The following is a 144,179-nucleotide window of genomic DNA, read 5'->3' on the forward strand; positions in this document are numbered from 1 at the left end:
GTACTGAAAAAAAAATATAATTTGTATCTTTGGCAACTGACCAATAAAAAGAATTGTATAATATTGACAGGTTTATGTATTTCTTTTATTTTCTGCAGATAAAGGTCGACCATGTTTCAATGATTACTGACAATGAAATTATTCGATACCAAAAGTAAAATGATACATGATTGAAATGAAAGGAATCGTTTTATAAACCATTTAAACATTTGAAGGATCTCCGAGGGTCAATCAATATCCACAAAGACAATAAAATTATACTAAGTAAACCATTCTACTTCCTATTTGTACAAAGGAAATGAGCACTAAAGGTAAGTTTTCGAAATTCAGTTTCCATATACAACTACATAATATATGTAATTCTTTAATCACGACTTTGTCGAATTAAAAATTAAAGGAAAAAATAAAATAATGACGTATATGTAATTATTTATGTGAGATTAATGATAGTAAAAGTTTATCAAATGAGTATATATTTTACTTTACAATTCTGTATACAGTTACCACTACTGGCGTGACTCTGAAAACTTTACCATCTGTTAGTGGAAACAATTCCCATTCAGGAGAAACACGAGTGCACCCTAAGCATGAGCCAACTGCTGTCAAAATATTTGTAACTCCCACAGAAAATCAACAGTTTGTAAGTGTTTATTACTTGATCAATGTCTCCCATTAAGTGTTTTTTTTTTATAAACACAGAATTTTGGCAAATTCATAAACAAATTATAGAACAATACAGTATACAGAGGATACAAGCAAACAAAAGTAAATGTTTGTTTACTTCGGTAACCATAGTATCAAAAAGCCATAATTATGTATGCTTTTATATTATCTGTTAAAACGCTTATTATTTGAAATATACGTGCGAATGCGTGTACATATATGTTTTGCTTTCATCGTTTATCGAAACACTGCCGTTAGAACGCTTGTTAAAATGGAAGGTATACAGTTATATCATCAATTTTCCAACTAAGATATTCGTCTCCAATACACAAGCTTGACAGATCTCTTTGCTCTCTGTTGACGAACACTTATATAATTAAAAATCCGGCATTGTGCTTAGAATAATTCAATTTTAACATTATAGAATTAGTTTACTCCAAACTATTACAGCCTTCTTTTCTCCTCGATTGTTATATTCAGAAGGAAATTAAATAATAAGATTATACGACATTTCTGTTTTTATTGGTTTGAGTTTTGATTATTTCTATCTACAAAACTTATAATAAAAAGTGCTCGACCTCCCCTAGGAGACATTTCACCTATATATATAAGCTCTACATTAACAGTTCTTTGCACTGTTGATGTGAGCTAGTAAAAATATAAACACATATTAAGCCGAGCGGAAGTTGCTTTAAACAAAGTTGTAAAACAAAAGGGTCCAGTCTTGATTTCTTAATAGATTCATCAAACCTTTTATAACACCAGAGTTATAGCTTAACATTAAAGTACAGTTTCTGCTGGAACGCAATAGGATATTTCTTAACGGAAAATCACAAAATTAATTCGACAAATCAACATAAGAATACTTAAAATATACTCTTTAATCTCCTTTTGGTGTTTGTAATTCTTAATAAGCGTTTTGCAATAGACTTAGTTTTGTAAAACAGTCATAGTGTCGTTAATCGCATATCATATTATTCTACTTACTTGCAATGTTGATATTACCGGTAACACGATTCAGTTTCCAGTTTTGTCAAAAGGCGAATACAGTAGCCTCGGAAAATTACCGCAGTTATTATAAGTTTGTGTTTTCCATTGATTGCTATTTTCGGTATAATTTTGTAGAATCACCTGGGAATACAGTTGTTGCAGCTGATACGTAATGGTAATACAAAACAAGCATTAGAATTACTTAATGGCCAAAATGCAGATCTATCTTTTTGTGACCAGGTGAGACTAATGACGTTACGTACGGTATTCGGTCTTTTTTTCATTAGAACCTTTCTTGATGCACAAATAAGACATTTTTTTTTCTTTCTACAAATTATTAAACGGTAAACTGTCTTGATTCATCAATTGAATCAAAGTAAGATAAATGAGGTTTAATAAATTGATTATTATGTTTTGCAAAGAAGTCAGTCAAAATAAAAGAAAAACGATGTCGCGTAACGTTACCTTTTTTTAAACCGAACACTATTATTTGTATCATTTGGTTGCTGTTGTCTCATTAGCATGTACCCTCTAACCCTGGTTTTCTTCTTACTCGTAAGCTTTAAGTCGTAATACGAGGAAAGGTTACACAGCAGAAGCAAATTATCATAATTCTCATTAAAAATCCACTTGCAAACCTGTGTTTAACAAATGTCGTAACCAGTGGTAAACACTGATTGTTACATGACCGTTAATTGAATACATTTTGAGAATCGCAGCTTCAGTGTTGAAAGGAAAATGCCTCAACTTTGTATTTTGCTTCCGAAGCGTATCAATAAGTTCAAATGTGTCGTTTCTGACTTAACGAGCTCTATAAACAATATCACCGAAAACAAAAACATATAATATCCCGTTAGTAGTAAGGTTTCGACAGGTACAGCAAAACTTCAAAACCAAATCTTTGTAATTCAGTGAAAGTTTTAAGAAGTTTGCTGTGACGAAATCAATGAATTAGTATTGTACCATTTATATATATATATATATTCGCTTTAGTCAAGCCACCAGACTAAAGCGAATTTGCTCCTCGGAATCCAAACTCAACTACCGTTTGGGACAACTCAAAAATCAACTTAAATTAAGAGGATACATAAATTGAAATATCACAGAAGCTTTTAGTAAAGCCCAAGAAAAAGATCGAAATATCTTCATGGAATAAGAAGATAAGACGACCCGCACAGATATAATTCCGTTTGTTTTCACCTTCCATCCCGATTTGACACATATTTCATCTACTGTTCACAAGCACTGGTGTCTTATTGAAAACGACTCTTCCTTAAAAGAAATTTTTCAATCACCTCCTGTTATTGCTTATTGCAGACCAAAAAATCTCATAGACATATTTGTTACATCTGAAGTAAAAAAACAAGAAATCTCTAAAATCGGGTGTTACAAACAATGCGGAAGAAGCAATTGTAAGTGCTGTAAAGTCGCCAACACTGAAAACTCTTTCACCAGCACAGTAATAAAGCAGCGATATAAAATCTATGTACCATCTAATTGTAAAACGGAAAAAAATAGTATCTATATTCTTACTTGTGGAACTTACAAGCTGCAATATGTTGGCGAAACAGAAACTAAATTCAACATCAGATTTAATAATCACCGGTCATTTTATACCAAAGGAAGAAACTGCCCAAGCACGAGACACCTCTCAAGAACAGGACATACTTTTGAAAATATCACCTTCCAAATAATAGATGTCAACCAAAATTGGGACACCCAAAGTAGAAAACAGAGAGAGAGATTTTTGGATGCAGCAGCTATGTACTCTTGAACCTGATGGACTAAATGCGAGAGATGAAAAACAGTTTTAGCAAAAACCAAAGGAATAAATCTTGAACTTCATACTATTTAACTAAGACAATTATTTGTTTTGATTTAATAATCGCTATGTACAATATGCTGCAAAAATATATTTAAAGGACATGTACGATAAGCTGCAAAAATTTCTTAACAGCATCCGATTTTTACCTGGATGGCTGTACGCGCCTGATGAAGCTAATTTGTTTAGCGAAACATTGCATGAATATATAAAATAAAACACCAATTAGCGTGTTAAAGTACATTATTAGGCAGCGCTGGACACAGTGCAGGCGGTGTTGTCTCGACTTCCCAATAGCACGAGTTCGAATCCCGGCGAGGGAAGAACAAAAATTTACTTTTGCAAATTTGCAGATTTAACATTGTTGTACTGATATTTAGAGTAATTATGAATATAATATGTGTTTTCAGTCGTATATCACCTTCACTGGTGATCCAATAGATGAATCTGTCGTAGAGTTGTCACTTGTTTAGACGTAATTATCAAAATAATTATTTCTGTGACGGTATCTTACGATCCTTTACGATAGACATTTAGCTAATCTGCAATCAATTCCATCTTCATGCGTAGTATACCATGTACTGTGTTTCAACTCTAGATTCTACTGACGAGGAAAGGTAACACTAGGCCACCGAAAGCTGAAATATTAATTCAGTCTAGGTGGCCGAGTGGTCTAGCGCGCTGGACACAGTGCAGGCGGTGTTGTTTCGATATCCCTATAGCATAAGTTCGAATCTCGGCGAGGAATGATTTAACATTGTTGTGCTGATATTTAGAGTACTAGTAGTTATGAATATATTGTGTGTTTTCAGCCGTGTTGTCTCGATATCAAGAACAAAAAATTGTCGTAGAAGTATTAAGTGAAAAGTACAGTTAAGAATCAGATCTACTCTAACATTGTTTGGTTGATTTTCTAGGTACTTTATATGTATTATATATATATATAGATTCTACCACTGTATCGAGTGTGATACGATATTTATCCACTCGAGACAGTTAAATTTACAAATTTAAAACGCGAGGCTCGCCAAGCGTTTTAAATATTTAAAATTTAACTGTCGAGAGTGGATAAATATCGTATTACACGAGATTTGGTGGTGGAATCTGTTTCTCTAATGATTTTCAAACAATACGCAGGCAAATTTATTCCTTCTTTTCGAATGATCTGCAAAAAGATGTGCTCTTTCTATGTGACGTCATCAGGCATGGTCGCCTTTTTTCATGCCGTCACAATAGGAAATTCAGAAGAAAGCAAGAAAATTCGACGTCATAATCGGATGTTAACCAATGAAGAACTGAGATCAAACGAACCACACGTTGATTAAATTTTTTTTATACAATGGGTGCAGAAAGGGATAAATTGACGAAGAATTAGAGAAATATATATATATATATTACGTTCATTGAAATATAAAACGCGTGACTACAGACATAGACATAACGAACGAGTTTGGATAATTACACACCGTAAGAAGGGATAAAAAGAACATCAATGTCTAACGAAAAGGAAAATTAACAGTAATGAACGAAAAATCGTCTCTTTTGTTATACTTCTTTGTTGAGTGTTTCTCTTGTAAAACTGAAATCCTTTTTTTTTCGTTTTGATGCCCCTTAACTCAACCTCACCCGATAAAAGGTTATTCTGGATACACGTGTCTATTGACACTTAAATGCGAAATATCAATGTATGTCTTTATACAAAGTTTATATATAAAACGTCTAAATAATTAATTATAAATATATGTTAGAATATCAAAGATGGTTTAGATAAGGCAAATTACTTATTTTAAACATTAACTGAATATAGGCCGGATGGAGTGCAATGCACCATGCAGCCTGCAGTGGATTTGTAGAACTAATAATACAGCTGAGAGAGAAAGGAGCTTCAGTTGACGCCTTAGATTATGTAAGTACTGAATGATACAATTATAGCTTTTTCATGGTAAATATGAGAACAACCTTATAGAAGTCTTCTATTTCAGAACGAGTACCATTTGGATTAATTATTTTGCTTTGCAAGGCCGTAGCGCATGTCCAAATCAACTGAGGCAAATCGTCGAGCGGAGCGAGGCGAAAATTTTTTTTAGGGGGGTTCGGGTGCATGAAACGGGAGAAGCTTATTTCAGCATTACTATGGGAGAGGTCAATGTATTTATAATAAATAACAAGAAAAATATAACAGAAATGCGTTTTTTTTTATTAGCTAGCCTAGTAAGTAACAAAACAAGTTTCAATATTAAAGTTAATCTCTGTTGGTCAACCAAAACTTTCCGATTCTCCTGTGACCTGTACTATCGAAAAGCTTCAACACACGTTCTTTGTCAGCTGTAACATTCCTATGCACATGGAGCATGGCAAGCCCACAAAGCCTGTCACCACCCATTGCAGCCCGTTCCCAGGTTTTCAAACGCCTTAAACTTGAAAACGATCTCTCACAACAGACTGATGTGACAGGCAGAGTTAAAAGTACTTGTAATATTATGAAAACATTTGGGTATAAGTCTTTGTTAGCTAGCTTAATTGCTGTCTGGAGGCTTCCTTCATCTAGCATTGCTACTGTCTTTCTTACCCACCTTTCAAGTTCACATGTTAACTCTTCCATGTTAGTTACGTCCGGAAATGCTTGGAAAAGGGGTTCAATTAATTCCGGTGTTAACTTGCCTACATTTTTTGGAATAAGGTAATATCCTAACTCATTTTATCGATTAGCATTTGTTGTTCAGTGAGTTGATAGTGTAAACATTGGTAACTATAGCGTTATCGATTCAAAAATAAACCAAGGAAAGTAATAAGCCAGCATACTTATAGGGGGTGTTTATACTCATGAGTTACCTTTTTCATCTTTTTTTCTCTTTAAAGAACCCGTCTTCAACCAGTTTTGTAACGACATTAAGATATGTTTCAATTTTTTTATTTCGATTTGTATTCGGAACACTTATTTTTTTACCGTCACCGCTATGGTAAAAGCTGCAATCGCTGCTGCAGATTGGACACACTGTATGTAGTGTGCCGGTAGATAATTTGAAACTCGAAACTCGCATATTGATAATGTAAAATACATAATTGAAAAAAAAATGACACTTCTAAAGTTTGGTCGTCGTTTCAAAAGTGAGGCATTTGCCTCAGTTGCCTCCATTACGCTACGGCCCTGCTTTGAAAATGATAATAAAAAATGTACAATCCATAAAAAGCTATTTTAATCGTAACCTTCGTACAAAGGAAGTTAAATATAAGTCAATTGCCTTTAAAATGGCAGCACATATTTCTTTTGTGTCGTTCGTGGTGGCATTGATAGATAATGCGAGGCGACAGTAGTTTACCGACGTTGTTTACTTGAAAATCTTTTTGGAATAAACCAATTTATTACATTGGTAGCATTGAATTACATTGATTTCCCAGTCAAATAAAAACCGATAATTTCACATGTGAAATAAACGTGGTTATTTCACTCTCTGACGTCATACAACAATAGGCGTTGTCAAGACGTCGATAACGTCGGATCAAAACAAATTGTGAATGCGTAGAAAAAAGATATAGTTCCTTACATTTTCTACATTAATTTCATTAAAAAAAGCCATTTGCCAATGTAATAAAAAGAATAACTAATCAAAGAATTCAAATATCGAAAAATATTCAACTCGTGACCGAACAACACTGATAATTAACTCATGCGCTACGCGCATTCGTGAATTAATGTGTTGTTTGGTCACTCGTTGAATATTTTTCTCTATTTGAATTCTTCGATTAGTTATTCTATAAATCATAATTTAATGAAAACATTTATAGTATAAAAGAACTATTTATTTCAGTCAAATGAAACAGCATTACACAAGGCGTCGAGGAAGGGACATGCTGAAGCAGTTATAGTACTCGTCACATTTGGGGCGGACATTAGTGCTGTAAACAGTGTAAGATGCTATTTTTTGTAAAATATTTTGTCCCTTGGCGAAGCCAATGAGGATTATTTTTTCACGTAACCAGGTGACTGCATGTGTCTTGTTAGCCTGATTTTTATAGTTTTTTTATACTCACACCCAGATGAAATACGTTTTATGATCATCAATCTGTTTATTTCATGCAGAAATGTCAGTTATACTTACCTCTATTTTCCTTAATGCATTTCATTTTGTCAAAGTACTTTCATTTCTATTTATAGTATAAAATATGAAAATAGTGAGACGGCAAAATGCCGTGAATGTAAGCAACCATTTAGATCATTGTAAATTGCATTCTATCAACTGTTTTGACTAAATCATGATTTGAAGGTAAACTGGTTAGTGCATTTATGTAGTTTTTTTCTTTTCCATTTTGAGATGAATAAAAAATCATTTTCTTCTATCTTCTACAAGAAAGAAAAAAACAAAACAAAATATACTTGTGTTTTACCGGTTTTTTCTATAAATAGAATGGAGAGACAGCATTAGAGCTTGCAGTGAAAGCCGTCAAAACTATAGTTGTAGAAACTTTATGCATGCTTGGAGTTGAAGTTTTGTTACAAGACTGGGTTTGTAAAATTTTAACAGTATCTCAATAAATTGATAGTTTTGTACACCAATATGAGTCACAAAATACAAACAATAGGATTCATAACTTTAAGTTAATAATGCAATAAACAAAATTCAACCTTTAGGCGAATATTTGCATTCCAGCAACATATTATCGTTTATAGATATAAGAAGATGTGGTATGAGTGCCAATGAGACAACTCTCCATCCAAGTCACAATTTGTAAAAGTAAACCATTATAGGTCAAAGTACGGCCTTCAACACGGAGCCTTGGCTCACACCGAACAGCAAGCTATAAAGGACCCTAAAAATGACTAGTGCAAAACCATGCAAACAGGAAAACCAACGGTCTAATCTTTATAAAAAAAACATCGAGAAACACTTATGAACCACATCAACAAACGACAACCACTGAACATCAGGTTCCTGACTTAGGACAGGTGCAAACAAATGCAGCGGGTTTAAACGTTTTAATAGGCGCCAACCTTCACACTACCTGAAACAATAGTATAACATCACAACATAGAATGACAAGTTTTGAAACTTACTGATAATGTAAAAAGTTTGTCAGATTCAGAAAATGAGACCGTAGCGGAACAGTTCCCCAGCCTTAAAACACTTCATATAGTCAATTTTAGGTATATAAATCGTGTACTTACACTTTCTGCAACTTAGATAAATATGACCGTAGACGTGTTTTGTTGTTCTGATAAGACCCTTTAAAAAATTATGGTTTTCCATGTTTTGTGTATTTTACTTCCAAATTTTTGGTCTTCATTTTATTCCGGAAATACGTGTCAGTGCACACTGAAATCGCTGTCACGTTATTAACCTTAACTACTTCAGTATTGCGCTTAAAGGGGCATTAGTTGCCAAATTCATTCCAATCGAATCGATCCAAACCCCCAAATTTGATATTATATATACTAAAACGTATGTCAAAACTACAAAAGTTTCAAAGAAAACAATCTCAAACTGGCTGCTTTTAGCGATTTATTATTTCAATATTCCGCTTTTATCAATGTTTGAAACCAGAAAAGTCATACGTTAATTTTTTGTCCAAATCTTAGGTAATGACCCTTTAAATATATTTAATATATCAAAGTTTTATATTGATTTGATAGTTGCACAAATATTCAGTATTAAACTGCATTTCCATCCCCTTATTTGTTACTAATATCACATGTGTTATGTAGAATACCTTTGGCAGCATTTTGTCTTTAATAATTGAATGGATAATATGCCAGTTTTGAGAAAAATGAATATTACATGGGTAGCACATTCTGCCCATGAATCATGTCTTGCAATAAATTGTGGTACGCCTCTTGCTCTCTTACTGCTTTAAATTCACAAAATCTGGATTCATTTATATGTATACAGTAAAAAAAATCAATAATATTAACTTATTTAATAATTATAATTATAATAATTTTATTTTATTACAGTCGTGGTCGATGATTGACGATAACGAACTGAGTAAGACACAGAAGAAAATTATAGAACTGTTGCTTAAGCAGCATTCTCGCAGTTCTGGATATACACAAAAGTAATTTTCTTTCCTTTCTTACAAACTGTAATAAATGTGACACACAGACACCAACAAATCACCTGTATATTGACGAAACAAAATTATAATGTGTGTTTCTCAAGAGATAATTGGCATTTCTATGGGAACAAACTGTGCTCCTCTTTTTTCAGACTTGTTATTTTATGTTTATGAGGCATACTTCATACAGGAGTTCTCAAAGAGAATGACAAAAAGCGATCACGGTCCTTTAACTTTCCGCTTAATAGAATATGTCCTCTTTATTCTTTATTTTTTTAGTTGTTTTTCCTTTACTTAACGTATTCAATACAATCTTATCTTGGTAACAGGTAAGAGCTATACTCTTATTCAGGTGGAACATTTGAATGATCTTTTTATTGCAGACTTATTCAGTTTGAAATAGTCCATCTAAAAGCCAGAGAAAACAAATGTCTGGAAAAGCTAGGTGTGGAGGTTATTGGTAATGATGATGTTGAAGACGAAAAAGTCAATGATGGCATGGATGGTGACGGCTTTTTTCTTTATTGTGGTAAGATGAAGTCAGAATATTCTGATGTCACCAACAGCCTTAAAGACAACAACGAAATTGTCAGTGATATTTATGAATGCAGACTGTGGTGTAATAAACGGAAGACCCTAAGACTGAGTGTACGTCTGAACACTGTTCTAGCAAGCAATGAGAATCTCGTGATTATGTCCCCTGCTGAAAAGATCGGTCGAATAGATTGTATTGACAAGTTTACCGAACACAAAAAACAATCCAAACATGTGAGTACTCTATTTAAGCTGAATTAAACAGAAAGTTGTTTCATTGTTAACTTTAGAAAAGAAAAATTGATAGAATGTTATAATAACGAAAGAAATAAGAACTAGGCCAGTCATGAACGTAGTCAAACAAAAACCAGAGATATACCAAGGTGGGAAATAAATTAATCGAGCGAAGACTGAGAGAACATGACAAAATGATTAAAAAATAAATATTTATTCAGAGACGAAAGAAAAATGAGATCTCATTAAACATTGATAAATTAAACACAGGTATTCCTTAGCTTGTTATTTTGGTTAATTAAAGGCTTTCGGTTAAAAGTACGCCATCATAATTTGGTTGACCGTTATGAAATATCAAGTGTCAGAGATGACCACGAATATTTCTAAATTGCAGTAGCCACTATGATCTTGTCCTCTTTTTCTCGATTGTGACTTCAGCAAATGGACTTGCCACCGACTGTCATTTGCCATGAGCACCATGCACAATGTAGAAATTTGTGATATTTTTGGACTGAAATTATCATATTATATTCCTGCCTTTATTTAGCATTAAATAAGCTTAAATGCGAAAAGGGGGGAAGATGCAGAAGGCGTAGGGGCATCAACCGTTTTAAACTTTGACCACCTTTGACATGTTAGGGCAAATGCTAGCTTATAAAATTAGAAACATTGATCCCATTTTTAATTTTACCCCATACTTTTTTCAGTATTCTGTCGCATATGTCACTCTCAGTGTTAAGACGACGTCAGTAGCATTCTACTTTGGAAAACAAATAGAGCCGGAAAAGTTCAACATCGGTTCGGAAGCTGTAACACTTAAGCCTAAAGGAGAACCTGAAGCTGAAATAAGTATTCCGAAAGGTTCCTTTGAATCAGAAGGACAAATGTCTTTACAGGTAGCCATTTTTTACTATTTGCAAATATTGTATCACGGGATTCCGTATAATCATTCCTATGTATCTTTGACATTAGCTAAGGTATTTATAGCCACCAATTGCAAAAATGGAAGCTGTAGTTTTAAGTTTACTGACTAATTGGTAAGGCATCTTAGTCATATGCCAGAGTAAGGATCATCGAACAATTTCTGGAAGGCAGTACAATAAATTACTATTTTATCCTTTCAAAAATCAATATTCTCCAATTTATTTTATTCTATATGAAATTTGAAGTCGAGAGGTAAATTCTAATGAACGGTATCTCATTACATCAAAAATAGAAAAAGACATAATTTTTATGATAAGATATCATTACAATATTTTCTTTGGGATAAATTCATAGTTTCGCATGTATATATTTTCATTTTATCAACTAGACAAGACAGATTTTATTCAAAGAACGTTTTCATAAAATTCAATAAATTTCAGTTTTTCTTCCTGTGTCACAGACGAATAAAGAAGAATTAAGATACCTACAGCCAATGTTAATACATAAAACACTATTGATTACATTTGCAAACTTTGGGAACCTTGTAACTGTACAGCTTCAGTAGTTTTTCCCCAAAAAATCTAATCCTATCAATTTTGTAAATTTAGATTGTTGATACCAAAGGAGCGAATGAAGAAGAAGACGAAGAATCAGGAGATTTGTTGACAACAAACATAGTTGACATATCTATGACTGATGGTCAGCAACCAAAGGAAGAAATTGGTATTAAAATTCCAATACATAACAAGTTGTCCGAGGATGATGCGGTAGTTATACTGGCAACGTCTTGTGAAGCACCTTGTTCTGTTGACGATTGGGAAACTATGGAGGCAGAAATGGACAAATCTGGCAAAGCTGCTATTTTTAGGATACGTCATTTTTCTATGTATGCAGTTTTGATTAAAGTTTGTCGATATTTGTTAAAAATAAGTGTATATCTTGTATCTGAAAGTGTAAATCTAATATTTATTTTCGATAAAAAGAGATTACATTTTAAACCGACTTGTTAGTTCTTATTTCATAGCTATATTTTCTTTACATTTGTTTAAATTTGTCATATGCATTTGGTAGATTCAATAAGTAAGAGGACGTCTTAAAAATATCAAAAGAGTTGCTAAAAGGAAGGCATTCCAGCAAGAAGATTCAACAACATCTTTTCATAAGATAGTATCAAAGATTTATACCTAGTACTTCTTGAAGTCATATGAAACGAGTTTCTTGTAATTTTTATTTTAAGGAAATTATTGAACCAATGTATGCATATATGCTCAACTAAGATATCTATGCACGCTTTTTACATTTAATGCGAATCTGTAACGTATTATCGTAAAACAGTATTACATTCAGTGAATGTTGATCGCAAGCTAATTAACGTTTGAGTTTGATGCCGAAGATTACCGGACGGTGACATTGATAAACAATCAATACAGAATCGTGGAGCACGTGGAAAATAAGTTAATTGATTGAGTGATGTTTATTTTTTTCTACATTTTCCATGTGTTCCCATTTGTTAATTAAACTTTCCTATAACAGTTGTTAAATGATTTGGTGTATTCAATTTGTTCTTTAAGAATCAATTATTACTATTTACCTTTCAGTGCACGTTTGATTACATTCTTTCATCATAGTTTTCTCTCGCACGTGCGCTGTGTGGTGGCCGAGGTTCTAACGAGAGGTCTCGTAGTTAAGGTCACTGCATACGGAAAAATGTCGGCAAGTTAGAGTACGCGAAGACACTTATTCAATAGCAGTACATTTTTGAAGATTTTGATAATATAAAAGATTTTCATTCACAAGAAAGTCCACGTACACTTGTTTTATAATAAAACTTAGCCTTTCAAGTATATAAAACATATTCAACTTTTTTTTTTAAATTTAAAGTACAATGTACCATAAAAAAACCAAAAAACCTTTATAGACTTAAATGTACACCTTGTTTTTTCCCGCTGAAAGAGAAGAAGATATATATGAAAATGGCGAGTGACTTTTTTACCGATTCATAAAAAATAATTGATATTTTATAAAAAAGTCTTCATGCAGATAAAATCATACGTATTCTCTTGTATATGTTTTACTAGCTATGCTGGTTCATCAAAAGAAAAAGTGAAAATAGACTTACCCGGTGTTGTCGACGCTTTGGAGAGAACTATAAACCGACAAAGAAAGATAGAGTTCATCTTGCTAACAAAATGGGTAAATGCTGACACTTTACTCTTGGTGATCGAAGGAACCGCTGCCCGGAAATCAGACAGTAGAATAAAATATTGGGCAAGACAAGGCTATAATGAAAAATCGTTGAAGAGAAGCATAGAAAGTCGTGTCAAAAATGGACAAAGATACATGGTAAATTATCATTTGATGTTAAAAAGCAAATAGATAGTTATAAAGTGACATAACTCTTAAAGCCATTTTCAAATCAAAGCTGCAATTCTTCACTTCATGTCCAGTTAGGAAATTTAAGAATTTTCCCAAACATGTATCTGAAATACAATATCTGGACATATCCAGGAATACTCAAGGAAATATCGATCATTTATACATAATAACTTAGAAGATGTCTTTAGAATTTGGGATGTGATAACAAAAAAATATAGATATCTAAAATGATATGGGAGCATACATAAGTTGGATTAGTAAAATTTGGTGAAAATCGCATCCGGGAAGACCGACATGGTTGAGGCTATTATAAGCGGAACACATTCGTGGTCATCTATGAAACAGAGATTAGATGACGGTCAACCAAATATATATTTAGATAATAATTTCAATAGATATTCCCGTAAATTAAAGTCAATTGTTGGCGCTGGCGTATCCAAAGAGTTGTTCCGGTAATCCCCCCCCCCTCTCTCTCTCTCTTTCTCTTTATTCAATTTAGTTTAATCACAAAAATATAATACAATTTGGCTTTTAAAAAGTCGTATACTCAGTCAACCATTATTATTAATACTTTTCAGTGTTTCTTTTATTGATAAATGAATAGAATAATCTATTGTGGTTTCTTTAGTGCAAGTTTATCATTGATATGCCAACTTTACGTACTAATCTAAAACATTTTTATTTACATATTGATAACAATTGGGAATATGATTTTTCGGTAAAAATTAATAATAAAACAATAGCCTTCACCAACTGATCTTTGGCTAACAACAATAGTTTTACATAAAAATATCTATGAATTAAGAATACATATTGAAGGGATTCTCCCGAATCTCTTGGACAATATTTAGACAAGTTTTGTATTGTTTTTTTAAATGCTGTAGGTGTGAAACCTCAAGGAAATATGTTATACAAAGTTCAAATACATTTTAAGCGATATATAATAATCTTGTATCCCTCAGAATTACTAGTAGGTTATTTGTTAAAGCCGATCTTGATCATACAACTCGACACATGTTAGGTCGTTATAATAGTAAATGTAAATGAATTTTAGGCTGAAACGGTCATTTTGATCTGAATAGCTATTAAATTCAGTACTGTTCAGACCAATTAAGATCTGTTCAGTCTATGTTCAGACTTTTCAGTAGTTGTCATTTACCTTTTCAGATCAACAACATACTGAATTGTCTGAAAAGCTACTTAACAGTACCGAATTGACAGCAAACGAATGTTCTGAAAAGTACCGAATTTACCATCGTCAATTGATCTGAAAATTGATTGAAAGACTGAACATGACTGAATAATTTATTGTTCAGTCTTTTCAGATGATGTAAAGATCACAATGACCGTGTCAGACTAAAATTCGTTCACTGGTTTATATATATGTATAGTCATGGGATTCATTTTTTTTATTATATGATGCTACGGATGCAACACATTTATAAATTGTTATTGTATTATTTCTATCATGTGATCAACTAAACAGTGTTAAACGTTTTAGAAAGATTGATAGTTCTTTTCTAATTTTCAATATATGAGAAAAGAGGAATCCTTAATAAATCGCTCAGTCAAACACAGAGTAATGTGCACGCGTAAACAAGGTTTTGTTTTTTACATTGAACTGTAGAAATGTCCAATAATTAAAGATTAATATATTTTCTCATCATTAGATATGACGATTTTTTGATACATTATATGTCCATCCATTGCTGCTGACAGATTTGTGTTGACCGAACATAATAGAAATTATATCCAAGAAATTTAAGTTGTATTTAATTACATGAAATTGACATACTTCATATCTCAAAAGATAATCACTTCTAAAAGTACATGTACTAAAAATCAGCGTATTCTCAAAATAATCTGTAACAGTCACAGCTTAATAGCTTTCCTATTAATTATTTTTATTTTGATTGTCACAGTTTACCTTTTTGGGAAATCTCGTAGAAGTATCAAGAGAAGAAAGCTTTGCTTTAATTTTCCAAAACAACAGGGATAATTTCCGGATGTTTAGTATGTGTTTAGATGACCCCGACAAACCATTAAGTGGAGAAGTTAAAATATCCCTTGAAAATGAAGTTGAGCGTATAATACCATTGAAGAAGAGTGGCTTATTTTCCTGCTGTAGTGCTCAAAAAGTAAAGAAAGTTACAGATATCGAGCATGCAAGCTTGCACACCATATCTTATGAGGTCATTAAACCAAAAGGTAACCAGACTAAATCACGACATAAGATCGCTTTGGTATTTTTTTTCCAAGGTTGAATTAGATCGAGTCACTTCAAAGGTCTCATCAGTCGGTTCTGCTAGAACAAATAAAAGAATATACCAAACAAAAAGCAATTGTTTGGAAGAAAATGATGTGATTCTATTATGCATGACATACCGATACATACTCCTTTCAAAATTATTTCAATCAAGGAAATGATTTAGACGGTAAAATTCAAATCTCCAAGCATAATGAAAAGGCATGACACTAAATCTTTGATAAATTGAGTACATCGAAGAAATGCGAAAACTAAATTTCGTCACAAAGCTTCTACGCCTCAAATTGTCAAAATCAACTTTATTTCAAGTATGATTCCTCAACTATGACAAAATATAAAAAGAACAAAAGTAAAGCCAAAACCAGACAAGGAATTAAAACCAATTATGCGGGAGATACATTCCTTAATTGAATTTGTATTCGAAATTTTATAATAGCGAATTTAAAACAAACAATATCCGTATTTTCATGCCAGTACCGAAGTACAACTACATCGAAATATTATGACAACGTCTTGTTGTCCTACACTATTCATATCAGCGGTTGTACTTCATAGAAAATTTCATAAAGCAACTTCATCTACAACAAATGAAGACATGATATTTGGCAATTCCTAGAACAAACTGTACAGATTTTAAGTTAATAAGAACAAATTCCTAAAGGTAGAATTTGTAATACAATATATACTGCAGCTGTGCTATTTGCGCAGTCAAATTGTATTAAACGTATAATCATTTGTGATATACAGTCACTGACCGTAAATCGCCTTGTTTATGACGTTGACAATGCGTTTCCGTAGAGTTTTATTTATGACGTCATTAAAAGGTACAGATTCGCAGAATTTTTACGTCGTTCGCTCAAAATTAAAAAATGATGGTTTTTACCCTAAATACTTCATTTGGAACAGTTGTAGGAGTTGCAGTATATAAAGAATAACCATATATTGTCTCAAAATATAAGTTTTATTTGTACTCGGCTCAAAACAGGAAAGCGTCTACCTGTTTCTAAACCTTGTACAAATAAAATTTATATTTCGAGACAATGTATGGTTATTCTATATTTAACATTTTGATAGAGTTATGTATGTCATTCTTCTGATGCAAAAGTTGTTTGGTAATCAAAATATTATAGTCATAGATAAAGTGACTGCAAACACGCGACATCAAACCGAGTAAGCAATTGATTCAACAGAATATGTCTAAATCGAGAAATTAACAATAGAAAAGGAAATTAAGAAAACAAATGGAAAATGGAATATAAACAAAAAAATATGGAAATATATCCCGATTATCATAAATTTTGGCATGTATATCAACATGAGAAATTCGAATATGCAGTCCTTTCAGCGAGCTCCAGTCAGCAGTCAAAAAAATTTCACACATGACTATATTAAGTATTATTTTTTTTTTCCAAAAATATCTGAATTTTTTTTATTTTATTAGCATTTGCTGCCATTCATTCTAATTCAAATATTTAAAAAAATGAAATAAAGCCAAAGTTTAAACGTATGAAATGAATTCGAAATTTTAGAAATCGTCAAAGGAAAGATAAAACCATGTCCAAAAGAAGAAAAAAAAGAGAATTAAAACAATTAAACCCTCACTAATTATACTGAAAACTGAATATGGATCAAATTTAACGCACCTTAATCGAGGATGCATTCCGGACGGTTTGGATTTTTGTTGATCCACAAGCGGAAGGTGCTGGTCATAAAAAAAGTATGAAGTTGACGAATAGTCGTTTTCGTTGGACAAGTGTTGAAAATATAAAAAATAACATGATTTTCGTTGTGGGAAACAAAACATATTGCATTTGACAGCAGTCAACCAGGGAATGGTGTGGTCCGTAGTTTGAAGAAGCTACTTTATCATTTAATGTCGATAATTCGACAGCAGGCGCGGATACAGGATGTGGTTATGGGTGGGGTGGGGTGGGGGGGAGTGTGAGGGCGCTCTTGAGAAAATGTGGTTAAAGAACCGTATTTTGACAAAAGATTTGTTGTAATTGATTCCGCGCCTGGGTTGCGTCCTTTCGACCATAAAAAAATGAAAACAACACATTATGAATATCATGCGTCCGAAGTGCTTTTCTGGATTTACCTTCATCAGAAACGCTCAAAGCCGATATTTGATAGCCAAGGCCGTAGAAGAACCGAAACAGTTGATGAGCTATATTGGCAAAAGGACCTAAAACATTAGCCAAATCCTTCTAAGGTCACCTTTGCCTGGGGGAGTTGAAGCCGTAGTTTCTTTATAATTTCAAAATTTATATACTTGCTATGAAGAATATCCTGACATGAAATACAAACTCTGGACAAGCTTCATATGCATGTGCTTACATTTGTTTTTTTATGATGCAAATTGCGTTTGATCATTTCATTTTGTTTTTAAAAAGATATTCATGTATATGAAATATACTTATCCGGTATACAGCTTGCTTGTTATCTGTTGTATCAAAGAAATGCTAATATTACTTCTTAACCTTTTTGTAGAACCCGATCCTCCTAAACCAGGTAAGAATAGCTAATATGAATTATATCTTTTTACAGTTTGCAATATAACATTGTTTGTACAACAAGATCTTACTAGCCTAGCAAACTAGTGGAACTGCTAGCAGGCCTGTTAATATCTTGTAACATTTCCAAATTGAATAGAAATGGCGTAGACTAGATTTTAGGTAATGGTCAGCTGATGTACAAAAGCACTGGTGTTAATTCTTTTGTTTCCGTTGGTACAATTCTGGTGGATTCAGGATACATCGTCTTTCGTATATCTACACTTGATTTCGGGGTTTAAAACATTTCTGGAAACAATTCTGAGGAAACATCGTATTTCGTAAATCTATACTTGATTTCGTGGTTTACAAAATTTCTGTATCAACCAAAATGATTTTTTTAAATTTTATGGAACAATTGAATTTGTGGTTTACATAACCAATAAAACCCACGAAAACGAGTTATCTACTAATAATAATGAATTCAAGGTAAGAAAGAAAGATTCTTTTAAAGTTCAATGATTTATTCGGAGTATCCAGTCCTGTTTTGTAGGTAGGACAAAGTTCATATTTTATTTTTGGGAACCTCAAAATCTCCAGGATGGAAAAATAAAATAGAATCTACACAATACCTTTAAATGCGAAGTTTTATCAAATTTCACTTACTAGGGTTAGGACTTCAGAGGTGTACTTGTTGTGCATTCAAATAAGCAGGTATGGGTAAACAAACATTACAACGGTAACTATACAACTCCTTTCTTCTATAAACATAATTGAGTTAATCGAGTTTAATTGTATCTAAACTTTTGTGAACAGCACATGAAACTAAAATATTATCCTGGCATACTTTTAACATATTATTCGTGTTTTTGTCATTTATAACTGGATTGAGACAATTTCAGAGCCCAAAAAAATGTCGGATCAAGCACTGAATAAATTGGGGCTAGTCAAATATAAAGTGAGTTCTACGAGACAACGAACTTAAATTTAAAGGTAAGTGAAATATCAAATGTCAAATCGTATTACCAGACAAAAAAAAATATGTCTTGATTCGGGATTATAAATAATACTGGTGAGAATACGAATTAAAGATATGGAAAGTACGTCTTCGAGACAGTATCCAAACGGAAGAGAGAATAGTTAATCTAATAAATAGTGGTAATATCGCATTGAAGTTCAGTGTTAAAAAGGAAATTTTCGAGTTATATTATATTTTGTATATAATAAGAGTAATCAAGAAAATGTCGCACACACAAAAAAAAAAAAGGTTTAAAATATAACGTGAAAATAATTGTAAAAAAAGAGACGTTGCGATTACGTCAATGAGATCAAAATGAGTAATAAAAGATACCAGGCTTATTCTAGTACAAAAGACGAGCTTTCGTCCACACAAGATTACCTTCTAACGGTCAGAGCATATTTCTGACATATGTTCTCATAGATATCACTCGGAAGTATACAAATCTTGTGATACCAGTACAGGGTTACAATATTTAGATGAAAAGTTAATATGTATATGTCCATAAATATTGTGCTATAACTTGAGTACGAGAATCAAAATTATAACAACATATGCATCAACGAATGGGTCTTCTGGTTTTGATTATGGTACTTAGTAAAGCATTCAAATACTATATATTTACCTGATAGATATCATTGCATTTTTATTTTTCTAGTTTCGTATTTTTAAATCAAATAAATATTTTCCCTAGATTGGATGATGCACAGTAATTTTGACATACTTAATAGTTACCGTGAATATCATGATCATAAATCAAAGCAACCAAATTGTATAATTTTATAGGATGAAGAGAGTAATTCACAGAGGAGGACTTCTTATTTGTGTAAATATTGGAGATTTCTGTAAACATTTGAAAGTTGAGACAATTATTTTTTGTGAAAATATGTAAATGTCTTTTATATTTGTACAATAGGCAGAACAAAAATACGAGTACTAAAACATAAGATATTTGTTTGTATAATTCAAACATCATATATTATATAACACTTACATATAGCATGGACAGCACGAGTGCTATTAACAGACCAAGCTCAACAGTTTCCCTTCAACATTAACTTCGCTTGGTGATCAAACACAGATTGAACATAAGCATCTCCTATTTTGGGCCGATTTTAACTAATTTTTCTTAAGTTTTCAGGTAATGAACTTAGTCCATTTTTTACAACAAATGCTAGATGGTATTTAGTTTGTGTCATGTTAATCCAACAGTTTCTATTCATCTAAATTTAATTTAATACTTGCATGTGGTGCAAAATGGAGATTTTTTTCGAATAAAGTTAAGAAATTATTTCACAGATTTTTCGGTCAATTGCGCTGAAATTTGTATTCAAAGAAAACAGCATTATTAGTGCACTCATGGTCTGCTAGGATTTTCATTGAATTACAAGATTTTAAGGCAGAGTTATATATATCTGTGTATTGCAGCTCATTGGAATGTAATTTATTTCGTGAAATACCCTAAACAATATACAAATCTTGCTATAACTAGTTATAGTTGGCTTAAGTGCTATACAGATAAAACCATTTTTTAGTCTGAAAATTATTTTAACTAGCATATCTATGCATATTTCAATCGATGAAAATCTTGCACTGGATTTTTTTAATCAATTTTTAACGACGCTGAAGGCTGATTAAAACGCAGATCCAGACAAGGTATTGATCTTGTTTCCATAATGTAATAATAGTCTATTCTTTTCCCTGACATAAATGTTGAATTCCCTCCTTGAATATCTCCTTATTTTGTGTTATATGTTTCTAGTTAATTGTCTTTATTGTTAAAGTAATTTAAACACGAACACACCACATTTTAATATGAATTGTCTAACCATAGATTATACTTTGGAAAGTGAGAAATTTATCAATCCTGTTTTAAAAGAGGAATAAAGTACTACGTGTATTTGAATGCTTATTTATTTAAACATAATCCTTCTATTTGGAAGATTTCGCACATTTAATTACCAAATTTCTAGTTGTTACAAGTGTGTTTTAGATAGTAATATTTCGTTCTATCACAATATGTATCCATATTATTTTACGCACTTTCAATAATTGTTCTATAATGATGTTCGCAATTGTTTTACTTTCAGTTTTCAAATGATCTCGTTTTATAGAATTTTGTTTACCAAAAATAAAGTTTTAACAAGATTATTTTAGTCCGTGTATATTATTATTTAATTTTTAGACCTATTTCTCGGTTCCTTATTTATTTTTCACCTTATTCTCTATTCTTAATAATTTTACACCCGACTATTCTCTGTTCTTTATGTTTTTACACCCTATTATTCTCTATTCTTTATTTGATGCCTATTTTCCTCTATTATTTATTTTTTTGGCCTTTTATTCTGAACTTTGTTCCCATTATTCTCTATTCTGTAAACCCAATCCAGACCCTCTTATGCTATTATAGGGTCATTTCTTGTGTTTGGCTGTACGAATAGTTGTATTGTTAATGACAGGAGAAACGGTGAAACCGTAGTAATTTCTTCAGTTATACATGTCCTTTAGTTTTGAATTCAGTTTCTTGGAAAAGAGAGGCGAAAGGAATTCAAACTCATAAGTCAAAAATAAACTGACAACGCCATGGCAAAACAAGAAAAAGACCAGAAGACAATTAACAGTATACGAAACACAACACAAACCCCACCAGAAACCGGGGGAGATCTCAGGTGTTCCGGAAGGGTTAGCAGATCCTGCTCCACATGTGAGACCCGTCGTGTTACTCCTATTGATTGATATCTTGGAGATATAACAAATGTATGCATCTACTTCTCGTTATTCAAAAATATACCAGTCTCAAGTTTATCACTATTAAACTGAAATAAACTGATATGATTTATTTGCTATTACATGTATTAGCATCAGTTAAAACAACATTGTGTACAGCTCCTTATCATAATTTTTTACAAAAGTTTTATTTTTTCAGTTTGTTTAATAACACTTGTTATAAACAGAAAAAGGCAAATTTCTGACACAAATTTTATGACTCCCAATTTTTTCTGTGTTTAACGAATAAATACATGAAAATGACAATGTTATAAAATGTAGGTACCGATTATTAACCATTTAGCATGTCTTAAATTTATTTCGTGTGTAATATAAATCAACCTCAAAGGTTTTTGGGGAAAAAATCAAATTAGATAAACTAAACAGTTATTTTCATTAAGAAAATGAGAAATTGACTGGTCTTTAAAACACAAAGACAATTTTTTTTAAACATTGGTCACCTCTTTTGATTAAGAACTTCAGCTGGTGTGTTTAATATCAATCATTTGAGATATTGTACTTTATTTCATGACATCTCTTAGCTGATTTTAGATGAACGAAATGCTATACTAGTATAATATGTTTGGTGCCTCTCCAAAATTTAATCCAGACTACTGCATTCTATTAATTTAAGTCGTTTGGATTTTTTATATGTTTTACCATATATGAACTTTCTTGTTTGTCCTTGGAATCCATTCTTAAAATTCATGCAGCCTACATGGATTTTAAAATGATAATGTAAAAAAAAGATAGGTATGTTCACCTATTCCATTGTTTGTTTCATTTGTGTTAAAATATGTAAATAGATTTACCTTTACAAGAATCTATACTTCTATTTAGTCTATACCGCTGCTAGTAAACTATTAGTCCCCGAGTAGTCAGAACTTCTGTACTGACATGATTTATAACCAACCTTTCTAAAATTGTCCGTTTATAAAGTTAGAAATTATAAAGAAACTAAGGTTTCAACTCCCTCAAGCAAATTTGACATTAGATGGATTTGGCTATTATTTCAGGTCCTTTTTGGAAATATAGCTCAACTGTTTCGGTTCTAATACATCCTTGGCTTTCAAATATTCGGCTTTCAGCTTTCCTGATGAAGTTAAATCCAGAAAATCGCTTCGGACGCATGAAATTAATAAAGCGTTGGTTTTTTTTTAAATGAAAACATCCCCATCTTAAATTTGATCCTTCCAATTCATTTTTTTAATGTCCAATATAAAGAAAAAATGGCATTATTTAAAGTTTGTTCTCAAGCATAATAAGACTCTAAACCACAATTGAGCAAAATACAGTTTTGAAATGATCTGTGTCAAGATTATAAGAAATGTACTAGGTACACCGACGTTGAAACAGTGGAGACAAAAGAAAGTATGCCACTAAGTCATAGGAGAAAATCAAAGCTGAATTCAAAATGTGAAAACTCACACCAGCACAAAAACCTGCGAATCGAGTAACTGGAGTAACAAAATAAACAAAGAACCAAGGTTGAAAAGTTCAGTCCTTATCTGAACTTCAAGGACCGTACAAAAAACACGACATGTTCAATTTGTCGTGTTCGCAGTCATAGATCAGATGGAAACAAGGACAGATCACGATGGCACTTCGTGTGAGTTTTTTGGATACATTTGCAGAGATGTCTCAGTAATCATTTATGCATCTAATGAAACCCAGGTTACTATTAACTCTGTGAAATATTCATTGCATACCAACCTAGTGATGAAAGATTTTTTCATCATTAACGAGTTCTACAACTGTAAGATCCCACAACATGATAATGAAGAACTCCCTACAGTTATTAAAAGTCTCGGCATTTTAAATGGAACTCTTCATTTAGTATTTTTGATGATAACAATGCCACACATGAATCCGCTACTTAAACCTGATGTACAATTCTGATAAACACAGCTGCTATAACAATTTGCGCCATTATCCGTCCAGTTTCATCTAATCAAGCAATATCCGGACAGTCAATTTATCAACAAAATCATGTATACCCATTTATACCATAAGGATATCAAACAAATTTAGTACTACAATCCTTATTAAAATAATCACATTCCTCAACAGCCTCCTTTGCAAACTGCAACTCCGCCACCCAAATCTACCACTAACAAACAGGATAACCACATACCGGTAATTCCCTTTTATTTTAACTGCACAAAGTTTTATTTTCAAACAGAAGTCTACTGTTAACGATTTTAGTGATTTCTATTTCATGACTTCGAAGAGGAGATAACTCTAGTCATTTTGTGAAAATAAGTGTGATTTCTTTGAAACTTGTGCTTATTAGCTCGCAACATAAGAAAGCTTATCTGTATCTGAATCGTTACGTCGTAACTTTTAACTCTTAACTTATTCATTAGATTGAACTTATCATGATACATATGTATTGCCTGCGAATAGCCTCAATTGGAGTAGTGTTGGGAGATTAATTGTTAATGTGTACTCGGTGGTTAAGATTAATTTAAATATCTTCCTTGTCAATATCTGTGGAGTATCACTTAATGTACAAGACCTGGCGTACTTGTATTTATAGCTTCAGTGATTCGGAAGAAATTTCAATACAACATAGAAATATTGTGGAAAAGTAATGACATGAATACAGTGTGGAATTTGTGTATGTTAATATCCTTTGAACCCAACTTTACATTGATATACCTTACTTGCATATTTCAGTTATATTGCTACCTTCTTTTAAAATATTCAAGACACTTTATCCGTGTAGTAACTGGTCCATAAAGGACGAATCTTGAGTTTACTAGTATCACAAGATAATATATATAAGTGTACTTTATATCAGCCCGGAAAAACAACAATGAAATTCATTAAATAATTCATCTAGATTAGAACCAACAAAATCTTCTGTATCCTTCTTATGTAATTAATTTATTCAAACTCTCCCTCGTATTATAAAATCATAGAAAGATTTCCAAATGGGGAATAAACTGGAATGAAAGTATGGTGCTAATTGTAAAGAAAATGCACTAAAAATCACATACCTACATGTATTCAAAATACGTGTACTGACCAAATATAATGTCATTATTGTTTTGGTACATATATTTTCATCTTTTAAATAAAAAATTTTGTGTTCAGCTAAATTAATCAATAAATGATTGGATTTTCAAGGAGAAATTTTAAAAGGTCTCATCGAATAAACTCTACCGATTTTATTTATTCTATGTGACAGTTCACCTTGCAAACATCTAAATATCCTAAACAACACCAACCGATTCTCAAGAAAAGTTTTCAAATTGTTAGTTTTGTTCACATTGTTGTCAATATAATGGAATTCAATGCGACTGTCATACAAGTGAGAGGTTTTGCTAGCTATAAACCAGGTTTAATCCACCTTTTTCTACATGAAGTTCCTGTACCAAGTCAAGGAATTTGACAGTTGTTTTCCATTATGTTGATGTGTTTGAGCTCTTGATTTTGCCATTTGATAAGGGACTGTCCGTTTTGAATTTTCCTTGGAGTTCGGTATTTTTGTTATTTTACTTTTTATTTGTTTCCCAATAACTATTGAGAACCATACATGTTTTTTTATGCTGGTTGCGTTGCTTGTAATCTCATTTACCCCTCATTTGTATCTAATGATACTAAGTTTATCCTTTCAATCTTTCAGACTACAAGAGATGACAGTTAATAGAAACTCCAATTTCAAAATATATGGTGTTTTACCACATTGAAAGGTTCAAGACGATACACACATATCCAGCATAAAAAACATTGCAATACTGAAGAAAAAGTAAAACAGCATTTGATAACTGTATGACAAAGAATTCGTTAAAGACAACCATAAGACTAAAATTGAGAATGGAAATGGGGAATGTTTCAAAGAGACAACAACCCGACCAAGGAGCAGAAAACAGCCGAAGGCCACCAATGGGTCTTCAACACAGCGAGAAAATCCCACACCCGGAAGCGGGCTTCAGCTGGCCCCTAACAAAAATGTGTACTAGTTCAATGAAAATAGATGGTCACACTAAACTCCAAAACATATAAATTAACTAAAATTAAAAAAACATACACGACTAATAAAGGCCACAGGCTCCTGACTTGGGACATGTGCAAAAATGAGGCTTGGTTAAACATGTTTTGAGAGATCTCAACCCTCCCCCTATACCTCTAGCCAATGTAGAATAAACAAACACACAGCAATACGCACAGTAAAAGTTTACCAATGTTAAAATCTTATGAATCCATTCAGAAGATAAAATTCAAAAAAGAAGAGCACACAAGCTGAACTATCTCACCTGCTTCACTGATTGTGATTGGTTTAATGTTGAAAGTCTTGTAAAACATTTTTTTTTTTACTGCAAGTATCGCATGAACTTACATTATTGATGATCCATGTAAATGAGGTTAAGTTCAGATGAACCCTGCAAGAGGGCTATGTACACCCTACAACCATTCAATTCACAAAATATAGTTGACCTACTGATTATAGTGTATGAGATACCTTTAACCTTGATCACTATTCCATGAAATGATGCCAAGGTTTTGCTGAACCCTGTCTGACAAGACATGCAGACCTTGCAAGGATCCAATATACTAAATATTATTATTAAATTACTCATAAGTGAGCCCTACCTGTCAAGGCAAAAGAATTCAAACAATGTATATTTATTTATACTTTTTTCTTGTTTTAGATTTATTAAAAACTTTTCTCTCATATCGTAACTCAACAATAATGATGTTTCTCTAAGAAACCAGATAAATGTCTTTCATTCCCTGTTCTGACCCATAAAACTCAATCATACATTTGACCATGTTTCTCTCTTGCACATGCATACTTCATAAAAGCATGAATTCCATTCTCACACATGCATACTTCCCAATAACACTTGTTCCATTTCATACTGTCATTATATTTTTCATTCTGTCACACACATATATGAAATTCATAAATCATTCTTTCACACACACGTAATTCATAAATCATTCTTTCACACACATATGTCATTAATAAATCATTCTTTCACACACATATGTAATTCATAAATCATAACTTTAAGGACATTTCCTCTTTTAACACTCACACTGAACACATTATGTCACACATCACAACAAACTCTTACTCTGCCTGGTAAAATATTCAACTGCTAAGCAATGATATTGCCCATAACATTACCCAAAAAACAAATGATACATGTATCTTCAAAATGACCAGAAAATGTATTTGCACATGTTTGATGCAACACCAATTAATACCAACCTAATGCCATGACAGGACTGCCAATTCGTCCTGTTTATGCTGCCTTCCTTTTAATGTCAAACTGAATACAATTACATCCAACAATGTCCAAGCCGCAGTCCAACGAACTTTATGTCCAGATTGAGCTTTTAACTTTAACATCAATATTTATATAAACTTTTCACTGTATGTTTATATGACTGATATAGTTCTTGTATTAAAATTCTGGAGTAATTTCAGCAATATGACAAACAAAATAAAACTTTTGTCTACAGATCTATAATCAAATAAAAGTCTTGATTTATTTCTGTCAATCATTCTTCACCTTTTCCTCTTCTTCTTCAGGCTGCAAAAATACAAAGTAAAATATTAAAAGTGCATAAAGTTGTGTGTGTATGAATATTATCACAAGGCATAAACTCAACTTGCTTCAATTTCTCTGTACACAATCATTTTATCATAAAGAAAAGAAGAACAGATGCTCCCGCTTGTAAATATGCAAAAGTCAATGTACTAATTCAAACATAATGACTTGTTTCTGTAGGGGTTGTCTTTAGAGATTGCTCTCATTGTTCAATAACAAACAGTAATGGGGTCAATAACAAACAGTAATGGGGTAACTCCAGAAGGTTGAAAGTGACACCACCAAAACTTGAACGTAATATGTGTTTCGTGATAATAAGCATTGTGTTTAAATTTTATAACATTTGGTGACGCAAAGTGAAGTAAGAGAGCAAAAATTGAAAATTCACCAATTTTCCCATTTATAAAGGGACATAACTCGAGAACTGAGAAAGTGACACCACCCTTATTCGAACTTGATCTGTGTTTAATGGTAATATGCATTGTGCACAAGGGTCCGGAAACGGTCATATTTGCCAGTCATGTCCTAAGATGAAACTATTTGTCCTAAACGAGTAATTGGGATTTAGGACAAATTTTATTTTTTTACAGAAGTAATTTCGGTCATTTCATTGACTCAATGTTTGAAATCGGATTTCTTAATCGCCATTTTGCACTTGTGATCACTTGTTTTTGTTTAAAATCCCTTTCCTGTAATAAAACTGCCACTACAGTAGTTAGATAAACATTGGCTAATGATCGCTAATCACTTTTGACCTGTGGTTTTAATTCACACCTGACAGTGATCACAAGCTCAGAATAATATCTTTAAAACATTAAAGTTCCCTGACAAGTGTATTCATTATTTATTTACTTTTCATCAAAGACAGTCATCAATTCTGATTTAAAAATTAAATCTAAATTTACTTAGAAAAAAGTATATTTCATGAGTAACACATGTGCTTTATTTATTATGTAATACGCATGCGTGAAATTGTCTTCAGCAAATTTAATATTTAATCGTAAAATGCAAATTGATTTCATGCTAAATTAAACGAGTGCAACTATTATCTGTTATATTCAAACACTTTTAAAGGTAATAAAATAAAAAAGCCATAAAAAGCCCGTGATTTCCTGTCAATTTGATAAACAAGACAAATCCCGGAAATGAATCTGGAATTATTCATACTTCAAAATATCGAAAACTTCCGGTTTTAACTTTTGTCAAATCGAAAGAAACGTAAGCAATGTCTGAGAATTAACCATTTTGAGTCATTAAAATCATTTCAATTTTAGACTGTTGCCTTCCCTAAACTGTCCTTCATGGTAACGGTAATCCATTTACCTAGTAAATGCGATGAAACAGCAATACAAGTTCGTCATGTTCGTTGATCCTATGAATATAGTCAAGTTGATATCGACAATTTGAAAAGGGGCACCAACTTTTCAAACATCTCAAAATGACCGAAATTGTCTGGAAAAATTTCCAGATCCTTGATTGTGTATAAGTTTCATAACATTTGGTCATGGTAACCTAAAGTTAGAGAACGGAAACCAATTTCGGGAAGTGTGGAGATACAAGCATGATAAAGGGTAAACCTTAGTGCCACCACTGCCATTGGAAGGGCATAAAAAAGGACTAGGCAGTTGACTTATTTATCAATTATTTCACTCTATACTGAAAAATATACAATATTTTATAAAAAAATATAATAATTTCCCATTTGAATAAATAAAAAATCTTACCACTGCAAGCTGTCTACCAATATTACCAAAAGTAACACCTCCTGAGAAAAATATACATGGAACCCATGACCTTACAAACAGGAAATCAGCTTTTGTATACCTGGAATATATGGGAAAAAAATATTAATACTAATACTCATGGTGCCTTGGCTACATGCATGTATCTCATTAAATTAGTGTGCGCTTGTATTTGTTGTTTACTTAACTTCCAGTGAAACAGTGTGTGTGGATGAAATTTTATACCAGTAAAAGAACCCTATGAGAACATACAACTCTATCAATAGTGACATTAAAATTAGGAGAAATATGCACAGGCCATTCATTGTACCACAATCCAGTGAAATATACTCTGAAGTTGATGTTAATTTATCAACATTTAAGTTACATAATACAGAATTCACTCCTCCCCCTGAAAAAAAATTAGGCTGGAAAGATTAAATTGAAATATAGATAAGGGCTACCTTGGAAATTATGTATAAAATTATGTTATTTTTCTTCTTCAGATTTTAATACATTTCACTTAAAGTGATATAGATATAAGAACAAACTTTATAGCCTACACAGCATGCACAGTTGAGAAAAACTTTTGATAAGGCTTTCTCTCCTTGTACTTCCAATAATGTTACTATAAAAATTCAGCAACAGAAGTAGAAGATAGCAGACATGATTCCAAATAATCAGCTTCATTTTAGTAACGCTGATCATTTTTTTTTATACAAGATCATTCATTATTGATTTGCTTGTACCTGTATTTCTGCTGTCAAGAAAGCAAGAAGTTTAGAGAAATGGAAGTATATTTTAATTGTTTGTTCATCTTCGTCTTCGTATAGAATGAACAATCAAAATTAGTCAAGAAATAACTCTTCTCTATAATTCCTGTTTACAGACAACAGGAGGAGGAGGAGGAGGAGGAGGGACTATAATGATATATCAAATACGATTATTCTATTACACTTATTAGGTGAATTACCTGTAAATTCCAGAATAAACAACCAGTTGTGTCATAAATGTAGCCAGGACAGCAATGCCAACTCCCAAGCTAAACCCACTGCCGGATCTGTCAAATAACCACCACAAACCTATAGACATTGCTGCCAGTGTCAATGATAGTTGAAAATTGTCAGCAAAATCTAATCTCTAATACAAAGTTAAGAAATTTTTTAAAACATACATGAACTTAACATTCAAAAATAGCAAAATTTTCATATTTCAAGACAGTTTCAAGAAACGATCCAAATGAAATTATTCGAAATTCTCAAATAAGGAGTTTTCAATTTTTGTTTATCTAAATTTCATATTTTGTGATAAATATAACAATTGAATAGGTCTAAAAAAAAATTTAAATATGATAAATATGAAAATATACCAGAACATCCACCAATGAATACTTGACACTTTTTCACCATTATTTTTATCATATATCAAGTTTTTCATTATATTAAAAATATAAAATTTAAATTTAAAAAAAAACTTATACCAGAAATACTAGTAAAAACATCTCCCTGAAAATGTAAGATTGTACTGAATTAAACTGAATTAAACAATACACATATACATATATTATGTAGAACTATATATAAAGGATACAGCACTAGCATGGTTGATTCCTACAAATACTGCCACACATCTCATCACACTTGACCATTCCCTTTTATACACAAGTGGTTCTCCTAATTTCTGGTCAAAGAAAGGGTACAACAATCCTATACATGCTGCAAAAGAGAAGTTAATTGCTTTAACAGAGTTGAAAAAAAACCAACATTTTCTGTAGATTCAATATTATGTTCTTATTGCGATTAAAAATTCAAATATTTAGAAATAATAATAATATCAAATTTTATGTGTTTAATACTTATACATTGTATATTGTATGAACTGCTTGATTTAACATGCTACTGGATTTTTATTGGTACAATCTGACAAACCAGTTATTTGACCAAATGCTGATCAGAGTACAAATGTACAAATGTACATTGTATACAAGTAAAAACAAACCTGCTGCTACACCAACTACTGGGTGAACCCACCAGTCTGATGTAAGGTAACTATTATAAAATTCCATAGGAAAATTAGGTATTCCTCGCTGTTTCTGCAGTAAATTCAACACCACAGAAAAAAATGTGCCAACAAAAAATAACACAGTTGCTCTCAATGTTACTGTACAGGAAGCCATTACAAATATTTTCTGAAAAATAAAATAAAAAAATCCATATAAGATCATATATTTGATAGATAATGTAAATTTCTAGTGCATTTATATAATAACAAAGCAGCTTTAAGCTATAACAGGCAATCAAGTAAAAATGCAAAAAAAAAATATATATACAGATAAAGTTTATAAATACATGTACATTGTATATATGATTAATATATCTGACACATAATCACACATGCACTACTGCAGTCAGGGTAATACATTTTACAACAATGTACTTATACATGTTTACTGCTTGAAGTTTCAAGTAATATTTCCTTGTAGAAGTAAATTTGTAAAATTTTAATTCTCATTTCAAGATTTGAATAATCTACTTTGGCTGTTAGTTTTCTAGTTGAATTTTTTGTTTTAGATTTCATCCTGCCAGATTTAGCTTACTGTACGGTATTAGTTTTAATTGTTGCTGGCTGTACAATAACCTAAAGGTGCTGATCTCCACCTCACGTGATCATTGGTGGATAGCTGTCTCATTGGTAATCTTTACCACATCACCTTAGTCTATATTTACCGCATCACCTTATTTCTATTTAGGTTCCCTACTTCCCTGTCAAATGCAAGATAGGTCTTAATTCCAACACTTCGATAGTCATTCATAGAAGCCTAATTTGATGCACATGGATAAAGTGCAGGGTTCTCACAAAGGAATTTTCAAAATGTGTCCAGGGACTTGAAATTTTTACACATGAAATACATTATCATATTATTAAGGTAAAAATGTGTGTCTATTGGAGGTAATTTTAAGGATAAGATTATTGATTTTGTAAAAAGAAAAGAACTGTTGATCATATGTTTATTTTAAAAACATTAAAAGATAAATATACTGGATCTGGTGGGAAATTATTTAAATGTTTTATAGACTTCAAGAAAGCCTTTGATCTTGTATGGCATCTAGGGTTTTTTTTTTTAAATTAAGAAGCATTGGAATTGGAGATAAGATTTATAACATCATTAAAGATATGTATGAACAAACTAATTTATGTGTTAAACAAAAGCAGGTCTAACTTAAATATGAGATAGGAGTTAGACAAGGGGATAACTTAAGTCCATCTCTCTTTAAACTATTTATTAATGACCTCCCAGAGTATTTATTAGATAATAACCATGATAGAAGTGTTCAACTTGGTACACTAAATTTAAACTGCCTCCTATATGCAGATGATTTAGTGCTTCTTTCAAAATCAGCAGAAGGCCTTCAGTCATCTATTGATAGACTATCAGAATATTGTAAAATGTGGGGCCTAGAGGTTAATATGAAAAAGACAAAATGTATAATATTTAATAAATCAGGAAAGGTACAATCCAAAAAATTCCTTTATAATAATAATGTCCTAGAAAATGATAAAAGTTATCGCTACCTTGGAGTTATATTCCACTGCTCTGGCAGTTTTAAAGAAGCTAGACATTCCCTTTATCAAAAAGGCTAAAAAGCATATTTTAATTTTTAAACTTTGTAAAGCATTTGGGAATCAAAAACCAAAGATAAAAAAAAAATTTCATATTTTTAATACACAGTGAAGCCCATTTAATCATATGGTAGTGAGATGTAGGGTTTCTCAAAAAGTACAAAACATTAAAGAACCCCCCAGATAATATTAATTTTTTATTCAATTTATGTAAAAATCTTGAACAAGAAAAGTTGCACTTAAAAATGTGTAAATATTCATTAGGTGTAAACAAGAAAACCACAAATATTGGTGTAATTGGAGAGGTTGGTACTTATCCACTTTTTCTAGAAACAATTTATATGTTAAAATACTGGGGGAGTTCCCGGGGGTTGGACCCCCCCTTTTTTTTTACGATCAATACATTTGAATGGAGACATATAGTTGGAACCCCAAGGTGTATTGAATGGTTTGATTTATTTTTTGGGGATTTATTTGTATTGTTTTCTTGTGTTTTTTTTTTTTTTCATCTGCAATTGTTTTAAACAATCATTGTAATCATTGTATATAAATTTAATGTAATTATTCAGCTCAGTTTTGGGCGCTGTGATTAGCAATAAAACATTATTCTATTTTATTCTACGTCATGTCAAAATGCCAGATTTTGATTGGTTAATACGAGGGAGATAATTCACTCTATCCCATGGCAAATACTCTATTACCCTTCACAGAGACGCTTGCTCAAGTGTGCGCTTTAATAAATACGGATGTACAAGACGACATAGTTTATTACTTTGAATTTGAAATTTAATAGACAGTAATAACAGAAAATTCAGTATAATAAATTAAATAACACATATCTGAGAGGATGATAGAGCAGATTGTTACCCCTCGAAAAGACATTGTCAACCTTGGCTTCGCCTCAGTTGACAATGTTTTCTCGGGGTAACAATCTGCTCTATCACCCTCTCAGCTATGTGTTATTTATATACTATTCCATAGCCTTAATTGAATATCTTGCCTATGACCAAGCAAAGTTTGTTGACTCTAAAGAAGAAAGTTGTTTCCCTGCTGACTTTTCGATCATTTTGAGGTTTTATGCCAAATATTTCATTCGTAAGAGAACACACATTTCCAAAATAGAGATATTCATCCAACAGACATAGACGAGTTACAAATGCACATCATCGCCACATGTACAAATGAAGTCCAAATAACTGAAACTACTATAACGTGTAGTCTCAGAAATAATTATGTCGTCTTCGGACTTAAAAGACTATTTTTCAATTTTTGCTTGAACGTCTTTCTTACAAGACTATCGCTGAGTATCAGCCATGCAGCAGTTTTAATTGTACTTTCAAATTCTTGTATGCTGTTTTTCACGAATACCCTTTGTAAAAATCGAGTTTATGTTACTTACATGCTTTAAACTGAAGACTGCGTCTGATAATGCTCTCTATTGTTGTTTGTTTACTATTAAAATATGTACAACAACATGTTAGATGTTGATCAGCTGTTATCATGTATCTGCCGAGATAGTCGAACCATAAATTTTGACCAATCAAATAAGGGATTTCTTTGCTCCAAGTATAGATATCCAATCAATACTTGCGAACTACAAAGCGGCTTACCTGCCGGTTCTAAAAATAGTTACAATTGATCATGTGACATTGTTCAAAATGGCAGCCAGTGGGAGTGTGTTTGCAGGAAGACCACGAACAGGTTCCAGGCTGCCTGCACAGCTTGACGCGGACGGCAATGAAGCAGAGGTTATCAATATCACAGGGACTATGCCACCCTTAATTTCTCCCAACCTAATTAATAAAAATGGAAAAGTTTTCCTAAGCTTTTAGGTGCAAAGGACAAAAATGGCAGTTTATCATGCATCTAGAAAATAAGTCTGAGTACAGACAAACCTGTGCATTTTGAAAAGTTTTAAGACCTAGCATCCATAAGACATATGAAAGTTATATGCATTTTGTGTATCAGAACGATCAAATCTTTTTCAGATTTTGATGGGCATTTTTTTTTCTATTCCTGATGAAAGTGTAAAATAAAATAATTAAGTGAAATCAGTTGATAACAGAACAGTAATTGACAAATGAACTATAAACATGTAAGCACGAAATGCTTAAACTGCACTTTTATGGAGTCTTTCATTTTATATGTGCCCATTGTAAGCCATGACTTGACTATGGCAAGGATACAAATCCTGGATCGTCCTGAATATGTATGAAATATTTGCCACTGGATGTTAAGCAACCAACAATCAATCAATCAAATCCTGGATGATGGTGTAATCTGCCTTCTTAAAGAAATTTTTAATTCATTGTTGATAGTATAAATCAGACTGCAGCATTTTTATCTTTTAATTTTCCATTGATTTCATTTCCTAAACCTTTTATAGCTTCCTATATTTCATTACTGTACATTTGACTTGTTATTGTCTTTTGGTCTTTATGGATAGTTGTTTTATAGACAATCAAACCACATCTCCTTATTGTTGTGTACATGTAGTTTTATATACAATATTTATCTTTGAAGTTGTGCAATGAATTCAGTAAAAAATTGCATTTTCTGATGTCAGATCTGTCATTATGATATAATACCATTTTTCATTTGAATCAAAAAGATATTTAAAGTACATATTATAATAATTATTGAAGGAGGAGTACATGTTTATAATTATTGTTTAGTAATTATGTAAAATTTCATTGTTGTTGCCAACAAGGGACATATACACATGATATATGTAGGGACATATACACATGATATATGTCCCTTAAGTCTATTCAAAACCCAATTCAGAAAATTCATTTGGAAGTAAAATAAAAAGATATGATTAGAAAATATAACTCTCTTTTTATTTCAAATTACTGTATTACAATGTACATGTACTTACAATTTTCACCAACAAGGGTTAATTTACATGTATGTTAACTTTTCTTTAAAGGTACTTTTAAAAATACTTGGGCTGACAGATATTTTTAACCAATCAAGCCTACTCATTTAAGTTAAAAAAAAAAAACATTACACAAAACAGAATAACATTTTTCAATTAGCAGAATAAATTTCACCATTTTATGAAAATTCTACAAAACTTTGATTTTTTTTTGTAAAACCTGGTCAAAATGATTAAATATACCATTTTAGGGAAATAAAGAGTAAAACATGAATATAGTTAACATTTACACCTACAATGCTTTTTATTTTGTAACATACTCATCTATATAAAGTTATAAACTAAAGTATATTTGATTTGTTGAGGCTTAAGCTTATTGCATCTGTAATTAAAAAATCATAGAAACACCTCAAATGAATGCACTGACAAATTTCCCTTTCCTGCCACACAAACAGGTAAATTAGCAGTCCTGTGATATCACAGCTAAGCTATATTTTAATTTGTATTTACTGTATCATGATAGTTGGCTTTACCATTGATCTAAGCTAAGTATGTAATTTTTTCATACTTTTGGCTGTACTACCCGCTGAATTTCACTGTTTCATATATATACCATTTGTTTTACAGTTTGATGTGAGAGAAGATGAGGAACAAGATGTAAAACTTGGTCAGACTTTGGATCTGTTGTTAGCTGCAGGATACTTCAGAGCTAGAATTAAAGGATTATCTCCCTTTGACAAAGTACAATACAATTATGTTTTTATTCATATATTCTTACAGATATAACAGAAATTTACATTTTTTATATGTATTCTCATAAGAAACTTTTAGTCTTGCTGAGTTTAACATGTCATGTGATCAATGTCCAACTTTTTGCTTCTTAAATATTTTGTAATATATATACATGTATATATATAATATATATATTTATGAAAAAAACCCATTGTCAGTGTCTAGCGGCTTTCATCCATCTGAAGGGACTTTTCAAGACTAATACGTTGTTGTTGGTAACGTTGGTCGTTAACATTGTTGAGGAGGTTTTATGACATGTCATTGTCGATGTTTTGCTTTTTATATATATCATTAAATGAAAGATTAAGTAATGAATATTTGAACTTTTCATTGTTTTGACTTCAAAATTTAATATAAGGACTTAATGTAGTTTAATATATTTTAATAAATGAATGATCTAGTTATGAATATTTTATTGTTTTGACTATAAAATGTTAAATAAGTACTTAATATATTTTTGGTTATATTTTTTTAATTGAAGGTAGTTGGTGGAATGACATGGTGTATAACAACCTGTAATTTTGATGTTGATGTTGATCTGCTTTTTCAAGAAAATTCCACAATTGGACAAAAAATGTGAGTTTTGTTTCATGAGGTTGTATAAAACTTGCATTTTCAGTTTTATGAACTTGAAATAAAGAATAAATTTCAGCACGTTAAGATAAAGATATGGAACTATGGGGTTTTCATAAATGAGACAGGAATCCAGGCCAACATCTGAATATAATAAAAACCATCATTGGCTAGGACACATTTATGATAAGGAAAGATTTTTCATTGTCCCTCATATATACAAGAAATTATAGTTCTAATGTTATTAGGCCAAATAAAAATATATGTGTGTTTCCAGTTACTCGACCGACACTAGTTTACACAACCAACCCTAAAACTTTTTTTTGCATTTCCGAAAAATAAATTTGAACAATCACATTTTCTGGAATGTTAACTTCAATAATTAATTTCACAAACTTCTGTCATCTGAATTTCCATAAAAAGTATCCATTACGGCTAAAAATACCACAAGTTCTGAACAGAATGTAACAAAATTAATTAAAAACGTAACATGTCTGTTTATTTTTCAACCAAACATTTAGAAAATGTGAAGTTGTATATAGCCAGAACTGGACTCATTGAAAACACAATTTTTTCCTGGATTTTGACAATCCCTCCAAAAAAGTGCCTACCTATCGACCCTTTTTTGTTCAGAATATAACTGGAACCACCCATATAATTGTATTTGACTTTTATGTATGCCAAAATTTAGTCTCTCATTTTTGGGATAAAGATTGCATTTCAAAATCCTTATGGTACTGACTTGATATCTATATCTTCCAAGATTTATCCCTATCTTTGATAGTTCAAACAAAATAGTGCAGTGAAGTAGTCATTCTTTAGGTCTTATCCAGGCAATGTAATGCAATTAATCCATGATATGTTATACTTAGATATTGAAGTTAAAATATGATGTGTATTTGAATTACCATACTTGTCAAGAAAACCTTGTTATATTGATAATTACATAAGTAATGCATGGCAAATGCAGTCAGGATTCTACTCCGTCAAAATTATCTCCCCATTACGCCACCTAATTTTTATAATCGTAAAAATGGAAGCCATTGTAGTGATGACGTGCTGTCAATTTAGCTCTTGAAAACCGATAAATTTATCCACATAGCATCATTACGATCCTTAATTTTATATGCTAGTTGTATTTTAAAAGACAAATGTATCTTCTAGCTGTTTAGCATCATTTAATGTACTTTTATGCATTTGGTCAACTTAAAACTATTATCTGATCGGTTGTCCAGGGGATTTTCGAACGTTAAAAAATATTAAAAAAAATTCTAATTAAATATTTCGTGGAAGGGCAGACTATAAATTTTCAGAGGTTGAAGACTAATTACCCTAGATAACACACAAAAAAAATGAAGTATTTTTGAAGTTATGCATTTTTAAGATCCACATGAAAAGTCTGTCGTCAAGTACTTTTAGTAAAAATATGTTATTCCAACACACCTATTCTATTCTTATGACTCATTAGAAAGGTCACTTGACCCATATATTTCGTTTTTTAGTACTGTAAATTTTTAATGTTATTATATCAACCTAGAGTCTAAATATATAAAAATAATAGAATCTGAAGCGAGATGATGTATCAAATATTTTTCTTTTATACGTTTTCCAGACAGAAAAGTCAACTCAAACAAGCCTAAACATAAAAAGGTGTACTTGACTTTCTCTTTTCAATGAAATTATTGCCCATTTTTGGGATTTTTTCCCCAAAAACTGTCACCAGGGGCCCGGGGGCAGAGATGCAAATTAAATCTTTAAAAAGATCAATTAATTTTTTTTCGGTGGAATTTATGCTTATGCACAAAAAAGATCCACATGTATTTGCACCTACCACAATCGACGGTTTTGTGAAAATTTGTCTTTAATTTAAAAGTTAACAAATATCTCTAAGCTACATACCATAATTTAAGTAAAAACACATACATAAGATGCATAAAATCCTAAATTAGGCACTTTCATTGAACTTTTAAGGCCCATAGATACAGATGTAAACAATTCAAATTTACCAACTTAGCCTTTTTAACCTTCTCTAACAAAGAGTTCCATTTCTTTTGCTTAATTTCAACTGGGTTTACGCCTGTATGAATCTGTTGTAGAAATAGGTTCAACAACAAACTTACAATCATTTACAAAGCAAGATAACTCTAACTCAAATTTACAATTCAATGTTTTATTTAAAATTCACAAAATTGCAAAATGAAAGCAATGTTTACCCTTCAGTGCTCACAAGCAATCTAATTAACTTTTCTCTGTTTTGCATGTGTTAACTGACAATGTGTCATATAACATCACATGTGGACTATTAGATCAAAGTTAAATGATATTTTTAGATGAAGATCTGTTGTATTTGATAGGGTCAGTAACATACATTGATTCTCTAAACTAAATATTTATTATATTGTGGATTCTTTATTTTTCGTTAGATACCAATTTTTGTGGATTTCTTTGGTAAAGAGGAACCACAAATTTAAATGTTCAACAAATTACAAATTTTCTATTGGGTTGTATGCAGACTTTGACATAACCATGAAATCAAATATCCACAAAAATGCAAGATTTCCTCAATCCATGAAAATTGGTATCCACGAACATAAATGAATTTACAGTATTTTATATTCCAGACATGGCCAGTGTTCCACTACAGTATTTTATTTATCCTGGAGATTAAAATTTTATCAATTCCAAATGAATAGTGAAACAAGAAAATGTAGTTCTTCATCACAACTGCTACTGAGATTTCAAATTCAGTTTTAACCATTTTGCTTCATTAGGCAACATCTTTAATACCAAAATTTTTTGATAACATAATGATAAAGAAATCCAAAGCTTAGATTTCATAAAAAAAAATCCCTCTTTGATGTGAATCAAGCCTCTTTTAAAAATATTATGTATGACTGTAATCTGTTATATAAGTTGCTGTGTGATTAATAGGATGCATGTATTTTTCCAATTCAATTAAATACAGCATTCAGTCAGTGTTAAAAATTGATCTTATTATCCAACTGTTATTTTCAGAGCATTAACAGAAAAGATTGTAGCTGTTTTGCCAAAAATGAAATGTCCACATAGAATAGAACCTCATCAAATACAAGGATTGGATTTTATACATATCTATCCAGTTGTACAATGGTTGGTGAAACGTGCTGTGGAAACAAAAGAAGAAATGGGGGATTACATCAGGGCATTCTCAGTGTCGCAATTCAACAAAAACCATAAAACGCCAGAGGTTTGATAATATTGTTTATATAATTTATACTCAAAATGTAATTAATACCTATTAGTGTAAACAACAGTAGCAAAATTGAATAATTTTCTGTTAATTCAAATACATTTTAAATCTAGATATCTAAACAATTTAAACCTTGTCGGTCTAATTATTTTCTCTCAAATACATGCTAGAAAATGAGAAAAATGTTAAAATTAATGAATACACAATGTAACTGTTAATTTTAAACAGTAATTATTAAAGCATAAGCGCTTTATACTAAAAATGTGAGCACATTCAACACTCTTACAACCCTATTTAATCACAAAAAGAAGCATTCAAATTTTATAATTAAATTTTTATGCTACAACCATGAAATTATGAGTTAAATCAAACCTTTCTTTGTATTTCTATGTATTGTTTTACTTTTGTCATAGAGAGCATATGCAGTCATATGATAGATTTTCCTTTTTATACAGAAATAAAATATAACTTTCAAAATTACCTAATCTTACGAAACTTCTAAGAAATTTAATTATGTAAGATAAATTATGTGTACATCAAAAAGTGAAAAGTGTTAATGAATACACAATAAACATGTATGTGTTAATTTGAAGCAGTGATTTCTTGGTGTTACCTCTTACAACATCTGTCCAAATTAGTTTTGCTAAGAATTCCGCTCAAGCCAGAGCTAGGGGCCATCTTAAACTTGCAGTGAGGTGAGAGTTTTTTGCTCCGTGTTGAAGGCCTCACTGTGACTTTGAGATGAAGAACAGCAATAAAAACACTGTTCCTTTGCTTTTTGTGTGTTTTTTTGTTGTGCATGTACTGATTTTGTGTCATGGATGGATACCCCATATCCTTTGTTTTTCTATTATATATACATAATAAATTTTGTATACATCAACATTTTCTTTTACAGGATGTTTCATTTGAGTTATTGATAGAAAAATCAACAGACTCAGTCGCCAGTGTAAAGGTAATATCTAATTACTAACAAAATACTGTGGATTCATTTATTTTTTAGCTCACCTGGCCCAAAGGGCCAAGTAAGCTTTTCTCATCACTTGGCGTCCATCGTCCTGCGTCCGTTGTCCGTAAACTTTTCCAAAAATCTTCTCCTCTGAAACTACTGGGCCAAATTTGACCAAACTTGGCCACAATCATCATTGGGGTATCTAGTTTGATAAATGTGTCCGGTGACCCAGCCAACCAACCAAGATGGCCGCCATGGCTAAAAATAGAACATAGGGGTAAAATGTAGATTTTGGCTTATATCTCTGAAACCAAAGCATTTAGAGCAAATCTGACAGGAGTAAAATTGTATATCAGGTCAAGATCTATCTGCCCTGCAAACAATTTTCATAAATTTTGTAAATTTTTGTAAATTTTTACAAAATATTTTCCACTGTAACTACTGGGCCAAGTTCATTATAGATAGAGATGATTGTAAGCAGCAAGAATGTTCAGTAAAGTAAGATCTACAAACACATCACCATCACCAAAACACAATTTTGTTATGAATCCATCTGTGTCCTTTGTTTAATATGAACATAGACCATGGTGAGCGACACAGGCTCTTTAGAGGCTCTAGTTGTGGATTGAGAGAAAATTGTATTTCCGTGGATATTGGATTTCATGGTTTTGCCAAAGTCTGCATACAAACCTATAAAAAATTTGTACTTTGTTGAACATTTAAATTAGTGAACTCCGTTTGGTGAACCAACGCCTGTGTGAATCCTTTCGGTAGAGCCCATGAAGTGGATACCTTTGGTGTGCCGGGTTGTCAAATAATGCAAATGAATGCAACACTTAAATAATACTCAAAATTGATATTATTTAAATTAGTGGTTCACTTTTAAATGTAATGAGATAAATTTTACCATGACAAGATGCACTCTGCTAAATTTTAAGTTTCATTACTGTTTAGGAATCTTTTTAGTGGTTTTGATGATGTAATAAAATCTAGTCTTGTGCTCAAGTTGAACACATATTGCAGGAGAATTACAAGCCACAGAGAAGGTACCGCAGACCTGATGCTGAAAACTTAAAAGATGAAGAAACAAGAGTTCATTCTACATTGTTAGAATATGGCAGGTAAAGTTTGGTAAAGAATGTATTTACTTATTAAATTTTATACAAATAAAATTTTGAATATTCTTCTAAATTTTCATATACTGGTTTATCAAAAATGTGAGATTTCTTCTGAATTTGAAAGTTCTCTGAAATTATAGAAAATGAAAAAATATTTTTATCGAGCGAAAGCAGCATCAATTTTTTTAATTTTTTCCAGACGTTATGGAATCAGTAAATCAGACCAGGAAGAAAAGGTAACAGAAAAGTTATTGACATCAACTGTTGTATGAACTTGTATGTCTTTTCAAGTATTTTACCTTTCTCTTGGGGGCCCTCAAATCTGTATTCTTTAATTTTTTAAGCCATTTTTCTCTTTTCTTTATATCTTTTGCCCATTATAATTTAACACCCTGTTATTCTCAATTCTTTATTTTTTTACTCATTTTTCTGTTGTAGTTGTCCATTATTCTCAATTATGTAAACCCCACTCAGACTCTCATGCAGTTTACTGTTCAGCCTAAGTTTACTGGTATATGAAGAATCATATGATACAGACTAGCCAATGTATCTAGAAGCATACACTATTGCTCCTCTGAAGATACTTTTATGTTCCAATTTAAATATTTAAATATAAATTTTCTAGAAGGGAAAGATGTGGTATCCTTATTTATCCTGATACTGTGAATTTATTTTTGTGGATACCAATTTTCTTGGTTGGAGGAAATATTTGATTTTCTGGATGTGCATACAAACCTTTAGAAAATTTTCATTTTTTTTATCATTTGAATTTGTGGTTAACAGTTATCGACAAAATCCACAAAAAATGGTACCCAATGAATAAAAATGAATCCACAGTACATGGCAAATCGGAGGACAGCAAAATTTGATGTCTTACTTGAATATCAATCAGCTAAATGTTGAAACCAACCAAATGATGAATTCAGAACTATTGTTTAAAAAAATGTCCACTAATCAGCAGTCATGAAGTTTTGAACAAGTGAAAAATTAGAGAAATTGTATCAAATCAAATAGAAGAAAACATCTAATTAATATCGGATAAAATATTTAGTTGACAATTATAGTAATATTTTGTGTTTTGAAACTTGAGAATAATTAAGGCATGTGTTAAATGTATGTTAATGATGTATATTTCTCAGGAAAGTGAAAAAAGTGCTAAGAAACGTGCTGTTGCAGCTGGTTTGGGAGGGGAGACAACTGAGGAAGATTTACAGGCACAAGAAGAGGTATATTTATAAATATTTGAAACACTTTTTAGCTCACCTTTCCAAAGGAAATGTGAGCTTTTGCCATCACTTGGCATCCGTCATCGTCGTCCGTCCTGTATAAACTATTTCAAACATCTTCTCCTCTGAAACTACTGAACCAATTCCTACCAAACTTATGCTGAATGATGCTTAGGGTATCTAGAATAAAGTTTGTGTTTTATTTTTTGTTTCGTAAAAAAACATGGCCGCCATGGCTAAAAATAGAACATAGGGTAAAATGTAGTTTTTGGCTTATATCTCGAAAACTAAAGCATTTAGAGGAAATAATCTGAAGGGGGTAAAAATGTTCATTAGGTCAAGTTCTATCAGCCCTGAAATTTTCAGATGAATCTAACATTCCATTGTTGGGTTGCTGCCACTAAATTGGTATTTTTAAGGAAATTTTGCAGATTTTGGTTATCTTGAATATTATTATAGATAAAGATAAACTGTAAACAGAAAAAAATTTCAGCAAAGTAAGATCTACAAATAAGTTTTATATGATCAAAATTGTCAATTGATCCCTTAAGGAGTTATTGCCCTTTAAGGACTATTTTACACAATTTGTTTATCATGTTTTCTAACTTTAAAATATCTTATCTGAAACTATTGAACCAAATTAAACAAATCTTAAGCTGAATGATTCTTAGGTTATCTAGAATAAAGTTTGTGTTTTATTTTCTGTTTCCTCAGAAAACATGGCTGCCATGGCTAAAAATAGAACATAGGGTAAAATGCAGTTTTTGACTTATATCTCAAAAACTAAAGCATTTAGAGCAAATCAGACAAGAAGTTAAAGTATTCATTAGGTCAAGGTCTACCTGCCCTGAAATTATCAGCCAAATCGGGTATCTGATATTTAGGTTATTGCCCCTGTATTGATGATTTGAAGGAAATTTTGCAGTTTTCTGTTATTATCTTGAATATTATTATAGATAAAGATAAACTGTAAACAGCAAAAATGTTAAGCAAAGTAAGATCTACAAATAAGTTTATATGACCAGAATTGTCAATTGACCCCTTAAGAAGTTAATGCCCTTTAAAGACAATTTTTCACAATTTGTTCATCTAGTTTGCTGCTTACTTTAAAAAATCTTCTCCTTTAAAACTGCTGAATCAATTTCAGCCAAACTTGGGCTGAATGAGTTTCAGAGTATCTAGTATAAATTTTGTGTTTTATTTTCTTGTATGTCAAGAAACATAGCCACTATGGCTAAAATGGAACATAGGGATAAAATGCATTTTTTTGCTTTTGAAGAAAATATGACAGATACAAAGAACATTTAAATGGCATTTTTAAGCCACTCATTAATATATATTGAAAAGCAAAAATAATCATTGATGAAAGATTTAAGAAAAAAATTACAGGTGAGCGATTCAGGCTCTTGAGAGCCTCTTGTTTAAAAACATTTTGTCAATATAATTATTGATATTTTTTTAGAGGCCATGGTGGCTGAATGGTCTAAGCAATCAAATTACTGTATCACTAGCCTGTCAACACTGAAATTGTGAGTTTGAATCCTGCAAGTGGCAGGTGTGTTTGACTCCAATCTTAATTTACTAGGATTGTCAGTTTTCCTACTGAAGGTCGGTGGTTTCCTCCACCAATGAAAACAGAGAGCCACTAAATAGTGAGATAGTGCTGAACACTAATCAATCAATCAATATAGATATTTTATTCAATTTGTATATGTGTTATCAATTTCTAGGCTCTTTACTTTTGAAATCTATATTTCTTCACACAAATTTTTCAATAAGTTATATAGCAAATGAAACTCAAATAACAATGATGAATCATTCTATTGTTTGATGCTATTATTTTCCTATATAAGCTTAAGGGGTTACTCTCAGACCTACTTAGTGTTTGTGAGTAGAAATATCTAAATCAATCAGATGCTCCAAATCAAACTTTATTTCATTTCTATATTCTTAATTTTTTTTCCATTCCTCTATTCTTTATAAATTTTGCCAATTATTTTCTAATTTTTATATTTTAGCACCTCTTTTTTCTCTATTCTTGATTTTTTTTTACTTATTTATCTCTTTCTTTATGTTTTTGTTTAATTTTTCTGTAGTATTGGCCTATTAATCTCTATTCTGTAAACTCCATCCAGACCCTCTTGGTAGTATTATTTTGTTAGAATGTGTACTTCGAATTTTAAAATATGTAGAATTTTGTAGATTTCTTGTTTAAGAAATAGCACAATAATTTTAAACATAGGCAGATGATTTTGTTGTGTTGGTATATTTTTATTTCTTAATCCAGTTTATTTCATTTTAAAGTGTTTTTTTTTGTTTCAGAAAAGGATAGCCATGTTGATGTCAAGAATGTCAGCTATGGGGGTTCAAGAGGTATGGCAATAGGCTATTTTTCATATTACCTACTTTTGACTCCAGAGTATATAATTTTTAAATTTTTATGCCCCACCTAGGGGCATTATGTTTTTCGGTCTGTGCGTCTGCTCGTTCGTTTTTGTCCGTCTGTCCTTCCGTTCGTTCGTTCATTCATCTGTCCGTCTGTCCCGCTTCAGGTTTAAGTTTTTGGTCAAAGTAGTTTTTGATGAAGTTGAAGACCAATCAACTTGAAACTTAGTACACGTGTTCCCTATGATATGATCTTTCTAATTTTAATGCCAAATTAGAGTTTTGACCCCAATTTCATGGTCCACTGAACATAGAAAATGATAGTGCGAGTGAGGCATCTGTGTACTATGGACACATTTTTGTTTTTTAAGAGTAATTTAAAGAAGTAAAATTAAGCTTACAATTGGTGCAGTTTCTGGTAAAATGAACTGTTTTTCGAAAATTTTGTCGTGTATAGAAAACATAAAGCAATTAATTTTTTCCCCAAATTGCACTGAATATATGCTTGTTTTTATTTCTTTGCATTGCTCTTTCATGACAGAGTACCAGTATGTCCTACCACAGAGAAGGTCACTTGTTGAAAAATTTATATACTCTAGAGTAAAAGTCAGTTATATGAAAATAGCCTATTTTACAATTAATTCAGACTGAAATCTTACTTATGCTATATTATATTTTGTCTGCTAAAATAATTTTTTTTCTGATTTAGATACTAAAGCAATAATAAAACATTTCAGAGAATGGTGTTTCGATAGTTAAATAAATATATTGCATTTTAATGTGTATGACTTTTGATATTTTTGTAAGATTGCAAATGTAATGTATATTAATTATTGACCAAAAGAATAGGGAAAAAATATTGCATGGTTAGTGATAACTGGCTAAAGATCATATATGGCCAACTTTTGTTTGTTTGTGGGCTAACAAGATACCCCACCCTCCAAAACAAAAATATTTGGTAGTTCATAGAATTAAAAAAAAAAGCAAAAAAGCAAAAATTTATGGGAACATGTAACAGCTAAGATGAGTCTAGGATTTTAAAATAAAAATTTAATGCATCAAGACCATTTGTAAATTTGCAGTCAAATCTTTAGAATATTTGAAAAAAAATTGAATTAATTCAGAATTTAAAATATTTTGAAAAGATGTACTTATTATCTGGAAAAACTGCAATAAAATGCTAAAGCCTTAAGAAATTGACTTGATGAAATTTATTTCTGAAATTTCCCAAAAGTCGTGACGTTTGCATCTCAAAGGACATTAATGGTTTACTTTTACAAATTGTGACTTGGATGGAGAGTTGTCTCATTGGCACTCATACCACATCTTCTTATATCTATATGTTAAATAATCCTGTGGTCAGTTTTGTTTCATATACTGTTAATTTCTTGATTTTATTGCATGTAAGTTTTGTTTTTGTTTGCATGGCAGGGTAAACTAACAGCTAGTGCTGTAGGATCAATAGTCAGCATGCAGAGTGAACAAATACAGCAGATACATACAGAATATGCTGAAAAAGTAAGTAATAGGCTAGATAGTCAATACTTAGCTTCCTTTGCTTTGCCTTTATGCCTTATCACCCTGCTCAGTATCAATGTAATTCATCATTGCTTTGATATGTGAGCAGAACTTATCAGGAATGTCACAATGTCTGAGGAGACATTATAAAGCTGTACTTTCGTCAAACATAAAACTGTCTAAGATGGAGGAAAAAGAAGAAATAGCATGATAAGCAGATTATCAGGTTTTCTGTGTATCGATGTTGTAAAATATCAGCCACTCGATACAATGTGAAGCTTTCTAGCTGGTTTGCTGCATTCACTTTACAAGAAGATTCACATTGTGGCTTGCGGATGATATTTTATCAATGTTTAGAAAACCCAATAATCTATACCTATTCTTCATTCTAAGGGCGTTGGTTAAGCAACAGGCAGCGGTTCAGCTTATTATTTATAATACTGCATTCTTGTGCATAGCAGAGATGTATTTAAAACTTTAGAGTGGAAGCAGGAATTCTTGTCCAGGATATATTTCTATTCCAGTTCATGTAACTTAGTAAGTTTACAGCTTTAACTTTGCTACTTTTTGTCTGATAAAATCAGAATTTATTTGGAACGTTTTTCTTTTTCTTAAAATAATTAAAAAACAGATGATTTCAGATAGCTAGTTTCTTTTCAGAGAAGTCATTTTCGTCTCTTAAACTCTCTTTATAATTTATGGGATCCATTGCAAGTAGATTTTAATACATATCATTTTGGTTTTATGTTGTAATATGCATGTTCAATTTACAACACAGTATAAGTAATTACAGCATGTTTTTTTTTACTTTTTTAATAGATTTCTAGTTAAATAGTAATGATAACATCATACCTCATTACAATGAAAAATCACTCTGAAAAATTAAACATTGTCAATCTTTGCAAAAATATATTACAAGAACTTCTACATGGATGTACAGTTTGATTATCCATGCAGCCAAATGCAATATTATACTTATTCATTACATCAATAAAAAAATAAGAGAAGGATGACAACTGGCCTTACAACTTTTGTAACCTCCTGTTAAATGAATAATTTATGAAGGGGTCCACACAAACTACAAGATAGACTTTTAATTTACAGGATGAATTTGTCTTGTCAGATTTGAATGCATGTTAAATATTTTAGTGAATTGCTTTCTATCTTATTTTCTTTAGATTTGTTGCATAACTATCGTTAAAAATTTTCTTTGATATTTTCCATGTTAATTAAATATTTTGATTTTTTTGGCCACTCCAAATTCATTCACAGTTCTACTTATTCGCTCTCTCAAAAGTTTTGGAAACTTACAAAAAAAAATTAACCACCATTCCCTGATGACTTTCTTACCAATCGCTTCATTCAAATGAAATCAACAATTTCATTTTTAAAATATCATCACTAGCCCTGAAATTCACTTAAAATTACATTTTTTTTTGTGGTGAAATAATATTTCTCACTCCTGAAAATAGAAGTTTTGTAGAGTATAAGTTAAAAAAGCCTTCCTTTCACAAATTTCAGGTATCGCTTGCTAAAATAATCATTTAAGAAAAAAATTAAAAGCAAACATTTTGCTCACTCTGCATTTTGTACATTAAAGTCAGAAGAACAAGTATTTGTATTGAGTGGCCTTACTGTAAGTCATAACAATGATTTGATAATATATTGTACACATGTTCTATTTAAAGCAATCAGAGATTGAGCAGATTGAAAAGACAGAGAGAGTTGGAGGAGAGCAACAACATAAACGTGTAAAGGCTGCAATGTCAAAACAAATTGAGCAACAGAAATCTAAACTAGATGAGGTTTGTATATTATTATTAGCTCACCTGGCCCGAAGGGCCAAGTGAGCTTTTCTCATCACTTGGCGTCCGTGGTCGTCCGTCGTCGTCATTAACTTTTTACATTTTAAACTTCTTCTAGAGAACCACTGAATGGAATGAAACCAAACATGGCATGAATGTTCCTTATGAGGTGCTGACCAAGTGTTGTTACTTTGTAGCGGATCCATCATCCAAGATGGCCGCCAGCGGGGGACTTAGTTTAACATAGGACCCTATGGGAAATACATACAAATGTCTTCTTTTAGAGAACCAATGAATGGAATGAAACCAAACATGGCATGAATGTTCCTTATGAGGTGCTGACCAAGTGTTGTTACATTGAAGCTGATCCATTATCCAAGATGGCCGCCAGCGGGGGACTTGGTTTAACATGGGAGCCTATGGGAAATACATACAAATGTCTTCTTTTAGAGAACCACTAAATGGAATGAAACCAAACATGGTATGAATGTTCCTTATGAGGTGCTGACCGAGTGTTGTTACTTTGAAGCCGATCCATAATCCAAGATGGCCGCCAGCAGGGGACTTAGTTTAACATGGGACCTTATGGGAAATACATACAAATGTCTTCTTTTAGAGAACCACTGAATAAAATGAAACCAAACATGGCATGAATGTTCCTTATGAGGTGCTGACCGAGTGTTGTTACTTTGAAGCCGATCCATAATCCAAGATTGCCGCCAGCGGGGGACTTGGTTTAACATGGGAGCCTATGGGAAATACATACAAATGTCTTCTTTTAGAGAACCACTGAATGCAATGAAACCAAACATGGCATGAATGTTCCTTATGAGGTGCTGACCAAGTTTGTTACTTTGAAGCTGATCCTTCATCCATGATGGCCGCCAAGTGGGGGACTTCCTTTAACATAAGACCCTAAAATACATACAAATGCTTCTTCAAGAGGTGCACTGAATGGAATGAAACCAAAACATGGCATAAATGTTTCTTATGAGGTGCTGATGAAGTGTTGCTACTTTGTTGCTGATTTACTGTTCAAGATGGCCACCAGGATTTTTTTATTAAATTACAGGACCAATATTAAACCAAATTTGGCCTCACTCATTATTAGGGTATCTGTTATGATTTTAATCTATTTTTACATGATTTCCAAAACCAAAGTAGAATCAGGTGAGCGACACAGGCTCTTGAGAGCCTCTAGTTTTATGACTCCAATATTACATGCATGCAGTTTAAGCTAACTTTGCCTGAAGGTCTAGTGTCATTCTTGAAAGTTGTATCAATATACAATAGACTTTAAAAGCCCTAAACTCTGGGTTTAATTATGTGGCTTGTATAATCCTTTAATAACCACCATGATAATTTAGAGGGAAAAAAACATGAAATTATACTGATGATAATGTTTTTCTTGTATTTTTGTTTGAACAGTTCTTATAGCATTCATGATGCTGAATGTGTACTTAGATGGTCTGCCACAACTTACCTATTTGAGAAATGAATATGAGTTGAGGCAATTTTTCCCTTCCAGGAAAACATTTCAAGAAGAACATTTGTTGTTGGAAATATTCATTAATGTTAAGATGTAAATTTTTGTACATCAGTTTGGTTTAACTGTGAAGTTGTGCTGATGTAGGACACATTTATTATACGACCGCAAAAAATTTTTTGGGATCGTATAATGGTATGATGTCGTCGTCTGTGTCGTTGTCGTCCGAAGACACATTGGTTTCCGGACAATAACTTTAGTTTAAGTGAATGGATCTCTATGAAATTTTTTAAGAAGGTTCAATAGCACAAAAGAAAGATTGGGATTGATTTTGGGGATGATGGTCCCAACCGTTTAGGAATTAGGGGCCCAAAAGGGGCCCAAAACAAGCATTTTTCTAGTTTCAGGATAATAACTTGTGTATAAGTATTTTGATTGCTCTGAAATTGTACCACAATGTTTAATACCACAAGTAGAAGGTTGGGATTCATCTAAGGGGTTATGGGGCCAACAGTTTAGGAATTAAGGGCCAAAAAGGGGCCAAAAACAAGCATTTTTCTAGTTTCCAGACAATAACTTGTGTGTAAGTGTATGGATCTCTCTGACATTGTAACACAAGGTTCCATATCACAAAGGGAAGTCTGGGATTGAGTATGGGGTTAATTGCCCAAAACATGTAGGAATTAGGAGCCAAAAAGGGCCAAAAACAAGCATTTTTCTAGTTTCCAGACAATAACTTGTGTTTAAGTGTATGGATCTCTTTGAAATTGTACTACAAGGTTCCATACTACAAAGGAAAGGCTTGGATTGAGTAATGGGGTTATTTCTCCAAGGAGGGTTTCAAAAAGTTTGGAGGGGGGGGGGATTTTTTTCCAATTTTTTGAGGGGATTCATATTTTTTTTTCAAAATTTTTCATATTTCGAATTTTTGAAAATTTTCAAGAAGAAATCGTCCATTGCACAGTATTGCGCAATAGATTTGAAAGATCTTTGACCACATTTATTTTGTGTCAGAAACCTATATTATGTCAAAAATTTGATCACAATCCAAATTCAGACAGTATCAAGCTTGAATATTGTGTCCAAATTTGCCCCAACTGTTCAGGGTTCGCCTTCTGCGGTCGTATCAGGCTGCGCTCAGCGAAGCATTTTATTTTTATTCTGGTACAGATTCTTTTATTTTATAAAAGATCCATCCCCTCATAAGAATGAAAAAGATGACAAGAAATGATAATCATCATGCAAATATTTGGGTTGTCATGTGTTTTTAGTTGAAATGTTTTTTTTTTCAAACTTGAAACTATCTTTTACTCCTATATTCCTTATTTGAACCTGTATAAAAGTCTAATAATTTAGATGCAAATATCATCCTTTGTTGTATAAAAATACACTTTGTGATAAGCATATGCTCAAAAGAGACAATAAACTAATTATTGGATAAAGAATTTAGCTATCTATTCAATTTTGTAACTTTTTTATTTAAGCGTCACTGATGAGTATTTTATAGACTAAATGTGCATCTGGCATACAAAATTGCAATCCTGGTATCATTGATGAGGTTTTTTTTCCTTTTTATACGCCCGTCAAAATTTTGACGGGACGTTGTATGGTATACAAATGTCGTCTGTCCGTCTGTCTGTCCGGCGTAAACATGTCGCACCGTAACTTGAGAACGACTTATCCAAATTTCATGAAACTTAAAATAGTTGTTTTTATGATGGTCAAACGATCTGTATACTTTTTGGTGAAAATAAGATTAAAACTTTTTGAGTTACGGGACTTAGTAACTAAAACAGGTGTGTGTTTTTTTTCACATGAATTGCCGTATCTCAAAAACAATTTATGATTATTGCTTAAAACTTTACACACTTCTTAGTTATATTAATCTTAAGATCTGTATACTTTTTGGTGATGATTTAAAATTTTATTTTAGAGATATTGAGTATTTTGTTAAAAAAGGGGGAGGGGTTTTTCACATGTCGCGCCGTATCTCAAAAACAGTGTATGATTATTGCTTAAAACTTTACACACTTCTTAGTTATATTAATCTTAAGATCTGTATACTTCTTGTGATGATTCAAAATTTCATTTTTGAGTTATTGAGTATTTTGTTCAAAAAAGGTGGAGGGGTTTTTCACATGTCTCTCTGTATCTCAAAAATGATTTATGATTATTGCTTAAAATTTTACACACTTCTTAGTTATATTAATCTTAAGATCTGTATACTTTTTGGTTTTGATTCAAAATTTTATTTTTGAGATATAGATTTTTTTTTTAAAAAAGGGGGGTTTTCACATGTCGCGCCGTATCTCAAAAACGATTTATGTATATTGCTTGAAATTTTACACACTTCTTAGTTATATCAATCTAAAGATCTGTATACTTTTTGGTTTTGATTCAAAATTTTATTTTAGAGATATTGAGTTTTTTGTAAAAAAAGGGGGTTTTCGCATGTCAGGCCATATGTCAGAAACTATTTATGATTATTGCATAAAAATTCACACACAAGACGATGGGCTTATCATGCGCTCATGGGGCAGCTGTTTATTTTTTCTGATTTCATAAGCTGATATTTTTTATTTTGAAATAAAAGAAAAAATACATTGATTATATATGTCCTTGAATTATTTCTTTTGGAGTAGTATATTATTCTATATATTTAACTATACTTGTGTATTTCAGATAACATCCAAACATGATCAGCTACACCAGGCTTATTTAGAGACACAGGCTATGTATAAAGAGGTTGGTCTTAGTATTTCATATATTAAAGCCAAATAAAGTGTGTGATAACATTTTGTGAGGGAATTCGATGTTTGCTATACCACGGTTCATTTAAACTCACTTTATGACAATATCACTATACCAATCAGAATGAAATTTTATGCAGAGTTTTAAGAAATGATTTTACTTTGTATACATGTATTAATTGTGAAACATTAAATGTTTTAAAAGGGAGAATTTTCTGTATAAAGTCAATAATAATGTAGACTTTTGAAGCTCAAACTTTCTATTGCCTTAAATACGCAAATGAAAGATCAGAAAACTAACCAATACACAACGACATGTTTTTATACGACCGCAAAAAAATTTTGTGGTCGTATATTGGTATGACGTTGGCGTCGTCGTCGTCGTCGTTGTCGTCGTCGTCATCGTCTTCGTCCGGCGTCGTCGTCCGAATACATATTGGTTTTCGCACTCTAACTTTAGTTTAAGTGAATGGATCTTTTTGAAATTTGACCATAAGGTTAAATACCACAAAAGGAAGGTTGGGATTGATTTCGGGGGTTATGGTACCAACAGTTAAGGAATTAGGGGCCAAAAAGGGGCCAAAAATGAGCATTTTCTAGTTTCCAGACAATAACTGTGGAACGGTGTATGGATCTCTCTGAAATTATACTACAAGTTTCCATACCACAAAGGGATGGTTAGGATTTGCTTTGGGGGGTTATGGCTCAAACCGTTTAGGAATTAGGGGCAAAAAAGGGGGAAAAACAAGGTTGTCCTGGTTAATGGACAAATACTTTAGTACAAAACATAATTTAAAGCAGTGTAAGGGAGATAAATCAAATACATCATTGAAATTATCTCCCTTACACTGCTTTTAAATTATGTATAAAGTAATGGTTGATGAACAATAAAGATAATCTAAAACAGTGTAAGGGAGGTAATCCAAATACAACGTTTTGGTTACTTCCCTTACACTGCTTTTAAATTATGTTTAAAGAAATGCATATTTATAAAGGAAGACCAGTAAAAATATCTGCAAATGTTTTCATCTTTTTTTTTTACAAAAAAATCCATATGAAAGATTTGACACTATATTTTTATTAATTCTATTATAAAATAGATTAAGTTAGCACTATGGTAAATTTAAATGGGTAATTATGGTTGCCAACTCCATTGGAAATTTGAATTGAGATTATGACCATATCTTGAGGGAAAGAATTTTTTTGGGGGAAAAAGGGGGGGGGATAAAAAGAAATTGTGGGGGGCCAATTTTTTCTCATTTCAGATTTCAGAAATTAAAAAGAATTATTCTTCAAATATTATTTTTTTTTCAAATTTCAAATATTGAAAAATTTCAAGAAGTAATCTTTAATTGCACAGTATGGCGCATTAGATTTGTAAAATCTTTGATCACATTTATTTATTTGTTATGCCGAATCTAACAGTGTATTTAGATTTTTAATTTTGGGTCCAGTTTTCAAATTGGTCTACATTAATGTCCAAAGGGTCCAAAATTAAACTTTGTTTGATTTTAGCAAAAATTGAATATATGAGGTTCTTTGATATGCTGAATCTAAACATGTATTTAGATTTTTGATTTTTGGCCCAGTTTTCAAGTTGGTCCAAATTGGGGTCCAAAATTAAACTTTGTTTGATTTCAACAAAAATTGAATATATGGGGTTCTTTGATATGCTGAATCTAACCATGTATTTAGATTTTTTATTTGTGGACCCCGTTATCTAATTGGTTCATATTGAGGTCAAAAGGGTCCAAAATTAAACTTTGTTTGATTTCATCTAAAATTGAATTATTGGGGTTCTTTGATATTCCAAATCTAACCGTGTATTTAGGTTTTTAATTTTGGGTCCTGTTTTTTAAATTGGTCTACATTGAGGTCCAAAGGGTCCAAAATTAAACTTAGTTTGATTTTGACAAAAATTGAATTCTTGGGGTTCTTTGATTTGCTGAATCTAAACATGTGTTTAGATTTTTGATTATGGGCCCAGTTTTCAAGTTGGTCCAAGATAGGGTCCAGTATTTAAACTTTGTTTGATTTCAACAAAAATTGAATATATGGGGTTCTTTGATATGCTGAATCTAAACATGTATTTAGATTTTTGATTATGGGCCCAGTTTTCAAGTTGGTCCAAATTGGGGTCCAAAATTAAACTTTGTTTGATTTCAACAAAAATTGAATATATGAGGTTCTTTGATATGCTGAATCTAACCATGTATTTAGATTTTTTATTTGTAGGCCCCGCTATCAAATTGGTTCATATTGAGTTCAAAAGGGTCCAAAATTAAACTTTGTTTGATTTCATCGAAAATTGAATTATTGGGGTTCTTTGATATGCCAAATCTAACCGTATTTTTAATTTGGGTCCCGTTTTTTAAATTGGTCTTCATTGAGGTCCAAAGGGTCCAAAATTAAACTTAGTTTGATTTTAACAAAAATTGAATTCTTGGGGTTCTTTGATATGCTGAATCTAAACATGTGTTTAGATTTTTGATTATGGGCCCAGTTTTCAAGTTGGTCCAAGTTGGGGTCCAAAATTAAACTTTTTTTGATTTCAACAAAAATTGAATATATGGGGTTCTTTGATATGCTGAATCTAACCATGAATTTAGATTTTTTATTTGTGGGCCCCGCTATCAAATTGCTTCATTTTGAGGTCAAAAGGGTCCAAAATTAAACTTTGTTTGATTTCATCAAAAATTTAATTATTGGGGTTCTTTGATATTCCAAATCTAACCGTGTATTTAGATTTTTAATTTTAAGTCCCGTTTTTTAAATTGGTCTACATTAAGGTCCAAAGGGTCCAAAATTAAACTTAGTTTGATTTTAGCAAAAATTGAATTCTTGGGGTTCTTTGATATGCTGAATCTAAACATGTGTTTAGATTTTTGATTATGGGCCCAGTTTTCAAGTTTGTCCAAGTTGGGGTCCAAAATTAAACTTTGTTTGATTTTAACAAAAATTGAATATATGGGGTTCTTTGATATGCTGAATCTAACCATGTATTTTGATTTTGGACATTGGACCATAATAGGTAAATTAAAAAAATTCAAGTTCTTAGACCACATTCTTTCTGTGTCAGAAACCTATGCTGTGTCAAATATTTAATAACAATCCAAATTCAGAGCTGTATCAAGCTTGAATGTTGTGTCCATACTTGCCCCAACTGTTCAGGGTTCGACCTCTGCGGTCGTATCAAGCTGCGCCCCAGCGAAGCATTTTATTTAAATTACAGCAAAAGTTTTGGTTGACAAATTTTTATTCGTTTTTGCAAAAACCGAACTTAAAATATCTGTCATTTTCTCCCTAACCAGTTTACCCCTATTACTTATTATGATGTGGACCGGTCATTGTTACTGAATCTTACGCAATTTGATTGGATTAAGTTATTATTATTTGACCTGCAAACTGTTTATTTTTTTCATACACATATATTGAATAAATCAGAACATGCATGAATGTGTACAGTAACTTAATTGACCTTCAAACTGGACGCTGGACGAGTCCATATTATTTTTTATCAATGAAACCAGGGACAGTCTATACTAGCGGGACTGGTCACTTAGAACAATGTCTATACAAATGTGCATCAGAACTGTGGCGTCCCTGATGTCACATGACTTCAAATCAAATCATTTCACATTTAAGAAGTGTTCTTCATAACTTTATGTTCAAGTTTTATGAAATTTTATTCATTTTGTCATTGCAAAATGCTGTTTTTGAAAAGATTTCTTGGATAGTTTTTAAAATATAAACCTTTGAACTTTGAGGTATTTTGTTAGTAAATTTCGAGTGGCCACCATCTTGTTCAATATGTCCCCCCTTTTGCATGACTGGAGTGTTCTTCAAAACTAGATGTCTCAGTTTAATAATTTAACGTTCTTTTAAAATCTTATATTTTTAGTCATGGTTAATGGTTATTAATCAGATTTGTATGATTTAAAAAAAATAATATTGAATTACAATGTACTTAGAAATACGCAAATAACTACTAGCTCCGTATATCAGAGACATGAAACTTAGTTAATTGTTTGGTGCTAGCTTTACACAGGTGGGGGGGGGGAGGGGGGGGGGCGTAGTTATTAAATAAAATCAATAGTGACCAGTCCCGTTAGTATAGACTGTCCCTGATGAAACTAAAGGTAGGAAAGATAAGAATTGCCACTTTTTATATTTTCACAAAATTTTCCACATACAGAGTAGATAAATTATTTTTTTAAGCATATTCCGGAGAAAAAAAAAAAGTTTACAAATCAGACGTTTTATTCCATTAAACAAGTCATTTTTTGAAGAGAAATGCTGAAATACAATTTACACACGGCTACGCCAGGTAAAATTATTGTTTATCATAACAAAAAAAAAAAAATTTTCAGTCTCATTATAATGTTATAATTACAAATAATCCCAAACAAAAGTAGTCAGTAGATAAAGTCAAAATATGTCAAATCTGCCTTATTTTGGACATCAAAATTCAATACGATCGTTTTAAGGTCAATTTTGTCTACCTCACAAAATCTTGTTACAATATAAAGAAGTTTTTTCATTTTACTCAGCATTATTACTATGGAAACATACAACCTAAAAAGCTTTTGAAACACAGCTTAATCTTGATATATCATTGCTTACTTTGTTTGCTTTTAATGCAATAAATTGGTTTTGATAAACAATACCAATGAAAGAAGTGGATGCATATTTCATTGATATTTTCTAGCAATCTAGAAAAATAGTCAGGAATGTTACTGAGTATTTCTAAATTTGTGTTTCCCTCTTTGTTACAAAATCTCAAATCTTAAATTGATACAAATAAAACATGTAAGCTTGATACAAACAAAAACTATGTACAAATGTGAGCTTGATACAAACAAAAACTATGTACAAATGTAAGCTTGATACAAACAAAAACTATGTACAAATGTAAGCTTGATACAAACAAAAACTATGTACAAATGTAAGCTTGATACAAACAAAAACTATGTACAAATGTAAGCTTGATACAAATAAAAACTATGTACAAATGTAAGCTTGATACAAACAAAAACTATGTACAAATGTAAGCTTGATACAAATAAAAACTATGTACAAATGTAAGCTTGATACAAACAAAAACTATGTACAAATGTAAGCTTGATACAAACAAAAACTATGTACAAATGTAAGCTTGATACAAAAGTAACATAACCACACTTCTTAGATTGATACAAACAAAACATATGTAAGCTGGATGTATGGATGGATATTGATACAAACAAAACATATGTAAGCTGGATGTATGGATGGATTTTGATACAAACAAAACATATGTAAGCTGGATGTATGGATGGATATTGATACAAACAAAACATATGTAAGCTGGATGTATGGATGGATATTGATACAAACAAAATATATGTAAGCTGGATGTATGGATGGATATAACACCACACTTAAGTTTGTAATAACAGCTCATAGGTTTAGGGATCTACAACAAAAAGGAATGTTATGGTTATTTATTAAAATTTCAATTTACTAAAGGTATTTTTCATTGTAGGCAGAATCAAGAGGTGCTAGGATTGATGAAGAAATGGACAAATTAAATGAAATAGAAACAGAGGAGAACCAAAGGTATATTAGCAATCATTTATTTTTACTGATGATACGGCTGGTAATTCTCAATTTATACAAAACTTTTTTAAATAATTCTTGTGTTAGGGTGGGCTGAACAGACAATGATTTTGAATGCTCAGTAAAATTCAAAATATAACTTTAGTTAGACTAAGCAACATAAACAACAAAATTAAGTATGTTTTTGTTTTATCAAAGTTTTCATACTACAAAAGTTGTTATTTGCAAAATAAAACTAGATCACAATATTAAACAGTTTAAACTGTTTTCTTACATAAGGTTATGTGAAGCTTACATATTTTTATTCTTTAATACATACTTTAAGGTAGATAGGGTGTCTTCCTCCATCTTGGATTTTGAAATACCAGAAAACAATCGGTCTAGATCTTTAAGAAAATGTGCAAATTTTGAGAGTAGTAGGTAATTCATGTGTAAGAATTCTCATTTTAATATAGAAAATTACATGTTTTATCATGTTTATGGTTGTATTTTACAAAAAAACAGAATACTTGTGTTTGATTCAATTTTTTCCAACCTTGCCACATTAGGGGAGGCAACTCAAATGTAAGGGCAGATAATTCAGATATAGTTACTTTTACAATAGGATGTGTAAGGAATTTACCTATTTTATTATGTAGCAAGAAAACGGGTCCCGTGACCCCATTTTTTCTTTTTCTTATCTGAAAGCATAATATTAGAGCTATCTTCTCATATTTTATCTCAAAATTCTATGGTGTAGTTTTCGTTTTATGGCAGAAAATTAGGTTTTCCATGCATAATCTATACAAAATCTGTCAATTTTGTAAAACCTGTAGCGTGAAAATAAGTGCCGTGACCCATTCTTTTTATTATTTTTTTTAAAAAAGCATGACATAAACTACATTTTGGCAAATTATTAAAATATTCTATGGATTATAATTTAGACACCCCATCTACCTTAACATAACTTAAAATTATCATACCTTATTAAAAGTTCTTGACCAAGGAATGACTAATATCAATGGTTAATTTTAGACATATGAAATAAAAATTTCATCAGAGGTTGTCTTGAATTTTCAGCACTCAATTTTAACATTTGGTATGCAGTAATTAAGCATACTAGAACATCATTAGTTACACCACATAATTATCTCCCCTTTAAATACATCACATATTTCATATAAGACTGAATATTAAATAATGTTTCAAATAGATAAAGTCAATAAATCTATACCTGCAAAATTGGATTTGCTTTTCTCTGAGGTTTGAATGGTCTTTTCTAAGTAAATGTGTATCATTTTGCATCATTGTATTCACAGCATTCTGCAAACACTGAGATCTCTTGTTGCTATGAATGAAAATCTGAAGAAGCAAGAACAGGAATTCAAGGCTCATTGTAAGGAAGAAATGAGTAGGTTAAAAGGTCAAATAGAAGAAGTGAAAGAACAGACTTCTGAGGAAGATTCAGGAGACAAGGTAGTTTTAGCTCACCTGATCTGAACAGTCTTTTAAATTTTTTTTAAAGTTGTGAATGAAGAATTTTTTTTTTTAAATCCAACATATATATAACTTACAACAGTACAGACATTGAAATAGCAAGTTCATGTAATATATATATAAAGTATAATACAACTCGTAAGAAAGTGTATAGTATTTGAACTTGAGTTTGATACTTTGTTGGGCTTTTATAAAAGGTTTTGTTATTAAAAAGGAAAAAGAAAAAACTATATTCTTTTAAACTTATTTCATAACTTGGCTTTGCGGTCTTTTGGTTCACTACACATTGAAATTATATTCTATAATGAAAATCACATGTAGAAAGTAAATTCAGTACACAACATCTTTAATGAAACAGTTATTTGAATTGCCTTATGTTAGAACAATTGTTTGTTGGAAATATTCTATAGTTGAAATCCAAAGTAAGATAACTTCCAATATAAATGAATGCTGTTTTTTTTTAAATTCAAAACAAAATGAAAGCAAGTGACCTTCACATTTTGCACATAAGCGCCAAACAGCATTCAACTCTAATATTTACAGATCTTCGAAATAAAATATGTATTGGCTATGAACATTTTGAATCTGAAAGTAAAACTTTAAGGGGATACCCAACACTTTGACCAAAATAGATTTGAAACTTTTAATTTTCATAAAATTTGACAAAATAATTATTTTGACCTGTTGACAAAAATATAAAAATTTCAAAAAATTTGAACAACACAATTTGATTCCTGTTTACTAATAGTATGTGATTAAAACGTTCAGCTGATTTATGAAGAGTTAACTCCCTTATGTGTTCTGTACCCCCTTAAACACAATGTTGAGGCAGAAATTGTCTAGTGAGATGATCCACCATCAAAGCAAAGAGCTTTTCTCACAACTTTTTGATATTGTCAAAATTATTAGAGAAAATAAATTATTATTATTTTCCATGTTATGACATCTCTGGATGAGACTTATCGATTGAATTGTGTTTTTAGATGAGTAACAGAATGAGTGCCTCTAGCTGAGCAGGAAGTCCTTAACTTTTTGATTTTGGGTGGGTTCCTATTACACTGTCACATTCTTTAGAATTCAGTGAAGTGTTTGTGGACTGTTGTTTGTCTTTTTGCTCCTTGTTTTTGTCTCGCCTTGAAAGGGTCAAAAAGCCAGACATAGGTATGCTGTTTCCGGCGTCGGCGGCGGTGTCAACAATGTATTAGTTTGTGATTAGGTCTAGTTCATGGTGAACCACTAGTGGTAGGTCAATGATATTTGGTATGCAGTTGTATTAGCATTGGCACATCTCATTACCATGGAGATTATTTGGCCCCACCCCCTCAGTCAAGGTCTATTGACTTTGAAACTTTGCTTAGTTTACATGTATTAGTTGTGATTAGGTCAGTTTATGGGGAACCACTAGTGGTAGGTCAATGCTATTTGGTATGCAGTTGTATTAGCATTGGCACATCTCATTACCATGGATATTATTTGGCCCCACCCCCTCAGTCAAGGTCTATTGACTTTGAAACTTTGCTTAGTTTACATGTATTAGTTTGTGATTAGGTCAATTTATGGGGAACCACTAGTGGTAGGTCAATGATATTTGGTATGCAGTTGTATAAGCATTGGCATATCTCATTTCCATGGAGATTATTTGGCCCCTGCCCCCTCAGTCATGTTCTATTGGCTTTAAAACTTTTGCTTAGTTTACATGTATAAGTTTGTGATTAGGTCAGTTTAAGGGGAACCGTTAGTGGTAGGTCAATTATAATTGGTATGCAGTTGTAGAAGCCTTAGCACATCTTATTTCCATGGAGAATATTTGGTCCTTACTTCTCAGTCATGGTCTATTGACTTTGAAACTTTTGCTTAGTTCACATGTATTAGTTTGTGATTAGGTCAGTTTAAGATGAACCACTAATGTTAAGTCAATGATATTCGGTATACAAATGTATTGGCCCATTTGCAAGTTTCATTTCCATGGAGATTATATTACCCCACCCCCTAATTATGGTTCATTGACTTTAAGACTTTTACATAGTTTACAATTTAATGTTTGTGTTTAGGTTTGTTTAAAGGGAACGACTTATGAAAAGTCAATGGTATTTGGTTTTTAGTTGTATTAGCATTGGCACATCTCATTTCCATGGAGACTGTTTAGCCCTGTACATTCAGTCATGGTTCATTGACTTTGAATATTTGCATAACTTACATGTTAAAGTATTGTAATTTTAATTTCAACATTTGCATTATCAAAATAACAAATAGGCGAGACATTTCTCTGTGTTAACAGTTTATATTACAGTCCCTTGGTATTTTCTCTATCTTTGTATTAGTATGTAGCTAGTAAATATATTTAAAAGGTAAAAGTATAAGGTAACTTTCCTTAATGAAAAAAAACTGAAATTATGGAAAGTTACCTTATACTTTTACCTTGATTGTAACAAGATTTCCTACGAATGGCATAACCACAGATTTTACATTGACTGTATTATTTGCATGCCTGTACTTGTCCTGAAGATGCCATACTTTGTGGCGAATCATGTAAAACAGAATGAACTAGTACTTTTGGGTATTTTACAGGTGTTGTTATCTTTATTGTCATATTATTGAAAAAAAGTAAATGTATTCCAGGAGAGAGTGTCACTTATAGATAAACAGTATGAAGCTGATAGAGAGAAACTACACAAAATAAGGCTGTTGCTGGTAAGTATGTTTTGTTTTAAGTAATGTAAAGTAATTCAAGAAAATTAGATATTATAAGCCATGAAGGCCTATAAACCTACAGACATCGGCAGTTTGACATACTGTTTATACACTTGTCAATTGTTAAATACTATAAATTCTTCTTCTTCCTGGGAAGGAACCAAATTCAAAATTTGAATGTAATTGGTTCTGCAGAACATAAATTTACCTCTAAATTTCATTATTTTTTTGTGCAGTTTGTATATTTTCCAAAGTACAAATACATTAAGATATGATTACAGACAAATGCTGGCAAAAGTTTTCTGACATGGAAGAGGCACAATACTATGTGGCAGGACTAAATATTTGTTGTAGCAACTTTTAAACATTTTGATAATCATTTATTTCAAACATCAAACATGTTAAGTGAAAAAAAGTTGGCCTTGATCGGGTCTGACATTCTCTTTAGGCCTTATTTATTTATTGCTCACATAATAATTAGGGCCCCGCCAAATGGCGGATGCCCTATAGTGATCATTCTGTCCGTCCGTCCGTCTGTCTGTCCGTCCGTCCTTAACAAATTGTGTCCGCTCTATATCTAGAGAACCATTATGATTTCAAAGTTTATACTTGACATGTATATTAACCAACACCAGAGGGTGTGTCATAATGTATGTACAACTTCCTAGGTCAAAGGTCAAGGTCAAAAACTTTGGTTTTAGTTGTTAACCCCATGTCCTATGGTAAAGATCGTGTCCGCTCTATATCTAGAGAACCGTTATGATTTCAAAGTTTATACTTGACATGTATATTAACCAACACCAGAGGGTGTGTCATAATGTATGTACAACTTCCTAGGTTAAAGGTCAAGGTCAAAAACTTTGGTTTTAGTTGACAACCCCATGTCCTATGGTAATGATCGTGTCCGCTCTATATCTTGAGAACCATATGATTTCAAAGTTTATACTTGACATATATATAAACCAACACCAGAGGGTGTGTCATAATGTATGTACAACTTCCTAGGTCAAAGGTCAAGGTCAAAAACTTTGGTTTTAGTTGACAACCCCATGTCCTATGGTAAAGATCGTGTCCGCTCTATATCTTGAGAACCGTTATGATTTCAATGTTTATGCTTGACATGTATATAAACCAACACCAGAGGGTGTGTCATAATTTATGTACAACTTCCTAGGTCAAAGGTCAAGGTCATAAACTTCGGTTTCAGTTGACAACCCCATGTCCAATGATAAAGATACACATTTTTTTACCACACATTATTCACAGCGGGGCCCACAGAGATGGCTCCCATCTCAATGATATCTAGTTTGATCTTTTTAGGTTTTCTGACATTTTTAAAAGCATTCCTGAGGAAGTTTAACCTTAGTAGGAAAAACAGTATTTAAAAGTTTTTAAGGATTTACTTTTAATTCCGATTACATTATGCACAGTCTCCCTTCCAATAAGTGGCCAGTGCATGCTCTGAAGTATTTCCCATTCTCATCCATCTGTCCTTCTGAAATCAACTGGTTTTAGACTTTCTTCATGGTACCTAACAAATATTGATTTGATTTTTTGGTACATTAGCATATATAATAATGACTTATACAAATTAAGTTTACATTTCATTCTATTTAACCAATTTAGGTGAAATAACAGTCTTTGAAAAAAGCCTTTGAAATTCATGAAAAATTGTACTTGTTCCACTTCATCAGATAAGAATAAAGCCTAGATTCTTTATTTCTACCAAAGTACTTTTTAGATTTGTTAACATATTTTTAAAAATTGACTCCTAGCATTTATGATGTAGACTGAGGATGCTATATTTACCTCAAATTTTTGTCTTGTAATATAACAATGTTTTGACTTTAATGTTGGAGAGTGAAGGATGACCCAGCGAATATCCTTGATAACATTTTAGCCATTATTTATATATTTTTTTTAAAGGCAAGAAAGACAAGGGAGATTGCAGTACTGCAACGAAAGATTGATGAGGTTCCATCAAGGGCTGAGTTAAGTCAATATCAGAGACGTTTCATAGAATTATATAGCCAAAGTAAGTTACATTCTCTATGAAATGAACAGTCCTATAAAGAAATTCTTTTATTTATTGGAAAAATCTGAAATGGTGAAAGTGGGTTGTGTTTAATGTCTATTATCAAACTAATTATTGAAAAGGTAGAGAAAAATGTCTAACCGTACCCAATGTTAGTTAAAAAGTCTAAAACTACAAACACTAGATATATCATCTTCAAAGGTTAAGAACGCTTTGAGACATGAACTTACCATGATTTAGTTACCTTAGTTTTTATTGAGGATAACTCTTTTCATAAAATTTGATTCATGAATGATATTTATGCACTGACATTGCTTTCCATTGTATGTCTAAAATAACTACCTTATGGTGTTTATATATCTCAACTTGTACGATTTGCTCGTGTATGTAACAACGTATTAGATTTTAGCGAGAGAAATTTATGTATTACTGAAAAATTATTACACCAGGGTTTTTCGATATCATAAACTAGTTAAAACATTTACTAAATTTTATCATCGGTATAAGGACATCATTCGTAAATATAACTCAACATGCAGACATCTTATACGTTCGGGTATTTCACATCCAATCTTTTATGGTAATATTCTTTACAAAGCACAAAAATGTCAGTATTCACCTCAAAAGCTAACAAAACCTTTAAACAGACTTGTTAAGAAGGGATATAGTTACGATACTGTTGTCAGGTCATTAAAGATTGCATATTTTGGCTTTAATATTGATTCACTTATAGGGTCTTTGCATCGGAATTAAACACATTTATTCTAAAACCATTTGTTGGCATGACACGGGTTATGTTCTTCTCATATATTTTATGATGGTATAATACTAAACCCCTAATAGGAGGGATTGTGCCTGATATTCATATGATGAAGACATAATCTTTCAATCAGTTTAATTGAGGTCTGTAGCTGGCATGACAGTAACTGCTAGTAGTCTGTTGTTATTTATGTATTATTGTCATTTTGTTTATTTTCTTTTGTTTCCTATTCTGACATCGGACTCGGACTTCTCTTATACTGAGTTTTACTGTGCGTAATGTTGTGCATTTGTTTTTTCTACATTGGCTAGAGGTATAGGGGGAGGGTTGAGATCTCAAAAAACATGTTTAACCCCGCCGCATTTTTACGCCTGTCCCAAGTCAGGAGCCTCTGGCCTTTGTTAGTCTTGTATCATTTTTAATTTTAGTTTCCTGTGTATAATTTGGAGTTTAGTATGACGTCCATTATCACTGAACTTGTATACATATTTGTTTAGGGGCCAGCTGAAGGACACCTCCGGGTGCGGGAGTTTCTCGCTGCATTGAAGACCCATTGGGGGCCTTCGGCTGTTGTCTGCTCTGTGGTCGGGTTGTTGTCTCTTTGACACATTCCCCATTTCCATTCTCAATTTTACCATTGAGGTCAGGTGTGGATTTAGACAGGGGGTTCACCTGGTGCTCCTCTCACCCCATCCCCCCTTAAGAGAAAAAATAATGTAATTTGTTGGTATAATTTATAGGTAAAATTACAGCCAATTTTTAATCAAAATATGGTCCTTCTATTTTTCAGGGGCGCCCCCTCCCTAACATCAAATCCTGGATCTGTGTCTTGACGTATCTATAATGTCTCTATTATTAAGATAAATGGCAAATACTTGTGGCTAACTGCACTATGTATGAATTAAGGTTCATGTATATTTCTGTAAAAAATGAAACTTTTAGATTCACCACTACTAATATGAATTGAGTGTTATGATATAATTGAGTGTTATGATATAAATACTTTTTGTTTTAATTACAGTTTCTTCTACGCATAAAGAAACTAAACAGTTTTACACTTTATACAATACACTAGATGACACAAAGTTATACTTACACAAAGAGGTAGGAACCACTCATTTATAAGTTTATATTTTGGTGAAACCACTTTCAAGGCATTTTAGGCTGCTTGTGATATGATATATAATTCATGCTATTGCATGTATTTTGTTGTTAAAGATGACCAATGTTACAAAAAGAATAGTTTATATTGAATTTTTAAACTTCAGGTTATAGTTTATTTATTGTGTATACCAACTAAATAAGTTTTCTGACTTCAAACTTTTGGATAAAAGACTGAACATCTTAATATTTTATTATATTTAAATTTAATTATTTTTCTCAAACTTCTACAATTCAACAAGTGAAAATCTCAGCTCTGAGATTGATATAAGTTTAATTCAAATTCAAGACCTGAATATTTTGTTTTCAGTTTATAATTTTATGGTCTGTATTAAATTGTCAGATATACAGTTATGAATATTAGATGTGTACAATTCATTTGTATTTTTTTTTATTGTAGGTTAATTTGCTGAATTCTGTCCATGATACTTTTTCACAGTAAGTTTTCAAAAATACTAATACATAACAAAATTGCTTTGCCCAAGGAAAATATACCCTGTCATGGTGTGGCAAAATAAATCATCTTGTACTTTTTAAGCTGTTATGTTGAATACCCTGTTATTTATTGTTTTTTCATGACTAGTATTTTTTTCTAGTAAAGTAAAAATAGTCCAATATCCTAAATAAATTTATTTGATTTTTTCTTTTATCATTTAAAACAGATGAAGATATTTTTACACCTAACTTTTAAATGCCCAACAAAATTCAGTCTGTTTAATTTAGTGATTGAACATATACAGTAACAGGATTCAGGAGATTATACCATTGTAACTTTTTTAAAACATTCTTCGTCTTGCCTGAGACAAAACTTTGAAAGGTGAGTGGCACTGCTACATTCTGTCAATATTAAGGTTCATTTTGTGTTTTTCAGACATTAATAACTTTTTACAACCTTCATTCAATTTTAAGAAACTTTGATAGAATCTTATTTATTATCAAAAGACCATATCCAGAGCTGAATTTTAAATATAATTTTATTTCAATCTTCCATGCTTTTCTTGTAAATTGGCATAGTTGTTTTTGCATTTGGCACTTAGACACATTCTGGAATTAAACAATTTTAAGAGTTAGACATTATTTTTGTCAAACTTGTGTGGAATTTTATGAAACTTTGACAGAAGCTTCACCTTTGTCAGGAGATAGCACCATGAGGAAAATTTACCTTCCATCTTTTACTTAATTTACTGATAAATTGTCTTAGCATTTTGTCAGTCAGCATTATTATTTTACAATGACAGCACCAGGAACAATATAGACACACTGGGTTCATTGGAACCATTTATAAATTTTTGGTAAATCAGGGTTCTTCATATTTGTGTTTTTTTTTATAATTTCTGTTATGATTCATGTGCTTTACACAGTTACCATGGACACAGTACAGGATTCTTCAGGTTCAAGATCCAGTTCCAATTTTTTGTGAATAAAATAAATTTTGATAATTTATATTTAACTATTTACTAAACCTTATAATATCACCTTTTAAGAATCTGCTTCTAGAAATTTATTTAGTTCCTCATATTTAAACATATACATATGCAAATGAACAAATTTCTTAAGCATCTGGTAGATTAAAAAAAAATTAGATATTGACCGTTTCACATGTAATTTTTCCTCAATATACTTTCTATTCTAGAGCTATGGGATCACAAGGAACAAAGGAGCAGTTTCTGAAACAGTTTGAACAAATAGTTGAGGGCATTAAACAAAATAAAGCTAAAGTTAGTATAACCAACAAGATTGATGAAAAATATCTCAAACAAAAAGCTTTTTGATGTATATATAAAAATAAGAAGATGTGGTATGATTGTCAATGAGACATCCCTCCACCAGAGACCAGATGAGGTAGAAGGTTAGCAACTATAGTTCACTCTATGACCTTAAAAATGAGCAAAACCCATACTACATGGTGAAATAATTCACACGTAAAAACTAACGGCCTGATTTATGTACAAAACATATAATAAATAAGATATACAGCAACAAACGAAAACATCTTTTCTCTTTGCATCATCTAAATACTTGATGATGTCAGAATTGAGAATCATTAATGGTATGTCAATCTCACTACAACCCTATTTGTATCTCTTTTTTTTTGTATTTTGAAATTGTGAATTGAGTTAATGACTTTACACAAACATTTGGTTGAAATTGAATCATGTTCCTTCAAAATGGAAAAATCAGATGATTAAGAAATAAGGATTTTGTGCAAAATAAATTTCAATATAAAATGAAGAGATGTGGTATTAATGCCAATGAGACAACTACCCAAGAGAGACCAAACAATGTAAAAGTGATCAAATATAGGTCACCTTACAGCATTTAACAAAAAGCAAAACTCATATGGCGTAGTAAGCTATAAAAGGCTTTGACATTGCTGACATTACAAATGGTAAAACAAATTAAACCAATGGCTTGAATTGTGTACAAAGCAACAAACTATCATTTGTTTACAAGGCAACAAATCATCTTTTGTGCTACATTAATTATTGAGTAATTTTTATAAAGGTTGAAAAACGAAAGCAGGAAGAAAAGATGAAGCGTGACAGGTTAAATGATCAACATCTTGACCTGATAGAAAAGCAAAGACTTTACTTTAAAACAGTCAAAGAATTTAAAGAGGTTAGTATTAACTATAATGTACGATTTATTGTACTTTGTTTTAAGTATTATTCCAATAGAAAAGTTCTGTCATCTTTAGTTATCTTTAACACAAGTGAGACAAATTTCAGATAAATCAAGTGTTTGAACCAAATACAATAATACCTAACAAAAAAAAACTGCAAGGTCTTGTAATGTTTTAAAAAAGTTATACAAATCAACTGTTCCGTATATACAGTGCAAGAAGTGTCAATCAAAATCTGTGAAAAACTTTAACTTGCATTTTCCCTTAAATTCAGGGGTAGAACAGAGCAGCTACAGTTATACTCAAACATTATATGTCAAAGTTTGGAAAATTAAATTTAACTATGGCTTTTTATTATAAGAGAAATAAGTTTTGAAAATTTCTGGAAAAAGAATGAAAACAACACTTTATAAATTTCTGGTGTCCAAAGTGTTTTTCTGGATTTACCTTCATCTGGAACGCTGAAGCTGAATATTTGAAAGCCAAGGATGTATAAGAACAGAAACAGTTGAAGAGCTATATGACCAAAAAGGACCTTAAAATAATTGATGTTGGTTCCAGTTTAAGAAAATATTGGATCACATTATCATACCATGAAGCAAAGCATATTTTAATTATAATCTAAACATACATGTACACAATATTAATTTTTATGCCCCCGCCTTAGCGGAGGGGGCATTAAGTTTTACCCTTGTCCATCTGTATGTACGTACATCGGTCCGTACGACTTTACATCTCAAAGTTGGTTTCCGTTCTCTAACTTTAGTTTGCCTCAACCAACAACTGTTATTAAACTTATACACAATGCTTATTACCACATAATACAGATCAAGTTCGAAATTGGTTGGCGTTACTTATACCGTTCTTGAGTTATGCCCCTTTATAAACATAAAAATTGCTGAATTTGTCTTTTCTGTTCTCTAACTTTAGTTTGCCTCAACCAAATGTTATGAAACTTTTACACAATGCTTATTACCACTTAATACAGATCAAGTTTGAAATTGGTTGGTGTCACTTTTACCATTCTTGAGTTATGCCCCTTTATAATCATAAAAATTGCTGAATTTTTTCGTTTCCTCTTACTTTAGTTTGCCTCAACCAAATGTTATGAAACTTATACACAATGCTTATTACCACAAAACTCAGATCAAGTACAAATTTGGGTAGTGTCACTTATACCCTTCTTCAGTTATGTCCCTTTATATCTTTATATGATATGCAAGTGGGGGTATCATCTGTGTCCCATGGACACATGCCACATTTATTTTAAATTGTTTTGAAAAGTCCTTAATATGTATAAGACCTGAAAATCAGATTTTATAACCTATTTGAAATAAAATGTTTCAGATTATTTTATATTTTTGTTTTATTTTGTAGGAATGTCGGAAGAATGAAATATTGATGTCAAAATTGAAAAGATAACAAATGACCTTGTGAAAACCAAGATGGATGCCATATTGAATATTATATCAAAACATGTTTTATTGAATCTTATTGTAACGATTATAAATGTTAAAATTAAAATTCTTTTATATACATGTATGCAGTTTTGACTCCACAAAATTGAAAAGGAAGTGATAATATAAATAGAGGTGCATAACAAGCCTAACTAGGAAACAGGAGTAAAAATGTAAATTGAAAAATTTATACTATATGTCATTATGTATATTTTTTGATGACCATATATTCTACTGGTAATGTAACAGTCTTCTTTTGCTTTGTAAATAAATTTATGTTCTCATTCCAATATAACACGGACCTGCTAAAAAAACGGAGAGTGGCCAGCCCTTAATGCAACCATCACTTGGATATAAGCAATTAATGGTACAGGACACTGTACTGCCTACAAAAATGAGAAAAACCCATACCTCATAGTCAGCTTTAAAAGGCCCCAACATAGAAAATGATTCAAACAAAAAAACTAACGGCATAACTTATAACAATTCAATTCATGAAAAACAGCATGAAAAACAGAAATGACAGAAATAAACCAACTACAATCTTCTTCATAATGACCTCATTTAATGCAGAAAGTCGAATAGTAAACCATCACTATTATCACATCTCAGCTTAAGGTCCCTTTTATGTACTGGTTACCTAAACTAAAAAAATAAAACCCATTCAAATATCATTTGATCTTGGTTTAAAGTAGGTGTTTATTGCCTCTTAACTTATTCCTTTACTACAATTACAGAACTTATTAATTTTTGTAAAAAAAGAAAGCTTTTATAAATAATGGAATAAATTATTTTTGAACTCACCTGGCATAAAGGGCCAGGTTTAGCTTTTGTCATCACCAACAACAACAACAATACTTTATTTCAAGAGGGTTACACAGTTAGCTATATAACTTATCTGCCTTGAGGCTCTCATCATAGAAAAGCATAAACAAAAATTCGTTAAAAAACAACAATGCAAACATATACATGACATACATTAGTATAAAAGTCATGTATAAATTACCTGACATCCGTTGCCGTCCGTTAAATTTTACAAAGATTATCTCCTCTGAAACTACAGGGCCAAATTCAACCAAACATAGTTTACAGTCATCGTTGGGGTATCAAGTTTTAAAAATGAGTCTGATGACCCCTCCTGCCAACCAACATGGCTATCGGTTAAAAATAGAACATTGTTGTAAAAAGAAATTTTTTTTATTATCTTTAAAACCACTATAGATAGAAAAAATCTGACTGGCAAAATGTTCAGACTGTTGAGATCTACCTACTGTCTAATTTCATCAAAACTTGCAGACGACTTTTTTGGAAATTCTCAGTTGGCCCCTTATTGAAGTAATTTCTCTTTGGTGAGGATTTTTTAGATTTTTTATGTGTTTTATTTAGCCTATTATCTTGAAAACTGTAATAGATTAACAGAAACTTTAAAAGCAAAAATTATCAGTAAGACAAGTTCTACAAATAAGTTAAATAGGGGAAATTGTAAGTTGATTCTTTAAAGGAGTTATTGCTCTTAAAAAAGACGATTTTTTGATTTTTGGGGTTTTTGTCTATTATTTTGAAACTATAATAGAAAGAGAGAATCTTAGAGGACAAAAATTATCTAAAATGCAAGATCTACAAATAAGTTGATATTGCTGAAATTGTTAGTCAACTCTTTATATGAGTTAGTGCCCTTAAATGACAATTTTTACCAAATGTTTGCATCTTTCCCTATAATTTTAAAACTATAATAGATTAACAGAAACTTAAAAAGCAAAAATAATCAGCAAGACAAGATCTGCAAATAGTTCAGCATACATATAGGTGAATTTGTCAAGTGTCTTCTTATAAGTAGGAGTTAACACCCTCAATGACGATTTTTACTCTTTTTGTGTTTTGGGCAAAAACTATAGAAGATGGAGAGAAACTGTAAACAGAAATTCTGATCAGCAGTACAAGTTCAACATCAAAGTGATTTTAGTCATGAATAATATTCTAGTCTTCAATGTTGGAGAGTGTCCATTGTTGTAGATGCACATAGATGTGGGTGAGCGACACAGGCTCTTTAGAGCCTCTTGTTTAAGTGTAAAATACTCTTTCAATGTTTTAGATCATTTACATGCTTTTTGATGGTCCTTTCTATTTGGATGACAGTTATGACTTATCAACTCTGTACACTACACTACCACACAAAAGTTTTCATATTTAATTTAAGAACAGTCCTTTGAAAAATCTGATTGCAAATGTATTTGCTGCTAATCGTACAAAGCCTTTTTCTCTAAAAAGAAATAAAAAAATGTTACAATATTCTTACTTGAAATGTGATGAGATGATTAAAGCTGTAAATTGTCCTACTTAGGCAATATATACGTACATTTCAGCAATAGAGTATCAACAGGTTTTAGGTATTATTTGAGACACCAATTGCACCTTTTTTAATAGCACTCTTGTTCCTGCACTGTTATAAGTGACAGTTTATGGCCAAATTCATTTAAGTTAGAAATAAACTCCATTTCATTGAACAAATTAATAACACTTCCCCATACCTTGATAATTTTGCTTTAAATAATCAATAATTTTTGTAACTATACTGCAAAAATTTACCATTGGATTCTGACTAAATAAATGTTAAATAAACAGCGATAAATTCTATTTCCCCTTGGTCGCGCGCATAAAGAGTTGTGAGGAACATGGACATACCAGGCGTCCGTCCGTGTGTCTGTTCATCTGGTCTTTCTTCTTCTTCTTCTTCTTCCATATACTGCCCACATTCAACATGATGAATATTCTGGCAAGTTGCGCATGATTAAAAACAGGTTAAAAACAGGATAAAAACAAATTGTTCTGTTGATTTAGTTTGTGGTTTTGGTGACTTGAGACTTAAATATCTCAAGAGACTTTGCTGTGGCGGTATCTGGTGGCAGTTTGTTCCAATCCTTGACGGTGTTTATGAAGAAGGACCATTTCCTACAGTCTTTGGTGGCTGGCTGTAATAGGTAAGTATGTTGTCCTGTCCGGTTTGAGCTTCTTGTTGGTTTTTGTAGATATTTATTCTTGTCTATGGCTACAAGGTCGTTTGTTATTTTGTAACACATGATGAGTCGTGCTTCTTTTCGTCTTGTTTGTAAGCTTTTCCATCCTAATTCATTTATCATGTTGCTGACACTTGATCTATTTCTATGTCTGCTGGTTACATATCGTGCAGCTCTTCTTTGTACCTTTTCAATTTTATCTATGTGGTTTTGCTGGTACGGGTCCCATACTGTCGTGGCGTATTCCATTTGCGGTCTTACTAATATTTTATAGGCATGCTCTTTGATGGATTTTGAGCTAATGTGGAGGTTTCGATGTAGGAAACCAAGGCTTCGGCTGGCTTTTCCTGTGATGTTGTTTATATGTTCTCCCCAATCTAGATCATTTGCGATGGTGCAGCCTAGGTATTTAGTTGATGTTTCATGCACCAGAGTATGGCCGTGGAGTTTATAGTCCCATTTGGTTGGCTTTTTCTTTTTTGTAACAGTGAGGACACTACATTTTTCAGGATGGAACTCCATTTTCCAGAGTTCTTCCCATTTTGCCAGTTTGTCCAGGTCTTCTTGGAGTTTATGGCAGTCGCTGTCTGATGAAATTGTCAAATAGACCACAGTATCGTCCGCAAACAGTCTCACTGTGGAGTGTAAGCCTTCTGGTAGGTCGTTGATGTAGAACAGAAAAAGACTGGGTCCTAATACTGATCCTTGCGGTACTCCGGATTCTACTTTTACTTTGTCAGATGTTTCGCCTTCAACAACTACTACCTGGGTTCTATTGGTGAGAAATTCCTTTATTCATTTGTTTGTTTTACTTCGGATGCCATAATGGTGTAATTTATGGAGGAGTAAGCTGTGGGACACCTTATCAAAAGCTTTTGAAAAGTCAAGTATTAGCAGATCTGATTGTTTTCCGTTTTCCAGGTTTTTTGTAATGTCATCGATACATTCAAGGAGTTGTGTTTCACATGATCTTTTACTTCTGAAGCCGTGTTGTAATGGGTATAGTATGTTATTTACCTCTGCATGTTTCATGATGTTACTGGTGACTATGTGTTCTATTATTTTGCAGCAAATACATGTTAGGGATATTGGCCTATAGTTAGCTGCTATGTATTTCTGGCCTTTCTTATATGCCAGACTCATTCGCTGTAGTCTTGTTAGCGCTCTCACAGGTACAGTTCTTGCCAGATTTTTATAAAACTTATACTATAGGTTAATATCAGCAATACTCGGACAAGTTCTATAATGGTGTCCGATCGACTTTTTTAAAATAGTTATGACCCTTGGAAGTATTAAATTTATGGAAAATGGCCTTGTTAGCGCTCTCACGGGTTCAATTCTTGGCAGATTTTTATAAAACTTATTCTATAGGTCAATATCAGCAATATCTCAGATAAGTTCTATAATAGTGGACAATCGACTTTTTTAAAAAGAGTTATGACTCTTGAAAATATCAAATCTATGGAAAATGGCCTTGTAAGCGTTCTCACGGGTAAATTTTTTTTATAAAACTTATAGTTTACTATAAGTAATGCCCTTGAAGGTCTTTTTGAAATATTTAGTATACAATAAAAAAGACTTTTTTTGTCCCACCCACACACTATTTATTTATACATTGTTTTAAAGAACAACAAAAAAAGTGGTTTTTTTTTTAGTTATTGCCCCTGGATAGATAAAATATGTGCAACACGGGGGACATTGGAACTCTGTTCTTTTATTTGACATGGATGTTCTTTTGGTCTATTCTTAGGTTGTGTATATTTCCCAAACTCATTCGCTGTAGTCTTGTCAGCATAGGTACTTGGGGACAGGACAATTTTTTAGCCTTACCCCTTTTTCCCCAAATCTGTTATATCCGTCGATGACTGCTTTGGATAGTAAACTAGTAATTGATAGTAAATAGTAAATATATGTTATTTCTAGTATATTTATTTTATTATAACACAGAACGAGAAAATAATTGAAATTAAAAGAAAACAAAAAAATAACAGATTATGGGGAAAAGGGTTCATATGAGTCTCTCAGTGTAGTGACTTTTAAGATTTAAAAAAAAAAAATGGGAGAAATGTATAACTTGTAAGTTATTAAGTCACGGATTTCATTACCTAAAATTACTTAAAACATTTTATTTAAATTCTCTCGTGGATACAAAAATTCGTTTCGGATGTTTTGCTTCAACAGCAGAAAAAAGAGAGGCGAAAGATTCAATAGGACATTCAAACTCATAAGTAGAAAATAAACTGACAACGCCATGGCAAGAAAAGGACCAACAGACAAACAACAGTACATAAAAGACAACATAGAAAACTAAAGACTGAGCAACATGAACCCCACTAAAAACTGGGGGTGATCTAAGGTGCTCCGGAAGGGTAAGAAGAGATCCTGCTCCACATGTAGTACCCGTCGTGTGGCTCATGTTTGTACAAACCCGGTTATAAGTCTAATTCGGTAGGTCACATTCGGTGAAAAGGGGACGGGATTTAGCTACGACAATTGGAACATATCCGTTGTCATCTGTGAAAGGAATATTCCATAACGGTCAACCAAATCGTGATGGCGTCCGTGAAATTTACGAAGTGATGATTTCAATTTCACCACTTAGAACTCTTTGTTTAATAGCTTCCTTGTAAGCAGCAACGCTCTAACAAGGAAATCATGATAGGGAATACAAGCAAATCACGTCATAAATTTTAAGTTGAGGAACTTAATTGATGCTCTGAATAAACTTATTCGTAAAGGTTGTCAATTTACACTGTAGTAAGTTAGATCTTCGAGTATTGATCAATATTGTCCTTATCAGTACTTACATTGATATAAAAAGAAGTTGTGGAATGATTGCCAATGAGACAACTATCCACAAGAGACCAAATGACTAGAAGTTAACAACTGTAGGTCACCGTACGGATGTTCTTTTTTATTTATTTAAGTTAAAACATAATTAAATATATATTGCTATACAGTTATGAATACTTTTGGTCCTCTGTCGATACAATGAACTTATATGTTGGCATTGCACAAGGTCATGCTTTTCTAAGACTTACTGCATGACTTCTTTACACTTTGAATGTTAACTGATTAATATTTAAGTATAGGAAACATGATTTATCTGCTTAATTGTAATAAGCTTCCTAAAACTTCGAGTACTCTTCATCTGTTTTTTCAGACATAAAATATTGTATTATATGTCTCTGGTATTTTCTGTCTTTTGTCTTTTGTCATTGTTTTCTTGTTCCTTTGTGTCGATCTGGTCAGTTAAGCCATTTTAAAATGATTTTTACATTTTGATCATATATTGTGCTATTACAGCACTGTCCCAGATTATGGCAGGGTTAACCGCTTATAAACATTTTAACCCCATCAATTTCTTTATGTGCCTTGTCCCAAGTCGGGAGCCAGCTGTAATTCCTTGGTTGTTGTTGTGTTTGTCCCACTTTTTTCTGGTTTTTGTTGATTGCTGTTTGTTATATTTGTTTTTCGTTTATTGTTTTGTCCTAAATGAGGCCATTGAATTTCTCATCGAATTGTTTCACATTTTTCATGTCGGATGTCTTTTATAGCAGACTATACTGTATGAGTATTGGTCATTGTTCAAGGAACGTTGACCTGTTGTTGCTTATTTCACTGGTGTCATTTGGACTAAGTTGGAAAGTTGTCTCATTGGCAATCATGTCATCTCCTTATTTTTCATTTTATTATGTTTAACCAAAAAATAGAGAACTTGTTAAATGAAAAATTGAAATTAGAGAATGGGGAAGGCTATAAATGCAAATATTTCTTATATTTAAATGATTTACTAGTAAGCCTAAATTAAATTGTACATCAATGTTCATCAAACGGATCCAAACCCAAAATCTTCTGATATCAATACTAAAATGTATCCAGTGATTTCGACAGCAGCTGTGATCCTGTTGTTTTATGTAAATATCCTGTATGGTGATTATGTTTATAGTTTATCACAGTCAGAAATAAGTCATCAGTGATGTGTTCACAAAATCAAAATTGATTTTTCTTTACATGATAACCTATAACCATAAGTATAATGAGTAATTTAAGTATATTTGAGACAGAAATTTCAGGAATAACGATCATAAACGGTCGATACCGAAACTTAAGGGAAGCCAAATATTGACCGATGAAAACAAAGCATATTACATATAATGAAGCCGGAGTACTGTCTATAGAGTGAATGGTTCCAACTGATACTGAAAATTGGAGTAGCACTGGTCCATGCATTGGTTGTAATATAAACAGTATACACGACACATTTTCTGGAACAATATTAATCAGATACGCTTGATATCGACAGTTTGGAAAGCCAATTAAAAAGGTTTAAGATTTATTGATCGATTTATTTGACAGGACATGGCTGCGTATTTATAAATACATGCCATACAGCCCAACAAACGCCATACGTTAGTAAGGGTTTTTGCACGCTATTATTGCTGGACAGGAGGTCCAGGCAGGACATAGGTTTAAGAAGAACATCCTCACTGGTAATGGACGCCATGTTTAACGACGACCACAAGTACACATATATATGACAATAGAACTTAAAAAACTATTCTTAAACCCTGTATTATAAAGGGGAAGTAAATATTGACACAACAGCATCCATGCTATATATATATATATATATATTTAATTCTAGGATATGCAAATTGTCTCTTCAAAATTATAAATATCAATGTACGTCTAAAAATTAACGGTTTCGTCAGAATACTAAAAAATGGTCCAACTTAACAACATCAAAGTTGCTTTACATAACATTTAGTTGACTTGTTTTCACCCGTATTTTTAAACACGATTTCTCCGTCAATTTTGTATTCATCGTATGGTAAGGTGTGAATGGTCTCAAATCCAAATTTTTCATAAATTTTCTGGGAATAAATTGAAGTGCCTTCACCTTTTATGAAAACTGGACTTAACCCTAGTTCTTTACAAAATAGTAGAGTGGCTTTCATTAATTTAGAAGCTATTCCCTGTGCTCGGTGATCTCTATGGGTTGCCAGAGCAAAAAAGGACACTGCTATGTCTGCGTTATATCGTTTAAATACGTCCATTGCATCATATCTATGCCCCAAAAAGTCCATTATTGTAACCCATTTTCTATTTTTGGATTTTGACCAATCTGCCTTTTCGCCTTTCTTGGCTAAACACATTGACCTACAGGCTATTATTTCTCCGGTTGAATCTGATATCAGTAAAACAGACAGATTTTCACGAAAAACTTCTGAGAATATTCCAGCTACCTCTTCATCAAACTCTGCTCCTAAAGATTTACATAAAGCTTCATCAGTGTAAAAATGTTCTTTGAGGAATGTTACAAGACTGCTGTTACGTTTATCGGAGGATAATTCTAAGTGTCCATTTTTGAAATCAAAAGAGTCATTTATTCGTCGTAAGTCCTGAAAAATAAATAAATCCCTTATTTCACATGAAGTTGAATATTCCACAACATACTACTTATATTCGTGGTATTGCATGATAAATTATGCAATGACAATTCCCCTGCAACTATGTATGCTGTCATTTCTAAAGTGATAATTGTTAGTCGGTTTAAACTGGGACATAATATAGTGACTAGTCCCAGGTTTAAATTGCTTTTAATGTTTTAATTAAACGCTTAATCCCTCGATTGCACAATCAATTTACATACGCATCCTGACACACAACACTGTAGCCATCTATTTTTATTGGCGGGAAAACGAGGCTTCAGATATATACATTGGGATTCACAACACTAGATCGGATTGATCTTAAAAATAGGAATATCTCAGATCGTTCAAAGTATAGGGAACATAGACATATTCCTAATGCATTAACATATGTTGGTTTGTCTATCCTTGACCAATTTCTTCCTGGTTAAAGAACAATATTAAATCAGATGGAAAGGATGGATCAATGAATTGAGTGAATTAATTGGTGTTCAACGTTCAATGGCAAATACTACGTACATGTCAGGACGACAACATATAGATATAAGAAGATGTGGTATGAGTGCCAATGAGACAACTCTCCATCCAAGTATCAATTTGTAAAAGTAAACCATTATAGATCAAAGTACGGCCTTCAACACGGAGCCTTGGCACACACCGAACAGCAAGCTATAAAGGCCCCCAAAAATGACTAGTGTAAAACCACTCAAACAGGAAAACCAACGGTCTAATCTATGTTGATTTGAAATGAATATGAACGCTGGTTTGTACTAGACCGACACTAAGCCGGATTTTGAAGGTACTAGGTTAGTTCACAAGGTAACATTCCGGAGGAAGACATATCAGCATGCACCCTATATCCAGACGCATTCGTCGGACTCTGAGCCGACCTGTCATTACATTTACTCCTAAATGCCACGTGATAAGAGGAGAAGCAGAAATATACCAATTTCAAGGGAATCTCCAACTTCCCGCTACCACGAGACCACCTAGGCGTTTAGATTTAAAAAGTTTGCAATAAAATGATAGACCCGATGACAGATATCGAAGTTTATTTTATGAACATATATTAACAAAAAATATCTTCTCAAGTTTAATATCTTAGATCTTTGATATTATTATTAACCAGGTTGCATCAGCTTTTAGATGCTGACCCAGATGAGTGAAAAAAATCATTGGAAAACACTGCTTTATTTTCTTTGATTGATGCAATTTGTGGTATAAAATTAAAAAAAAAGATTTTGATGAACATATTCTATTTTTCGTGTTTGGTACAATGATAAGAATGCACGAAAGGCGAAATAGGAGGGAGAAAAATGGATGAAAACCAAATTACCCATCAAGGTTGGGTATCAAAACTACTACTCGCACTTTACAGCTGAAAATTTACTCCTAAATGCCACGTGTTAAGAGGAGAAGCAGTAATATACCAATTTCAAGGGAATCTCCAACTTCCCGCTACCACGAGACCACCTAGGCGTTTAGATTTAAAAAGTTTGCAATAAAATGATAGACCCGATGACAGATATCTTTATTTTATGAACATATATTAACAAAAAATATCTTCTCAAGTTTAATATCTTAGATCTTTGATATTATTATTAACCAGGTTGCATCAGCATTTAGATGCTGACCCAGATGAGTGAAAAAAATCATTGGAAAACACTGCTTTATTTTCTTTGATTGATGCAATTTGTGGTATAAAATTAAAAAAAAAAAGATTTTGATGAACATATTCTATTTTTCGTGTTTGGTACAATGATAATTAAGAATGCACGAAAGGCGAAATAGGAGGGAGAAAAATGGATGAAAACCAAATTACCCATCAAGGGTGGGTATCAAAACTACGACTCGCACTTTACAGCTGAAAAGTGGCGTAACTTATTGTATGTGACTAGGCAAAATATTTCCAGGCATAATTTCAGGTACCGAGTCCAAAATGGGCTGATTGCAAATTATCAAGTCAGTATATTGGGAGAAAATATCCTGTCAAATTAAGTCATTTTAACAGATTCGTTGAAAATAATGTACGCAGTGTTATTGCCGAATGCATTGATTTATATAGTAATTTTAAATTTATTTTTAAGTTTGACTTATTGAATTCTATAAATGATGCATGTCCCTCAATAACACGGATGACATGAGAACCATTACAGTTTTGGTGCATCAATAACAAAATGACATCACAAATATTATACATTTATATACACTATAAATATTAGACGTAGAGCAGGAAATCAATTTGAATTATTAAAACCTTTACCCGGAAACATGGGAGCAAAGTAAATGGATACGACACGTAAAAATTATTTAAATCTACAGGAAATTATTATCCAAAAACTGTTATAAATAAGTGATTAAATTTAATTTATTATAATTTCACCAACCTTCAAACGAATTTGACGACTTCTTTGGACCTTTTTGTTAAATGTCTATAGTATTGTGTATGTTCTAGTACTTTTATCTTGATATTTGAGGATTTGGGCTGTCGTCTATCGTTTTGAGTTAACTGATTGGTCCTTACAAAAACAAAAGCATTTTTTGGGGTATCTTTGATATATGATTGGCGATAGTCCTTTGTTGGTTTATAAACTTCTAAAAGAGAAATCATAATTGATCACAATTCACTTGTCAGTTTTGCTAACTGCACGGGCAAATTTATACTTTACAATTGAGTTGCTGGATGGATGACAAGGAGTTAAACAATCAGTTGAAAATGTCAATAAAGACAATTTTCGAGTTCATTTTTATGATAATAACTTTATTGCAAAAAGTTAAACCTTGACGGGTTAAAAGGCAAACAACATGTACACAAGAAACATACAATACACAAATAAAGTTCTAAACAAGGCAAGTTAATATTAATAATATATAAGTATCTATAGATAATGAATGGGTTACGTCGGTTGACACGAGACCAATGGGCATTAATGACGTCATTGTACAATCGACTTTTACTGTAACATAATAACATTGTGACAGCGGAAATGCAATGTAAAATGCTCGAATATGAAAATCGTTTATTTTGCCAATATCTTATACCGAGTGTTAAATACTAAGCGAGAACATTCGGCTACTGCTCACTAATGATACCTGTTATATCTGCATTGACTTCTTTTATTAGTTACGCCACGCGTATGATTATGTTATTGTTATTTACACACATGATTAATTAAAGTAGTTCCTAAAATGTAAACAATGGTTGCTTGATGCTTTACATCTCCCCCTCGGCCAATACATAACAATACCCCCGCCCCTCTCAAAGTATAAGGTAAACAGGAAGTTGTTGAGTGATGAATCTGAAAACGCATCACACGGTATAGCTGACTCGTATAAAACCTGAAACCAAATTTCAGAAATCCTTGTAATGTAGTTCCTGAGAAAGATACGACGAAAAATATTCATGGGACGGACGGACGGACGGACTGACGGATGGACTGGCGGACGGACGGATCGATGGACGGACAGAAATAAAACCGTATACCCCCACTTTTTTAAAGCGGGGGTATAATGACCAAATGCCTCACGATTTAAAGAGAACAAATAATACAGTAGACATATACTTTTTATTATCTACTCTCTAGTAATTAAAATTCAAGGCGATCAGCTCTCGCAGAAATGTCTGTTGTCGTTTAAAATAAATACAACTGACGTTAAAATTGCATTTGTACCCCATGTTTGATCGGAATAAAAAGTTGTCTTTTTCATCTTAAAATAGTTATGTTGTCAGTGTAGAAGTTTAAATACTTTTCCGAAGGCCAGTTCGAGTAAAATAAACTTCCTCTCTTTTGTACATGCATAACTATCAGCTATAGCTAGAGGAGGGGATAAGGCGTCTGCGCAATGCTAGGCGGTGTTGCCGTAGAAGTATGAAGTGAAAAGTACAGGTTCCAGCCCCGCTCGGGGAGGAAGTAAAGAATCAAATCTATTCTAACATTGTTAGGTTGATTTTCTAGGCACTTTATAAATATTCTAAAGCCTGGTATTTCTTGATCATAAGAAATCCGATGGACAAGGTATAATTTACAGTTGTCACTACACATAGGCAGACATACATAACTTACTTACAAATATATAAATTGTAAAAATACTTTCTCCGTTTAAAATGGTTTAACACATAGTTTTTCTTTACCTCTTCAAGTTCTTTCCTAGGCCTGAGTTCGTTCTTTTCCGTCATGTTCAGTTATCACGTTATCACAGTATAGTGTCAGATGTAATAGTTATACACCGAGGGATAGGTGTGTCTGGATAAGAAACCCCGTCGGCCGGAGGCCGGAGGGGTTTCTTATCCAGACACGCCGTATCCCGAGGTGTATAACTAACTTACACCCCATTCTAAACCCTATATTTGTTAACATTGATTATTAAATGAAAAAAAAAAACGATAGCATATTTATTGACAATATCAAACCATGATTTATAAAAATTTTTTTTTTTTATTACATGAAACCCCACTAGTAACCTTTCTTTGGTTATCTTCGTTCAAACTTTGACAAGTGAGTATATTTTACAAATGTCAAAGTTGTTTTGCATATTCCCGTTAAATCCATGTGCTAATATGGATCAGCAGGTCAAGGTTAACTGTTTCGTGTATTCTTATTACAAACAAAAAATACATCAGACTCCTGGTATACAGTTGTCAATATGGACGGGTATAAGACGGACGACATTTTGTGGCAAGCGTTGGATTTGGTATAAGAGACTAAAGACAAAGACAATATTATAACCCAAAGTACTTACCTGTATCAGTTTAATAAAGGTAATCATAACTGTATTTTATATCTTAAGATTTTATCAAAAAACGAAAGCCCCCCTCCCCCTCTTCTCGAAAATAAACAAACATTCATATTCGAAAATACTAAGGGATATGTGTGTCTGCATTAAAAATCCGACTACCAGACACGCTCAACATACAATATTTGATATAGAGGAACTCCCTTTTTGGGGGCAATCAGGGGCTGATCCTGGGGGTTCCCAACTCAAGAGAAAAAGGGGGGGGGTGGGGGTCCAACCATTCAAATGCATTGATCTTTTAAATAAAAGTCGGGTCCAACCCGCAGAACCCCTAACCCCAGATCGGCCACTGGATAACCGGGGGGGGGGGGGGGGGGGGGGGTCCGGGGGTTAGAATCCCCATTTGTTTTAAAGATCAATGCTTTAGAATAGAGACATATGACTGGGATAAAAAAAAAATAACTTCAAGTGAAAAAGTATTTAAAGGATTATTTTTGTATTCCATATAGATGCTTATTGGAATTTCCTAAAATGTTTTTTTTTAATATCATGAAACAATTTGTAGTGAACACTATTAGTGATTTCTTATGTTCATGCTATTTAAAAAATAATCAATTTCTATTGTTACGAATAACAATGGACTTTGTTTGCGGGGTGTAGAAGCAGGGGTTTCCAGAAACCCCGCTCGTCACACCCTGTGGTCAAAATCCATTGTTATTCGTAACAATAGATCTATTCAATTTACACATGTTTCAGAAATAGAAACTGTGAAGTATAACAATAGAACTGGGGTGTAAATATATGATTATATATTTAAACGTGTACTTACCCAATGAAAGTTTTCCACAGTGCCATCTCTATCTTGACCAGGTATTTATTGCGAACCCAATGAAAGTTTTCCACAGTGCCATCTCTATCTTGACCAGGTATATTTAAACTTTTGTAAGTTCACCTGTCCTATTGAAAAAATACAATAGCTATTGTTCTCCCTGTAGTTTTTTCACTGGGACCTTTAAATTTCTTCTAAGAGAAATCTATCACTCATTGATTAATTTACCTGAGCATAAAAAAATCTTGTAAATAGAGGAAAATACATGTTTTATACTCAAAACTTTATGTGATGTTATAGTTATTCAATATTGATAATATATTTTCAACCGGTTGATTGTAAACAGTGATGCAAACATTAATAAAATATAAAAAAGAAGATGTGGTATGAATGCCAATGAGACAACTCTCCACAAGAGACCAAATGACACAGAAATTAACAACTATAGGTCACCGTACGGCCTCCAACAATGAGCAAAGCCCATATCGCACAGTCAGCTATGAAAGGCCCCGAAATGACAATGTAAAACAATTCAAACGAGAAAACTAACGCCCTAATTTATGTACAAAAAATGAATGAAAAACAAATATGTAACACATAAACAAACGACAACAACTGAATTACAGGCTCCTGACTTGGGACAGGCACATACATACAGAATGTGGCGTGGTTAAACATGTTAGCGTTGATTTCTGTTATATTAATAATATATTTTCATTCAGTTTAATTATATAAACATTGATTCAATCATAAAAAGTTGATTTCTGACAAAACTTTCAACATTGTTCCTTTTAAAATAAAATTTGTTTGACATGAATAAAACTTGAAAATTATGATGTTCAAATTAAGATCTTCTTAAATGTATTCTATAACTAAAAAAAAAATCAAATTTCAATAGGAACATTGATAAAACTTTTGTTAGAAATCAACTTTTTATGATTGAATCAATGTTTATATTAAACTGAATGAAAAGATATTATTAATATTGAATAAATACATCATCACACGCAGTTAATGAGTATATAAAAAAAGTATTTTTGTCTATATATAAGAATTTTTTTTTTACTCAGGTAAATTAATCAATGAATGATAGATTTCTCTTAGAAGAAATTTAAAGGTCCCAGTGAATAAACTACACAGAGAAAAATAGCTATTGTATTCATTCAATAGACCAGGTGAACTTACAAAAGTTTAAATACCTGGTCAAGATAGAGATGGCACTGTGGAAAACTTTCATTGGGTTCGCAATAAACTTTTGTAAGTTCACCTGTCCTATTGAATAAATATAATAGCTATTATTCTACTGGTAATGTAACACTCTCATTCCAATATAACACGGACCTGCTAAAATAACGGAGAGTGGCCAGCCCTTAATGCAACCATCACTTGGATATAAGCAATTAATGGTACAGGACACTATACTGCCTACAAAAATGAGAAAAACCCATACCTCATAGTCAGCTTTAAAAGGCCCCAACATAGAAAATGATTCAAACAAAAAAAAACTAACGGAATAACTTATAACAATTCAATTCATGAAAAACAGAAATGACAGAAATAAACCAACTACAATCTTCTTCATAATGACCTCATTTAATGCAGAAAGTCGAATAGTAAACAATCACTATTATCACATCACAGCTTAAGGTCCCTTTTATGTACTGGTTACCTAAACTAAAAAAATAAAACCCGTTCAAATATCATTTGATCTTGGTTTAAAGTAGGTGTTTATTGCCTCTTAACTTATTTCTTTACTACAATTACAGAACTTATTAATTTTTGTAAAAAAGAAAGCTTTTATAAATAATGGAATAAATTGTTTTTTTTGAACTCACTTGGCATAAAGGGACAAGTTTAGCTTTTGTCATCACCAACAACAACAACAATACTTTATTTCAAGAGGGTTACACAGTTAGCTATATAACTTATCTTCCTTGAGGCTCTCATCATAGAAAAGCATAAACAAAAATTCGTTAAAAAACAACAATGCAAACATATACATGACATACATTAGTATAAAAGTCATGTATGAATCACCTGACATCCGTTGCCGTCCGTTAAATTTTACAAAGATCATCTCTGATGAAACTACAGGGCCAAATTCAACCAAACATAGTCACAGTCATCATTGGGGTATCAAGTTTTAAAAATGAGTCTGATGACCCCTCCTGCCAACCAACATGGCTATCGGCTAAAAATAGAACATTGTTGTAAAAAGAAAATTTGTTTATTATCTTTAAAACCACTATAGATAGAGCAAAATGTTCAGACTGTTGAGATCTACCTACTGTCTAATTTCATCAAAACTTTCAGACGACATTGTTGGAAATTCTCAGTTGGCCCCTTATTGGAGTAATTTCTCTTTGGTGAGGATTGTTTAGATTTTTTATGTGTTTTATTAAGCCTATTATCTTGAAAACTGTAATAGATTAACAGAAACTTTAAAAGCAAAAATTATCAGTAAGACAAGATCTACAAATAAGTCAAATAGGGGAAATTGTAAGTTGATTCTTTATAGGAGTTATTGCTCTTAAAAAAGACGATTTTTCGATTTTTGGGGTTTTTGTCTATTAATTTGAAACTATAATAGAAAGAGAGAATCTTAGAGGACAAAAATTATCTAAAATGCAAGATCTACAAATAAGTTGAAATTGCTGAAATTGTTAGTCAATTCTTTATATGAGTTAGTGCCCCTAAATGACAATTTTTACCAAATGTTTGCATCTTTCCCTATTATTTTAAAACTATAATAGATTAACAGAAACTTTAAAAGCAAAAATAATCAGCAAGACAAGATCTGCAAATAGTTCAGCATACATGTAGGTGAATTTGTCAATTGTCTTCTTATAAGTAGGAGTTATCACCCTCAATGACGATTTTTACTCTTTTTGTGTTTTGGGCAAAAACTATAGAAGATGGAGAGAAACTGTAAACAGAAATTATGATCAGCAGTACAAGTTCAACATCAAAGAGATTTTAGTCATGAATAATATTCTAGTCTTCAATGTTGGAGAGTGTCCATTGTTGTAGATGCACATAGATGTGGGTGAGCGACACAGGCTCTTTAGAGCCTCTTGTTTTAGTGTAAAATACTCTTTCAATGTTTTAGATCATTTACATGCTTTTTGATGGTCCTTTCTATTTGGATGACAGTTATGACTTATCAACTCTGTACACTACACTACCACACAAAAGTTTTCATATTTAATTTAAAAACAGTCCTTTGAAAAATCTGATTGCAAATTTATTTGCTGCTAATTGTACAAAGCCTGTTTCTCTAAAAAGAAATAAAAAAATCTTACAAAATTCTTACTTGAAATGTGATGAGATGATTAAAGCTGTTAATTGTCTTCTTAGGCAATATATACGTACATTTCAGCAATAGAGTATCAACAGGTTTAATGTATTATTTGAGGCACCAATTGCACCTTTTTTAATAGCACTCTTGTTCCTGCACTGTTATAAGTGACAGTTTATGGCCAAATTCATTTAAGTTAGAAATAAACTCCATTTCATTGAACAAATTAATAACACTTCCCCATACCTTGGTGATATTTTTGCTTTAAATAATCAATAATTTTTGTAACTATACTGCAAAAATTTACCATTGGGTTCTGACTAAATAAATGTTAAATAAACAGCGATAAATTCTATTTCCCCTTGGTCGCGCGCATAAAGAGTTGTGAGGGACATGGACATACCGGGCGTCCGTCCGTGTGTCTGTTCATCTGGTCTTGTTAGCGCTCTCACAGGTACAATTCTTGCCAGATTTTTATAAAACTTATACTATAGGTTAATATCAGCAATACTCGGACAAGTTCTATAATGGTGTCCGATCGACTTTTTAAAAATAGTTATGACCCTTGGAAATATTAAATTTATTGAAAATGGCCTTGTTAGCACTCTCACGGGTACAATTCTTGGCAGATTTTTATAAAACTTATTCTATAGGTCAATATCAGCAATATCACAGATAAGTTCTATAATGGTGGACGATCGACTTTTTTTAAAAGAGTTATGACTCTTGAAAATATTAAATCTATGGAAAATGGCCTTGTAAGCGCTCTCACGGGTACAATTTTTTATAAAACTTATAGTTTACTATAAGTAATGCCCTTGAAGGTCTTTTTGAAATATTTAGTATACAATAAAAAAAACTTTTTTTCCCACGCGCACACTTTTTATTATACATTGTTTTAAAGAACAACAAAAAAAGTGGTTTTTTTTTTAGTTATTGCCCCTGGATAGATAAAATATGTGCAACACGGGGGACATTGAAACTCTGTTCTTTTATTTGACATTGATGTTCTTTTGGTCCATTCTTAGGTTGTGTATATTTCCCAAACTCATTCGCTGTAGTCTTGTCAGCATAGGTACTTGGGGACAGGACAATTTTTTAGCCTTACCCCTTTTTTCCCAAATCTGTTATATCCGTCGATGACTGCTTTGGGTAGTAAACTAGTAATTGATAGTAAATAGTAAATATATGTTATTTCTGTTATATTTATTTTTTTATAACACAGAACGAGAAAATAATTGAAATTAAAAGAAAACCAAAAATAACGGATTATGGGGAAAAGGGTTCATATGCGTCTCTGTAGTGTCTTTTAAGATTTAAAAAAAAAATGGAATAAATGTATAACTTGTAAGTTATTAAGTCACGGATTTTATTACCTAAAATTACTTAAAACATTTTATTTAAATTTTGTCGTGGATACAAAAATTCGTTTCGGATGTTTTGCTTCACCAGCAGAAAAAAGAGAGGCGAAAGATTCAAAGGGGCATTCAAACTCATAAGTAGAAAATAAACTGACAACGACATGGCAAGAAAAGGACCAACAGGCAAACAACAGTGCATAAAACACAACATAGAAAACTAAAGACTGAGCAACATGAACCCCACTAAAAACTGGGGGTGATCTAAGGTGCTCCGGAAGGGTAAGAAGAGATCCTGCTCCACATGTAGTACCCGTCGTGTGGCTCATGTTTGTACAAACCCGGTTATAAGTCTAATTCGGTAGGTCACATTCGGTGAAAAGGGGACGGGATTTAGTTACGACAATTGGAACATATCCGTTGTCATCTGTGAAAGGAATATTCCATAACGGTCAACCAAATCGTGATGGCGTCCGTGAAATTTACGCAGTGATGATTTCAACTTCACCACTTAGAACTCTTTGTTTAATAGCTTCCTTGTAAGCAGCAACGCTCTAACAAGGAAATCATGATAGGGAATACAAGCAAATCACGTCATAAATTTTAAGTTGAGGAACTTAATTGATGCTCTGAATAAACTTATTCGTAAAGGTTGTCAATTTACACTGTAGAAAGTAAGATCTTCGAGTATTGATCAATATTGTCCTTATCAGTACTTTAAGTTACATTGATATAAAAAGAAGTTGTGGTATAATTGCCAATGAGATAACTATCCACCAGAGACCAAATGACTAGAAGTTAACAACTGTAGGTCACCGTACGGATGTTCTTTTTTATTTAATTAAGTTAAAACATAACTAAATATATATTGCTATCAGTTATGAATACTTTTGGTCCTCTGTCGATACAATGAACTTATATGTTGGCATTGCACAAGGTCATGCTTTTCTAAGACTTACTGCATGACTTCTTTACACTTTGAATGATAACTGATTAATATTTAAGTATAGAAAACATGATTTATCTGCTTAATTACAATAAGCTTCCTAAAACTTCGAGTACTCTTCATCTGTTTTTTTCAGACATAAAATATTGTATTATATGTCTCTGGTATTTTCTGTCTTTTGTCTTTTGTCTTTGAGTCATTGTATTTTTGTTGCTTTGTGTCGATCTGGTCAGTTAAGCCATTTTAAACGGATTTTACATTTTGATCATATATTGTGCTATTACAGCACTGTCCCAGATTAGGGCAGGGTTAACCGCTTATAAACATTTAAACCCCATCAATTTCTTTATGTGCCTCGTCCCAATTAAGTCGGGACCCAGCTGTAATTCCTTGGTTGTTGTTGTGTTTGTCCCACTTTTTTCTGGTTTTTGTTGATTGCTGTTTGTTATATTTGTTTTTCGTTTATTGTTTTGTCCTAAATGAGGCCATTGAATTTCTCATCGAAGTGTTTCACATTTTTCATGTCGGATGTCTTTTATAGCAGACTATACTGTATGAGTATTGGTCATTGTTCAAGGAATTTTGATCTGTTGTTGCTTACATCCACTGGTGTCATTTGGACTAAGTTGGAAAGTTGTCTCATTGGCAATCATGTCACATCTCCTTATTTTTCATTTTATTATGTTTAACCAAAAAATAAAGAACTTGTTAAATGAAAAATTGAAATTAGAGAATGGGGAAGGCTATAAATGCAAATATTTCTTATATTTAAAGGATTTACTAGTAAGCCTAAATTAAATTCTACATCAATGTTCATCAAACGGATCCAAACCCAAATCTTCTGTTATCAAAACTAAAATGTACCCAGTGATTTCGACAGCAGCTGTGATCCTGTTGTTTTATGTAAATATCCTGTATGGTGATTATGTTTATAGTTTATCACAGTCAGAAATAAGTCATCAGTGATGTGTTCACAAAATCAAAATTGATTTTTCTTTACATGATAACCTATAACCATAAGTATAATGAGTAATTTAAGTATATTTGAGACAGAAATTTCAGGAATAACGATCATAAACGGTCGATACCGAAACTTAAGGGAAGCCAAATATTGACCGCTGAAAACAAAGTATATTACATATAATGAAGCCGGAGTACTGTCTATAGAGTGAATGGTTCCAACTGATACTGAAAATTGGAGTAGCTTTGGTCCATGCATTGGTTGTAATATAAACAGTATACACGACACATTTTCTGGAATAATATTAATCAGATACGCTTGATATCGACAGTTTGGAAAGCCAATTAAAAAGGTTTAAGATTTATTGATCGATTTTATTTGACAGGACGTGGCTGCGTATTTATAAATACATGCCATACAGCCCAACAAACGCCACACGTTAGTAAGGGTTTTTACACGCTATTATTGCTGGACAGGAGGTCCAGGCAGGGCATAGGTTTAAGAAGAACATCCTCACTGGTACTGGACGCCATGATAAACGACGACCACAAATACACATATGACAATAGAAGTTAAAAAATATTCTTAAACCCTGTATTATAAAGGGGAAGTAAATATTGACACAACAGCATCCATGCTATATATATATATATTTAATTCTAGGATATGCAAATTGTCTCTTCAAAATTATAAATATCAATGTACGTCTAAAAATTAACAGTTTCGTCAGAATATTAAATAAAATGCTTCGCTGGGCGCAGCTTGATACGACCGCAGAGGTCGAACCCTAAACAGTTGGGGCAAGTATGGACACAACATTCAAGCTTGATACAGCTCTGAATTTGGATTGTGATTAAATATTTGACACAGCATAGGTTTCTGACACAGAAAGAATGTGGTCTAAGAACTTCAATTTTTTTAATTTACCTATTATGGTCCAATGTCCAAAATCAAAATACATGGTTAGATTCAGCATATCAAAGAACCCCATATATTCAATTTTTGTTGAAATCAAACAAAGTTTAATTTTGGACCCCAACTTGGACAAACTTGAAAACTGGTCCCATAATCAAAAATCTAAACACATGTTTAGATTCAGCATATCAAAGTACCCGAAGAATTCATTTTTTGTTAAAATCAAACTAAGTTTAATTTTGGACCCTTTGGACCTTAATGTAGACAAATTTACAAAACGGGACCCAAAATTAAAAATCTAAATACACGGTTAGATTCGGCATATCAAAGAACCCCAATAATTCAATTTTTAATGAAATCAAACAAAGTTAAATTTTGGACCCTTTGGACCTCAATGTGGACCAATTTAAAAACGGGGCCCAAAATCCAAAAACTTAATACACGGTTAGATTCAGCATATTAAAGAACCCCAAGAATTCAAGAATAAAACCCCATTGAAATTGATCAAGAAATAAGCAATTTATACGAAGTATCTTCTTTTGCACAATACTGTGCAATTGAATATTTCTTGCTATTGCGCAATACTGTACAATTGACAATTTCTTGCTATTGTGCAATATTGTGCTATTGGATATTTCTTGCTATTGCGCAATACTCTGCAATTGAAGATTTCTTGCTATTGCGCAATACTGTGCAATTGAAGATTTCTTGCTATTGTGCAATACTGTGCAATTGAAAATTTCTTGCTATTGCACAATACTTATTATATAATAATTTACACATCCTGTTTGGTGTGTATCTCCTACCATATCATTATTATTTGCTTTTAAATATAAATCAGAAATAACCAACTTAAAATGGAAAATTTAAAAAAAAAAAAAAAAGGAAAAAAAGAAAAAAAAAAAAAAAAAAATCCCCCCCCCCCCCAAATTTTTTGAACCCCCTTATGATTCATCACCCCCAAACTCTATCCCAGCCTTCCCTTTGTGGTATGGTACCTTGCAGTACAATTTCAGAGAGATCCATACACTTGAACACAAGTTATTGTCTGGAAACTAGAAAAATGCTTATTTTTGGCCCCTTTTTGGCCCCCAATTCCTAAACGTTTCGGGCAATTACCCCCAAACTCAATTCCAGCTTTCCCTTTGTGATATGGAACCTTGTAGTACAATTTCAGAAATATCCAAACACTTACACACAAGTTATTGTCATGAAACTAGAAAAATGCTTGTTTTTTGCCCTTTTTTAGCCCCTAATTCCTAAAATTTTGAGGCAATTACCCCCAAAATCAATTACAGCCTTCCCTTTGTGATATGGAACCTTGTGGTACAATGTCAGAGAGATCCATACACTTACACACAAGTTATTGTCTGAAAGTTACAAAAATGCTTATTTTTGGCCCCTTTTTGGCCCCTAATTCCTTAACTGTTGGTACCATAACCCCCAAAATCAATCCCAACCTTCCTTTCGTGGTATTGTACCTTATGGTGAAATTTCATGGAGATCCATTCACTTAAACTAAAGTTACAGTGCGAAAACCCATGTGTCTTCGGACGACGCCGGACGACGCTGGACGACGACGACGACGACGACGACGACGCCAACGTCATACCAATATACGACCAAAAAATTTTTAATTTTTGCGGTCGTATAAAAATTGGTCCAACTTAACAACATCAAAGTTGCTTTACATAACATTTAGTTGACTTGTTTTCACCCGTATTTTTAAACACGATTTCTCCGTCAATTTTGTATTCATCGTATGGTAAGGTGTGAATGGTCTCAAATCCAAATTTTTCATAAATTTTCTGGGAATAAATTGAAGTGCCTTCACCTTTTATGAAAACTGGACTTAACCCTAGTTCTTTACAAAATAGTAGAGTGGCTTTCATTAATTTAGAAGCTATTCCCTGTGCTCGGTGATCTCTATGGGTTGCCAGAGCAAAAAAGGACACTGCTATGTCTGCGTTATATCGTTTAAATACGTCCATTGCATCATATCTATGCCCCAAAAAGTCCATTATTGTAACCCATTTTCTATTTTTGGATTTTGACCAATCTGCCTTTTCGCCTTTCTTGGCTAAACACATTGACCTACAGGCTATTATTTCTCCGGTTGAATCTGATATCAGTAAAACAGACAGATTTTCACGAAAAACTTCTGAGAATATTCCAGCTATCTCTTCATCAAACTCTGCTCCTAAAGATTTACCTAAAGCTTCATCAGTGTAAAAATGTTCTTTGAGGAATGTTACAAGACTGCTGTTACGTTCATCGGAGGATAATTCTAAGTGTCCATTTTTGAAATCAAAAGAGTCATTTATTCGTCGTAAGGCCTGAAAAATAAATAAATTCCTTATTTCACATGAAGTTGAATATTCCACAACATACTACTTATATTCGTGGTATTGCATGATAAATTATGCAATGACAATTCCCCTGCAACTATGTATGCTGTCATTTCTAAAGTGATAATTGTTAGTCGGTTTAAACTGGGACATAATATAGTGACTAGTCCCAGGTTTAAATTGCTTTTAATGTTTTAATTAAACGCTTAATCCCTCGATTGCACAATCAATTTACATACGCATCCTGACACACAACACTGTAGCCATCTATTTTTATTGGCGGGAAAACGAGGCTTCAGATATATACATTGGGATTCACAACACTAGATCGGATTGATCTTAAAAATAGGAATATCTCAGATCGTTCAAAGTATAGGGAACATAGACATATTCCTAATGCATTAACATATGTTGGTTTGTCTATCCTTGACCAATTTCTTCCTGGTTAAAGAACAATATTAAATCAGATGGAAAGGATGGATCAATGAATTGAGTGAATTAATTGGTGTTCAAAGTTCAATGGCAAATACTACTTACATGTCAGGACGACAACATATAGATATAAGAAGATGTGGTATGAGTGCCAATGAGACAACTCTCCATCCAAGTATCAATTTGTAAAAGTAAACCATTATAGGTCAAAGTACGGCCTTCAACACGGAGCCTTGGCACACACCGAACAGCAAGCTATAAAGGCCCCCAAAAATGACTAGTGTAAAACCACTCAAACAGGAAAACCAACGGTCTAATCTATGTTGATTTTGAAATGAATATGAACGCTGGTTTGTACTAGACCGACACTAAGCCGGATTTTGAAGGTACTAGATCTAGTTCACAAGGTAACATTCCGGAGGAAGACATATCAGCATGCACCCTATATCCAGACGCATTCGTCGGACTCTGAGCCGACCTGTCATTACATTTACTCCTAAATGCCACGTGATAAGAGGAGAAGCAGAAATATACCAATTTCAAGGGAATCTCCAACTTCCCGCTACCACGAGACCACCTAGGCGTTTAGATTTAAAAGGTTTGCAATAAAATGATAGACCAGATGACAGATATCGAAGTTTATTTTATGAACATATATTAACAAAAAATATCTTCTCAAGTTTAATATCTTAGATCTTTGATATTATTATTAACCAGGTTGCATCAGCTTTTAGATGCTGACCCATATGAGTGAAAAAAATCATTGGAAAACACTGCTTTATTTTCTTTGATTGATGCAATTTGTGGTATAAAATTTAAAAAAAAGATTTTGATGAACATATTCTATTTTTCGTGTTTGGTACAATGATAAGAATGCACGAAAGGCGAAATAGGATGGAGAAAAATGGATGAAAACCAAATTACCCATCAAGGGTGGGTATCAAAACTACTACTCGCACTTTACAGCTGAAAATTTACTCCTAAATGCCACGTGTTAAGAGGAGAAGCAGTAATATACCAATTTCAAGGGAATCTCCAACTTCCCGCTACCACGAGACCACCTAGGCGTTTAAATTTAAAAAGTTTGCAATAAAATGATAGACCCGATGACAGATATCTTTATTTTATGAACATATATTAACAAAAAATATCTTCTCAAGTTTAATATCTTAGATCTTTGATATTATTATTAACCAGGTTGCATCAGCTTTTAGATGCTGACCCATATGAGTGAAAAAAATCATTGGAAAACACTGCTTTATTTTCTTTGATTGATGCAATTTGTGGTATAAAATTTAAAAAAAAGATTTTGATTAACATATTCTATTTTTCGTGTTTGCTACAATGCTAAGAATGCACGAAAGGCGAAATAGGAGGGAGAAAAATGGATGAAAACCAAATTACCCATCAAGGGTGGGCATCAAAACTACTACTCGCACTTTACAGCTGAAAAGTGGCGTAACATATTGTATGTGACTAGGCAAAATATTTCCAGACTTAATTTCAGGTACCGAGTCCAAAATGGGCTGATTGCAAATTATCAAGTCACTATATTGAAAGAAAATATCCTGTCAAATTAAGTCATTTTAACAGATTCGTTGAAAATAATGTATGCAGTGTTATTGTCCTTGTATTTTGGGATAAGGAGTATTTTATTGCGACGTTTTAATTTACGAATGCATTGATTTATATAGTAATTTTAAATTTATTTTTAAGTTTGACTTATTGAATTCTATAAAAGGTGCATGTCCCTCAATAACACGGATGACATGAGAACCATTACAGTGTTGGTGCATCAATAACAAAATGACATCACAAATATTATACATTTATATACACTATAAATATTAGATGTAGAGCAGGAAATCAATTTGAATTATTAAAACCTTTACCCGGCAACATGGGAGCAAAATAAATGTTTACGACACGTAAAATTTTTTAAAATCTATAAGTATCTATAGACAATGAATGGGTTACGTCGGTTGACACGAGATCAATGGGCATTAATGACGTCATTGTACAATCGACTTTTACTGTAACATAATAACATTGTGACAGTGGAAATGCAATGTAAAATGCTCGAATATGAAAAAAACATAAAAGAGCCAGACGTGGTTCTGGTGGTATTGCTCTGTATGTCAGAAGTTCTATATATAAAGGTATATCCAAACTATCTTGTACTCATAATAATGCTGTATGGGTTAAACTAGATAAACATTTTTTTAATCTAAAGAATGATATTTTTATTGCTTCAGTATATTTTTCACCAGAATATTCTTCTGGTTGTACAGAAGATATAAATGAAGTTTATTCAAAGTTGCTTAGGAATATTGAGCACTATGGTCAACTCGGAGATATTTTAATTCAAGGTGATTTTAATGCCTATACTTATACTATTCCTGACTTTGTAATCTCTGATGAAGCAAAATTCCCAAAATCAAATGACAATGAGTATTTAATTGACTCTCATAATTTAAGAAATAATCTTGATTCGAAATCTGCAAACAGGAGTGGAAAATTATTAATTGATTTATGTAAAGAATCCGGACTCAGAATACTGAATGGAAGAACTGTTGGAGACCCTATGGGCAAATGTATATGTAGAACATATAATGGTTCCAGTCTTGTAGACTATACACTTGTGTCTTCTAATATATTAGAATGTATTGGAAACTTCAAAGTTAATGAGTTTACTACAATTTCAGATCATTGTCCCATCAGTTGCTCTTTACTTACTTGCTTTCAAAAATGTAAAAACACAGGGACAAAATTAGATCCTCTGCCTGGTAAATTTATTTGAGATAACAAAGCAATTGGTTGCTATACTACAAACATTCAAAGCTCACATGTAAAACAAAGACTAGATGATTTTGTAAGTGATAGGCAGATCGATTTTAATATAGCTGTGGAAAAATTTAACGCTATATTATGTGATACAGCTCTTTCATCCACTAAATTTGTTCAAAAGAAAATCATGAATAGGCCTATCAAGAAAAATAAAAAAAACATGGTTCTCGGACTCTTGTCATGACCTTCATACTACAGTTAAAAAGTACTATTTTCTTGTAAATAAGTTTCCAGACAATGGATCCTACAGGAAATCATTTTACTCATTTAAATCTAAATTAAGAAGAAGGTGTAAACAAGAAGAAAGAAGTTACAAAAGTCAAATCTGTGACCGAATTTCACTAAATATGAAAAAAGACCCAAAGACATTTTGGAATTTACTTAACAAATTACATGCTCTATCAGAATTAAAAGACGAAACCCATTTTGATCAAGAATTATTTATAAACTACTTTAAAAAAATGAACAGTACTTTTAATATCCAAAACAATAAATTCCATGACATAATTATTGAAAAGTTGAATGCCTTAAAAAAGACACTAAATACATGCAATTCTGACAACGAATTTAATCAACCAATTCAGCCAGTTGAAATCTTAAAGGCAGTTAAGACACTTAAAAATGGTAAATCATCAGCTGGAGACTTAATTTCTAATGAAATGATTAAATGTGGTATGCCAGTATTATTAGAATCCCTATCAAAACTTTTCAACCTAGTATTTATGAAAGGCAGCTTCCCAAAATTATGGAACAAAAGTCTGATCACATTAATTCATAAAAAGGGGAACAAATCTGACCCATCTAATTATAGAGGTATCTCATTGACTTCTAATTTGGGAAAATTATTCAATAAAATTATACACACCAGACTTATGAAGTTCATTAACACCAATAATTTGATAAGTGAAAATCAAATTGGCTTCAAAGAAAAAGCTAGAACAGCAGATCACATCTTCTCATTAAAGTCAATTGTTGATAAATATAAGACTAAAAAAAAAGAAAGTTTTTGCAGCATTTATAGATCTACGAAAAGCCTTTGATACTGTCTGGAGGGAGGGTTTATTTTACATCCTACTCCAAAACAGACTTCCAGGCAAGCTTTTTAATGTCATTCAATCAATGTATAATGAAAAAAAATGCAGAATTAAATTTCAAAATGGTATTAGCCATGAATTTATATCAAATTGCGGAGTAAAACAAGGGGATGTACTTAGCCCAACTTTGTTTAATATTTATAAAGATGGCCTTGTAAATGACCTTGATCATGCAAACACTCAACCAATTGTTATAGGAGATGTTAAACTAACATCATTATTATATGCAGATGACATTATTCTATTGTCAGAAACACAAGAAGGGCTACAAAATGCACTTAATGAGTTAACAAAATTTTGTTCCCTGTGGAAACTTGATGTAAACAAACAAAAATCAAAAATTATAATTTTCAATTCTAATGGGAAATCCCACTGTAATTATTTTAAAGTAGAAAACGAGCATCTTGAGACTGTTAAATCTTATTGTTACCTTGGAATAACAATAAATTATTCAGGCAATTTAAGTCATTCAAAAAAAATTCTTATGGAAAAAGGAAGAAAGGCTTGGTTTAAAATTAAAAAAACAGTTTCTTTAGATAATTCTTGCAATATGCTTGAAAAATTATTTGATACTTTAGTTGTCCCAATCACTCTTTATGGAAGTGAAGTAAGGGGTGTAAGCGAAGTGTTCAAAGATTCAGATCCATTTAAACATTTACATATAAAATTTATTAAAGAAATTTTAGGGGTACAGTGCAAAACAACAAATGTAGCTTGTCTAGCTGAGACAAACAGAACCCCTTTGTACCTAAAAATTCAGCTTTCAGCTATAAAATTTCTAAACCACATTGTGAACTCACCTAATTCTTTAGTCTATAAAATGTAGAGAAAACAAGTAAATGGGTTAACATTGTAAAAGACTGGTTAAATAAATTAGGTTTTGGCCATCTTACTTTTGATACTATTAATTTAAAATATTACATAAATACTATCCAACAAAGAATCTTTGACCAGGCATATCAAATTATGAATTGTTCTATCCATAAAGGTGAAAAATTAAATTTCTTTTGTAAGACTATAAAAATTGGAAAAAGGCCCCCTGAATATTGATATATGTAAATTCAAAACTGACAGATCAGTTTTCAGTAAACTTAAACTCAATGCCCATTCCCTAGCAATTGAAAGGGGGCGTTATACCAACACTAAAAGAAGTAAACGCATTTGCAGCAATAAATTGCTTATCCTGTAATAGACAAGAAATTGAGGATGAATACCATTTCTTCTCAGTCTGTCCATGCTATATATCACTGAGGGACACCTATATACAAAATATTAATAAAAATCTTAATTTCAATTTTATTAAATTGCAGTCAGCTATAACACTGAGGCATATGACCGCACTTTTAAATAGCAGTCTGCCAGTCATTATAAAACTCACCATAAAGTATATTAATGATTGTTTTTTATTGAGAACATCTGTATAACTTATATTTCTTTTAATATGTATCCTAATTTTTTTTTTTTTTGTTCATGAACATTAATGATGTGTTAACTGTCAATACACACATATTTATAGTCTTTTTTTCCCCTGTGAATACCACTGTCACTCTAATATAATTATAGTCAATTTAACTATTGTCAGTTTATTGTCTCAATACTGTATGCCATAACCATTTAATGTAAATGTGTTTGTGCTAATACATATTGTCTATTGTCTATTGTCTATGAAAATCGTTTATTTGCCAATATCTTATACCGAGTGTTAAATACTAAGCAAGAACATTCATAAACAAGCGAATCTGTGAGCTACTGCTCACTAATGATACCTGTTATATCTGCATTGACTTCTTTATTAGTTACGCCACGCGTATGAATATGTTATTGTTATTTACACACATGATTAATTAAAGTAGTTCCTAAAATGTAAACAATGGTTGTTTGACGCTTTACATCTCCACCTCGGCCAATACGTAACAATACCCCCGCCCCTCTCAAAGTATAAGGTAAACAGGAAGTTGTTGAGTGATGAATCTGAAAACGCATCACACGGTATAGCTGACTTGTATAAAACCTGAAACCAAATTTTCAGAAGTCCTTGTTATGTAGTTCCTGAGAAAGATGCGACGAAAAATATTCATGGGACGGACGGACGGACGGACTGACGGATGGACTGATGGACGGATGGATGGATGGACGGACGGACGGACAGACAACGGTAAAACCGTATACCCCCACTTTTTTTAAAGCGGGGGTATAATGACCAAATGCCTCACGATTTAAAGAGAACAAATAATACAGTAGACATATACTTTTTATTATCTACTCTCTAGTAATTGAAATTCAAGGCGATCAACTCTCGCAGAAATGTCTGTTGTCGTTTAAAATAAATACAACTGACGTTAAAATTGCATTTGTACCCCATGTTTGATCGGAATAAAAAGATGGCTTTTTCATCTTAAAATAGTTATGTCAGGGGCGTAGCTGGACTTACATAAAGTGCAATCATAACCGAAAATTTTTTTTTGGCTATTTTATGCAGAATATGATAACTTTTTTCGGGCATTTTCCCGGTATGCCATGCTTATGAAATTCACATCACATTCACGCCCAAACTCCTATTTTGTGAATACTTGTGGAATTTATAGTGATTCGGCAAGGGAGGAGGCTATGGACCGCTCAAAGTCCCCAGCTGGTCCAGGGTAGCACCCTAGTCGGGGATCCAGGGCAGCACCGTAGACGGTGGTCCAGGGAAGCGAATCCCCATGAAGCTCCGAGCATATGAGTAATTACAGTGACTGCTTTGAACATGAAAAATACCCTATCTGTTTTTTACTATACCATATTTTCATGAAACGATAGTAAAAGTCTAGTGAGTTCCGAAATTTGCTGCTTATATTATTAACATGGTTATTTTCAAATATAAAAAAAAATTTATAAAACGGGAAGATCAGGAAGAGTCGACAACCGAAGCGTTAATCAATGGACAATTGACAAACCCGGGAACAGATAAGACACAAAAGGAGAAACAAAAAATTCAACATTGAAAACTAAATACAGATGAAAAACACGGACCCAGAAAACAATGTGGCGACCTCCGGTGCTCCAAAAGGGTAAGCAGTTCCTGCTTCTTGCAAGACACCCGTAGTGTGTCTCACGAAGGTCATTCTCAAATCAAAGGAGAGGTTTCTACGACAACGGTAGAAGGTCATTTGGGACACAGATACCCCAGGTGAATCAATAGTCTTTTGGACGAACGGACAATGGGAATACGAAATCTAACGGCCACTTTTAAGTCTTGACTTATAAGTAAGGGATATAAATCTAAGATGTTTTCAAGGTGATTGTATTGAGCCTGTATAATTAAATGTTAATACTGCATGTAAGACTTAAAGTAAAGTTAATATCGAAAGTCCATATATCTATTTTTTGCCAAGGCAAATGATCGCAGAACTCTCTCGGTGTTGATATCCATTTCTTTGTGAACATGTATGAGCGCCAACGAAGATAGTCTGTCCTGTACCATGGTTGAACGGAGATAAGTTTTCGGTCGCCTTAATGCACTAAATTACCGTTCAGTAATTGATGTAGTTACTGGCATTGTAACTAGAATTGAGATGATTGCGAATATTGAAGGATATAAAGTTCCTTATTAGTCACTGATACAGACGACATCAGAGATTTGGGCTTTAAACACCGCCCGACACGATAATCTGTAAAGACTAAAGACTATCCGTAATTCAATTTCAGAATTTTTTTTTTTGGTGAAAAAAATGTGCAAGCAAATGATTTTTTTGCGTAAAGGCAGCTACGCGCCTGTATGTTGTCAGTGTAGAAGTTTAAATACTTTTCCGAAGTCCAATTCGAGTAAAATAAACTTCCTCTCTTTTGTACATGCATAACTATCAGCTATAGCTAGAGGAGGGGATAAGGCGTCTGCGCAATGCTAGGCGGTGTTGCCGTAGAAGTATGAAGTGAAAAGTACAGGTTCCAGCCCCGCTCGGGGAGGAAGTAAAGAATCAAATCTATTCTAACATTGTTAGGTTGATTTTCTAGGCACTTTATAAATATTCTAAAGCCTGGTATTTCTTAATCATAAGAAATCCGATGGACAAGGTATAATTTACAGTTGTCACTACACATAGGCAGACATACATAACTTAATTACAAATATAACTTGTAAAATTACTTTCTCCGTTTAAAATGGTTTAACCCAAGTAGCACAAAAACATTTTATTGATATTTTTAAAATATATTGCAAAATGTCACAAAAATATCATTCAAAAATAATTTTTGACGTGAAATGTATGGCTGTACTCACATAAAAATAGCATATTTTCTGGAAATATATGTTCTGAATGTTTAAAGAACATTATTTTTAAATATTTTGATTTTATATTTAAATAACATAATTTTGATATCATTCAGCGTCAATTGAAAATATCCAGACAACATATATCAAACATTTTCCAAAAATAATCAAATGCTCGAATATGAAAGTTGTTTACTCTTGAGGTCATTTAAATTCCAATATCTTTATACCGTGCGTTAGCCAGGTATAAAATATTGACAGAAATAATGCCTATCCATGTTGTAAAAATGAACATAGAGCATGACATGAAAAATTCATACCAATGTTATAAAATGAGCATAGAGCATGACACGAGAGAATCATTTCGTTTCTAATAGTAAAATTTATAATTTTTTTTGTCAGTGGAAGCGGATATATGAGACAAATTCGAAAGGCATTCATTTTGAAATGCTAGGCAAAAGTTCAGAAATAACCAAGTTATTCTTAATCAAATGCAGAGATTAAAGTACAATCACTTTGTCAATTATACGATTAAATTAAATTAATGATTACATTGGCAAATAATCGTGATTATATTTGATTACAATGAATTTCAAAATAACCTTTTTGAATGATGTGAATGAATAAAGGTTATAACTGTAGCACTTTTTGATAAAGGATTTTATTTAATATGTATAAAATAAAATAAAACTGATAGTTATTTTGTTAGTGTAAAAGTTTAAATACTTATCCGAAGGCCGATTCGAGTAGAATAAAGTTCTCTCTCTGTTCATGTATAACAACAAAATGGATTACTTAAAATTTAAACTATCCCCTTATTAAATGTGTTAACACATAGTTTTTCTTTACCTCTTCAAGTTCTTTCCTAGGCCTGAGTTTGTTCTTTTCCATGTTTAGTTATCACAGTATCATGTATATATATGTATACGTGTACAAAACTTTGAATTACCTGCACCTTTACACAACTAATTAATACACAAAATGTTTGTGTACGCTCTACGTGATATAGTGTATATTTCGCATGTGTTAAAGAAATAGCTGGGTTGCAAGCTTTAGTTGTGATATTTCTTAGCTTTTTATCATACATTAACGGTTTACGTTAATTATAAAATTCATCATCATGTGTCTATCCAAGGTAACGCAAGATTTTAACAGTATGAGCATATGTTTATATCTTTCATGTATTTGTTTAGGTAATAGTTATACACCGAGGGATAGGTGTGTCTAGATAAGAAACCCCGTCGGCCGGAGGCCGGATGGGTTTCTTATCCAGACACGCCGTATCCCGAGGTGTATAACTAACTTACACCCCATTCTAAACCCTATATTTGTTAACATTGATTATTAAACGAAAAAAAAACCAAAAACGATAGCATATTTATTGACAATATCAAACCATGATTTATAAGAATATTTTTTATTACATGAAACCCCACTAGTAACCTTTCTTTGGTTATCTTCGTGCAAACTTTGACAAGAGAGTATATTTTACAAATGTCAAAGTTGTTTTGCATATTCCCGTTAAATCCATGTGCTAGACCAGACCAGACCAGACCAGACCTGTGGACAGGTCTGCTTGACCGGACCAGACCAGACCTGTGGTCAGGTCGACATGACCAGACCAAACCAGACCTGTCGACAGGTCTGCTTGACCAGACCAGACCAGACCTGTGGTCAGGTCTGCTTGACCGCAGCAGACCTGTAGTCAGGTCTGTTTGACCGGACCAGACCTGTGGTCAGGTCTGCTTGACCTGACAAGACCTGTGGACAAGTTTGCTATTTTACTGGTGGCATAGTTGATATTTTTTTTACATAAAAAAGACAAAGATCGTATGAAATAACTGATCGGAAGTTGATACTCATATGACATTCATCAGTCAAAGCAGTCCTGCTTACAAGTTAACTTTGGATCATGTTAACTTTAGCTTGGAGGAGCAGACCAGACTAAAGTTAACTCGGGAGTTAGAATCCCCATTTTTTTTTAAAGATTAATGCTTTAGAATAGAGACATATGGCTGGCATAAAAAAAAATACCTTCAAGCAAAATTATGAGTATTTAAAGGATTGTTTTTGTATTCCATATAGACGCTTATTGGAATTTCCTAAAATGTGTTTTTTTTTAATATCATGAAACAATTTGTAGTGAACACTATTAGTAATTTCTTATGTTCATGCTATTTAAAAAATAATCAATTTCTATTATTACGAATAACAATGGACTTTGTTTGCGGGATGTAGAAGCAGGGGTTTCCAGAAACCCCGCTCGTCACACCCTGTGGTCAAAATCCATTGTTATTCGTAACAATAGATCTATTCAGCTTACACTTGTTTCAGAAATAGAAACTATGAAGTATAACAATAGAACTGGGGTGTAAGTCTAATTTATGAAAATCTCATATCTAGATATATGTAGAAACCCTTTGATCAATGACATACATATATATTTAGATATAAAGGAACTTTATCAAATCTAAAAATTACTTAGTTTATATATATATATATATATTATGGAATTTTAACATCACATTAAAGGAACGTTTAAATAATTATTGAAGTAAGTCCACATTTTTAATAATCTTCATCATGTTTATTGTTTGTTTCTTTTGAAAACCCATAAAAATCGAATTGTATGAAAAGCCGACTACCAATATGATTCACCCGATTTCACGCTTCTAATTAGATAATAGAAAAAATGTAAGTTTTAAGCCAGAAGAAAGCAAGTGAAATTGCTTTCGAGTTTCATGTAACATGTACTTCGGTCAACGCTTTTACAGCTTAATAAATTATAAAAAGAAGCATTCAATTCTCATATATAACATTTACAGGCAATATGATGTGTTCAACTGAGATACCTTGGATATTTTTTGTCTTCAGTTGCAGTCCAGTGCACGAATCAAGTGGAAAAGTTTAGTCAAGTCGAGTTTGACCATCTTCCTGACTGGATCGCCACCCCTTTTTTATTCGTCATATCATATATTTGTTCCAAACACAAACGGGTTTAAAAAAAATAATAGTTTTTAGACCATATGTTCTTTACACATAACTTTTGAGTTATTAAGTCATGGATTTCGTTACCTCAAATTACTTAAGGATGTATTCTTCTGACGTTTCAGTCTCGTTGAAATCTCGTTCTGGAATTATTTCCAAAACATGTGATACAAGTGGAAAATATCAATGTTTTTAAAAAATATTATAATCAAACTTAACTCTGTGAAAAAGTTGTGTATTTACAATGAATAGTTTTTGAGTAATCAATTTTTCAAATTTTATAACCAATCAAGTCAGTCTTTTTAGCCAAAATTTTGAGAAAATTGGTGAGGGGTACAAGAAATGATTTTACCAAAAACATCCCATATCACTTTTTTCTTTTCAATTTCTTGGATATGTATTTTTTCAATCATTTATAACAAAGAAGTTGAAATAATATGCATTTTGTTCTTCAAACAGAGAAAAATCACAAATTTACCAAATTGACAGCATGGTAAATTGACACAAAAAGCATCAAAATATGATAAAACGTTCTTATATTAACACCTACCTATAGTTTTTTTAAGTTAAATTTTATTCAGATTGGTCCACTTCATCTTTATTGAAAGTATGAAAAAAAGTTTATTTGTGGAACTGTGATTTTTTTCACGAAAATAGCCCCAAAATAGGTAAAAATTGATGAAAAATGGGAAAATCATAAAATTGGGTACTTATAAAGGGCCGGAGCAAAAAAAGAAGTGCACCACCATATGATGTTTTCTTCACCAACTATTTTTTTACAATCATAGAAACCCAATTTTTGAATTTTCCTCGGAGTTCAGTATTTTTGTGATTTACTTTTTACTACAACGAAGTCGATGTCAAGTTTCTTCTTAGAAGAAAACTTTACTGCTGTTGGATTATTCCCCGAGGGTATCATTAACTTGGTAGCTTTATGAATGATGAAAACAAATAATACAAAGAACAAACCGGCTGGGACGTCACCCGGGTTACCAAGGTCCTCTTTTGCTGCACGGAACACTGAAGCATTTGATTTGTGTGTTACACGGAATATCCTCCGGGATACCCCTGATTTGACGTACGTTCAGCCAGAAGGTAATTACTACTTTTAAAAGGAAAAAGGAGCACGTGTAAGACATGTAATATGTTAATCACGACTCCTGATTTTACCAGTAATTTAACAGGAAAAACGTTTTATACTAAATCTTTCGAGCCTCTGGACTGTTCCACGCACAATGTCGTGTACGGAATTGAATGTACTTTGTTTCGACTACTTTATGTTGGTGAAACTCGACAAACTCTGCGTAAAAGGATGAATCAACACCGGTCTGATAATAAAGATCCGCAATTCAGGGTTCTTTATAATCATTTTAATCAATCGGACCATGATCTTTCTTTATCTATGAAAGTACGCATCATCGAGAAAATTTATCACCACACAAATAGCCCTGTACTTAGTACTCCTTTCCGAAAAGATAGAGAAAATTTCTGGATAAGGGAACTAGGTACTGCAATGCCATATGATTGCAATGATAATGTCAAAGGAGTAGGAAATTTGTCAAGTCCAGCCTGCAGTAATGTTAATGTAATGAGTTTATTTAATACTACCTTACGAAACTAAATTAACGTAGTCATGGACAAAAACATTACCATCGGCCTAATGTAAAAAAGTCCTCAAAATCTAGATCGCCCTCTGGGAGCTTTGATGACCTTCTTTCTCATCTTCATCATCCGCTAGGGTTACTTTACATTAGAACTATTCTTTTTTCACTGCCTGTTAATTTTCTAAAATGTTTGAGAGATTATGCACTTGACAAAGGATGCATAAATACATTTTCTCCAATATACAGACTTGTCAGTATAATTTGTGATCTAGCTCTTTTCCGTCTTTTAAAACCAGTAAGATCGGAACCTTTACATGAGGAAAAGAGGAAATCCCTTCCTGTTTACTTTACCAATAGAGGAATTGATGCAATCAACATCAGCAACGTTCTACATCACAAGGAGGTAACATCTAAAATTCCTATTTATTTTCAAAATCAGTCTGTTCTTATTGTATCCTACAATTACACCAAAACCATTGCACCCAAAATATTTAACTATAAACAAGCACTACAGGACCTTGATTTAGAACAATACCTAAAAAACCCTCTGATATGTGACTGTTCCCACTCGCTTTACAATTACAGCCCCTCTGGCCATGTTATTACTGCGGATCTAAACATAATTCAACAAGAAAATCTCCGAAAGGTGATTTCTCATGGTCCTAAGTTTAGAGAACCCCAACACATCAATTGGAACCATAACTTCAAAATAACTATGGATTCATTGAGGACTACACCAGAGCATGGGCTAAACGAGAAGAAGTTCAACTGGACACTTTGTCAGAATGGATCAAAACAATCAGGTCTCTGATAAAACATCGCATTCATAAGTTGAAAAACTGTGTGAATGATCGACCAAAGTCCGTTTTCAGAGACAAAGAGGCTTTGCAATGTCTATCATCTCTTCATGATAAGTATGTTGTTGTTCCTGCGGACAAAGCTTCAAATAATATTGTCTTTATATGTAAATCGTATTACTACGAGTGTCTTGTAAAAGAATTAGGAATAAATGAGCACTCAGGTAATCCCACATACAAAAACATATCATTTGACAAGGATGAGATTTTGGCGAATCATAAGTCCTTCATGGCTTCAATGATCATTGCATTGAACAACAAATCGGAGGACTTACCTTGTTTGTATTGGATACCTAAACTTCACAAAATTCCGTACAAACAACGGTACATTGCCGGCTCATCTGCATGTTCCACTAAAGAATTGTCCATTTTACATTGACTAAAATTCTGTCCGCAGTGAAAGAGGGTCTTCAGAAATACTGTGAAACTGTTTACTCGCGTAGTGGTATTAATCATATGTGGATTATTAAAAATTCTAAAGAACTTCTGGATAATTTTAAATCTCGATCTTTTTCTGAAATTAGTTCAATCAAAACTTTTGATTTTTCAACCTTGTGTACCACCATTCCCCATTTGAAATTGAAAAACCGTCTAAAAGAAATAATCCACAATGCTTTTCAACATAAAAATGGTAGCATACGGTATAAATTTATTACTTTGGGTTATCATAAGGCATATTTTGTTAATAGTGAACAAAGGGTAAAACATGCTACACAGAGGAACAAGTGATCAGTATGCTGGAGTTTCTTACTGACAACATGTTTGTTGAATTTGGAGGTAGATTTTTTCAACAAATTGTCGGCATTCCTATGGAAACGAACTGTGCGCCTCTCCTTGCCGACCTCTTCTTATTTTCATACGAATCGGAGTTCCTTCATACACTTGTCAAAAACAAGAAGATCAAAGAAGCCAGGTTATTTAATTTCACTTTCAGATATATTGATGATGTTCTTTCCATAAACAATCCGAACTTTTCTGATTGGGTACCATTAATACATCCACCAGAACTAGAAATAAAAGAAACAACAGACACGGCTTCCTCCGCCTCATTGTTAGACTTATACCTCGAATTTGACATACACAGTCATCTCAGCAATATACCAACTTCACCTGCATATGGGATATACATTTCCCAACTAATTCGGTATTCAAGAGTTTGCAGCTCCTACTCAGACTTTGTAAAACGTCACCAGTGTCTGAGCAGAAAGTTGATGAACCAGGGGTATGTCGAAGAACGTCTCGTCCTTTTTTTAAAAAAGTTCATCGGAAGGTACCGAGACCTTGTTGATAAATATTCCGTATCAACTTCACAAATAATACACGATGGTCTTGAAGTATAGATTCTGCGTTCTGACGTTGTTTATCATCTTAATAACGTGTTATAGTATTCTTTTATTTGTCTTTATTAATATTACTTTTACTTTTTAGTCTGTTTTTTGAGATATCCATTTGACGTGACTCTGTACTTGTGTATCCCGTCATACTTTGAACGACAAAATTATTTTATTTATTAATATTACTTTTACTGTTAAGTCTGTTTTTTTGTGATATACATTTGACGTGACTCTGTACTTATGTATCCCGTCATACTTTTAACCTCAAAATTATTTTATTTATTAATATTACTTTTACTGTTAAGTCTGTTTTTTGTGATATCCATTTTACATGACTCTGTACTTATGTATTCCGTCATACTTTGAAAGACAAAATTATTTTATGTCTACCTGTGCGAATGTCAAACGCGCGATTTTACGCCGGTACTTAAAACCTTCCATCCTTTTTGATTGGATTTTACATAGATAAATAAAATCGTATAATAAAAAAGCAAAATGAGGATGTTAAATTTGATGTATGCCTTTTTGTGGTTCTTCGTTACATTTGTTTGTTTTTATAGCGATTAAGATGATAACATAATGTTGACTGCTGTACACCTTTTTTGACATTTTTACCTATTGTGTCTGTTTGTTTTGTTCACGCATCGTTGTCAATATAATGGAATTTGATGCGACTGTCATACAAGTGAGAAGTCTAGCTAGCTATAAAACCAGGTTCAATCCACCATTTTCTACATAAGAAAATGCCTGTACCAAGTCAGGAATATGACAGTTGTTATCCATTCGTTTGATGTGTTTGAGCTTTTGATTTTGCCATTTGATTAGGGACTTTCCTTTTTGAATTTTCCTCGGAGTTCGGTATTTTTGTGATTTTACTTCATATTAATAAATATATTAGCCTGAAATAGAAGAAACAAAATTCGTCCATTTTTTTAGGTATTTGTCAACTTTTTCCACTTTTTTCATGATTTCGTATGTGACGCCGACCCTCGTCCACTGAACTTTTTGTTGAAAAGTAAAGAGTATGGTTTATAAAGAAGAAAAATGTCATAAATTTTAAAGAATTCTGCAAAAAATCAGGTTTTTACGAATTCACTTATATTATGACATCATGCATACGTCACTGATGATGCAGTTGGTGAAACTATGTTTTACTGAAACTATTGGATATTTAAACATATGTTTTCATCAAAAATTCACCACATAATTCCAGTGAAAAAATTCAGATAGACATTTTAAACTTCAGTTCTTATCATGTAATTTTAAATGTTTTTTAACTTTGAATAAATGTCTTTTTATTTGCTCGCATTTACATTTAAGTCATTAAGATTAATGCCTAGAGACATTTTTCAGGATTTAAGAATAATGCCTAACATCATTTAGGGAATAGACTTACTGCCTAGGTGTTAGCTTATTACCTAGGATTTAAGCTTTATGCCTAATTTCACTTATTTCCGCTAACATATATATATATTATACCAATGACCGCTAGTAAAGTTTGACAAATGTCGTCAGAATAAATTGCCAAGTTCGATAACTAATGTAAGACAAGTAATTAGCCAGTTGGGGGTACGGGTGTAATTAACACATCGCTCGAATCAGAGATGCATCATACTCTTAAAAGTCGGTCGCGTTTCCATTCCTTTTAAATATACAATTTCTTGGTTATATGTAAACCCGACATTTAATAAATCTTTTGAAATTATTTAATATTAATTATTTTTGACAGGTATATGTGTAGAATGTGGCGGGGTTAAACAAGTTTTCACAGTTTTGTATACGTTAAATAAGCTACACGCATTCACACACAGTTGTCTATTGAACATTAGCAATGGACAAATGATTGAAGACGTAAAAGGCCCTATTCATTCTTCATGTTCTTCAAATTTAATTTTTTTATCATGATAATGGTTGTTTGAGAAATATGTGCAACTAAACGGATTTCTAAAGAAAATAACAAGCAGAGTTTAGCAGCTCATTAATTGAGATTTTTTTTTCATTTTATTCAACGCATATTCATATTTTGTGTGCAGGTCAGATTCATTGACCAGTTTAATAAAATATAAAATATGCTTAATATTTATATTGTTTAGAAAAAATGCCCATCATATTGAAAACCTAGCGCCTGTCTTCTGTGCAGAATGTTAAAGTGTTAGATCGGGAACTTCTAATTGGCAAATTTATGTATAGACACGTGCCTAGTCGAGCCTTAGGTAGCTACGCCACTGTTAATCCTACATATTTGATGTTGTCCCTAAAAACTATAAGTCGTACACTGAATCTATATATTTTGCTTTGAGACCAAAATATTGTCGAAAAAATGATTAAAACAGAACTTGTGTTTCAGATTAAGAAAGGGTCTGGGAAACGCGCAGAAATGCACGATTTTGCATCATTTTTCTATAGCTTCTTGGGGCCTTCAGCGGCCCCCAAACCCTTTGCCGAAACTTTTTTGCCAATACTTTTAAAAGAGGCTAGTTACAGGCCAACTTTAATACCTTGTACGTATGTAATAATATGCAGTTCAGAATTCAGAAGATTCACTTCCAGAGGAGGAGGATTAATTCTGATTTAATGGTACATAATGACTGACTATACATGTATTATTTATTTAAGAATAAAAAAATGAATTTAAAAATTGTGTGTTTTCAAATATTATAAATATAATTGTGAAAATAAATAATCAGTCCCTTGTTTTAATGAAAATGAACAAAAAATCATGCTTCCACAGTGCAGAAAATAAATAATCTGTCCTTTTAGTCCACAAAAATAAATAACCGATCTGATTTATTGAAAAGTGAGATTGTAACAATTACAGCCAAGTAGAAACCCTTTGTTCAATCATAAATGACAGACAGATATAATCAGATATATAGGAAGTTTATCCAATCTAAAAATAAATTAGTTTATATAAATTCTGGAATTTTTAACAACATTTGAATAAATGTTTACATCATTATGGCGCGGAATCAAGGTCAAAAATATTTATTTTCGTATGTACATAATTCAATTCAAGTATGTACAAAAATAATTACGTACATACGTAAATCGAATTCCTTATAAATAGAAATAATTCCGTATATACAGAAATCGAATTACGTACATACAGAAATTAGTCCGTATACTGTGATAATTCTAAGGTGGCAGGTACCAGTTTTGGTGTACCAGAACATGTGTCCCACGCATAAATATTGTTATAGTTAAGCAATGAGGTATATAACTGCATCATGTGGACTGAAAAAATAAATGAATGTAAATTCTAGGCTATTATACTACATAAGTAAGTAGTTGCAAACACAGGTTGGGGATTTCCTTCACATATGGGTCGAATCAGAAGTAAAAATTGTGGTCTCCTCACTTGACGGCATCCAATCAAGGTGGGGGAAAAAATCAGTTTTATGTAAACAAAAATATCTTGAGATTTTGATGGTAAGTATAGGTGCGGACAAGTCTCTAATTCATTGAATATCATTTATCTATTGAATTTTGCCTGAAATTCTTGTCGGCTTTTAGCAGGATTCTGAAGGTGAGGATTATATTTGTATCAGAGCATCACATTTTTTGCCTTATTTGCAACGCATTTATGAATTTTAAAATCTCCATGCTGGACAGACACGCAAATTTAAAGCTTTTCTATATATTCACATAAGAAAAAATGGTGGGTTGAACCTGGTTTTGTGGCTAGCCAAACCTCCCGCTTTTATGGCAATGTTAAATATAACATTAAAATGACAAGATTACATGACAGGACTACAATGCAAATAAATGGGAGAACAAACAGGACAGAGACACACACAAATAATAGCTATCAAAAGATACCAGGCTTATAATTTAATACGCCAGACGCGCGTTTCGTCTACATAAGACCCATCAGTGACGCTCAGATCAAAAAAGTTCGAACATAAGTTCTCGTATTGCACTGTTATCCAAAATTAAGAAATATCTAGATATTAGTAGTAGAAAATTATTTTATAATGCTTATATTCTGCCCATATTTGATTTCTGTTGCTCAATACGGGGAAATTGTAATGCAGATAGAATTCAAAGAATTGGTAAGATGCAGAAAAGAGCTGCCAGAACTATACTGGATGCACCAATACTAACACGTACCTACTGCAAATTTATTTAAAGAGCTTAAATGGTTAAATTTCAAATCTAGGATTTCTTATCATAAATTGATTCTTGTCCATAAAGTTCTCAATAGTCAAGCACCTAATAACCTTAAGATTTTCTACAAATAATAATCTAGCTGTAGTGAGGCCTAATACAAATTCGATAAAAAAAACATTCACATATAGCTCCTCAATACTTTGGAATAAACTACCAAAATGAAATAAAACTACGTAAAAATCTTGGTACTTTTAAAAGTTTTTTTAGTAATATACTCTATAACTCTATCAAATCCTGGTACTTTTAAAAGTTTTTTAACAATATACTCTATAAGTCTATCATGTCTTTTTAATTTTTGTGTATAATGTATTATTTTTTTTTCTTGTTCTTCAGACAATCAGACAATCATTTAGCGTGAAAGTTTAATTATGTGTTCAAAAACTGTAATATCTGTAAAACTTGGTCTGTATGTTTTTGTGAGGGCCTCAAGGTAGATTAGTGAATGCTAATTGAGTCACCCTCTTTAAATAAAGTCATTATTATTATTATTATTAATATTATTATTATTATTATTATTAATATTATTATTATTATTATTATTATTATTCATTTATCGAAATATATGTATACAGAAACAATTATGTTTATACGGAATTCGATTTACGTATATATATAAGTTGATTTTCGAACAACGTGAATCGTATTACGTATATGCATAATTATTTTTGTATTTAAGTAATTATTTACGCAAGTCTAAATTGAAAACAATGTTCAAACCTATGATTGCGTTGAATAAAAACCGCAATTTTTATACGTGTGCATGCAAAACAAATTTCTTGGTAGAGGGGTCTAAATACAGCACAAACAACATTTTCCAAAAGACCAAAAAAAGTGAAAAAGTATATTTTAACACAACGCATTTCAGGTCGAACTACGGATGTTCTTAGACCCTGATGACTGCCATTGACGATTGCCAAATAAACGGATCACCAGATGTAACAAAATGGATCTTATTTACGTATATAAATAATTATTTACGTATATACGTTATTCGATTTACGTATGTACAGAAATAATTATGTATATACCTTAATAAGCATTTTTGACCTTGATTCCGCGCCATACATCATACTTGTTGTAAGTCCATATTTTTAATTTACATTGTGTGTTTCTGTTGAAAACCCGTGAAATTTCGCATTGTGTAAAAAACGACTACCTATATGAATCACCCACAATTCTTATTAGATAAAAGAAAAACTGATTCGCAAATATGTAAGTTTTAAGCCGAAGGCAAGTGATATTGCTTCCGCGATTTCATGCAAAATGTGCTTCCGAAGCCACTGTTCGGTCATCGCTTTTACACCCCAGTAAAATTATAAAAAAAAGCATCCAATTCTTTAATAACATTTGTAGGCAACATGGTCTGTTCAACTGAGTAACCATGTTTATTTTTTGTCTTTAGCTGCCGTCCAGTGCACGAATCAAGTGGAATAGTTTAGTCAAGCCGAGTTTGACCATCTTCTTGACTGGATCTCTATCCCCCTTTTCATTCATCATATCGTGTATTTGTTCCCAACGACAATTAAACGGTTAGAGAGAGCTTAAAAAAAAGTTTTTAGACCATATGTTCTTGAACGGAAATTTCTTGCATTTCGTATTCTTCGCAGTCAGGTAGTATGATGCCCCAGATCAGGTGTTCTGTAAAGTTTTTTCTTTCCTATATAGAAGCTTAATATAATTATGTCAGATTATAATTATTACTAACAAAAAAGAAAAGAGTCTTTTATAAATATAATTTTTCATTACAGTCAGTTAATAGATCTTATTTAAACACAACGATCGGATCTTTCACTCTTTAGATATATTCTATCTTTTATGACAGTCAAATAATGAATAACTGACAGTATATGAATGAGTACTTCGGTACTAACATAATTTATAACAAAACTTTCTAAAATTTTTCGTTTATTAATTGATAAATTATAGAGAAACTACGGTTTCAACTCCCTCAGGAGAAAAGTTTACGTTAGATGGATTTAGCTATTTTTTTTATGTCGGTTCTTATACATCCTTAGCTTTCAAATATTCGGATTCGAGCGTTTCTGCATGATGATGGTAGACCCAGAAAAGCGATCAGACACATGCAATTTATAAAGTGTTGTTTATAGTATAGCCAGGATCTCCTATTCTGTATGTTAATGGATCACATGCATGTTGCTATTGTAATACAGTTAAGTTCACTAGGCTTCCCTATATTTATCTCATAAGACAGCTCTGGCCATTTGCATGACTACAAGAGGTAACTCATCGTAATCATCTTTGAAATAATTTAAAATCAAAGAATTCAAAACACATTTGTGACAACATGTTGTGATTGTTGATTCATCGAATTCACTCCAACAATTATTCACCCACTATTTGGCCTATAACATTGTAATGTCTTTTCAAAAGCTAAGATCCTTATTTTGGTGCTTTGCATTTTTTCTTAAATACAAACTGAAGTTTTTTGTTGCTGTTGCGAATAAAGAATTTCATTTCAACATTATCAAACTTAAATGTGGATGGGATGACGCATTATACCAAAACAATTATAACCCTTTTCGGTTTTGTTTCCTCATTTTGCGGACAAATTATTTTAACTTTCTTACATGACAGATAAAGTATCTGCTGTTATTGTTCCAAAACATCTGTAAATAATTCAACCATAATCTTGAATGATACTACAAGATTTGGTCACTCTGACCTACATTTTTTGCTTGAGTGACCAGTCAAATAATGTTTTAAGTCTGTTTCTAAAAAAATATGTATACTATCTTGTATAAACAACTAGTATTATCCTGATCTTTTTAGACATATTGGATATCAAATGAATATTTTTAATGACATTTTAGATGATGAATCTGAGACACATGATGAATCTGCCCAGCCAGCTCTAAAAAGAAGAAAAACATCTGACCATGTGTTTCACTGCTCTAATAAAGACTGTGACAGCTCATTCAGAATAATGACATCCCTGGATAATCATCTTCTTCTTGGAAACTGTAATGTTCATGTGGACAAAAAAATAGTAGAAAGGTGCAAAGTTATTTACAATGATAAACTTCAATTCCATCACAATTCAGTAAGATGACATTGAACAAGAAAACACCACTGAAGTAACAGAGTAAAGAGGATGGGCATTGAAAGTGAAAAAAAAACAAAGTTTTGTTCATGGACGACCAAAAACATCGGCAAAGTTACTGGGAATAAAGTGGATCCTGCCAGAGTTTCCAGAGATATGCTTAAGAATGGTCACAAAAGGTTTACCAGAGAACACTTTTTGACAACGTCACAAGTTGCCAGTTACTTTTCCAGACTTGCTCTGAAAGACAGAAGAAATGCTATTCAGGACCATAATGACCTCGCAGCAGCATCTGCTGACAAAAAACTGTATGGTCTGAAAAAAAATTCGTTATCATGTTTAGATATTGTGTAGTTTCGTTCAGGGTCACTAATTCAAAATTTTTGTGGGGCACGGAACAAGTTCCTAAAAAAAAGAAGCACTGCAAATATCAGATGAGATTTGAAGAAGTTCTGAAAAGTTCGAAAATAATATATTTTTATGCTTTAAAACAAGTTAATTTAAAAGACAATTCATAAGAAAGAGGAAAAATTTGGGATTTTATGGATGGAGAAGTTTCCAGAGAATTAATTTATTATTGTGGGGAAATTAAAGAGTACCGGAAGAGTTTTCTCAGGGTGGTCTTATTGAGGCCAACATTTTGAAAAATATCACTAATTGTATCACGAAAATTGAACCAGTGTAGCCGCTTCTGGTACTCTTCTAGATTTTATCTAGCTTTAAGGCAAATGAAATGTATGAAATTGACAAATGATGTCAAGTTCAGACCTATTTATATGAATTACTACATTTTTACATTGAAAAATTAATAGTGACCATGAACCTATGTGATTGTATTCTTATAGTTCAAATCAGAAAAAAAGTTGGTTTCATGATGGCTCATGCATTTATTATATATTGTGAAATAACATGTGTTTTCATGTACTGTATGTCAAGTGCACACGTTATGAGTTTGAAATGGACAAACAACCTTGCCATATTTGCTTATGATGCCATGGCGCAGAAATCAGAATGTTATATATATATTATAGATCTAGCTGGTTATTATCCTTATTATGATGGTTTCCCATGGCAACCTTATAATTACTTGTAAACTTTATTGTTCAGAATAAACTGATTTAAAATATAAATGTATTAATGTGTTCAAAACAATGATTTCAATATTAATTATTACTTTGTTAGTTTTTTTTGATAATTTTTTCAATAAAAAAATGCTAAAAATATCAATTTTTCAAGCAATCACTGTACCTAGACGAAACATTTCTCCATAAATGTTTTTGTGTGTATAAACACTCATAGCCTTGAAAATTTTTTTGTGCTATTTCCCATATTTGTATGTACTGGGCAAAATTGTTAAAAAATTGACGATTTTTAGTAAAAAAAATGATTTTTTGGGCAAAGTGCAAACTGACAAATTTTGTATATTCATAACATACTTATTTGATTGAAAAACAATTTTAAATATCAAAATATATATATCAAGTAATGTAAAATGAAATAAACAACCATTTTTGCACTGATTTTGTAGTTTGTTATTGATTTGAGTTCAAAGGGAGACAAAATTTACTTGCTGTATACAAAGCCAAAATATGCTTGATGGTTTCCATGGCAACCGAGACATATTTTTGTCATTTATGGTAATAATTATTTATTTGGGTCTCTATGGAGTAGATATGGCAAATATTATTGAAATCTGTGACATTGAGTGGCCAGACCTATCCTTTATTCTTTGGTTTTTACATAGAACTAATGTTAATATCTCTAAGGATCCCAGTAGAGTCATATTATATATATATCAAAAGTAGATGCTGTTGCTAATATCCATTTACTTTATGAAAAATTCTATTGACCGGCTTCCCACAGAGTGCTGATATTAACGTATCTTCTATCGCAAATTATGATATCGCTGTTCCTATTGTGACTAAATTAAATGTCAGTTCATGGTAAATATAATGATGTAGTCCTAAAAGAATCGACGTTTATCGCGAAACGAATTCACAAGAGGACTTTATAGACAGAAATTGAACACATATTATGTAATGAAATAGACACTTGATATTTTTTCTGTATTTATGTAAATGTCGTAATCTTTTTTTGTCACGTTTATATATCATTCTCGGTAAAAGAAATTTAATGCAGGTTTATCATGGCAATGGGCACTTAAAATCTTGTGATTTGGTTATGAAGAAACAAAATGATGAAGTTGATGCAATCAAAACGTAAATGAATTAATAAACACCGTTTCATCTGCCAGACAAACCATTTCAAAGTAATCAAATATCATACAGATAAGTTGTGAGAAGTGTGAAGTCAGTATTGTACCTCTGTGAACTATTTACAAAATGTTTCCTAAAACTTTGGTTATTGTTTTGTTAATTGTAAGTTATTTTAATGGGAACTACGAAAGAAAGCGATTGCTAAGACAGAATTTGTCTAAACATTACAACCATGAACTGCTTCCGATTCTGGACTCAAACAACCCAAATCTCCCATTACAGATAAATGTCAAACTATATTTAATGGCGCTACAAGGACTTCAAGATAAATCACAAATACTGACAGCGTCGGTTTTCTGGTACTTTACATGGAAAGATGAAATATTCAGATGGGATCATTACTTAGAATATAAGAACATATCAAGACAGACAGTTAAGGCCAGTGATGTATTGGTTCCAGAAACATATATTGTAAATGATGTAAGGGACATGCTCATTAGAAGTACTGAAGATAATAAAGAGTATGTGATTGTCAGATCAAACGGTTACATGACATGGTTTCCAGCAAAAGAATTGCAAACTTCATGTGTAGTTGATGTTTCAAAATATCCTTTTGATACACAGGCATGCAAAATCTGAATGAAGGCCTGGTATCATGACAACAAATGCTTTGTTCTTAATACAATTGGATCTGAAATAGAAATGTCGGAAGTCCACTTTTTTGAAAATGGAGAATGAGACATTCTTAATTTACCAGCCAATCATGTTTAATCAGAAATTTCCCTTTACTCTCTTATGTACAAATGCTACTAGCTCCATCGAAAATTGGCTCTGGAAGTGAAAAGTATGCAAGGAGAATTCGCGCTTCCTATTTTATTTTATAATAATTTATATTACAAAAGCCACTTACCAGTGTTGCATGTTCTATGTTGCCACTTTTGACAGCCATCACATTCAAAACCTTCTTGTCTAGGGCGGACAACATTGTGACACTGTATACAACTGTCGTCTGACATTGTGTAAGTATATAGGATATTCAAAAGTGTTGACCTTTATATATGTTTCTGGGCTTTTACTCATTTAGGATTTAATTAAATGATGATTATTCAAACACCTTCAAATTTTGTATTGCATATTTTATTAAACGGATTTTAATATTACTGTAACAATTTGTTTATTTTTCTGTACATATATAGAGAAAAAAATGTGGTGCCGAATTGTTTTGGTCCCGAAATGTCTTGATCCCGAAATGTCAAAATCGGATGCCGGAATGTCTTCGGACCTGGGTGGCGATTTGTCTGGGTTCCGAAATGTCTTGTTACCGCAGAAAATCACATCATAACATTTACTTTGAGAAAGTTAATTGATGCTATGAGTAAACTTATTCGTAAAGGTTGTCAGTTTGATACTGTAGTAAGCTTGATCTTCGAATATTGATCAATATTGTCCTTATCGGTACTTTAAGTAAAATTGATATAAAAATAATATGTGGTATGATTGCCAATGAGACAACTCTCCCAGACTCCAAATGACTAGAAGTTAACAACTATAGGTCACCGTATGGATGTTCATTTTATAAGTTAAAACATAATTTTGATTTATATAGTAATTTAAAATTTATTTTTAAGTTTGACTTATTAAATTCTGTAAATGATGCATGTCCCTCCGTAACACGGATGACATGAGAAGATTACAGTTTTGAAGCATCAATAACAAAATGACATAACAAATATTATACATTTTTATCATATACTTAGCATTAATATGATAGCTTTTGCATATGTGTAATGAACGGAAGTACACAAGCCATAATTTCCCACCCGGGCTGATAACCAATATCAGGGTCGTCTCGTGCAAAAAACCCATAGCAGTGCCTCTCGTGCAAGTTACTTCCGGTATTTCCGGTATCGTATGTTTACTTTTCCATTGTGGCGTCAGATATTTTTTATTATGACGTCAAAATTTTACGGAAACAGTAATGGCGGACAAATAGCGATAAGGTTTATTGGATCCAGTGGTAAATCTGTTTGTACAGAACCAGCTGTTATTGAAAAAAAAGATGTTAACATGGCTAAATCCGATGATATAGATTTTCAAAACGATGCTAGTTTACAATTAGTACTTGCTAATAAATGCCATTGACAATTATGAATCATCTCATATAGTACAACATGTAGTAATAATGATCATAAAACTGTAAATACTTCCTCTATGCTTCCAGTTTCCAAATTTTTAATGTTTCAAAATGCCTCTATAGGAAATGGTACCATAATATATATGGAGGTAGTGATGCTATTGTTGGACAATTATAGTGTATTTGTTGGATTCATGATTTAATTTCTTTAAATTTTTTTTGACTGTTTTAGTTATTTCATTTGTTTATTTGCCTTACATAAACAATTGTCAGAAGTATATGATAAAGAGATTAATACATGGCCTTCTCCATATCGGCTCGGGTATCATCCCTCGATCCATATCAGCACCTCGACTACGTCTCGGGCTGATATGGGGTTTCGGGATGATACCCGGGCCGATATGGAAAAGGCCATGTATTAATCTCTATATATACACTATAAATATTAGATGTAGAGCAGCAAATCAATTTGAATAATGAAAACCTTTACCCGGTAAAATTGGAGCAAAGTAAATGGATACGACACGTAAAAATTATTTAAATCTACAGGAAATTATTATCCAAAAACTGTTATAAATAAATTTAATTTGTTATAATTTCACCAACCTTCAAAGGTATTTGACAACTTCTTTGGACCTCTTTGTTAAATGTCTATAGTATTGTGTATGTTCTAGTACTTTTATCTTGATATTTGAGGATTTTGGCTGTCGTCTATCGTTTTGAGTTAACTGATTGGTCCTTACAAAGACAAAAGATTTTTTTGGGGTATCAAAATGGTCCTCTTTAAAACACTCGCATTTTGATATATGATTGGCGATAGTCCTTTGTTAATTTCTACAAAATTCACTTCTCAATTTGCTAACTGCACGGGCCAATTTATACTTTAAAATTGAGTTGGATGGATGACAAGAAGTTAAACATTCAGTGGAAAATGTTAATAAAGACCAGTTTCGAGTCTATTGTTATGATAATAACTCTATTGCAAAAAGTAAAACACTGATGGGTTAAAATGCAAACAACATGTACATAAGAAACATACAATACACGAATAAAGTTCTAAACAAGTCAAGTTAATATTAATAATATGAAGTACCTAGATAATGAATGAGTTACGTCGGTTGACCGGAGATAATTGGGAATTAATGACGTCATTGTATACTCGACTTTTATTGTGACGTAATAACATTGTGACATCGGGAATGCAATGTAGAATGCTCGAATACGAAATCGTTTATTTGCCAATATCTTATACCCAGTGTTAAATACTAAGCAAGAACATTCATAAATGACCAAGTGCCTCACGATTAAATGTGAACAAATAATACAGTAGACATACTTTTTACTATCTACTCTCTAGTAATTGAAATTTAAGGCGAGCAACTCTCGCAGAAATGTCTGTTGTCGTTTAAAATAAATTCAACTGACGCTAAAATTGTACTTGTACCCCATGTTTTATCGGAATAAAAACATGGCTTTTTCATCATGTCGGATAGATATATATAATTATATGTATACGTGTACTCAACATTAAATTACCTGCACCAATATACAGCTTGTCTATACGCAAAATGTTTGAATACGCTCAACGTGATATAGTGTATAATTCTAAGATGTTATGAAGTAAATGCATGGGTTACAGGCTTTATGTATGCATTTTCGTAGTTTATCAAAATCCATAACGTAATAAGTAACGCAAGTTGTTCGGTAGTAAGTTTTGCTGCTGGTGAAATATGTTTGTTCACATGTTTAGGTCTGATTTATTGAAAAAGTGAGATTGTGTTATAGTGTTCTGTTATTTGTCTTTGTAAATTATTAACATTTACTGTTTGGTACATTTTTGATAATATCCTTTAGACGTGGCTCGGTACTTGTACATCCCGCCATTGTGTTGTTGTGATGTTGTCATTTTGTGTGTGTTTCAATTTGCGTATGTGCTTTGTCTATGTGTCATTTTGTTTTTCTTTGTTGACATATTTGTTTATTTTTATAGTGATGGAGATTATAACACAATGTTCAATGCTTTTCCCTTATTTTTGACATTTTTACCTATTATGTCTGACTGTTTGTTTTGTTCACACATTGTTCTCAATATATTGGAATTGTATGCGACTGTCATACAAGTGAGAGGTTTAGCTAGTTTAAAAACCAGATTTAATCCACCATTTTCTACATAAGAAAATGCCTGTACCAAGTCAGGTATATGACAGTTGATTTCCAGTCTTTGATGTGTTTGAGCTTTTTGATTTTGCCAATTGTTAAGGGACTTTCCGTTTTTGAATTTTTCTTGGAGTTCGGTATTTTTGTTGTTTTACTTTTTACAGCCAAGTAGAAACCCTTTGTTCAATCATAAATGAGAGACAGATATAATCAAATATATAGGAAGTTTATCCAATCTAAAAATAAATTAGTTTATTTATATTTTGGAATTTTTAACAACACTTAAAATAAATGTTTACATCATTATGGCGCGGAATCAAGGTCTAAAGTATTTATTCTCGTATATACATAATTCAATTTAAATATACACAAAATAATTACGTATATACGTTATTCGAATTACTTATATACAGAAATAATTCCACATATACAGAAATCGAATTACGTATATACAGAAATTAATCCGTATATTCATTTATCGAATTATATGTATACAGAAACAATTGTGTATATACGTATATACATAAGTTGATTTTCGAATTACGTTAATCGTATTACGAATATAAATAATTATTTTGGTATATAAGTAAATAATTATTTACGTATATACGTAATTCCATTTACGTATATACAGAAATAATTATGAACAAGTCTTAATTGAAAACAACGTTCAAACATATGATTGCGTTGGATAAAAACCGCAATTTTTATACGTGTGCATGCAAAACAATTTTCTTGGTAGAGGGGTCTAAATACAGCACAAACATCATTTTCCAAAAGACCGAAGAGTGAAATAGTATATTTTAACAAAGTGCATTTGACTAGCAGGTCGAACAACTGATGTTCTTAAACCCTGCTGACTGCCATTGGCGATTGCCAAATAAACGGATCACAAGATGTAACAAAATAGATCTTATCATTAATTTATTACCAAACAGAAAACAATAAACTTGCGGAAAAGATGTTATACCGCAAACATGAGGTTCAAAAATTTGTACACCATATCCGGATTTCGACAATTAATGTCTCTTCAGTAATGTTAGGAATCGAAACGGTATTTGGAAGGCCATATAATTTACCTCAATTTAGGATAGACTCTTGAATTTTGAAAGAGTCAAAATAGGATGAACGAATCATATAAACATAAAGAATTATGTATATACGTAAATAAGCATTTTTGACCCTGATTCCGCGCATCATACTTGTATCAAGTCCACATTTTTTATTTACATTGTGTGTTTCTGTTGAAAACCCGTGCACTTTCGCATTGTATAAACAACGACTACCTATATGAATCATCAACAATTCTTATTAGATAAAAGAAAAACTGATTCGCAAATTTGTAAGTTTTAAGCCGAAGGCAAGTGATTATGCTTCCGCGATTTCATGCAAAATGTGCTTCCGAAGCCACTGTTCGGTCATCGCTTTGACACCCAAATAAAATTACAAAAAGAAGCATCCAATTCTTTAATAACATTTGTAGGCAACATGGTCTGTTCAACTGAGAAACCATGTCTATTTTTTGTCTTTAGCTGCCGTCCAGTGCACGAATCAAGTGGAATAGTTTAGTCAAGCCGAGTTTCACCATCTCCTTGACTGGATCTCTATTCACCTTTTCATTTGTCATATCATGTATTTGTTCCCAACGACAATTAAACGGTAAGAGAGAGTTTAAAAAAAAGTTTTTAGACCATATGTTTTTGAACGGAAATTTCTTGCATTTCGTATTTCCTTAATTAAGAGTCCTTCGCAGTCAGGCAGTATGATGCCCCAGATCAGGTGTTCTGTAAAGTTTTTTCATTCCTATATAGTAGCTTAATATAATTATGTCAGAATATAATTTTTACTAACACAAAAGAAAAGAGTCTTTTATAAATACAATTTTTCATTACAGTCAGTTAATTGATCTTATTTATACACAACGAACGAAAACTTCGTTCCATAGGTATATTCTACCATTTATGACAGTCAAATAATGAATAACTGACAGTATATGAATGAGTACTTCGGTACTAACATTATTTATAACAAAACTTTCTAAAATTGTTCGTTTATTAATTGATAAATTATAAGGAAACTTATGTTTCAACTCCCGTAGGAAAAGTTGACGTTAGATGGATTTAGCTATTTTTTTTTTATCTCGGTTCTTATACATCCTTAGCTTTCAAATATTCGGATTCCAACATTCCTGATGATGGCAGACCCAGAAAAGCGATAAGAGACATGCAATTTATATAAGTGTTGTTTATAGTACAGCCTGGATCTCCAATTCTGTATGTTTATGGATCACATGCATGTTGCTATTGTAATACAGTCAAGTTCACTGAGCTTCCATATATTTAACTCCTAAGACAGCTCTGGTCATTTGCATAACTGCAAGAGGTAACTCATCACCATCTTCATCCTTGAAATCATTTAAAATCTAAAATATTAAGAATTCAAAACACATTTGTGACAACATGTTGTGATTGTTGATTCATCAAATTCAACTCCAACAATTATTCACCAACAATTTGGCCTATACAATTGTATTTTTTTTTAAAGCTTAGATCCTTATTTTGGTGATTTGCATATTTTCTTAATTACATACTGAAGTTTTTTGTTGCTGTTTCAAAGAAAGAATTTCATTTCAACATTATCAAACTTAAATGTGGATGGGATGACGCATTATACCAAAACAATTACAACCCTTTTCGGTTTTGTCTCCTCATTTTGCGGACAAATTATTTGAATTTTTATTACACGACAGGCAAAGTTTCTGGTGTTATTGTTCCAAAACATCTGAGCTTCCTAGATTTTCCAATAAACAATTTAACTTTTCCCCCTCTATTGAACATAGCACATTCCTGGAAGAGCATAAGTGAAATGGTCTTCAGAACATTTCCCACCGAACAATGTCCCTTGTTGTGAAATGTGTTTCTAGAAGTGTTGTTTAAAAAAAGTCATGTCTCGTCCATGTTTAAAATTACATGAAAAATAAGGGAATTACAGTATTCAACAACACATCAAAGCACGTCACCGTTTCACCCGACATCCTTCAAAACAATATTGTTTCGCTTGAGAAAAAACTCTAACCACCCATTAGAAGGTTTAAAAACCTATGTATGTATTATCATTAGTAATTTTCAGTTTGTTATTTCCTTAGTGCTTGATAATGGTTATGTTTGAAACACTTTTTTATAAATGAAGAAACATGTATATGTCATGACAAAAATGACAGACTAGGATATTACCTCTTCCTATATATGCTTCAATTCATGCAATTGGTAACCTACATATATCATCTCAACACTTAATTTTAAAACAAAAACACGCTTTATGATGTTCTTCTGATTTTTCTCACTTCTTGATTAGTAGACCTTTCTACTTAAATCATTAATATATTTAAGGATCCCAGTAGAGTCATATCATATATATATATCAAAAGAAAATGCTGCTGCTAATATCTATTCACTTTATGAAAAATTCTATTGACCGGCTTCCCACAGAGTGCTGATACCGACGTATCTTTTATCGCAAATATGATATCGCTGTTCCTATTGTGACTTAATGTGACATTTATCAGGAAACGAATTCACAAGAGGACCTTATAGACAGAAATAGAAATTGAACGCATATTATGTAAATGAAATAAACAATTGATATTTTTTCTAAATTTATGTAAATGTCGTAATCTTTTTTTGTCACGTTTATGTATCATTCTTAGTAAAAGAAATTTTATGCAGGTTTATAATGGCAATGGACACTTATAATCTTGTGATTTGGATATGAAGGAACCCTGATATTCGCGTTTATTACATAGAAAACACAAGTGAAATGAGACTTAGAAACAAAATGATGAAGTTGATGCAATCAAAACGTAAATGAATTAACAAACACCGTTTCATCTGCCAGACAAACCATTTCCTAGTAATCAAATATCATACAGATAAGTTGTGAGAAGTGTGCCGTCAGTATTGTACCTCTGTGAACTATTTACAAAATGTTTCCAAAACTTTGGTTATTGTTTTGTTAATTGTAAATTATTGTAATGGGAACTACGAAAGAAAGCGATTGCTAAGACAGAATTTGTCTAAACATTACAACCCTGAACTGCTTCCGATTCTGGACTCAAACAACCCAAATCTCCTATTACAGGTAAATGTCAAACTATATGTAATGGCACTACAAGGACTTCAAGATAAATCACAAATACTGACAGCGTCGGTTTTCTGGTACTTTACATGGAAAGATGGGATCATTACTTAGAATATAAGAACATATCAAGACTGACAGTTAAGGCCAGTGATGTATGGGTTCCCGAAACATATATTGTAAATGATCTAAGAAAAATGTCTATTAGAAGTACTGGAGATAATAAAGAGTATGTAATTGTCAGATCAAACGGTTACATGACATGGTTTCCAGCAAAAGAATTGCAAACTTCATGTGCAGTTGATGTTTCAAAATATCCTTTTGATACACAGACATGCAAAATACGAATGGAGGCCTGGTATCATGACAACAAAAGCTTTGTTCTTGATACAATTGGATCTGGAATAGAAATGTCGGAAGTCCACTTTGTTGAAAATGGAGAATGGGACATTCTTAATCTATCAGCATATCCATTCCAGTACCAGAGTTATGAGGATACTTCGTCCACGTATTCATTTATATATTATACTTTAATTTTGAAAAGACGTTCATCTTACCATTTAGTTACAACAGCGTTTCCATTTGTAATTCTAATGGCAATTAATTTATTGGTTATCGTCATTCCAACAAAATGTGGTGAAAAACTTGGATTCTGTATGTCACAGTTTTTGACAATGATCGTGTTTCTAACATTGATAGCTCAAAACATGCCTTCCTCATCATTTACGATTTCGTACCTCACATTTCTCATCAGTTTGCAGATTTTGGTAAGCGGAATAACAATTTCAATAGTTGCAATAAGTATTTATTTACAAACCCGAAACATAGAAGATAGACCTTCATGCGTAGTAAGAATCATTTTTAGTCCGCTGAGATATTTCCAGCTGAACTATCTTAAGGAGCGTTTCGAACTAGCTAAGGATTCTAGACACGATGGCTTTATCACATGGCTTGACATTGACAGAAAACTTAACTCTGGTTTGAACATTTTACTTTTACTAAATGTGATCGCTACTACTTCCGTATTTGTATTTGTGATTTATTTAGCATGAAAATGAACATATATGATAACTCGAACATTCGTTCTATTTATGTCCTTACAACACTTATCAATTAAAAAGTAAGCAGATCCTTGGTGTCAACAAATTTTGTTTACCATTGACTGATATTGCTTATTTAACATATCTTCATGGTAAATTTTGATACACAAGCTTATTAGATCTGCATGTAGGTAGGAACTTTAGTTAACAAGATTCAATTTATTATCACCTTTGGGCCAGTATCCTCATTTATGTTGTGGTTACCAGATAACCTTTTGAACTTATCTCATGTGACGAACAAAGCATTCAATATTGGAATTAATGTAACGATATTGGTACGTAGGCCTATAGTCTACAATCTAGTTATAATAAAGTTAATATTAATTTGTGACGGAATGTAGAGCTTGCATAACTAATCATAAAACGTCTTAACCCATACTTTCGACATTTGTAAATATTTTGCATGAATTATGTCTCCTTCAAGATATATCAAAGCTTTGATAAATATTCTTCAAACTACTTCATCTTTGAATACAAGTTTTACAATGAAGAGAATATAGCTTACCAAGGGCGTAGCTTTACCCTTATTTCAAGTGAGACAAACGATTTTATTCCACTGTTTAAACATATTGATAGTTTAATCAATATTTGATTGGTTGAGACTATCCCACGTGTCATTGAACAAATCTTCATATTCCATTCTGAGGATCATATTCCCCTCTGAAATATCGGGATTACTTCGTGCTACGTTACGCGCGGTTAATGTACATAACGTTTTGAACTTCTTATTCTTCTTAAAATAGCGATAGCAAAAATCATGTTCAAATTTATTTCAGACGATAAAACAAAAAGACTTATAATTAAATTTTGATCCTTACTGTTTATCAATGGGTATGTCGTGTTTAGTTTGACTTACAAAAACAAGCGGATAAGAAAAAAAATGTATGCAAAATAATATTTAATGTATTGATAGTAAACAAAGCATAGGCAGTGGAATAAAACATTCATTTCCCTTTGCCTCGGGAGATATGAAGATTTGCTCACCCTCGAAAAATCATATTTCCCTCGGGCAGAGCCCTCGTGAAATATGAATATTCTTGGGTGAACAAATCTTCATATCTCCCTCCGGCACGGGAAATAAATGTATAGTATACTTGGGAGTCAAAGCCTGACACAGCGGATAGTAAATGGACAGTCATGGCAAATGAAAGTCGCAAACATTGCAAAAATTCGATTTCTATACATGTTTGATTGCTATTTGCCTTATATCAAGAAACACATTTTTTATTCATATTCAAGACAAGTAAAAATAACCATATTCAATAGTATAGAATCTGCAGAGTGTGTCGACCAGTAAATGAGTACGAATTTCAACTGCAACTGGAAAAGGAGAGCATTTTAGACAAATACATATAGTTTGGCTTCCTTATGGACCCCTGGCAGATCTGTTTTAAGGGTTTTGTAACGCGTACTGAGCAGTGTACTTTCTAAACTATTGGATAGGGTCTGGTATAACACCATCCCTTCAACAGTAGACTATGATTTTTCTGTTGTTAGTGACAAATTTAGGTTGCCATTTTCTAAATCTAAATCTTATCATAATGCAGGATAAAAATAAGACAACTAGATAGTAGTGAAATTGTAAAATTATCATTTGATCTTATTTTACAAATAGGATTTTTCATACCTTTACATAAATTTCGATAACGTTGCATTTATGATTAGAATCAAGGTTTCCTTTCTCTCTCTCTTTCTTTCTCTCTCTCTTTTGTTTTTGGGGGGAGGTCTTGATTGGCCACACACTTGTACACAATTTTCATCAACCCCCCCTCCAGATTTGCGAACTTTTACCATGAAATAATAGTATTTTCTAATGTGCATCAGGTCATTTCATACATTTGAAAGAAACTATTGATTAGAATTTTATTCTCGGTATTAAAAGCAAAACAGTGACTGATCAAAACAAAAATAACTGACACAATCTTGGCTCCCCATAAATTGCTTTTGTACATTCGGTGACATTTTAGTTTAAGTTCAACTGAGTTTGCATGGTGTCTTTATAAGTTTGCGAGATGCATGGGTGGATATAATATAACTGATTGAACTTTGAAGACTTACTGATATGAATCAAGGAAAATGTCGGTGGCAGGGTAGAACAGTTGGTTCCCATAGGAATGCCTAGTGTTGAAAACCACATCTATTGAACGTTAACAAAAAACAAGCATCATGTCAGTTTCACAGTTCTGACCTCTTGTTTGAATGCACTTTTGTTACAGAGTTTACATTGTCCGTTTCAGGAAAGATAATTGATTTTTAGCTTTTATGTTAATTGAGGAATGCTCGCTTAAAAGATAGAGAAGTCAATTGTTTTGAACTATCTTCACTCTCAACTCTATACTTTGGAATACACGTTACATATTTTATCTATCTTTATCTTCTCTATTTCTATAGATAGAAAAAATAAAAAGGTTGGGGTAGTTGCCTCATTGCCTCAATGGAAGCTACGCTTCTGCTTACTGGAAACACATTTCAAGAAGGGCTATTTTCACTGTTTTTTTTAAAACTTGTATGCTCAGAAATTGAACTGTTATTTTGACATTTTCCATCATTACGATTTTGACCATTAACACAAAAAACTGTATGGGTCACTTCCCGGTCAGTCAGAGATAGCATCTTATTTTAATGAAAAGCCTGATTGTGATTCCCGTTTGGGTTGGAACCAAGGTTACTGTTACTCTGTCCCCATTGGTGGATTAAATTAGCTCTTTCGATTGAAATCTGTCAATAATTCTATCTGGGTTTGCAAAACAATTTCCTGAAAAGTGTCCAGGCTTGCCACAGTAACATGATAATCCACTTTGTATAATACCCTTGTTTTGGTCATCATTGGTTTCTGAAAGAGGACTGACTTGTTTCTGGGCTGGCAACAGTTTTGTGCTGTAACTCTTGCTTTTTATCTTCAAACATCTTATTAAACAAGGATTGTAGATAATGCAACGTAAACGAGTTTTTATATGTAAACGGATGTTCTATTCATATTTTGTCTCGGAATTATATATATACCCAGGTAGCTCAACTGTTACGTGACTGGTAGAGAAGGTGCGGCCTGTGCTTTCGTTCCAGGTCTTCGGACATACTGACAATCCTAAGAACCAACACAATATACACATGACATGTGTCAGAAACCAAACATAAATATCGCGGTATTTCCTTATGAAATTTAATCCTTAAATGTTCAATACATTTTCGAACCTAATCTTATAGGATAAAACGGGGCGATGCATTTGCAGTGAAAAATAACCATTATAAATTTACCAAGTAAAATGAAAGTGTTTGGCTTTAGTGCTATAAATTTGATTAAAATAAATAAATGCATACACTAGAAATTTAGACGTGACCGATTACTTTAAATATTAAGAACTGAACACTAGTCGTCCGTAACAAAAACAAAATTCAATCAATCCAGTTCATGACGTCTTACATTCCGACTGCCCAAATATAAAATAGATACCCCAACTGGTTCCCACTGACTTTGTTAGACTAGAACACGAACTTCGTAATTCCATGCACTTGGGACCAAAGTCAGTCCGGTAAAAAAAAACCCTCCGCATTAAATCAGTTCCCGTTTAAATCCCTGTCCAACCCGAGCAATGTCTTAAACACAATATTCAGTAGCATTGACTAGTTAAAGACAAAAAAAAAACATGCGATAACACGGATAATACAAAATTTAATCCCAGAGTAAGACTCAAACAATTCCGAAGATTGACGACCATTACTCTAAAATATCCCTCTCGGATTAACCATCTTCTTTGATATTGTTATCAAAATGTACCCCTCTCTTTTTTAACCCGATATTCATAAAATATCTAACTAGTGAACAATTCCTTCTATGTTTTTAGAACGGAAACGTAAATTGTGAATTTAGAAACGTTTGACTCTAAAACCGAAACATAAATCAATTGTAAAGAAATAGATATTTAAGTTAACCACTAAACATGAATAAGATAAAATAAAAGTACAACTTAACAGTTCTCCACGATCTAAAGAAATGTTGTCCAGACGAGGTTTAAATATCCAAGTCTGGACATCGAGTATCTAGCACGAGAAAAACGATGCCCGCAAAAAGTATTCTCTTATTATTGTCTTTAACTTGGTTTGCATTTTTCATGGTCTCAACGTATTGTAATATTTTCGCCCTTTAGCGTTGTTGTTACCCTAAAGTGAAACTACTCAACCAAACAACCAAAAACACAGTACAACCCATCATGAAAAACCTTGTAATCCTCAGTATATACTGGATACTCTTTTGACTGCTCACGAGGCCTCAGTGGCCGAATGATTAAAGAGGTTTAACTACTGCTTCACTAGCCTGTCAGAGCTTAGGTAGTGTGTTCGAGATTCGCACGTGGCAGGTGCGTTCGACATAAATCTTAATTTATAAGGATCGTCAGTTTTCCTACAATATGAAATGAATTATTGCTGTACTTCTTGCATTCGTAGTTAACGATATAAAATTCACGTCGACAAAAGCTTTCGCTGAATTAAAGCTATGTTTATGTTTTATATACTTGCGACTCTAGAACTCGAATCTGCGTCTTTGATTCCCAGGATAAAATTTAAAAGCTTTTTTAAATTTCTGATTTGATTTTCTACTTTTTGTATATGTTAGTTGGACGTCTAATCTTTAGAGATTCTTATAAATGCCAAAATTTATAAGTTCATCTTTAAGAATATAAGAAATTATGAAAATAATTTCTAACCTCTAAGTGTGTAAGTTTACAATATTTGCTTTAGTGACAGAAAGGAAGTTCTATTTAAGAGCCTTTTAATTTAGCAATCTTATGCCACCATAGTCCGTGCACGACCTATTCATACAATATAAAAGACTCAAAAGACTTCAAATTGACGTCAAAAGGGTCTCAACAGACTCTAAATTGACGTAATGATACTGTTTACGACGGATCGCTTAGCCTTTTTCGGTACGCGACTCAAGTAAACATGGAAAAGTTGACACAGAAGAGGAGAGTCTCTTAAAACTTGAAAGCGTTACCTAAACCTCTGAATATAATTCTACATATGGATTTAAACAACAAACTACAACTATCAACAAAAATGTAGAGGTAGGATAGGAATAAATCCTGTTTTTATTCAGACAAGACCAACGAAAAGGGACTTAGTTTCACATAGAACTTAACGTTATCTTTATCTCTTACTATTTGCTAAAATGTAATACTGTGGATTCATTTATTTCGTTGGTACCAATTTTCGTGGAATAAGGAAAACTTGCATTTTCGTGGATATTTGATTTCGTGGTTTTTCAAAAATCTGCATATAATCGTACAGCAAATTTGTAATTCGTTGAACCTTTAAATTCGTGGTTTCCCTGTACCCACGAAATCCACGAAAAATAGTATCCAACGAATAATAATGAATTCACAGTATATGTATCAAATATTTAAATCTGACGAATTTGAATAATATTCATAACAATTTGACTAGAATCTGATGTTACAGCCCGGAGGTCGACCTGCTATTAAACATATTAAAAGGGGGTGAAGGCAAGACGCTAAACAAAAAGGCCGAATCTATAACATAACGTAATGACTTCTTTGACTGCTTCTTTTAATGTGTCGGTTTTTTTGTTTAGCTCGATATGAATTCAGGCTTTAAATTCATGTAGTTCCCCATCAGGTCTTTACAGTCGCCTCCGTAGTGGTTCTTAAGGTGGTTGGACAGTCCATGTACTGGATTGTTGAGCGAAAACGACGCTACCAAAAGCAGCTTGTATTGCAAATATCACTTGTGTTGTCATATCGAAATATGCATGTATCCAAAGTCATCTTGGTATTGTATATATTTTAAGATGCTATGATGTTGATATGGAAGGTTTTGACATTGAAAAGGTTAAAAAATATTTTGATTAGTAGATATAGGATTTACTGGAAAAATACTATAGAAAATAATGCAAATGTTAAAAAAGGAAAATTGCGTACTTATTTTAAATTTATAAACATCTTCAAAAGGGAAGCATATTTATGTCAAGTTAATAAATTTCAGTATCGAAAAAGCTTAACTCAATTTAGAATCAGTACTCATCAGTTAGCTATTGAGAAAGGTAGATATAAAAAAAAATCGATAAAGATAAAAAGATTTTGTGGGCAGTGTAAAAATATGCAGGTTGAAGACGAGTTTTATTTTTTAATGCAATGCACTGCATATGAAAAGGAACGGAATTTTATTCTTAATGAAGCATGCATTCAATGTAAAAACTTCCCTTTTATTTCAAAGTATGAACAATTTATTTGGTTAATGTCATGTGAGTCTGAAAATGTTAATATGTCAATGTCAAGATTTATAAGTACTTGTTTTGAAATAAGAGAAAATTGCATTCCAGTAACTAACTAAATATACATGTAGTAGTGATGTTACAGTAGTTTTTTTTTATGTATTAGAGAGGGTTTATGTTCTATTTTAATTATTTTCAAACACCATCTGGTATGGAGTATAGTTATTTAATCATTTATTTTTAATGTAATATATCTAAAAAATTACTGTATAATTAATACTATATATATATATGTATATATGCCCGGAAACGGGCCCTTTAATTGGATTCAATAAATATTCTTATTCTTATTCTAATTTTTTATCTAGAATTGCATTTTTAATTGTACCGAACATGACGGAATGTTCATATGTTGACATTGGGCGTATCTCTTGAACAAAGTTTTCTATGGGACAGGCACACAAAGAACGCAGAGGGGTTTAACATGTTTGTGTGCGCTCATCCCTCCCTTACCAGTGACAGTGATGTAACAACACAGCATGAGAACAAACTGTAAACATCCGGTGGAAAGGGATCGAATCATCAGATCCGTACTAATTACAAGCTATTTCAAAACCCTATTTCAACTAATGAATTAACCATGCGTTTCCAGATTAAAATGCCAATCAGTACAACTCCATTTGATTTTAGTGTAAAGACGACGTGTTGGAAAAGCACGACCTTGTCCAATTCAAAATATACAAGTATCGAAATATGCATCTATCAAAAATGTCAAATTTATTGCAAATAAACCGTTGTAATACATTTTATGACACAAAAGAAGGATAGCTGACGGAGAATTTATTAGAATATAGTGGTTTTGGTTTCATATTCCTCCCTGTTTTATAATTTTCTTGTAAATGCCAATGGATCGTTATAAATAAAACTATATGTTTTATTTCGATCACGACGATAAAGAGTGATTGTTTTTATCTGAAACTACAATGCAAAGGAAGCTTCTTGATATTTGCATATACGGAGAATAACACAAGGGAAATGAAGTTCAGAAATTTTTAATGAAAAATGAAGATTTTATTTTTAATAAATACTTTGATACAGTTTCTATCTGACAAACAGTTGTCAAAATGACAAAAAGAATACACATGGTTGTTGTGCTAATTTGTAATGAATTTTTTTAATTGAGGAAATGATTGTGTTCGCCTTTTGTATAATTTAGAATTCCCAACAGAATCGTAATGTGTTATTCGAGAAAATATCAAGAATTTTCTCGAGTCCTTTGTTTGTAGGTTACACTTGTGTAAAATAGACATTGTAATTTCCAACATAAACTCCTTTGTGTGCGGTTTCAAGTAAAATCAAATTATAGGATTGTTCGTCATCTGTAATCATTCAAATGCCAAAATTGCCGTACAATTCAAGCTTATTCTAAAAGTTATACTTCCAATTCCTTTTCTTTGGGTCTTCATGAAAATTTATTTTTAAAGGTGTTTGGCTGTACTGACAAAGTTCCGAAGTTCTGTCTCTATCAGAAACCACTTGGGAATCATATTTGCAAATCATCAGTAAACCAAAAAGAAATATCTCATGAATATTCAATAAATGCCAAAAAAAGCATCCTCTTTATGATCAACAAAGTTGAAGTCATGTGAAATTATAGATTTGTTAAATTCAAATCTAATTGTAAAAACATTTTGTGATATCTGATTCATCAAGTTCCAAATGTTTTAACTAAAAAAAAAAGAGCTGAGATCACCTCGGTTGTTTTTTGGGGGTTTGTGCTGCTTATTCTTCAGATTTCTAAGTTGTGTTTGTGTACTATTGTTTGTCTTTTGGTTATTTTTCATGGCATTGTCAGTTTGTTTTGGACTGTTGAATATCTCTTTGGTATCTTTCACCTGTCTATTCTATTGAAACCCCCACAAAATGACGCATTTCTAGTATTATTATACAAAAAAATGATGACAACACTTTTCGGTGTAGCCTTCTCATTTTGCGGTCAAACTATTTTAATCATTCTTAAAAGTTAATAGAAGTCATCCATGCTTTTTCATTGTTCCTTTACAAGACAGGTAAAGTTTCTGGTTTTATTTTTTGCAAAGCATTTGATTTTCCTAGATTTTGTAATGAACAATTTTATTTATTTTTCTCCCTTTAAACTAGCACCAACTTTTAAGTGCAAAAGTGATGTATCCCTCAGAACGTTTCCCATCCGAACAATCCCCCTTTCCCCCTTGTTGTGAAATGTTTTTCTAGAAATTTCTTCATCAAAAAGTCCTGTCTCGTCCATGTTAAAAAATAAAAAAAAAATAAACAAATAGGCAATTTTAGCTTTCAACAATCCTTCGACGTTCGTCAATGTTTCACCCGTAAAACAGTAATGTTTAGCTTGAGAAGAGAACTAACCACCATTTAGAAGGTTTAATATCCTATTTATGTAATATCATTAGTAACTTTCAGTTACGTATTTTTTAAATCATGATACTGGTAATGTTCAAACACTTTATTTAAATGAGGAAACGTGTTTAGGTATTGGAAAAAATGACAGACTACGGTATCTTTTCTTACATTTGCTTCAATTTATGCAATTGGCAATAAACATAAATTATTCCATTACTTAATTTCTCAAACATAAAAACAAGCTAGATGATGCTCTTCTTTTTTTTCTATTGTTGAGTAGTAGACTTTACTTCTTAAATGTTAATAATTTCCGGAAGGATTCCAGTAGAGTCAAATAATATATATAAAAAACAAGATGCGTTGGCTGATATCCACTTACTTACTTCATATGAAAAATTCTATTGATAGGCTTTCCACTGAGTGCTGATATTAACCTTCATCGGTGTTCCCACTGTCTGTTTCCCTCTGCTTGGCTCTTCGTAAAATTTCATATCACGTCTTTGACGTTAAATACGTTAACCCGTCTTAAATAACTTTGACCCGGACATATTACCGACGTCATAATGAATGAACCGACGTTGATAAGTTTGATCCGATTTGCTTAAAAAACAAAGAAAAACGCGTGTTCTACCATGAAACTACATGTACACAAATAAAATCCGATAAATCGTTTATCAGATTTCCATCCTATTTATATTGTAAAAAATCAGCTGCTCAACACAATTTGAAGACTTTTTAAACTCGCTCGCTGCGCTGAATCGACAAAAAACTTCATGTTGTGACTGCAGCTGATATTTTACAATATCAAAATGCAGACAACCTGGTAATCGGTACATCTTCTATCGCAAATATAATATATCTGTTCCTACTGTGACTAAACAAAATTTTAGTTCATGGAAAAGATTTACAATGAAGCATTCTTAAAAGTAATTGACATTCACCGATAAATGAATTCACAAGAGGACCTTATCAAGAGACATTTAACGGATATTTATATGTAAACTATTTTTTTTTCTGTATTTATGTAAATGTCGTTATCTTTTTTGTCATATTTATATATCATTTTCGGTAAATACCAACGCATCGTCGGTAATAAGAAATTTGATGCAGGTTTATTATGCCAATGGAACTAAAACTTTTGTGATTTAAACATGAAAAGACCTCCTATATTTGCCTATATTACACAGAAAACACAAGGGAAATGAAATTTGAAAAATAAAATGATGAGGTCGATGCAATCTAAATGTTAATAAATGGAAAAACACCGCCAGACAAACAATTGCATAGTAATCACACATCATACAGCTAAGTGATGAAAAGTGTCCGTTCGGTATTTTAATACTCAGAACTTTTAACAAAATGTTTGCTATAACATGGATTGTTATTTTGGTAACTGTTAGTTATTGTAATGGAAACTACGAAAGAAAGAGATTGCTAAGACAGAATTTGTCTGAACATTACATCCCTGAATTGATGCCAATTCTGGACTCTCATCACCCATTACAGGTGAATGTCAAACTTTACGTAATGGCGCTACAAGGACTTGAAGATAAATCACAAATTCTGACAGCGTCGGTTTTCTGGTACTTTACATGGAAAGATGAAATATTCAGATGGGATCATTACATGGAATATAAGAACATATCAAGACTGACAGTTAAAGTCAGTGATATATGGGTTCCCGAAATATATATTGTAAATGATGTAAGGGACATGCCTATTAGAAGTACAGGAGATAATAAAGAGTATGTGATTGTCAGATCAAACGGTTACATGACATGGTTTCCAACAAATGAATTGCAAACTTCATGTGCAGTTGATGTTTCAAAATATCCTTTTGATACACAGACATGTTCCATCATAATGGAGGCCTGGTACCATGACAACAAAAGCTTTTTTCTTAACACAATGGGATCTGGAATAGAAATATCGGAAGTTCACTTTGTTGAAAATGGAAAATGGGACATTCTTAATTTATCAGCATATCCATTCCAGTACTAGGATTATGCGGATAATACGTCCGCTTATTCATGTATGCATTATACTTTAATTTTGAAAAGACGATCTTCCTACCATTTAATTACAATAGCGTTTCCATTTGTAATTCTAATGGCAATTAATTTATCGGTTGTCGTTATTCCAACAAAATGTGGCGAAAAACTTGGATTCTGTATGTCACATTTTTTGACAATGATTGTGTTTCTAAACTTGATAGCTCAAAACATGCCTTCCTCATCATTTACGATTTCGTACCTAAAATATCTCATCAGTTTGCAGATTTTAGTAAGCGGAATTACAATTTTAATAGTTGCAATACATATTTATTTACAAACCCGAAGCATAGAAGATAGACCTTCCTTCTTAGTTAGAATCATTTTTAGTCCGATGAGATATTTCCTGCAGAACGATCGTAAGAAGCTTTGCATACGAGCTCGGGATGCTATACATGAAGACTTCATCACATGGCTTGACATTGACAGAAAAATTAACCGTGGTTTGAATATTTTACTTTTACTAGATGTGATCGCTACTGCTTCCGTATTTGTATTTGTGATTATTTAGCATAAAAATGGACACGTTCGTGATATTTATGTCCTTTCAACACTAATCAATGAAAAGAGATCATTGGTAATAACATTTTACTATATAATTGAATTACACTGCTAATTTAACTTATCTTCATGGTAGAAATTGATAAATAAACTTATTTAACGAATGTTGTCCTTTTTGTCAACAGTCGGAGCATTTCTTGAAGATTTTTTAAGATGAATAGCCATGCCTTTTATACTTATGATTTTCCTTGAATAAAAAGATTGATGTTTCATTCTTGTCTTATATTTGATTTGACTATGTGGGTTGTCAGAGGAGTTCATATACTTATTGGAAATGAGTACTTGAGTTTCTTTAGCTAGCCTCGTAGAGCAGTATGTTGTTATAAAAGTATTTAGCACATTATTGAATTATTTAAAAATTTGAATTAAAATACATCTTGTTAAAGCCAAATTTTATATTTCTAGTTTTATTAACAGAATAAATGAAAATGTGTCTTTCTAATTTTACGAATTTGTACGAATAACGAACATTCTCTTTGGTGCAAGATGATGAACAAATGTACAAAATCAAGAACCTTAGTAGATCACTATCTGTAGCATGGACAGTAAACTGTTTGCAAAAAATACAAAACATTTCGAATTATGATCAAATTCAAGGTTGTAACCATATTCATAACACTGTAAATAACCTTAATACATTGAATGATAATTATAAATTCACAAATAACTTTTATCATAAATATCGAAAGTTCAAAAGAAATTTTATATAATTTCAGAAAAAATAATTTTGATGCTCTTTAAATATAATTAGATACATTTTTGCGTACTATGAAGCAGTAGTTATTTTGGCAACAAAGTTCCATAGTTTGCAAAAAAAGCAGAATTTTGGCTTAGGAGAGAGAATGTCGTGTATCGATGGGACCTGAGTAGCATTCAAAGATGTCTCCTTCAAGATGTATCAAAGCTTTTGTTAAATGTACATCGAATTTCTTCATCTTTGAGTACAAGGTTTACAATGAAGCTTACTGGATACACGATTCAACAAGCGATATTTTTCACTGTTTTTTTTACAAAAAATTCGTACTCAGAAATTTGACCTAATTTTAGAACTTGGTTATCATTTAGATTTTGACCTTTAACACCAAAAACTGCCTTGGTCACCTCACGGTTGGTCATCAGAGATTGCCCCCTTATCTAAATGAAAAACCACCTTATTGCTGTTCTCTCCTTTTTTGAGTTTGAACCAGGGTTACTGTTACTCTGTCCCCATTGTTGGTTTAAATTAGATCTATCGATGAAAATCTGTCAATAGTTTTATCAGGTTTTGCAAAACAATTTCTTGCAAACTGTCTAAGCTGGCCAGAGTAAAAAAACATAATCCACTTTGTATAAAACCTTATTGTGGTTATCAACGGTTGGGATAGGAATGATTTGTTCCTGATCTTGAAAAGTTTTGTGCTGTAACTCTTGCTCTTTATCTTCAAACATCTTATTTAACACGAATTGTAGATCATCTTCTTTAATAGCCAGACTTTTATTTTAATCTTTATTCTGGCTTTGGTTAAGCAACATTATGCCACGGTAGACCAATCACGACTAACGCTTTCTACACAAACCTGGTATTGATATCGAATAAAAGACTCAACAGACTTCAAATTGACGTCAAAAGGTAACAAAAAGACTCGTATTAGACGTAATGGCGCTGTTTACGACGGATCGCGACTCAGGCAAACATGGCGGAGATGACATGAAGAAAGATAGTCTGTTGAAACTTGACAATTTTACCTTAACCACTGAATGTAATTTTACATGTGGATTTAAACAACATATTGCAATTATCAATGAAAATATTAAGGAAGGATAGGAATAAGTAAATCATGAATTTTATTCAGACAAGATCAACGAAAAAGGGATTTAGTTTCCTTTCAGAATGAACTTAACGTTATCTTTATTTCTTATAACGATGTATAAATTACTGATTGCTAAAGGTGTAATATATGTACCAAATTTTAAATCTGACAACTTTAAATAATCTTAATAACAATTTGACTAGTATCTGATGCTATTGCCCAGAGGTCAAACTGCCATTAAAAATGTTCAAAGTGTGAGGAGGCAAGACTGCCAAAGAAAAAGGACGATTCCATTACATTATGTTATGTTATGACGTCTTTGACTGCCATTTGTAATGTTTCAGAATCTTTGTAAAGCGCGATATAAATTCGGGCTTTAGAAAGTAAAATAACAAAAATACCAAACTCCAAGGAATATTCAAAGCGGAAAGTCCCTTTTCAAATGGCAAAATCAAAAGCTCAAACACATCAAACGAATAGAAAATATCGGTCATATTCCTGACTTGGTACAGACATTTCCTTATGTAGAAAATGGTGGATTAAACCTGGTTTTATAGCTAGCTAAACCTGTTAATGTAAATACATTTTATGACACAAAAGGGGATACCGGACGGCGAATTTATTGTTATATTGTTATTGTTGATCTTGTATTCCTGATAATTGTTTTCTCTCTATCTTTAGTTTTAGCCCAAAACATAAAAAAAGGGTTAAAAAATCGCCATTTAATGGCAATCATTTCTATAAAGAGTCTTCTAACTATTTCAGCAAAATTTGACTTGTTTGTAGATCTTGTCTTACTGATGATGTTTGCTATTTAAAGTTTCTATCTATCTTATAGTTTTCAAGATAATAGGCAAACCAAATAATGGTAAAAATCGTCATCAAAGGGCAACCAAATGAGTCGACTAACAATTTTGACCATTTGATTCATTGTAGATCTTGCCTTGCTTATCATTTTTGATATTTAAAGTGTCTATCTATCTATTATAGTTTTCACAATAATAAGCCATACACACTAACTATTGGTAAAAATCGTCATTAAAGAGTAATAACTTCAATAACGAGGCGACTGAAGAAATCACGCTTTAAAATTATTTGTAGAATCTTGATTTTTTTTATCCTTTTTGCAATTAAAAGTTTCTATTCATCTATTATAGTTTTTGAGATATTTTAAAGCAAAAACTGCAAACAATTAGTATATATCGTCATTAAAGAGCAAGAACTCTAATAATGAGTCGACTGACGATTTCAGCAAAATTTGACTTATTTGTAGAACTTGTTTTGCAGATCATTTTTGTTACATACATTTGTAAAGTGTCTATTTAACTATTATAGTTTCAAGATAATAGGCAAAAACACTTAAAATTGGTAAAAA

General features: G+C 32.2%; 3 protein-coding genes and 2 long non-coding RNA genes across 8 annotated transcripts; 2 read left to right on the forward strand and 3 right to left on the reverse strand.

Moving 5' to 3' along the window:
- Nucleotides 1-280: 280 nt before the first annotated feature.
- On the forward strand, nt 281-21,519 carry LOC127728055 (uncharacterized). 3 transcript variants are annotated; one of them, XM_052235238.1, is made up of 15 exons: nt 281-311; nt 501-640; nt 1,789-1,893; nt 5,283-5,381; nt 7,285-7,383; nt 7,881-7,979; nt 9,426-9,526; nt 9,910-10,294; nt 11,002-11,190; nt 11,827-12,104; nt 13,297-13,561; nt 15,517-15,802; nt 18,351-18,371; nt 19,255-19,345; nt 20,065-21,519. In XM_052235238.1, exons 1-14 carry the CDS (start codon nt 299-301, stop codon nt 19,335-19,337), a joined length of 2,163 nt encoding a protein of 720 aa, XP_052091198.1. In that variant the 5' UTR covers nt 281-298; the 3' UTR covers nt 19,338-19,345; nt 20,065-21,519. The 3 variants fall into 3 exon arrangements, with proteins under 3 accessions (XP_052091198.1, XP_052091197.1, XP_052091199.1); XM_052235237.1 differs by having other exon boundaries at nt 20,157-21,519; XM_052235239.1 differs by lacking the exons at nt 15,517-15,802; nt 18,351-18,371; nt 19,255-19,345; nt 20,065-21,519 and adding an exon at nt 14,762-15,257.
- Nucleotides 21,520-26,767: 5,248 nt separating this feature from the next.
- On the reverse strand, nt 26,768-34,563 carry LOC127728144 (insulin-induced gene 2 protein-like). The gene is made up of 6 exons (XM_052235387.1): nt 34,445-34,563; nt 31,423-31,612; nt 31,015-31,139; nt 30,398-30,564; nt 29,428-29,527; nt 26,768-27,685 (listed from the first exon to the last, which is right to left on the reverse strand). Exons 2-6 carry the CDS (start codon nt 31,598-31,600, stop codon nt 27,650-27,652), a joined length of 606 nt encoding a protein of 201 aa, XP_052091347.1. The 5' UTR covers nt 31,601-31,612; nt 34,445-34,563; the 3' UTR covers nt 26,768-27,649.
- Nucleotides 34,564-34,693: 130 nt separating this feature from the next.
- On the forward strand, nt 34,694-71,642 carry LOC127728064 (coiled-coil domain-containing protein 93-like). Of its 2 annotated transcripts, XM_052235254.1 has the most exons (21): nt 34,694-34,793; nt 36,554-36,667; nt 37,200-37,294; nt 40,307-40,517; nt 41,419-41,475; nt 42,496-42,593; nt 42,790-42,826; nt 43,730-43,816; nt 46,139-46,189; nt 47,633-47,719; nt 49,408-49,524; nt 53,693-53,755; nt 59,285-59,358; nt 60,657-60,813; nt 63,454-63,525; nt 65,452-65,560; nt 67,342-67,424; nt 67,882-67,919; nt 69,115-69,199; nt 69,987-70,100; nt 71,482-71,642. In XM_052235254.1, exons 1-21 carry the CDS (start codon nt 34,704-34,706, stop codon nt 71,524-71,526), a joined length of 1,884 nt encoding a protein of 627 aa, XP_052091214.1. In that variant the 5' UTR covers nt 34,694-34,703; the 3' UTR covers nt 71,527-71,642. The 2 variants fall into 2 exon arrangements, with proteins under 2 accessions (XP_052091214.1, XP_052091215.1); XM_052235255.1 differs by lacking the exon at nt 47,633-47,719 and having other exon boundaries at nt 34,695-34,793.
- A 7,554-nt stretch (nt 71,643-79,196) lies between these two features.
- Nucleotides 79,197-85,662, reverse strand: LOC127728193 (uncharacterized). Its single transcript, XR_007994032.1, has 2 exons — nt 85,574-85,662; nt 79,197-79,980 (listed from the first exon to the last, which is right to left on the reverse strand). It is a non-coding gene; the product is annotated as an uncharacterized LOC127728193 (long non-coding RNA).
- Nucleotides 85,663-92,769: 7,107 nt separating this feature from the next.
- LOC127728177 (uncharacterized) lies at nt 92,770-105,009 on the reverse strand. The gene is made up of 2 exons (XR_007994012.1): nt 104,871-105,009; nt 92,770-95,387 (listed from the first exon to the last, which is right to left on the reverse strand). It is a non-coding gene; the product is annotated as an uncharacterized LOC127728177 (long non-coding RNA).
- Nucleotides 105,010-144,179: the final 39,170 nt, after the last annotated feature.

Source organism: Mytilus californianus, unplaced genomic scaffold (genome assembly GCF_021869535.1).
Source record: "Mytilus californianus isolate M0D057914Y unplaced genomic scaffold, xbMytCali1.0.p SCAF_2, whole genome shotgun sequence".
Lineage (NCBI taxonomy): Eukaryota > Metazoa > Mollusca > Bivalvia > Mytilida > Mytilidae > Mytilus > Mytilus californianus.

Coding starts and splice junctions, on each gene's coding strand:
- LOC127728144 (XM_052235387.1), bottom strand. CDS start 31,600: ATGGCTTCCTGTACAGTAACATTGAGAGCAACTGTGTTATTTTTTGTT. Junction 30,565..31,014: donor GAATCAACCATGCTAGTGCT/GTATCCTTTATA, acceptor ACTTTGTATTAG/AGATTAGATTTTGCTGACAA. Junction 29,528..30,397: donor GTTTATTCTGGAATTTACAG/GTAATTCACCTA, acceptor CATATATTCCAG/GTATACAAAAGCTGATTTCC.
- LOC127728064 (XM_052235254.1), top strand. CDS start 34,704: ATGGCAGCCAGTGGGAGTGTGTTTGCAGGAAGACCACGAACAGGTTCC. Junction 37,295..40,306: donor TCCACAATTGGACAAAAAAT/GTGAGTTTTGTT, acceptor TGTTATTTTCAG/AGCATTAACAGAAAAGATTG. Junction 40,518..41,418: donor AAAACCATAAAACGCCAGAG/GTTTGATAATAT, acceptor TTTCTTTTACAG/GATGTTTCATTTGAGTTATT.
- LOC127728055 (XM_052235238.1), top strand. Junction 1,894..5,282: donor ATCTATCTTTTTGTGACCAG/GTGAGACTAATG, acceptor AACTGAATATAG/GCCGGATGGAGTGCAATGCA. Junction 13,562..15,516: donor AAAATGGACAAAGATACATG/GTAAATTATCAT, acceptor TGATTGTCACAG/TTTACCTTTTTGGGAAATCT.